The sequence below is a fragment of the Pongo pygmaeus genome, chromosome 1, assembly GCF_028885625.2.
Source record: "Pongo pygmaeus isolate AG05252 chromosome 1, NHGRI_mPonPyg2-v2.0_pri, whole genome shotgun sequence".
Taxonomy (NCBI): Eukaryota; Metazoa; Chordata; class Mammalia; order Primates; family Hominidae; genus Pongo; species Pongo pygmaeus.
The window spans coordinates 183,746,327-183,868,222 of NC_072373.2; the positions used below are offsets into that span (position 1 = coordinate 183,746,327).

Here is a 121,896-nt window from a genome sequence, read left to right on the forward strand (position 1 = left end):
TAGAACCACATAGGAATGGAATCCAGTCCATCTCCACCAACAGACCCAGAATGGTACTTATGGAGAGTATTTGTGGAGGAGAATCTAGAGACAGGTCATCCAGTCCAATCCTTTCATTATATAGATAAGAATAACTATAATATGCTGATAATATCTATCACAGGTAAGGCAACTGAGACTCAAGGGAAGGGACTTGCCAGGGTCACACAGCAAATCAATATTGGTGTTGGATTAGAACCCATATCTGCTGACTCAGACCAGAGCTAGATGCATAGAACCTATAATCAACTTTTAATCCCCTCCCTGGGGTCAAACCCTTGTAGCTGCCTAATTGTTTGCCCACTAATCCTATTAAATTCTATATTCCTCAACCTTTGGGTCAGAAAGACTCCAGGGCCTGGGAGTACTACCAACTCCCTCTTTCTTGCTCCCTCTGCCAAAGGAATTCACCCCAGGGAGCAACTCAGCCACCCTGCCCAGGCAGATCTGGGCTGGGGCTCAGCCTACAGCTCAAAGGTTAGGCTGGGGTCTACTTTGGGACACTTTAGAGAAGATACAGATCAGAAATATTTATAGGAGCACAGAGAGAGAGGCTTGGTTCTGCGAGGGGCCTGGACATGATTTGGGGAGGCAGCTCCAGACCAAGACCTGAAGAATGAGTAACTTTTACACTGTTGGTGGGAGTGTAAATTAGTTCAGCCATTGTGGAAGACAGTTTGGCGATTCCTCAAGGATCTAGAATCAGAAATACCATTTGACCCAGCAATCCCATTACTGGGTATATACCCAAAGGATTATAAATCATTCTACTATAAAGACACATGCACACGTATGTTTATTGCAGCACTATTGACAATAGCAAAGACTTGGAACCAACCCAAATGCCCATCAATGATAGACTGGATAAAGAAAATGTGGCACACATACACCATGGAATACTATGCAGCCATAAAAAAGGATGAGTTTATGTCCTTTGCAGGGACATGGATGAAGCTGGAAACCATCATCTTCAGCAAACTAATGCAAGAACAGAAAACCAAACACGGCATGTTCTCACTCATAAGTGGGAGTTGAACAGTGAGAACACACGGACACAGGGAGGGGAAACATCACACACTGGGGCCTGTCAGTGGGTTGGGGGCAAGGAGAGGGAGAGCATTAGGACAAATACCTAATGTAGATCATGGGTTGATGGGTGCAGCAAACCACCATTGCACGTGTATACCTATGTAACAAATGTGCACGTTCTGTACTTGTATCCCAAAACTTAAAGTATAATTTTTTAAAAAAGTTTTCATCAAAAACAAAAAGAGACAGCCAGATAGACAGGGGCTTGAGCGTATTCCTGGTGAACACAACACCAAGAGCAAAGGCTTGAAAGTAGAAATCAGAAGAGGGTATTCAGAAGCCTGCAAGCTCAGGGCAGCTGTAAAGAAAGTGCTATTAGATGCAGAGTTCAGGAGTAGAGGGGAAGAAGAAAGGGTGCCAGACTGAACAAAGCCACAAATTATTTCCATACGAGGAAGAGAATGGCACCAGTCAGGTGGGGAAAATGGGATGAGCAAATAGCAGGAGACGGCGGAGAGAGGAAAGTGTTTGAATCAGGGCACTGCCCTGCCTAGAAACTTTCTATAGGTTCAGACCTCTTACTCTAGGGATGGAAGCCAAACTCTTTGCCCCCCAGTCCCAACATAAGCTGATTCTTGCAGGCTACCCTCACGCTCCCTCATCTGCTGCTCGTCATGCCCAGGGCAACCTCTGCCTGAAATGCTCTCCCTAGCTCAAATGTCACTTCCTCCAGGAAGGCTTCTGTAGCTCACCCTCACAACCAGTCTCTCCCTAGTCTCTGCTCCTAAGTCCCTGGTGTCAGCTCCCACCATAGCTCTTATTACACTGTTTTATAATTATGTAACAGGAAGGGGGAATGTGTCATTTTTAAACAGTCACTTGCAATCTGGGCCAATTGTCCTAGGAAGAATGTGGAATTAATATTAGGAATAGAATGTTATTTTGCTTAGAGACAAACAATAAGAAGTAAATCTTGAAATAAAATGTCCTTGGCCAAAGGCTAAATGTGAGATGAGCAGATTAAAGAGACTTTAAATCACTGCATAAGATGTTTGCTTCCTGGTACTCCCCAATATATCTATGCACCACTCTCCCCCTCCCTTCCCTTCCCAATCCCTGCTCCAGCAGCTGGGTCTGAGGTTCTTTGCAGAATTAAATTCTTGATTTAAAGACTCAAAAACCAAGACTTTGAGTTGCAAAAACCCAAGCTTTTGAACTTCAGATGCCTAAACCTTGAAGGATTTGGAGTATGAATTCTACAACAAAAATAGAAGATTCAGAAAAATACATGATGGGTTGCAGCCATTTTCCCGCAGCTGAAACCAGGACCGAACTGAGTGGGGGCAGCCAGGGAAAGAGAAAAAGCCAGAATGAAGACGAGATGAAGACTGATGAGTCTCTGAAAAAGCTCCTGTGTTACTTCTGCAAGGAGCTCACAGAGTTAAAAGGACACATGCCCTTTCTAAGTTGACCCAGGAAAGCCGCAAAGCCCATCACCACTCCGTGAAGGTGCAATAGAAGGGGCTGCACAGTGCTCCTAGGCTGATGGTCTTAACAACCAAATGGCAGGGGAGAAAAAGAGTGCTGTGTGCACTCAGGTGGAGTTCAGGGATAGCTGGCAGAGTTCGGCCTGGAGAGGCCTTCTGGTTGGAAATGAGAGGTAACACAGGAGCTATCCCCATGAATTGACAACTAAGGGTAAGAAAGAACTGTATACTGTTCAGGGCATCCCCATGAGACTAGACAGCCTGAAACCCAGTCTCACCAATGTTGTCATAACTCCTAGAGCTTGACACAAGTCTGGTGCTATCATCTGAATATTTGTGTCCTCCCAAATTCATGTGTTGAAACCTAATCATCATCAATCATGTGATGCTATTACAAGGTGGGGCCTTTGGGGAGGGGATTAGGTCATGAGGGGAGAGCCCTCATTAAAGAGATCAGTGCCCTAGAGAGCAACTGAATTTTTTTTCTGTCACCTATAGAAAGGGAGTTAGGAAAATAAAATAAGTTTAAATGTGGAGAGATAACATTTTGTTTCTTACAGCCCTAAGTTTATGGACTAAGAATCTAACATTGGATGACTCTGCATATGAAAATAAAAATTAACGCAACTGACAAAGGAGAAGAGGATTGAAGGGACCAGGTGAAAGAGGGGCCAAAGATGATGGCAGAAAGCTGCCACCCAAGGGTGGACAGGACCTGCAAGAATTCCCTGTGATGCAGAGTGCCTATGAATTTTCATTCAAGTTAAGAGTAGTACTCAAATTTAAATTCTCATTTGTTCTGGCCTTTGCTGCAATCACCCCCCCCCCCACCCCCGGCCGCAGATCTTCAACATCATCCACTGTAGACACTCACCTTGCATTGGCGATGCTTTGCCAGAGCAAAAAAGTGGGGAAATGATGTGTATGGAACCAACCAGCAAAAGAAGATGAAAAGACTCCCAGGATGTAGAGAGGTTGCAGTTAGATAGTGACTGGGGATGGAGTCCTCTCAAAGGTTCCCTCGCTTACATGTAACTCACATGTTACCTGTGATCTCAGCTGCAGCCATTGGCCAGAACACCTACACAAGGCTTCCCCATGTGGCCTGGGCTTCCTTATGGCATGGCAGCTGGGTTCCAAAGCAAGCATCCAAAAAGAGTGCCTAATAGATGTTCAATTGTCTTTTTTGACGACCTAACCTCAAGAATCAAGCAGCATCACTTCCTCTTCCTTCTGCTTATTAGAAGCAAATTATGAGATCCAGCCCAGATTCAAGGGGAGGAGAATTAAACTCCACCTCTTGATAGAAAGGATATCAAAGAATTTGCAGACATGGTTAAAAGCACTACAAAAACCAAAAGATCACTAGGAGAAACATAAGCCTCTGAGAATCTCTGAAAATATTGATTGTGAGGGTTGTGCTAGTTTTCCCACCATGTGTGGAACTAGATCCCAGATTATTCTATTTGAGTGCCAAAGGGCAGAGTGATCCAAGAGGCTGGAAGTCTCTGGGGAACCCAGGACAGCAATGGTGTTTTGCCTGCCTGACACTCCCAGTACATAGTGAACTCACTACTCTATGCCCCAGACATTTGACTGTGTGGGCGATGGAGTAACACAGGACAAGTGAAACTCTTCAGAGTTTCTGTTTCCACAGGGTGCACATGCTTGCTTTAAATCTAACAAATGTGTAAAATCTATGATGCTCGAGGGAGCATCACTACAAGAAAGGATACAACAATTTGCAGACTTGAGAATTAGTGTCTGGAATTGGCATTGGGACTGACTAGAGCTCTGCCAGACGCACCCAGAAGTGGGTGATGGTTTCTTCAGTGATCAAAACTCCCAAACAAAGCCAGGCAGTTAAAATCAGCACAGATGGATTGCAAAATGGGTTCCTCTACAACATGGTTAGTGCCTAATAATAAAACAATCAAACCATACATAGTACAAATGTGTCTGAGAGTGGGAGAGGACACAACAAGAGCAGAAAATGTGAATTAGATTCTGCCAAAACAAGACCCCCAGAAAAAGCCTGGGGCTTGGCTATTCTAGCCAGCTGCCTGTGAGGACCCTCCCTCAGGAAGATATTGAGGTTCCCAACTGTTTCCAGCAGCAAGTGCAGAAGAGGAGGAATTACTTTTGCTTAATCAGTGCTCTCCACTTCACTGAAAAGATGGAAGCCCTGGAACATAAAAGTATTACTCACCTTCTTCTATCTCCAACTTCATCTTGTCCCTCCCTCTCTTCTGATAAATGACAGCAACAGATGATGAGTAATACAAGAGGCCAGGAGCTACACAGAGATTTTATAAAGACTTATGGGCAGACTTTTGGGAAGGAAAGTGGTTGAGGAAGGAGGGAGGAGGGAATAGACCTCAAAGCTTATACCAAGGCGGAATTCAAAGACAGGATCTCCCTCAGGCTATGGCAGGGTGAGGAGGGTGGGAGGAGGTGTGCCCTAACTGTGTGTTGGGTTCTGGAGGAAGGAGAAGCCTGACCAGCAGGGACACTGAGGCTAGTTCTTTCTTCATGTATCTTTGCAATGTTTTCCCATCACCCAGGAGGAGATTGAAGCAGCAGGAACCCAAAGCCATGGGCCTGAGCAGCAAAGCCATCTGAAGTCAAGTTTACCCACTAAACTACTACTGTGTGCCAGCCCAGCACAAGGGCTGGGAACACACAGTTATCTCGGACATGATCCCTGCCCTCCAGTAGCTCACAGATGAGTGGAAAAGAAAGACACAGAACAAATCAAGGCAGTTATGCATTTTTTGGTGCTGGGACCAAGGGCAGGAGAGTGGAGAAGAAATTTGTTCCAACCGGGGTGGAAAGGAAAGTCATGAAAGCCTTCCTAGAAGAGGGGCCATTAGAAATGAGTCTGGAAAGATAAATGAGCACTCCCTAGCAGGGGACATAGTGTAGGTAGACAAGGCCATTGAGGCGGAGTACAGCTGGCCAGTTGTTGGATAAAGCTGGGGTAGTGAGCATGAGGATGGGGCAGGCTGAGGGAGGAGGCTGGAGGGGCAGGCCAGCCCAGGTCATCCCTGGCCTAGCAGGGATGGAGCAGGGTTGGAGCTTTACCCTACAGGCCATGGGGAGCATCAGAAGGCTTTAAGGGAATTAAGACATTGGCAGTAATGTCCACTCTGGCTGCTATGTGGGGATCGATGTGAAGAGTTAGATCCTCATTAATATGATTATTATGGGGATATTAATTTATGCAGGTGGACCAGAGGGTAGGAGATCAGTGAGAAAGGCTGGTAAGAGATGATGGAGGCTTATATTAGGGCAGTGGCCATGGAGGAGCACCTGGATGCAGGGATTTGGGGGAGCAGAGGGAACAGCAGCAAGACCAGGATAATCAACAAGGTCACAGACGAGAGATCCGGATTCAGCCCAGTCCAGTGTTCCAGCCTCTGGCCCCGTGTACCTGCTGCCTGTCCCAGCTTTGGATGGAAAAGAAGTATTAGAGGGAGGTGCAGAAAAAAAGGAAAGGAAGGTATGAGATGCTGAGCAGTGACAGAATTGGGAGGTAGGAGGCGGACTGCAGCATGACCTCTTCCTTGAGCTAGGGAGCTGCACTCAGCCCTGTGTGGTATCAACTAGGAGAAGTAGGATGGCTGGAAGAAGTAGGATGTCTGGAAGGGAAGAGGACCCTTCCCTGACTTCCTTCAACAGACATTTGTCCTGGGCTTGCTAAGAGAGTTGGAACCAGCAGACCTGGTTCAAATCCCAGGCAAACCAGTTACCAACTCAATGGCTTCAGGTAAATGACTAAATCTCTGAGCCAGTCTCCCCATCTGGAAAACAGAGATGGCCATCCCTGCCATGGAGAGCTGCTTTAGGGGTTATAAGTAATATATATTATAGTAATTGGGCACAGAGTGGGTGTGCAGCAAATGGCAGTCAGTATTATTTGCCTAGAACTCTGCTGAGGCTCTGATCACATACTGTGAGGGTGAAACTAAACAGTCGTAGGCTTTGGAAGGCTCTGTGTTTTCATGCTTCCCTCTGCTGGTCAAAAGAGACAGGCTCCACTTAGGAGAGAATCGCAGGATGCTAAGACCAGACACAGCTCCCTGCCCCCTACCTAGACTAGGAATCCTCTTATATTGAACCTCAGAGTAAATCCTTCCAAAGGCAGCAGATGTGATGTAGTGTATAGACCACCAGCTACTTACCAACAGTGTGAAGTTGGATGCATCACTTCACCTCTCTGAGACTTTGTTTCCTTGGCTATAAAATGGGGTGATAATCTCTGACATGTTTCACAGTGTTGCTGTGAATCCCAAATGAGATTATGTCTATGGAACTTTTTAGAAAACCTGAGCTACCCATAAATGTTAGTGATCAGGCACTTTCTGATGTCCCTTCCCCACCACGCTAGGTGCTTATGCTGGCTATGTGCTCATGAGCACCCAGCATGAGCACCTAGTGTGGTGGGGAAGGGGCATCAGAAATATAAGAAGCTGCCCCCATCCTTGAGAAGCTCCAATCCAGTCAGGGAGACAAGTCATGCTTCAGGCAGGTATGGATGCTATGGGATGGGGACTCTGTGTGCCCAGAGGAAGCAAGAAAAGACCTGCTATTCTGTTGGCCTGTTCCAAGACCCCCAGTTTTTCATCCCTAAAAGTGCAGAGGCTGAAGCCATGTCCAGAATGACCAATAGGTCTCCAACTATTGCATATCTTGGTATAATCCTCCTTTCTGCCCCTCAAGGCCATCTTCCCCAAAGCGGTGAACAGGGAAATGTGGAAAGGGGTCGCCAGAGTCCACAGGCTAAAACCACAGCCGTCTCCAAGTACAGAAACCACCTCATATTGGGGTAAGACTCTCAAGAGATTGCTGTACATTATAATACCTTCTCACCAGGTTTCCTGGGCCAACCCCTAATGGGCTTCACAATTACCCTCACCTCCAAAGCTTTATTTTGACTTCACCTCACTAAACTTGTTAGATCACAATAGCTGGGTTTCCACCAAGGAAACTTACCCTGGCTTCCTAAATCTATAGAAACTCCTGAGGACATGGGTATGGACAAAAAATTATAGGGTTGGAGAGAGGTTCACATAGTCAAACAGGAATAAACTGGCAGGGAAACTGAGATATATTTAGCCCTTCCTTAGAATTTAAAATCAGGAAAGAAAATTTTTTTGTCTGACAAAGAAAACATATAAATAAGCATTTTCCAAAATGAACTATTCAAAATGCTGGCTTATTGCTAGATGTCAATAAATTTTCCATGGGAAAGGGGCTCCACGATCAATTAAACTTGGGAAACTGAGTAAAAAATAAATTTTGCTGCAAGATGTGTCAGAGCCTTCATTAATGCTATTAGGACTCCTCAAATAGAATGGAGGGTAGTATATGCAGTATTTCCTAGGTTTATTTGACTAAGGAACTGCTTATTCCAGGCACTCTTATTAACATCTTATGGGACTTCAAGAATTTCATGAAGTTAAATGCTGATATCTATTGTGGTTCCCTTTGTGCCCTAGCTTCCAGGGAGCTCAATGTTAACCATAATGCTTATATGGCAGAAAGCATATAGCTCAGGTCTGAGATGGAATTATCTCCCCTAGTAATATTTCAGGATTCCTGGACAAGACATTGCTATTATTCCATAGCATTATAGGACAGATGTTGCTACAGAGAGTATAACATTTCCTCCCACCCCTGACTACCCTTAGGCTCTATTCCAGGCTCATTAATGTGACCCCCTGAATCTTAGGTCTGGTTATTCCCAGTCCCTTAACAATGCAGCACTAGGAACCAAAGACTGTCCCTTGAGGGACTGTCTCTTGGGAATTCTCAAGGTGAAGGCTTACAGATCATCTGCTGCCAAGTCTGGGGAAGTCGCTAGGGTAGATAGTGACCCCATAATCCCTGAGGAATCAGAACCCCCTGCTCATTCCTTGGACCCAAAGAAAAGTCTTAGTCTACCTCCAAAATTGCCTGAATTGATAAGGGCTGTCCCAGGACAGTAGCTACTGTGATGACCCTGCTCTACTATAACCCCTGGCATATTACTGCCCCTAAGGACAGCTGAGGAGCCCCAGAATGTAAAATGGGCCTCTGCGTGTTGCGGGAGAGACCGCTAGGACTTCCTGAGTTAACCAAAACCGGAAGTCTAATGCTCAAACCTCTCCAGGGAAAGAAAAAAAAATCCTGAGATCTTCCTAATCCCCCTGGAGACTGAGGAAGGCACCTCGATTCTTCCTCCGACCCATTCAATTGTCAGTTCACTGGGGAAGCAGTACAGAATAGGGATTAAGAAAAAAGTATTAGGAGTTAAATCTGAGTTCAAATCCAAGCTTTTCCTCTTTATAGCTACTATGGTAAGTTGCTTAACTTCTCTGAGTCTCAGTTTGCTCATTTCGAAAAGGAGATAATAAACTGGGTGTGGTGGCTCACACCTGTAATTCCAGTATTTTGGGAGGCTGAAGGAGGAAGACTGTTTGAGCCAGGAGGCCAAGGCTGCAGTGAGCCATGATCATGTCACTGCACTCCAGCCTGAGCAACAGAGCAAGACCCTGTCTCTTGAAGAAAAAGAAAAAGACAGATAATATTGTACCCATCTTATAGTGTTGTTAGGAGGATTAAATGAAATTATTTATATAAACTGTACTGTGGTATGACGAAATTTTTAATTTCAAAAATAAATAAAAGAAATAGACCACATCTGTGGTGTGGTGAAATAAAACAAATAAATAAAAATTAAAAGTAAATTATTTATATAACATAGCACAGAGCTCAATAAGTGGCTATCGTTATTCCCAAGCATCCACTCTGGGCCCTGACTTCCTTCAACAGACATTTGTCCTGGGCCTGGTAAGAAAGTTGGAACCAGCAGACCTGGTTCAAATCCCAGGCAAACCAGTTAACAACTCAATGGCTTCAGGTAAATGAATAAATCTCTGAGCCAGTCTCCCCATCTGGAAAATAGACATGGCCATCCCTGCTATGGAGAGCTGTGATGGCCTGCTCTACTATGAACCCCTAGCATATTACTGCCCCCAAGGACAGTATCGAGTAACATAGATTCAGAGACCAATCAATCTATTTGTCAAAGAATTCTCAGGCTAGTAAAAGAGATAGGCAAATGATCAGACAATAATTATACAGAACTATCAGTGCTGTGGCTGAGGGAAGCCCATGGGCTTAGAGAACACAACTTCAGCCCTAATAAGTGAAAAAGACATTCGGCCACAAATGATTGGAAAGGGAGAGGTAAGGCTGTCACTATGTACAAATAATATAATTGTCTGCATAAAATGAAACAAAACAAAAAATCCGTAGACAAATTATTAGAATTATTAGGAGAGTATAGCAAGGCAACTGGATGGAGGGTTAATATACAGAGGTCAGTGCAGTTCTATACACCAGCAACAAAAAAATTACTGTAGAAAACAATATTTAAAAGATACCATCTCTAATAGCAACAAAATTATAAGGTATTGAGGCACAAATGTAACACAAAGTTGTGTAGGAGCTGTGTACAAATAAGTATAACACATTATTGAGAGATATCTCCTCAACAAAGTGATTAAAGCTAACATAACCAATATTTAGACAAGTAGCATTGTATGCCCTCAGATGTGATACGCATGTCACCAATCTATAATATCATTCCTGCCAAAAAAAAAGTTTACCCTAAATCTATCATGAGAAAACAATCATACAACAATTTTTAAAATAATTGTTTTTTTATAGACATGACTGATTGCTATTTTGTGCACTTAAAATGATTATGATGACTTTTCATTTGTTTACATATGTTGCTTCAGTCTTCTCAGGTGAAAGTAGTGAGAAAACCGTAAGTGAGGTGAAACACTTATCCACCATATGCTATTTCATTAGAAGTGTTACTGGCAGTCCACAAAATTAACTTATCCCCATAGACTTCTCATTCCTCTCCAGCCCAAAGTACAAAACCACAGCAGGGAGAAGTGCAGCACAACATAGCCAATTAGCAAATTCGCCCTCACTTCAACATGATTTTTTTTTTTTTTTTTGAGATGGAGTTTTGTTCTTGTTGCCCAGGCTAAAGTGCAATGGCGCGACCTTGGCTCACTGCAACCTCTGCCTCTTGGGTTCAAGTGATTCTCCTGCCTCAGCCTCCCAAATAGCTGGGAGTACAGGCATGTGCCACCATGTCCACTAATTTTGTATTTTTAGTAGAGACAGGGTTTCACCATGTTGGCCAGGCTGGTCTCTAACTTCTGACCTCAGGTGATCCACCTGCCTCAACCTCCCAAAGTGCTGGGATTACAGGCATGGGCCACCACACCCGGCCTCAGCATGCTTTTAAATGCAACATGCCACTGTCTCACTACCAAAAATCTGCACACCTTAAAAACCCTAAAGTAAAATGGATAGTATCAACATACCATTGATTTTTGTCATCTTGAAATAAAAGTACAGCTGCAATCAAGCTTGCTCTAGGACAAACTTTAGCTTGGGAAACATCAACTATCTGCACTCAGAGACTTGATCGATTTCCAGGGGAACATCTGTGGAAGCTCAGGTTAATACCTAATTTCAGGTTGTTTGCTACTTTTAACTCAATGCAAAGTCTAGTTATAATAAAGAGTCAAACAATGCTTTAAATTTGGTATACATTCATAGATTTTTTTTCCTCTTTTAAAAGGAAAAGGAAGGATAGGGAAAAAGGTAAGTGTGACACATTTTCTGCTTAAAAAAGTAATGCCTTATAAAATTTTAACTAATTCAACCATTCAGGGTGGTCAGCACAGCAAATCTTTTATTTCTTCAAAATGCTGCTTCTGCCAACAGAATTTCATGTTCTCTTCTTTACAGATAGGAACTCCTTTACAGTCCAATTGTAATTCCATTTGCCCTTCTGGCCAGTTCCTACATCTCCATTTCATTATGACTTTTTTATTTGTTAACAATTCTATATATTCATCAGTGATGTTCCCATCAAACATTTGGAATTTCCCTCCCTTTTCAGCTTCTAATACAGCAGGAGATTTAGAAAATTTTTGCACCAAATCCTTCACAGTGAAGATGCTGTACAGCTGTTCTACAGTTGTGTCAAACTGTTCCCTCATGGGAAGAGCCATAGTGGGAATTCTCATACCCAGTGCCACTGGAGATGAGGCCCAAACCTGCAAGATATTCTCACTCCATTTTCTTTTAACAGTCAATTCCTAGGTTGCCATGGTTTTCACTGGTAAAACCATTCCCATTGTAAATTCTGTCTTGAGTGCCTTCAGGTAATCTCCAAGGACCTCCTCCCTGACCTTGGCAGTGCCTGCAGTTTTCATAAGATCATTCAGTATATCCCCATCTCCTTTCTTTTTACTCACGTTCACCTCGGTGTCATACTTCATTTTCTTCAGAAAGACTGGATATTTCAATCAACCCCTTGTGGTTCACATCAGATTTTTTAATGATACCTTTCCAGCCCAGTTTGATGTTCCACTCATACAAGAAAATCACCTTTCCTTTGCGGATGCTGCAAGAAGCCTTACCTTCCACCTGCTTCAGCTCACTGATCTCTCAGTGGCCAGCCTCATCTTCCACAACGATGACAACCAGGAGCTCCTGGAGCTTCTCTTTGGACCAGCTGGTGGCATCCCACTCAGTGTCAGCTATTCACGTTGGTCCCGTCCTCCCGCTCCTCCACGATCCAGCATGGGTTCTCCAGCTTCACTTAACCATGGCTGTGCAGACTGGCCAATCATACAATTGCTGGTGGAACTGTAAATTGGCCTGACCAATTACCAATCATTGTATGATTGGGTCAATCATACAACAATTGCTGATGGGACTGTAAATTAGCCCAATCCTTTTGAATCCAAACTTTAGAACATTGTCCAAACAACTGGCCTATACTTCCAGGAACATCATAAAAGAAAAAATTCACATAGGTTAGTGACAGGCTAGAGAACTGTTCCAGATTAAAGGAGAAAAAAGAGACAAGACAGCAAAACATAATCTGAGATCTTTAATTGGATCCTGATCTGCTAAATAATTAGCTGCGAAGGACATCAAAGGGACACTTAGCGAGTTTTTAATATGGATCATATATTAGAGGATAACAATGTATCAGTATTCAATTTCCTCAGTGTGATAATTATGTTGTATTCATTCAGAAGAATGTCCTTGTACTTAGGAGTCACCTATAGAAATATTTGGAAGGGGGAAATTTCATAATTTAGGAGAAAATTAACCTCAAAGAGGTTAAAATAGAAAACATATTAATACTTACATAGGCAGCTGAGGCAAATGTGGTAAGGGTAAATAGGTATTGATTTACTGCTCTTATGAATATTCTGTAGCTCTGGCGATTTTTGCAAAATAAACAGTTCAGAAAAAAAACTTTACTGAAAGATATTAAAGAAGATCTAAACAAATGAAGGCAACATTTATCTCATGTTCATCAATAGAAATACTCAATATAGTTAAAAGATTAATTTTAGATTGACTGCAACCCCAATGAAAATCTCCACAGGCTTTTTAAAATAAAACTTGACAAATGTATTGTAAATTAATATGGAAGAGGAAAGGTCCAAGAATATCCCAGGTATTTCTGAAGAAGAAAAATAGGGAGGAAGGACTCGTCTTACCAGCTATCAGAACATATTACGAAATCATGGTAATTAAGACAGTGTGGTGGTACAAATTGGTCAATGTGGATTAGAATAGACAGCCCCAAAACAGATGTGTCACACAATATTATAGAAATGGAAAAGGTGAAATTGGATTCCTATTTTTCCCTATACATACACAAAAGAAATCCACTCAAGATGGACTAAAAACCAAAAGGTAAAATAAAAAACTTCAAAACATTTAATATAAAATGTAGGTTAATATCTTTATCACTTTGATCTAGGGAACAATTCCTTGAAAAAATCTACCCAAAAAGGAACTAATCATATAAGAAAAGATTAATAAACTGAACTATATTAAAATAATTACTTCTGTTGATGAAAGACATTTTAAAGAAAGAAAACAGATAATTTACAAACTGGGAGAAAATAATTGTAACAAATAACCAGCAAAGGATTTATATCAAAAACCAGCAAAGGATTTATATCAAAAACTATAGAGCCCAGGCGTGGTGGCTCATGCCTGTAATCCCAACACTTTGGGAGGCCAAGGCGGGAGGATCATGAGGTCAGGAGTTCAAGACCAGCCTGGTCAACATAGTGAAACCCCGTCTCTACTAAAAACACAAATATTAGCCAGGTGTGGTGACACACGCCTGTAATCCAGCTACTCAGGAGGCTGAGGCAGGAGAATTGCTTAAAGCTGGGAGGCAGAGGTTGCAGTAAGCCAAGACTGCACCATTGCACTCCAGCCTGGGCAACAGAGTGAGACTCCATCTAAAAATAAATAAATAAATAAAATAAAAAACTATAAAATGCCTCAGACATTCAGAGTAGGAAAAATGAACAAAAATCATGATTAGACATTTTGCAGGAAAGGGAACCATATCTTCAATAAATGTTGGTTCAATCTCATTACTAATAAGGGAAGATAAAGACAGAGATGAAATTCAAGTTACCCCCATTCAATTTGCAAAAATTAAGAAGTCTGGCAACAGCAAGTATTGGAGAGAATGTGGATCAACCATTCTACTATACATTGTTGGTGGGAGTGTAATTTGACACAACCGTTCCAGAAAAAAAAAAGTATTAACTTGTAAAGTTGAATTTTCACATACTCTACAACCCAGAAATTTCACTTCAAAATATGTGTGTACATGTGTATGTGTATATGTGAGTATGTACAAAAAGACATGCACCAGGAGACATGTACAACAATATTTTCAGTAGTACTATTTGTAGTAGCAAAATAATGACAATAACTCCAATGCTCATTGACAGGAGAATTGACAAATAAATTGTAATATATTTGCACAAAAGAATATTTTGTATATACCAGCAAAATTGAATGAACTGTATAACAACTTGAACAAATCTTGGTAACATTTTGTTGAAAGAAAAAAAGCATTTGGGTTGGTTCCAAGTCTTTGCTATTGTGAATAATGCCGCAATAAACATACGTGTGCATGTGTCTTTATAGCAGCATGATTTATAGTCCTTTGGGTATATACCCAGTAATGGGATGGCTGGGTCGAATGGAATTTCTAGTTCTAGATCCCTGAGGAATCGCCACACTGACTGCCACAAGGGTTGAACTAGTTTACAGTCCCACCAACAGTGTAAAAGTGTTCCTATTTCTCCACATCCTCTCCAGCACCTGTTGTTTCCTGACTTTTTAATGATTGCCATTCTAACTGGTGTGAGATGGTATCTCATTGTGGTTTTGATTTGCATTTCTCTGATGGCCAGTGATGGTGAGCATTTTTTCATGTGTTTTTTAGCTGCATTGGGGGGAGAGGGGAGGGATAGCATTGGGAGATATACCTAATGCTAGATGACGAGTTAGTGGGTGCAGCGCACCAGCATGGCACATGTATACATATGTAACTTACCTGCACATTGCGCACATGTACCATAAAACCTAAAGTATAATAATAATAATAATAAAATAAAATAAAAAAAGAAAGAAAAAAAGCAAGCCTCAGAAGATTGTGTACAGCATGATACCCTTTTTCATAAATTTTAATAAAAACTAAAACTAAAAATATACATTGGGTATATAGTTTTAATCAAAAATATTATGAATATAAATTTCAGGATGATGTTTACCTGGGGATGGGAAAGGGTGATGAATGCCTAAATGTAAATTATTGTTGTTGTTGTTACTTCTTGGATTGAGTTGGGCTGTGAGTTGGACTGTGGGCGTGGATGTGGAGAGAGAGACTAGAGAGAGGAAGAGAGGAAAAAGAAAGGCAGAAGGGAGGGAGGAAAAAGAAAGGAGGAAAAGGGGGAAGGAGGGAAGGAGGGAAGAAGGGAAAGAGGTCTATGCGAGAGCCAAAGATGACAGCGTCAGGAGACAAGATTAAAAATCAGCTGATTTTTTGCATAGTGTCAAGCAAAAGAGGAGGAAGAAAAGGAAGAGACACTTAAGCAGCCTAAGAGAAATTAGGCAAGGCTTTCTGGAACCAGGTACAGGACTATCTTGTTTTATTGTGCTTCACTTTATTGCACTCCACAGATACTGAGTATTTTTTTTTTAGATTGAAGTTTTGTGGCAACCCTGCAACAAGCAAGTCTATCTGTGCCATTTTTTCAACAGCATGTGCTCATTTCGTGTCTGTGTGTCACATTTCTGTAATTTTGCAATATTTCAAACTTTATTATTATTGTATCTGTTATGGTGATCAGTGATCTTTGATGTTACCATTGTAATTGTTTTGGGGAGCCAGGAACCACACCCATATAAGATGGCAAACTTAATTGATAAATGTTGTGTGTGTGTTCTGACCACTCCACCTACTAGCCACCCTCCATCTCTCTCCCTCTCCTTGAGCCTCTCTATTCCCTGAACACAATAATATTGAAAGTAGACCAATTAATAATCCTCGGCCAGGCGCAGTAGCTCACACCTGTAACCCCAGCACTTTGGGAGGCCAAGGCAGGTGGATCACTTGAGGTTAGGAGTTCAAGACCAGCCTGGCCAGCATGGTGAAACCCCATCTCTACTGATAATATAAAAATTATCTGGGCATTGTGGTGCAAGCCTATAATCCCAGCTACTGGGGAGGCTGAGGCACAAGAATCGCTTCAACTCAGGACATGCAGGTTGCAGTCAGCCGAGATCACGCCACTGCACTCCAGCCTGGGTGAAGGAGTGAAACTGTGTCTCAAATAATAATAATAATGCTGCAATGGCCTCCAAGTGTTCAAGTGAAAGAAAGAGTCAGAGTCATACATCTCTCACTTTAAATCAAAAGCTATAAATGATTAAGCTTAGTGACGAAGGCATGTTGAAAGCCAAGATAGGCAAAGAGCTAGGCCTCTTGCAGCAAACACTTAGACAAGTTATAAGTGCAAAGGAAAAGTTCTTGAAGTGCTAATTCAGTGAAGACACAAATGTTAAGAAATCAAAATTGCCTTATTGCTGTCATGGAGAAAGTTGTAGTGGTCTGTCTAGATCAAACCAGCCACAACATTCCCTGAAGCAAAAACCTAATCCAGAGCAAGGCCCTAACTCTCCTCAATTTCATGAAGGCTGAGAGAGGTGAGGAAGCTGCAGAAGAAACGTTTGATGCTAGCAGAAGTTGGTTTATAAGGTTTAAGGAAAGAAGCCGTCTCCATAACATAAAAATACAAGGCGAAGCAGCAAATGCTGATGTAGAAGCTGCAGCAAGTTAACCAGAAGATCTAGATAAGATCATTGATAAAGATGATGACACTAAACAGATTTTCAATGTAGATAAAACAGCCTTCTATTGGAAGAAGATGTCATCTAGGACTTTCCTAGCTAGAGAAAAGAAGTCAATGCCTGGATTCAAAGCTTCAAAGGACAAGCTGGCTCTCCTGTTAGGGGCTAATGGAGCTGGTAACTCTAAAGTTGAAGCAAATGCTCGTTTGCCATTTCAAAAATCCTAGGGCTAAATTTATACCAAATCTACTCTGCTTGTGATCTATTAATGAAACAATAGAGCCTGGATGACAGCACATTTGCTTACAGCATTGTTTAAGCCCACTGTTGAGACCTACTACTCAGGAAAAAAAAAGATTCCTTTCAAGATATTACATCTCATTGACAATGCACCTGGTCATCCAAGAGCTCTGATGGAGATATACAAGGAGATTAATGTTGTTTTCATGCCTGCTAACACAACATTCATTCTATAGCCATGGATCAAGAAGTAATTTTGACTTTCAAATCTTATTATTTAAGAAATACAGCCAGATGTGGTCACTCACACCTGTAGTCCCAGCACTTTGGGAGGCCAAGGTAGTGGATTACTTGAGCCCAGGAGTTTGAGGCCAGCCTAGGAAACATAGAGAAACCCTGTCCCTACAAAAAATTCAAAAATTAGCTGGGCCTGGTCAAGCTTGCCTGTAGTCCCAGCTACTCAGGAGGCTGAGGTGGGAGGATTGCCTGAGCCTAGGAGGCAGAGGTTGCAGTGAGTCAAGATCATGCCACTGCACTCCAGTCTGGATAACAGGGAAAGATCCTGTCTAAAAAAAAAAAAAAAAAAAAAAAAAGAAGAAGAAGAAAGAAATACATTTTGTAAGGCTAAAGGTGCCAAAGATAGTGGTTCCTCAGTTACATCTAAGCAAAGTAAATTGAAAACTTTCTGAAAAGGATTCAGCATTAAGAACATTTATAATTCATGAAAGGAGGTCAAAATATCAACATTACCAGGAGTTTGGAAGAAGTTGATTCCAACCCTCATGGACAACTTTGAGGGTTTCAAGACTTCAGTGGAAGAAGTAACTGCAGATATGGTGGAAGTAGCAAGAGAGCTAAAATTAGTAGTGGAACTTAAAGACGTGATTGAATTTCTGCAATCTCATGATACAATTTTAGTGGGTGAGGATTTGCTTCTTATGGATGCACAAAGAAAGTAATTTCTTAGGAATTTACCTCTGGTGAAGATGCTGTGAACATTGTTGAAATGGCAACAAAGGATTTAGAATATTACATCAACTTAGTTGATAAAGCAGCAGCGGGGTTTGGGAGGATTGACTCCAATTTTGAAAAAAGTTTGACTGTGAGAAAAATGCTATCAAAAGCATTGTATACAACAGAGAAATATTTCATGAAAGGAAGAGTCTACTGATGTGGAAAACTTCACTGTTGTCTTATTTTAAGAAACTGTCACAGCCACCCTAGCCTTCAGCAACTACCCGATCAGTCACCAGCCATCAGTCAGCAGCCAGCAACATGGAGGCAAGACCCTCCAGCAGAGAAAAGATTATGACTCACTGAAGGCTCAGATGATCATTAGCATTTTTTAGCAGTAAGGTATTTTTAAATGAAAGTATATATGCTTTTTAGACATAATGCTATTTCACATTTAATAGACTACAGTATAATGTAAACATAATTTTTGTATGTACTGGAAAACCAAAAATGTGTGTAACTCACTTTAATGCAATATTTGCTTTATTGTGGTTTTCGGAACCAAACCTGCAATATCTCTGAGGTATGCCTGCATACCAAAGTTGAGCATTTAATAACACTGAGAATTTCTCTAGATGAAGGAATCATAAAGGGGCCTTTCAGGAAGTGGTAACAGGCAAAGACAAAATGCCAGAAGGTTTGCACCTACAGGTTGCTCAGGATAACTGCTGAGCAGAGTGGGAGTAAGGCCACTATGAGAAACAAGACTAAGGGTTAGGCAAGCTCAGGCCACCTCTAACAACCTCAACTATAGGGTGGGGTGGAGCCTAGGAAAGTGGCAGGGTCAGAGCCCTCCTGTTTCCTAGATATGAAGCTTTTCTCAGTCTGGCCACCAAGACTCCATCAAAGCAAATATGACCTGGGGCATTTAAACAGAAGTAGAGCCAGACACACATCCCAAAACCATCCTTTCACCAGGCCCAAGGCCTCTGAGCCTCTGGCCATATGTGGGGTGATGCTGGGATTGTTGATTCTGTGCCAGTCCTGAGAGCTGAGACAGGAATGCAGGTGTGCCTTCTAGAGGTGGAAATGGGGGATTTACATATCAGCACCATGGACAGAGGTCTCAGCATTTCCTTTTTTCTCTGAGTTCAGGCCAAGTCAGCAAAGTCCAGTGGAATTTTTGGCCAACAATTCCCTGGAAACTTTGACATTCTGGGCTAGAGGAGCCCAAAGAAAAAAAAATCCAGATCACGAAACTACTGGCCCTGATATAGACTGCTATAATGGCCACATGCTTGCCTTGACTCTTTCCTTGTCTCCTTGCCTGTAGGCTTACCCCACCCTAACTTTCATTGCATCTCTTCAGTGCTGCAAGATCAATCCTTCTAATCATGAATCTGACCACGACTCTGTATTTTTAGGAAACCTCCAATGATGCCCTTAGCTTGGCATTCAAGGCCCTTCATGGCCTTCCCTGCCCTTATTTCTAACATTATTGGTAGCCTTCGTTCCTACACAACTTTGCTCACAGCAAAGATTTCCTCCTACTTCTCTAATTATTCCCTCCATACCCTCAAGCTGGGGATTGGAGGATCACCAGGGCTCAGCTCTTGAAACCCTTGTCCTTCCGTTTCCACTCACCACTCATCCCATTAGTGATCTAATCCAGTCCCATGGCTTTCCCCAATGTTTTGGGGTTTTTTTGTTTGTTTGTTTTTTGTGTTTTTTTTTTTTGTAATTGTTTTATAGGTTGAGGTCTTAGATTTAACTGTTTAATTCATTTGATTTGATTTTTTGTATGGTGAAAGACAGGGGTCTAGTTTCATTCTTCTGCATATGGATATCCAGTTTTCCCAGCACCATTTATTGAAGAGATTGTTTTTCCCCAGTGTATGTTACTGGTACCTTTGTCAAAAACGAGTTCACTGTAGGTGTATAGATTTGTTTCTGGGTTCTCCATTCTGTTCTATTAGTCTATGTGTCTGTTTTGATGTCAGTACCATGCTATTTAGTTACCATAGTTCTGTAGTATAATTTGAAGTCAGATAATGTGATTTTTCCAGTTTTGTTCTTTTTTGCTTAAGATAGCTTTGGCTATTCCGGATCTTTGTGTTTCCATATAAATTTTAGGATTTTCTTTTTCTATTTCTGTGAAGAATGTCATTGGTATTTTGATAGAGATTGCATTGAATCTATAGATTACTTTGAGAAGTATGGACATTTTAACAATATAGATTCTTCCAATCTATTAACATGGAATATTTTTCCATTTATTGGTGTCCTCTTCAATTCCCTTCATAAGTGTTTTATAGTTTTCATCATAAAGGGCTTTCACTTATTTGGTTAATTTCTAGGTATTTAATTTTTTATTATACTTTAAGTTCTGGGATACATGTGCAGAACGTGCAGGTTTGTTACATAGGTAAACACATGCCATGGTGGTTTGCTGCACTCATCAACCCGTCATCTACATTAGATATTTCTCCTAATGCTATCTTTCCCCTAGCCCCCCACCTCTGACAGGCCCCAGTGTGTGATGTTCCCCTCCCTGTGTCCATGTGTTCTCATTGTTCAACTGCCACTTATGAGTGAGAACATGCAGTGTTTGGTTTTTTGTTCCTGTGTTAGTTTGCTGAAAATGATGGTTTCCAGCTTCATCCATGTCCCTGCAAAGGACATGAACTCACCCTTTTTTATGGCTGCATAGTATTCCATGGTGTATATGTGCCACATCATCTTTATCCAGTCTATCATTGATGGGCATTTGGGTTGGTTCCAAGTCTTTGCTATTGTGAACAGTGCTGCAATAGACATACATGTGCATGTGTCTTTACAGTAGAATGATTTATAATTCTTTGGGTATATACCCAGTAATGGGATTGCTGGGTCAAATGGTATTTCTGGCGATTGAGGAATTGCCACACTGTCTTCTACCATGGTTGAACTAATTTACAGTCCCACCAACAGTATAAAAGCGTTCCTATTTCTCCACATCCTCTCCAGCATCTGTTGCTTCCTGACTTTTTAATGATCGCCATTCTAACTGGCACGAGATAGTATCTCATTGTGATTTTGATTTGCCTTTCTCTAATGGCAATTGATGATGAGCATTTTTTCATATGTTTCTTGGCCACATAAATGTCTTCTTTTGAGAAGTGCCTGTTCATATCCTTCGCCCACTTTTTGGTGGGGTTCTTTTTTTCTTGTAAATTTGTTTAAGTTCCTTGTAGATTCTGGATATTAGCCCTTTGTCAGATGGATAGATTACAAAAATTTTCTCCCATTCTGTAGGTTGCCTGTTCACTCTGATGGTTGTTTCTTTTGGTGTACAGAAGCTCTTTAGTTTAATTAGATCCCATTTGTCAAGTTTGGCTTTTGTTGCCATTGCTTTTGGTGTTTTAGTCATGAAATCTTTGCCCATGCCTATGTCCTGAATGGTATTGCCTAGGTTTTCTTCTAGGGCTTTTACTGTTTTAGGTCTCACATTTAAGTCTGTAATACATCTTGAGTTAATTTTTGTATAAGATGTAAGAAAGGGGTCCAGTTTCAGTTTTCTCCATATGGATAGCCAGTTCTCCCAAAGCATTTGTTAAATAGGAAATAATTTTCCCATTGCTCGTTTTTGTCAGGTTTGTCAAAGATCAGATGATTGTAGATGTGTGACATTATTTCTGAGGCCTCTGTTCTGTTCCATTGGTCTATATCTCTATTTTGGTACCAGCACCATGCTGTTTTGGTTACTGTGGCCTTGTAGTATAGTTTGAAGTCAGGTAGCACGATGCCTTCAGCTTTGTTCTTTTGGCTTAGGATTGTCTTGGATATTCAGGCTCTGTTTTGGTTCCACATGAAATTTAAAGTAGTTTTTTCTAATTCCGTGAAGAAAGTCAGTGGTAGCTTGATGAGGATAGTATTGAATCTATAAATTACTTTGGGCAGTATGGCCATTTTCATAGTACTGATTCTTCCTATCCATGAGCATGGAATGTTCTTCCATTTGTTTGTGTCCTTTCTTATTTCCTTGAGCAGTGATTTGTAGTTTTCCTTGAAGAGGTCCTTCACATCCCTTGTAAGTTGTATTCCTAGGTATTTTATTCTCTTCGTAGCAATTCTGAATGGGATTTTACTCATGATTTGGCTCTCTATTATTGGTGTATAGGAATGCTTGTGATTTTTGCACATTGATTTTGTATCCTGAGACTTTTCTGAAGTTTCTTATCAGCCTAAGGAGATTTGGGGCTGAGATTATAGGTTTTCTAAATATGCAATCATGTCATCTGCAAACAGAGACAGTTTGACTTCCTCTCTTCCTATTTGAATACCCTTTATTTCTTTCTACTGCCTGATTGCCTGGCCAGAACTTCCAACACTATGTTGAATAGCAGTGGTGAGAGAGGGCATCCTTGTCCTGTACTGGTTTAAAAAGGGAATTCTTCCAGCTTTTTCCCATTCAATATGAAATTGTCTGTGGGTTTGTCATAAATAGCTCTTATTATTTTGAAATACGTTCCATTGATACCTAGTTTATTGAGAGTTTTTAGCATGAAGGGGTGCTGAATTTTGTTGAAGGCCTTTTCTGCATCTATTGAGATAATCATGTGGTTTTTGTCATTGGTTCTGTTTATGTGATGGATTATGTTTATTGATTTGCATATGTTGTACCAGCCTTGCATCCCAGGGATGAAGCCAATTTGATCTTGGTGGATATGCTTTTTGATGTGCTGCTAGATTTGGTTTGTCAGTATTTTATTGAGGATTTTCGCTTCGATGTTCATCAGGGACATTGGCCTGAAATTTTGTTGTTGTCGTGTTTCTGCCAGGTTTGGGTATCAGGATGATGCTGGCCTCATAAAATGAGTTAGGGAGGATTCCCTCTTTTTCTATTGTTTGGAATAGTTTCAGAAGGAATGGCACCAGCTCCTCTTTGTACCTCTGGTAGAATTCGTCTGTGAATCCATCTGGTCCTGGGCTTTTTTTTATTGGTAGGCTATTAATTACTGCCTCAATTTCAGAACTTGTTATTGGTCTATTCAGGGATTCGACTTCTTCCTGGTTTAGTCTTGGGAGGGTGTATGGGAGGGTGTATGTGTCCTGGAATTTATCCACTTCTTCTAGATTTTCTAGTTTATTTGTGTAGAGGTGTTTATAGTATTCTCTGATGGTAGTTTGTATTTCTGTGGGATCAGTGGTGATATCCCCTTTGTCATCTTTTATTGTGTCCATTTGGTTCTTCTCTCTTTTCTTCTTTACTAATCTGGTTAGTGGTCTATTTTGTTAATCTTTTCAAAAAACCAGCTCCTGGATTTATTGATTTCGTGTCTCTGTCTCCTTCAGCTCTGCTCTGATCTTAGTTATTTGTTGTCTTCTGCTAGCTTTTGAATTTGTTTGCTCTTGCTTCCCTAGTTCTTTTTTTTTTTGCAATTTTTTTTATTATACTTTAAGTTCTAGGGTACATGTGCACAATGTGCAGGTTTGTTACATATGTATATATGTGCCATGTTGGTTTGCTGCACCCATTAACTCCTCATTTTCATTAGGTATTTCTCCTAATGCTATCCCTCCCTTCTCTAGTTCTTTTAATTGTGAAGTTAAGATGTCAATTTTAGATCTTTCTTGCTTTCTCCTGTGGGCATTCAGTACTATAAGTTTCCCTCTAAACACTGCTTTAGCTGTGTCGCAGAGATTCTGGTACATTGTGTCTTTGTTCTCATTGGTTTCAAAGAACTTATTTATTTCTGCCTTAATTTTATTATGTACCCAGTAGTCATTCGGGAGCAGGGTGTTCAGTTTCCATGTAGTTGTGCGAGTTTGAGTTGGTTTCTTAATCCTGAGTTCTAATTTGATTGCACTCTGGTCTGAGAGACTGTTGTGATTTCCATTCTTTTGCATTTGCTGAGGAGTGTTTTACTTCCAATTATGTGGTCAATTTTAGAATAAGTGCAATGTGGTGCTGAGAAGAATGTATATTCTGTAGACTTGGGATGGAGAGTTCTGTAGATGTCTATTAGGTCCACTTGGTCCAGAGCTGAGTTCAAGTCCTGAATATCCTTGTTAATTTTCTGTCTCATTGATCTGTCTAATATTGACAGTGGGGTGTTAAAGTCTACCACTATTATTGTGTGGGAGTCTAAGTCTCTTTGTAGGTCTCTAAGAACTTGCTTTATGAATCTGGGTGCTCCTGTATTGGATGCACATATATTTAGGATAGTTAGCCCTTCTTGTTGCCTTGATCCCTTTACTATCATGTAATGCCCTTCTTTGTCTTTTTTGATCTTTGTTGGTTTAAAGTCTGTTTTATCAGAGACTAGGATTGCAACCTCTGCTTTTTTTTTTTTTTTTTTTTTGCTTTCCATTTGCTTGGCAAATATTCCTCCATCCCTTTATTTTGAGCCTATGTGTGTCTTTGCACATGAGATGAGTCTTGACTCTTTATCCAATTTGCCAGTCTGTGTCTTTTAATTGGGGCCTTTAGCCCTTTTACATTTAAGGTTAATATTATTATGTGTAAATTTGGTCCTGTCATTATGATGCTAGCTGGTTACTTTGCCCATTAGTTGATGCAGTTTCTTCATACTGTCGATGGTATTTACAATTTGGTATGTTTTTGCAGTGGCTGGTACTGGTTTTTTCATGTCCATATTTAGTGCTTCCTACAGGAGCTCTTGTCAGGCAGGCCTGGTGGTGACAAAATCTCTCAGCATTTGCTTGTCTGTAAAGGATTTTATTTCTCCTTCGCTTATGAAGCTTAGTTTGGCTGGGTATGGAATTTCTGAGTTGAAAATTCTTTTAAGAATATTGAATATTGGCCCCCACTTTCTTCTGGCCTGTAGGGTTTCTGCAGAGAGATCTGCTGTTAGTCTGATGGGCTTCCCATTGTGGGTAACTGGACCTTTCTCTCTGGCTGCGTTTAACATTTTTCCTTCATTTCAACCTTGGTGAATCTGATGATTATATGTCTTGGGGTCACTCTTCTTGAGGAGTATCTTTGTGGTGTTCTCTATATTTCCTGAATTTGAATGTTGGCCTGTCTTGCTAGGTTGGGGAAGTTCTCCTTGATAATATCCTGAAGAGTGTTTTCCAACTTGGTTCCATTCTCCCCATAACTTTCAGGTACACCAATCAAACATAGGTTTGGTCTTTTCACATAGTCCCATATTTCTTGGATGTTTTGTTCATTCCTTTTCATTCTTTTTTCTCTAATCTTGTCTTCATGTTTTATTTCAGTAAGTTGATCTTCAATCTCTGATATCCTTTCTTCCGCTTGATCAATTCGGCTGTTGATACTTGTGTATGCTTCACAAAGTTTTCATGCTGAGTTTTTCAGCTCCATCAGGTCATTTATGTTCTTCTCTAAACTGGTTATTCTAGTTAGCAATTCCTCTCATTGTTTTCAAGGTTCTTAGCTTCCTTACGTTGGGTTAGAACATGCTCCTTTAGCTCGGAGGAGTTTGTTATTACCCACCTCCTGAAGCCTACTTCTGTCAATTCGTCAAACTCATTCTCCGTCCAGTTTTGTTACCTTGCTGGCAAGGAGTTCTGATCCTTTGGAGGAGAAGAGGCATTCTGGTTTTGGGAATTTTCTGTCTTTTTGCGCTGGTTTTTCCTCATCTTCATGGATTTATCTACCTTTGGTCTTTGATGTTGGTGACCTTCAGATGGGGTCTCTGAGTGGACGACCTTTATGTTGATGTTGATGCTATTCCTTTCTGTTTATTAGTTTTCCTTCTAACAGTCAGGACCCTCTGCTGCACGTCTGCTGGAGTTTGCTGAAGGTCCACTCCAAACCCTGTTTGCCTGGGTATCACCAGCGGAGGCTGCATAACAGCAAAGATTGCTGTCTGTTCCTTCCTCTGGAAGCTTCATCCCAGAGGGGCACCCACCAGATGCCAACTGGAGCTCTCCTGTATGAGGTATCTGTCAACCCCTGCTGGGAGGTGTCTCCCAGTCAGGTGGCACGGGGGTCAGGGACCCACTTGAGGAGGCAGTCTGTCCCTTAGGAGAGCTCAAGCGCTGTGCTGGGAGATCCGCTGCTCTCTGCAGAGCCCGCAGGCAGGAACGTTTAAGTGTGCTGAAGCTGCGCCCACAGCCGCTCCTTCCCCCAGGTGCTCTGTCCCAGGGAGATGGGAGTTTGATCTATAAGCCCCTAACTGGGTCTGCTGCCTTTTTTTCAGAGATGCCCTGCCTGGAGAGGAAGAATCTAGAGAGGCAGTCTGGCTACAGTGGCTTTGCCAAGCTGCGGTGGGCTCCATGCAGTTCGAACTTCCCGGAAGCTTTGTTTACACTGTGAGGGGAAAACCACTTACTCGAGCCTCAGTAATGGCGGACACCCCTCCCCCACCAAGCTCGAGTGTCCCAGGTGGACTTCAGACTGCTGTGCTGGCAGTGAGAATTTCAAGCCAGTAGATCTTAGCTCACTGGGCTCCATGGGGGATCTGCTAAGCTAGACCATTTGGCTCCCTGGCTTCAGTCTCCTTTCCAGGGGAGTAAATGGTTCTGTCTCACCGGCATTCCAGGCACCACTGGGGTATGAAAAAAAAAAAAACTCCTGCAGCTAACTTGGTATCTGCCCAAATGGCCACCCAGTTTTGTGCTTGAAACCCAGGGCCCTGCTGGCATAGGCACCCTAGGGAATCTCCTGGTCTGCAGGTTGTGAAGACCATGGAAAAAGCCATGGATCGAAACGCACCATTCTTCATGGCACAGTCCCTCATGGCTTCCCTTGTCTAAGGGAGGGAGTTCCTTGACCCCTTGCACTTCCCAGGTGAGGCAATGCCCCACCCTGCTTCAGCTGGCCCTTTGTGGGCTGCATCCACTTTCTAACCAGTCCCAATGAGAAGAGCTGGGTACCTCAGTTGGAAACACAGAAATCACCCACCTTTTGCATTGATCTCACTGGGAGATGCAGACCAGAGCTGTTTCTATTCAGGCATCTTGCCAGCCACCAGGTATTTAATTTTATGTGTGGCTATTGTAAATGGGGTTAATTTTTTTATTTTTTTATTTTTTAACTTTTATTTTAAGTTCAGGGGTATATGTGCATGTTTGTTATATAGGTAAACCCATGTCATGGGGGGTTGTTGTATAGACTATTTAAAAAGTATAATATTAAGTCTAGTACCCATTACTTATTTTTCCTGATCCTCTCCCTCCTCCCACTCTCCACTCTCCAGTAGTCCCCAGTGTCTGTTGTTCCCTTCCATGTGTCCATGTGCTCTCAACTTTAAGTTCCCACTTATAAGTGAGCAGTATGCAGTATTTGGTTTTCTGTTCCTGCATTCATTTGCTAAGGATAATGGCCTCCAGCTCCATCATGTTTCTGCAAAAGACATGATCTCATTTTTTATAGCTGCATAGTATCCCATGGTGTATATGTACCACATTTTCTTTATCCAGTCTACCACTGATGGGCATTTAGGTTGATTCCATCTCCTTGCTAATATGAATAGCACTGCAATGAACATATGCATGCATGTGTCTTTATGATAGAACAATTTCTATTCCTTTGGGTATATACTCTGAAAATGTCTTTATTTTACCTTCATTTTGAAGAATATTGTCACTGGATGTAGAATTCTAGTTTGACTTTTTTTTTCTTTCAGCTCCTTAAAATTATTATCCCATTGTCTTTTGGTCAATGATAAATCAATGCTCATTCTTATCTTTATTCCCTTGTACATATGTCTTTTTTTCTGTCTCCTTTTAATGTCTTATCTTTATCATTTGTCTTTTGGTAAATTGATTACAATGTACCTTGGTATGGTTTTCTGTGTATGTATCCTGTTTAGGATTTGTTGAGCTTTTTGAGACAACCGTTTTTGATCTTCAAGTTTGGAAACTTTGGACTATTATTTCTTTTTTTTTTTTTTTTTTGAAATTTTTAGTTTATTACTGTTCTTGTGAAAAATCCAGTGGCCACAGATAACATCATTGCAGCACCTTTACTCCTTCGGCTTTTTGCCAGCACCAACATTGGCCTTTGCAGTCCCCCTGACTTTCTTCATTCTGTTCTTGCGTTCCTTTCGTTGCTTTCTTGAGGTCTTTTTCTTCTCATACAGGCCATGTCTTGCAAGTCTATGTTTGGGTTCATTTTTCTTTGCATAATCCAGGGAATCATACATCATGCCAAAGCCAGTTGTCTTGCCACCACCAAAATGAGTTCTGAATCCAAATACAAAGATGACATCCGGTGTGGTCTTGTACATTTTGGCTAGTTTTTCCCGAATTTCTGTCTTAGGCACTGTTGCCTTCCCGGGGTGAAGGACATCAATGACCATTTGTTTCCTCTGAAGTAGTCGGTTGGTCATGAACTTTCTAGTGCGGATAGTTACGGTGTCGTTCATGATGGCGATCTATCTTCAGACAGCCAAGGAGGAAAAAAGGGGACTATTATTTCTTTAAATATTTTTCTGCCCTTAACCTTTCTGAGTTTTCTATCGCTATGTCTTTGAGTTCATTGATCTTTTCTTCTTTAGTATATAACTGCTATATATACTCCATATGCTATATATACTATATAATCTGCTGTTTAACTATATGGTGCATTTTTAGTTCCGGTATTATACTTTTAAATCTAGAAGTTCTATTTGATAACTTCCACTTCTTTCCTCATTAAGTTCATGTTTTCATTTAAATCTTTTAATGTATATTTAGAACAGTTGCTTCAAAATCTGTGCCCGCTAATTCCATCATTCCTGTCATTTCTGAGTCTATTTCTATAGAGTGATTTTTCTCCTGGTTATAGGTCATATTTTCCTGCCTTTTTACATATCTAATTTTATTGGATGTTGGACATTGTGAATATTCTATTGTTGAGGGTCTGAATTTTTGTTTCCTTCCTTTCAATAATGTTGAATTTTGTTTTGTTTTGGTAGGAGTTAACTTACTTGCTCATCAGCTTGTTCCTTGTAAGGCTTGTGTTTAAGATTTATTAGGATGGTGCTAGAGTAGACTTTACTCTAGGGCTAGTTTAGCCCTACTACCAAGACCCTTTTGAGGCCTCTACTGAATGTTGTGGGTGTCCAATATGTTCTCTTCACTCTCCAACTGTAACATGAATGTCTCTCAGCCCTGTCTGATCTCTGAAAATTGTTCAGCTTATAGCTCCCCAGTAGTTTTCATTTGCCCACACTCATGGAGTTTTATTATATGCATGCACAACTCATGCATATAAATACTCACGAGTATTTAGACAAGGACTCAAGGGAGACCTCTATACAGATTTCTGAAGCTCTTTTTCTAAGTAGCTTCTTCCTCTCTGGTACTCTTCCCTGGAAATTATAGTGCCACAAACTCTCCTAATGTCAAGATCTCTATCTTCAACACAAAAAGACCCCTATGATCTACTTGGATTTCCCCTCCCTGCTCTGCCCAAAAGTGCCTTCAAACAGAAAGTCAGGGTGATCTTCAGGCTCACTTTGCTTGTTTTCCTTCTCTCAGAGATCATAGTTCCGTGCTAACTATTGTCCGTTGTCTAAATAGTTGTTTCATACACTTATCCAGTTGTCTAGTTATTTATGCAGGCCAGAAAGTCCAGTGCCAGTTACTCAGTCATGTTCAGAATATAAAATTCCTCTCCTTTGGGTCTTTACCCAAATGTTACACAAGAGTTGCAATCATCCCAACAATTCTGCCTGTCCTCCATTCCTGCTACATTTTTCTCCATAGTACTCATCATCCAACACTATCAATTTACCTATCTCTCTTACTTAAGAATTGTTTCTCTTCATTAGAAGGTAAGGTCCATGCAGGCAGGAATTTTGTGTATTTTGTTCCATGTTATAGCTCCAGCACAAAGGTTAGGTCTTGGAATACAATAAATATTTGACAGATGAATGAATGAATGAATAAAGGATCATTACCTTTTGAAAACTTTCCTTCACGCTATTCCTATCTTTTCTGCAACTTGTATCATATTGTTGATCACACTTTGTTCCTCTGTCTCTCTGTCACACACACACACACATGCACACGCACACACACACACAGCAGAAATGGACCTCATCTGTGTGTCCCCACCATCCAAAACAGGGATTAACATAGGTGAGTTGTGTGCATGGAAATTGTTCCCATCTAAGAAGCACAGTGTCCAAGAAACCAGCAGAGGGCAGCACAAAGCTGTGTCTCTCTTTTCGCCTCCCTAGTGCCAGTCTTAAGTAGAGAGGGGCTGGTAGCAGATGGAACTGGAGCTGCAGCTAGACTAAGAAACACAGAGCCAGTGTTATTCCGTCAGAAGAGAACTCAGGAGGGCCCAGGCAGCCTTCTCTAGGGGGGTCTCTCACACGGCCTTGCTGACTCAGCATGTCCTACTGTGTATTCCATCCACAAACACCCAGCCTTGATAGGAGCACAGGCCCACGTGCACACACACGCACATGCACACAGACCCCTCCTCAGTCAGCAGAGCCCTGCCTTCATGATGCAATCACCTTCTCTCCCAGCCTGTGCTGTTTAGGCTTTCCAGTTCAAATGGATTCCTCAGAGGTTCCATTCCCAGCCTCCCTGTCCACTCAGTGCATTTAGCAATTCCCCTGAAGCCTTTTAATGTTCACCATTTAAATTTCATTCTTACCACAGGAACTGCCAGGAGGTCGGCACTGTTAGGTCCAATTTACAGATGAGGAACAGACTCAGAGAGGGAAAGGAACTGGCCTAAGGTCACACAGCTGGTGAGTGGAGAGGCTCAGATTCAAACCCAGGGGTGCTGGCCTTGGGCTCCCTCCATGGCCAGCTGCAGCCTCCACTCCAGCTCAAGCCCCAGGGGAAGGGACAGGAGTGGAGGCATGGGCAGGAGGGTGGGAGGTCACAGTACAGATTCTTTACTCCCAGGATTTTTATTATCACCCTGAAATAAAGCTAGTTCCTCCAGGCTTGCTTCTCCTCCCCCCACCCCACCCCCACTACAAACCTTTCTATGACATTTACAGGGTGGGGGGTATGGGGCGTAGGGGAAGACAGCATCGCCTGCTTCCTGGGAACTCTTGCAGGGCAGAACCTGAGTATTACTGATGTTCTCCAGGACCTCACACACAGTAAGGGCTCGCCCAGGGCGGGTTTCATGGATGGATGGATAAATAGGATCATCAAGATGAAGGGCAATGCCTGGGAACTCTTTAGAGTCTTTAGAGTCTTATCTTTTAATTCAGCAAACAGCCCCAGAAGATTCCCATCCCTCCCCCAGCACTAGGCCCTGTTTTGGATGCTAAAGACACATAGATGGGGAAACTGAGGCCACTACTTGGCAGAGACACAAAAGTTTGCAGCAATTCAGAGGAGGATGTGCCTGGAATAGAAGGAGAATCTCAGCAGGGGCAGTCCTCACCCCTGCCCACAATAATGCTGTGAATCTATTGCTGCTTCCGGCTGTTTGGGCCCCACCGGCAGAGAAGCCATTGTTTAGCTTGGTGCTTGGCGCCTTTCCTACCACCCAATCCTTCCCCTTCCCATTGTCCTCAGGCCCCTCATCAGGGTACAGGATGCAGCTGCCGGCACAGCAGCAAAAAGAATGGGAAGGGGCTGGGAGAAGTAGATGAGGCCATCCCAGGAAAGTTGAGAGGCTTCAGCTGGTGGTCCCTTTCAGACAAGCTGCTGACAAAGACCCCAGGCAGCGGGCTCTGCCAGCATGGCACTGGGCACTGGGTGCAGAACTCAGGCTTCAGAGGCAGAGAGATCCAGATTCAAGCCCCAGTATCTGCCGCTGACATACTGTGTGTCCCTGGGCAAGCCTCTTTCGATCTCTGAGCAACAGTTTCCTTCTTGGTTAGAGGAAGAATAAGATGCTTGCTTAGTGAAGAATGACTTATTGCATTGAGGAGTAACACAAAAATGCATGATACCTAAATATTTTTAAATGTTCATTTCTGTTCCTTCCCCCCACCTCAGCCATAGCAAAGTATCAAAAAAGATTATGTCAAAGAGGGCTCTTGTGACAAGTGGAAGCAGTGCTTTCTCTTAAGTAAATGAAGATGTTTTCTGAAAAATCTGTTATCTGAAAAATCACATTGAACAAATCTATAATAAATCCCATTTAGTAATTTATAATCACATTAATGGAACAGCTAACATTTATTGAGTACTTACTATGTGTCAGACACATCACTTCTGCACAGATACTCTGTGAGTTAAGTACTCCAGGGTTAATTTCATGGACGTATGACCAGAGCAGCTGCACAGGGCCGCCCACTCAGAAGGGTGCCGTGCACTTGGGGTTTAATTTCCTGTGGTCACCACCTTGAAATTCTTAATCATTCTATCTTTTAATTTGTGTCTTATAAGTAAAGTTGGGTGGAGCAGTGGAGCACACACTGGTTATTTGGAGCCTTGGTTCATACACGGTCCTGCCTCCTGTCACCTGCCCACCTCCTCCTCCCTGAGATGGGTTCTCAGCTGTCTGTTCCCCTAAACACCCCACACCCCTATCGCCACCACAACTCCATCCCAGGCAGGGGCCTGGGTGTCGGCACAGGGAGAGGAAGAGAGAGTTTGCATGCCAAGTCATGAAACAGGCCTCTTGCCTGTCTCATGTGAGGGTCTACACTCACCTTGTATCACCAGGCCTAAGGGAATACAACATTAAGTAGTGAATAATAAACAGCATGACAGGTTGAGAGAGACAGCAGAGAGAGAAAAGGAATCCTGCATTTGCATTTGCACTGGTCCTCATAAATTATGTAGCCAGTCCTGGGTACTATGATTGCCTCCATTTCACTGAGGTGGCAATCATAGTGGACACTGAGGCTCAGAGAGGCTCAGTAGTTTGTCCAGGATCACACAGCTGCCAAGTGGCAATGTTCAGACACAGACTTAGATCCCAGGTAAGAGAGGACTCCAAGATCTTAAAGAGCTTTCAGCCCAGGAATTAGGAGAGCTGGATCCAATTTTTGACCATGACCTTGGCAAGTTTGCCCCTACTCTGTGCCTCAGCTTACCCAAGTGAAAGACTCTATGGAGTCTTCCAAAGTAGCACAGAGTCTCAAGATTTGGCTTTGCCAGTTACATGGGCTGTGATTTTGAGCACAGGGAAATCATCTTTGCCTACCTTCCCCATAGAGTTGCCAGGAGCATTCAGCAGACACGTGCCCATTCTGCATGACACTTCACAGCATATAAAGCACGCCCATGCTACTCTCTGCCCCAAACAACATGAAGCAGAAGGCTGGGCTAGGAATATTATCATCCCCATATCACAGACAGAAACTTTGAAGCACCAGAACTCTAAAGTGACTTCCCCAAACTCACTGCATTTCAGGCAGGTTTTGAATAGGTTAACAGACTCCCCAGGATCATAATGTGAACATCCCCAAAGGAGAAGATGGATCACAACCTTGGCAGTCCTGGTGTGGGAGGGCAGCAGGAGCCCCCACTCTGAGTGGGGTGGCTTAATCCCTGGCCTTGAGGGTCCCAGGTCTGAGGAAGGAGGCCAGAGAGGTATCCAAGAGCTCCTGAAGGAAAAGAAACAGCTGGCCAGTAACTTTCAAAGGGTGACAGCATCCTGTGTGATGTCTACCCAACACAGGAGGGGTGTTATCTACAGATCACAAGCAAACAGGCAGACAGAAGGACCAGGAGGTAGATCCAGCAGAAGCATTCCCCTGTTTGTCAATTCTACTCCTGCAGCCTCCCCACCCATGACCAGCCCACTGGCCAGTCATGGGAGAGATCTCCACCCACAGAGAGCACAGGCTCTGGCTGACCAGAAGTCCCTGCAGCTGGGGTGGTACGTCCTCAGCCCTGCCCCACTCCCCTGGGTTCCTCAGTCCCTGGTTCCCTGGGAACCTGTATCATCTACAACAAAGGAGGGCCACCTCACCCTCGGGCCAGCCACCTCTCCTGCCTGGGGCTTCTGGTGACCACAGGATGTGTTTCAGAAATGGTTCTTGAAGTCAGGAGCCTCACCTGTCTATCCCCAGTCCTTCAGGGAAGCATTAGTGAAGAACTCTCCAATAAAACTTTCTGTGGTGGTGGAATTGTACTATTACTTGCTGCCTGGTAGCCACTTGCCACATATGGCTACTGGACACAGTGGCCAATGATACTGAAGAACCAATTTAAAATTTGTATTTTGTTTTAATTACGTTAAATGTAGATTTAAATTGTTATATGTGACCAGTTTGGCTACTGTATTGGGCAATGCAGCTCTAGAAACAAAAGGGGACAATACACCATGACTTGGGGCTTCAAAAACACTTTCACAATCATCTCATTGTCCTGTGAAATAGGTGTTTATCCCCATTTTACAGAGGAGAAAACTGAAGCTCAGAGAAACTAAACGGCTTCCATGCTGATGGAGCCAGGAAGTAGAGACATGATTGAGTCCCAGGTTTCTTGATTTTGATTCCAAAATTCCACTCATACCTCTTTGCAACACTGCCCACCTATGTAGTCATCACATATTTATTGGGTCATTGTTATTTAGGAGTACACTTCTGGGCTAGACACTTAAAAACAAATCAGATACAGGCCCAGGCTTTGCGAGAATCCTTAGACAAAAGCAGTGTAATTGCCACAGTAAGAATATGGGCATAAAAATTACTTTAAGTGACTTTCTTCCAAGTAACTCAAAGCACTTTGCTTTAAATTCCATTTATATCTGATGACTTCCCAATTGATATTTCAGGCCCCAACCTGTGCCCAGAGAACTCTCAATGGGTATACCAAACAGCCTCCATTTGAATATTGAATTGACTTCTCAAACTTGTCCCAAACTTGCTCTTCCCCATTTCAATAAATAACAATTCCTTGCTTCCAGTGTTTCCACCTCCAAACCCTCTCTTCTCTTCACACCTTTCATCTAATCAGCAAAAATTGTCAGCTCTGTCTTCAAGAAGCATCCAGAATGCTCTCCATCTCTGCTACTTCCTCTCTATCAGCATCATCTCTAGCTGGACTGTAACAAACTGCTCTCCTGTGTTCCTCACTCTCCCCCCACTTTTTTCTACAAAGTAGCCAGAGTAATTTTTTCCTTTATTTTATTTTATTTATTTATTTATTTTTGAGACGGAGTCTCGCTCTGTTGCCAGACTGAAGTGCAGTGGCGCAATCTCAGCTCGTTGCAACCTCCGCCTCCCGGGTTCAAGCCATTCTCCCGCCTCAGCCTCCCAAGTAGCTGGGATTACAAGTGCGCACCACCACGCCCAGCTAATTTTTGTATTTTTAATAGAGACAGGGTTTCACCATATTGGCCAGGATGGTCTCCATCTCCTGACCTCGTGATCCGCCCACCTCAGCCTCCCAATATGCTGGGATTACAGGCGTGAGCCACGCGCTGGCCCAGAGTGATTTTTTTTTTTTTTTTTTTTTTTTTTTACGGAAAAGCCAGAGTATGCTACCTCTCAGCTTAAAGCCCCCAGTGCTTTCCCAAAGTCCTTTCAGTGATCCATAAGGCCCTAAAGCTCTGGCCTCTTACGCTTCTCCGACCTCATTTCCTATCACTCTGCTCCTTGCTCTTCTGGTCCAGCCACAACAGGTCTTCCTGGTCACTCCTTCCTGCAGGTCCAGCCACAACAGGTCTTCCTGGTCACTCCTTCCTGCAGCCACTGCACAGCTCATTCCCTCACCTCCGATAAGCTGACTAAATGTTCCCTTTTCACAGAGGCACTCCCCATCACCTGATCGTGTTTCAATTTTCATCATAACACTTATCACCTCCTGACATTTAATATGTTTGCCTATTGTTGCTCTCCTCCCTCTAGAGTATAAATAAACTGCAGGAATAGATTGGCAGATAAGATACACGATGCTCAGTTAAACTTGCATTTCACATACACAATGAATAATTTTTTAGTGTCAGGATGTCCCAGATGTTGCATGGGATGTCTTAATGATAAAAAATTGTTTGCTGTTTCTCTGAAATTCAAACTTTACTGGGTGTCCTACATTTTTATTTGCTAAATCTGGCAACCCTATACAGGAAGACAAGGACCCGGGTTATTTTGTTCATGGCTGTATCCCCAGCGCTAGAACAGCTCCCGACACGTAGTAAGTAAGCTCTCAATAAATATTTATTGACTGAATGAATGTGTTAATTAATCTGAAACGCGCCTAAACTTTTACAAGCCTGTGTGAGAGTCAGAGAGGCGGAGCCTTCATACTTGCTTAGTCCAGGGGGCCTGGGCGGCTGATGAACTTTCGAAGTAGGTCGAGCAGCTGGGCGCTTTGCCTGCCCCGCCCGCGCTCCGCAGGATGCAGGACTCCACCCGGCTCAGGTTCGCAGCAGGTCCCGGAAGCCCTCCTGGGGGCGGGGCCACCCTAATCGGCAGGTGGGACCCAGCCCCAGCCGGGGCAGGGCCCCTTTAACGCCCCACCGCTCCTCCACGACTTTCGCCCCGGCGTGACGTCACCCCGGCGGGTGACCAATGGGAGCGCGGATTACTGGCAGGCGGCGCAGGCGGCCGCTGCCAAAGGGGAAGTAATCTGGGGCTGGAGCGATGGCCCGGGGCTGGAGCCCGCGGCCGCCGCCGCCGCCGCCGCCGCCACCAACACCAACAACAACGTGTCGGGAGCAGCCGCGGCCGAAGCCGGAGCAGGGGCCGGAGTCGCGGCTGGAGTGGGGCCTGCGCGTGTGAGTGGCCGAGAGTTGCCCGTGCCGGAGACCTCAAACTCCGGGCGGGAGCGCTTTCGGTCGGCCGAGCCGCCGTCGCCCGCGGCACCGTGTCCCCAAGGCCCAGACAGCGGGGCGGGGGTCTAGTAGGCGCGGGACTGGCTTCTTTTAGGCCGACCCTTCGAGCAGGGCTCCGGATCTTCCTCGGCCTCGGGCCCCCTTCACGTTCAGGACGGAGGCCGGAGAACGGTGATCATCACACACTCCAGCCGGCTTCCTGGCCCGGGCATTTTCTCTGTGGCCAAGCAGTGTTGGGATTGTAGCTGCTGGGAGCCCCCTCCTGCCGCCACCTCTCCTGCAAGGAAGGGACTGACGCGTTCCCACGTTCTTACTCTGCACCTCCCCACTCTCTTCCCATTCAAGAACGAGTTTCTCTTCCTTCTCCATTGGAAATCCTGCTTCGGAGGTCCAAAACACCTATTTTAAGCGTGCCCTTCCTCACCTCCTGGAGCACCCTTAGAAGTATTGCCTACTTATCCGGGCTGAGAATCCTTCATTTTTGACTTGGCTTTTTTTTCGCCCTTTGGGAGATAAAGGTCCCTCTCCACCCTCTGCTAACACTCTGCACCCAAGGCCTTATCCTTTGGGGTCACCAGCTCCTTGGCCATTTCTATGTGATTTCCCCCACCCATCTGAGTTCCAGTTTCCTCTGGGCTCCAATCTCCAGTCCCTGGCGGATCTGGTCAGTCCCACCCCTAGGTGGGAGTGACCAGGGGGCTCTGGCCCAGGATTCCCAACCCTGGAAGGCAGTTCCAAGGCAGGAAGAGAATTGGGCGTCGGGTACGAACCTGGCAGCTCAGGAGTCGGAGCTCCACTCACCCCACACAAAAAGATGAAAAAGCGCAAAGAGCTCAATGCATTGATTGGTTTGGCTGGGGACAGCCGGAGAAAGAAGCCCAAGAAAGGCCCAAGCAGTCACCGCCTGCTTCGCACTGAGCCTCCCGACACAGACTCTGAGTCCAGCTCCGAAGAGGAAGAGGAATTCGGTGTGGTTGGAAATCGCTCTCGCTTTGCCAAGTGAGTAGTGGTGAAAGGTGGAATGGGAAGAAGGCATCTCCTTGCACTACCAAGGGGCCACATTGACAGGAAAGAGAAAGGAAGTCCTTAGGAAGAAAAAAGGGTGTAGGCCTTGGAAGTCAAAAAGGGAACAACGGTTTTAGGGAGAAGGTAAGTTCAGATCCTGAATGAAGAATAAGTTAGAGATCTGTCTTTAGGTAGAAAGAAAAGCTCCAAATCTGAGGTGGAAATGTGGACTTGGAGAATGTGCCAAGAGCCCAGGGAGTCCTAAAGAAGCAAAGGATGGAGACAGAGGAGCAGAGAAGCTTTGGGAACTAGACTTTTTGAAACAGTGTAGAACAAAGGAGAAGCAGAGACTTTAAGACTGCAAATTATTTCGTTTTTGCACTCTGGATGAGTCTGAATATTGGTGATGGGGAAATATGGTGAGAGATATACTGTAGGAAGTATGAGCCTTGAGAGTAGGTAGGGTGGGGCTGCAAAAGAAGAGGCATCATTTTCCTTAGCCGTTCATAGGTGGAGAGACCACTAGGCAAATCAAGTAGTAAGATTTGAGGACATTGGGATTGGAGCTCAGGGTGGGAAAGGACTAAAGGGAACTTTAAAAACGCCCTTGGACTCTCTCAGAGCACACTAAAAGAAAAGAGGATTCTGCTGAGGATGTAGAAACAATGGCTAGGCAGAAGGTCGGGCTGCTGACATTGAGTGGTTGGTTGGTTTAAAATGTCTTATTTTGTTAAAGGAAGAGTTTGATTTCTAATGAGCTTTGTCAGCTTAGGCCGTTAAGGGCAATCCTGGGTTTGGGTTATGAAGGTCTGATGAAGTGTTACCTTCATCAGAAGGTACCTGGAGTAGTTACCCTGCTAAGTTAGTTTAGACCTTGAAGGTTGGTTGATGTTTTGTGTGAAATCCAGCCCCTTCTGTGTTTCCTTGCTTCTGAGCCAATAAGCTAGAATACACCAGGTGCCCACTTAAAACTACAGATCCTATTTCTTTCATTTCTTTTGCAGTAAAACTTGCTCAAAAGTTTATAAAGTTTCAGTAAACTGAAACAAGGTTCCCCGGAGTGAGTATGTATTTGAGAGAGAGAAATCAATAGGCAAATTACAGTGCAGAGATGGAATTGCAGAGAAACATTGGTCTTTACACTTTTGTGACCTGAGCTTGTATTCAAAGACCTCCCTCCTGATGATGACAGCTGCAGTGCCTTTAGGTTCTTCCTTTTACCCTGCAGGAACTCCTGTTTTATGTGACGTTGGAAACCTTTGTATCCAGTAGATGAACCCTTAATAGGTCATGTTATTTATTCATTTAAGTGCTTTACCCTACCTCCCCTGGTTAATTCACTGGTTATTCATTTAGAGGAGATAATTGCATGGCAAAATGTGTACTATTTCTAATAAAGCTATACCCATCATCACTTTTGTACTCATGGTTGAATTTGTCCTCTTGAGCAGGGGAGACTATTTACGATGCTGCAAGATCTGTTATCCGCTCTGTGGTTTTGTCATCCTTGCTGCCTGTGTTGTGGCCTGTGTTGGCTTGGTGTGGATGCAGGTTGCTCTCAAGGAGGATCTGGATGCCCTCAAGGAAAAATTTCGAACAAGTAAGTGGTTACTCTTTTTTTTTTTTTTTTTTTGAGACGGGGTCTTGCTCTGTCGCCTAGGCTGGAGTACAGTGGCGCAATCTCGGCTCACTGCAACATCCGCCACCCAGGTTCAAGTGATTCTCGTGGTCAGCCTTCCGAGTAACTGGGATTACAGGTGTGTGCCACCACGCCCAGCTAATTTTTTTGTATTTTTAGTAGAGACGGGGTTTCACCATGTTGGCCAGGCTGGTCTCAAACTCCTGACCTCAGGTGGTCCACCTACCTCGGCCTCCCAAAGTGCTGGGATTACAGGTATGAGCCACCACACCCGGCAGTGGTCACTCTTTTCAGAGTGTAATCTTGGACTCCTTTCCAAGTTCTGGGACAAAGTCAACCATGCTGAATGAAGAGTTTTGCCCATTCTAGTGAAGCAATTGTACGTTCCTCTCAGTATTTTTATACTCTTTTTGAGCTGTCTGTTTGAATGTTGTAACACTTATTTGTTTTTAAACTCACGAACAAAAGGCAGTGCTTATGCACCAGCAAGACAAGTAGCATCTGAAATAATGGCATTGCAGTCAATGCTTAGCGCGCAGAAGGCAAGAGACTCCTACCCCTAGGGTACGAGTCTAGGACTTGGTGTAACCTGTACTTATGGCTTGCATCTCCCCAGGTATAAAGTGGCAATGACAACACTGGGCTATTCCTTCCACCTCACAGGGCCATTTGAGAAAGAATGTGGGAGCATCTGTCAAACGATTGCCTCTTTAGAAAGACCAAATAGGAGCATAGGAATGGGCAATAGTAAGAGTAGCTAACATTTGTGGAAGGCCTACTCTGTGCCAAGTCTCAAATCATTTTCTTTACAAAATAATCCCGTGAGATGGGTATTATTTTTATTATTTTGTGCTCTTAGAAGGATTAAGTAATTTGTTCAGTGATTAAGTATGACAGAGCTGAGCATCCTCTTGCCCCTTGCTACCCAAATTCACATTTATAACACTACTATCTGCACCACTGTTCCTGGTGGCCTTGTAAGCCTATGCACATTTCTTCAAGTGCCTACGGATCTCTTTGATATCAACTTGGTCAGTAATCTAAAAGAAGTTTAGTAGAAGAAACAGGAAGAACTGGTTTTCTGCATACTTATCAGTTTTCAAGCTTAGAGCAAGGACTGATAGATTTCTCTCCTTAGCTGTGCTTATACTAGTAACATGATCTGTTTCAAGAAAAAAACAGTTAAATACCATTAATGAGTGTTATCATTTTAAAGTTTTAGGAAACTTGAACTAAGTTACATACTCATGAAGGGCTTACAACAACCATACCTACTTTGAACACTGCAACTGTCACAAATGTTTTTCTCATGAGTGAGTTTTAAAGTTTAAGGAGGTTTTCAAGTCACAGAGTTTTGTATATTCTAAATTGTAAAGTTATATTTTACACATCCAAATTACTTTTTCATTTCTTTTTCTTTTTTTTTTTTTTGAGATAAGGTCTTGCTCTGTCACCCAAACTGGAGTGCAGTGGCATCTGGCTCGTTGCAGCCTTGACTTCATGGGCTCAAGCAGTCCTCCCGTGTCAGCACCCCACACCCCCAATCCCAATAGCTGAAACTACAGGCACGCGCCACCCTCTGCTAATTTTTGTATGTTTGTAAAAGACAGGGTTTTGCTATGTTGCTCAGACTGGTCTCGAACTCCTGGGCTCAAGTGATCTGCCTGCCTCAGCCTCCCGAAGTGCTGGAATTACAACTTTGAGCCATTGTGCTCGGCCCAAATTACTTTTTCCAAAAGGTATGTTTGCATAGTAGCTTCGACCGAATTTAACATAGAATTTTTTTTATTTTTTTTTTCAGCAACACTGAAATTTTTGGCTCTAGGTTTCAAGGGTTAATCTTCTAAGCAAAGGAACCAGTTTCAACTTAATCACAGATACCCTAACCTTAATAGCATAAGCACACCAGGAAACTGACCACAAGGCTTTCTCAAGGTCATAAAGACATCTGGCTGCAGAACTGGAATTAAAGTTCTTACTTTCCATCTTAAGCCTAGATTACAGTATCCTCACTTTCCCATCTGAAGCCTAGAAGATTACAATATCCCAACTTCTCTTGGCTGCCTACAGTTACTCAAGTTTTGAACCCAGCCTAAGAACAGCTAATTTTTAGTGTGTTAATGATGTTTCTAGTGATGTTGCTTAAAAAAAAAAGTTAAAATACTAACTTTGGTTTTCTTCTGAGTTTCTGATTCTGGGGCTGGGGATTCGGTATGCCACAATTCTCTGCCAGAATCCTAACCTGGATTACCAATTTTTAGAGTATGGTATAAGAAACAATGAGATATGTACCCCATATTTATTTTTCCTCCTTTATAGTTGTCCTTGCAGTATTGTACAGTGTCTCTGAGGCCAATTTCTTCTTTGTAAGTAGTAAGCATAACTTGAAAATTAGGTTCTCAGAAATAGTGTTCAACCATAAGTAACCACTGAAGACACCTGTCTGTGCCGTCATCTCTCTGTAGTTAATTGGGTTTCCTAACTACAACCCTGTAGTTAGGCTTGTAGTTCAGCTATAGGCTTGTGCTGTAGCTTGTTTTGATCACATATAGCAATTATTTATTTATATATTTCAAAACATTGCTCAATTCACCCATCCAGGGACTCCTTTTTCTGACTGCTCTGTACCGTGTTTACAGGATACTTACGTAATTTATAGCTTAGCTGAGCTTTTCAGGTAATTTCTTTGGGAATGCAAATAAAGTACTTGTACATATAATAGACCTGGCAATCAGTCAACAAATATTTATTGAACACTTGTTAATACCAATCCCTGGAAATACTATACTGTCTTCAGGAGATGTCAAGAATTATACCCTGGACTGCGGACCCTGCTTTCTACCATTGAGCCACGTTCCCCTGGGACCCTGACTACATTTGTCAGCCAGCTGAATAAAGCAGATTTGGAATTGTCAGTCCAGCTGTTTTGTTGGCTTTGATTCGCTACAATAGAAATGCCAGCACCTGCAATGTCTTCCTGACATTGCAAAGCAGGACTTCCTGAGGGAGGATAGGGAATGGGGTATAGTCAGCCCATAGGCTAAACCATTGTAGACTACTTAGGAGTTTTTTGTGAGAACAAGTATCTTGACTAAATGGAACCAATCTTGTTAGGTTTAAATAATCTTTCTTTGAATTATGCTTCTACTTTAAAAAAAAAAATTTTTTTTTTTTTTGGTTGGTTGGTTGGTTGTTTTTGAGATGGAGTTTTGTTCTTGTTACCAAGGCTGGAGTGCAATGGCACGATCTCAGCTCACTGCAACCTCTGACTCCCAGGTTCAAGTGATTCTCCTACCACAGCCTCCTGAGTAGCTGGGAATTACAGGTGCATGCCACCACACGCAGCTAATTTTTTGTATTTTTTTTTAGTAGAGACAGGGTTTCACCTTGTTGGCCAGGCTGGTCTCGAACTCCTGACCTCAGTAATTCACTCGTCTCGGCCTCCCAAAGTGCTGGGATTACAGGCCTGAGCCACCACGCCCTGCCTAAATATATTTTTTAAGGTTAATTTTTTTTTCTTGTTTTTTGAGAAGACAGTGGGATTCACGAACTTGGATAAGACCACCTGCTTGTCTGGCTTTAATACCTTTTTGAGAAATCCAGAACTTCTTGATTTTATTTCTATAAATTTTCCAAGACACTTGCAAGGAAAGGAAGAATTGCTAAAATACCTGAAATAGAAAGCAAAGCAGATAGGCTTCACTTTTTTTTTTTTTCTTTTCTTTTTTCCTCGTCAAAGAGAAACTTGATCGTTAAGCTAAAAGTACTGACTGGCCTTGGAACTCTTAGCTCAGTATTCTTTTTTCCAAAACCAGATACTTCAAAAGACCTCCACAGTTATTCTAAGGAAGATTCTATTCTCAACCATCCTTTTCTGTCACTCCGCTATGGAACACTTCACTAAATGAAAAGAAATTTGGAAAAGTATAAATAAATGTGGAAAGTATAAATAAATCAGGCACCTCCTTTTCTGGCCATAAAGACAAAGTAGTGACTGGTCATTTAGCACAGAACTTAATAATGGCCTTGTGCTAACGAGGGCATTAGGGGATATAGGTATCTGTGACCTCTAAAGTATACTAGAAAAAGTACTGGTCCTAGGAGCAGAATGTTTGACTTTTTGAATTCTGGCTTTGCAAAACTAGCTGTAAAACTTAGACAAGTCACTTATTCTTTCTGGGCCTTCACTTTCTCATCTATAAAATATAAAGATGTATTTGTGCTACCAAAGCACTTTGGGCATTCCTCTGTCATAACATCGGTCACACTGTATAGTAATTGTGTGACCATGCCTGGCTCCCCACTAGACTGAAAGCTTCAGGGTCTTTTGTATATACTAGTGCCCGTGCAGGGCTGGGCACATGGTGGGGGCTTAATAACAAGTTGTTGAATAATTAATACATCAAAGTTTATTGCAAACTGGAAATACACTGTATAAATATAAAATATTGCTGTCAGCAATATGTTTACTGTTTGACTGGTATATGTTGACATTTTTCCATTTCCTTATCTTAAAGATTAGGAAATCAAAAGAACTAGGTAAATTCTTTTGAGCATTAACATACAAAATGTTAAGTTGTTTGCTTCTTATGTTGGAAAAACATGAATTAGTAATCATAAGTTGTTTGTTTGTTTTTTTGCTACACTTCCTCCCATTTATGTAATAAAAGTACCTCTACTTGACTTGTCTCTCCTAAAAAGCTCCAAACCAGATAATCATTGTGATCCCCTCTTGGCTCATACGATCCTCAGGATCCAGAATATTTTCAGGGCTGGTCAGCTTTATATGTTTATTAGTTAATAATTGTAACCCATGTTATTTATGTATTTGTCTATTTCCTCTTCCGCTCCTACCTCCTAGTTCATGCGTATAGACTGCAGGAAAGAGAGACTTCGCCCCTTGCCCCTTCGGGGTACCTGAGTGTGGCAGATGTTCGTTGGATGAGTTTTTCTTTATAACCTAACTGAAAATGTATAGGAAATTCAGTGAAATGAATTTAGACTGGCTGGTAAAATGTTTTTACCGTATGAGATAGATATATTCCTGTAAACCATGTGTAAATCAAGTGCTACATTAAAAGCACCTTCTGGGAACTACTGGGCAAAAGGAAATCAGTATGTGGAAGAAACATCCACACCCCCATGTTTATTATAGCATTATTCACAATAGCCAATATATGGAATCAACCTGGGTGTCCAACAGCAGATGGATAAAGAAAATGTAGTATATATACACAGTTGAATACTATTCAGCCATAAAAAAGAATGAAATCCTGTCATTCTTGGCAATATGGATGGAACTGAAGGACACTGTTAAGTGAAATGAGCTGGGAACGGAAAGTTAAACACTGCATGTTCTCACTCATATGTGGAAGATAAGAAAAGTTTATCTCACTGGGTGTGGTAACTCATGCCTGTAATCCCAACAACTAAGGAGGCTGAGGCAGAAGGGTCACTTGAGCCCAGGGGTTTGAGACCAGCCCAGGGAAGCATAGCAAGACACCATCTCTAAAAAAATTAAAAATAGCTGGGCGTGGTGGCACAAGCTTGTAGTCCCAGCTACTCAGGAGGCTGAGGCAGAAGGATCACCTGAGCCCAGGAGTTTGAGGCTGCAGCGAGCTATGATCATGCCACTGCCCTCCAGCTTAGGTAATAGAGAGAGATCTCATGTCCAAACAAAATAAAAATATATTTCAAAAAAATTTGATTCTATAGAAGTAAAAAATACAACAGAGGATACTAGAGGCTGAGAAGAGTAGGGGAAGAAGGGATAGGGAGAGATTGGTTAAAGGATGAAAAATTATAGCTAGATAGGAGGAGAAGGTTCTAGTGTTATGTACCACTGTAGCATGACTAGAGTTAACACTAGACAGTTCCAAATAGCTATAAGGAGGATATCAAATATTCCCAACACAAAGAAAAATGATAAATGTTTGAGATGATGGATATGCTAATTACTCTGATCACTATACATTATATGTATGGAAACATTGCTGTGTACCCTGTAAATATGTACAATTACCATATATCAATTTTTTTTAAATGTTAAAGCATGTAGGAAGTTTGTCGTTATCATGAAACCCTTTGGCAAACATTTTTGGAAAATGAATAAATATATCTCATTTCTTTCAATTCTGAATTTTCAGTAGTGAGCTTGCTTAAAATAAGGATACCACCATCAGTACTCATTTTTTGGGGGATCTTGTTGTTAAATGTGTTTGGGTTTTTTATTTAGTTTTGTTTGTTTGTTTGTTTTTGAGATGGAGTCTCGCTCCGGCCGCACAGGTTGGAGTACGGTGGCGAGATCTTGGCTCAGTGCAACCTCCACCTCCCGGGTTCAAGTGATTCTCCTTCCTCAGCCTCCCGAGTAGCTGGGATTACAGGCATGCCCCATCATGCCTGGCTAATTTTTGTATTTTTAGTAGAGACAGGGTTTTGCCATGTTGACCAGGCTGGTCTCAAACTCCTCACCTCCGGTGATCCACCCACCTCGGCCTCCCAGACTGCTAGGATTACAGGCGTGAGCCACCGCACCCAGCCTGGGTTATTTGTTGAGGGTTTTTTTGTTTAACTTAATAGTATAACATTAACTCCATTTCATACCCTACAATGATTTCACAGAACAAGCATTTGAACCCTTCTGAGTACCTGGCTCTGTGCTGGCTGCTGGAAATGCATACCCAAGTTAGATCTAGTCTTTGTCCTCAAGCATCTCACCATTTGGTAGAGGAGACAGATGAGTAAAGTTATAGTACCACGTGTTAAGTGCGTGGTAGAATTTGGAGAGGAAAGAGGTGCAGTGGTCCGAGGGTCCTGGCTGTTGGCGCTGAATCGTAAAAGGAATGAACTAGGCCAAAGTGGTAGAAATAAAGAAGAGACAAGCCAAGGGCATGTACGCAAAAACCATAGCATGTGCAAGGGTCATGAGGCTTCAAAGGTTAGTGTGTCAGGAAGATCAGCTTGGCCACAAGTAGGTTGAAGAGGTAGGTAAAGTGATGAGAAATGTAATTGGAAGTTAAGCAAAGGCGAAATATTTATTCAGGTGATAAATATTGATTGAGTGCTTAAAATGTGTCAGGAGTGTTCTAAAGTGTAGAAATGAACAAAATAGTACATGAACAAATGAACAAAATGTACCTGACCATATAGAAATGAACAAAACAGTCTTGGAGCTTACATTTTAGGAAGTTATTTTATGTGGGTCTTTTATGCCAGTTTTTAGTTTTAAGGCAGCATGTAGTAACTAAGGCAGTCTGTGGCTTTAAAAAAAAAAAAAAAGGATGTAGGTTTTATTCTGGAGGACCAGCCATTATTAATATTTTATTTTCTATGAAAAGGGAAAATGCTCTTTAAAGAAAGAAGAGAAAGCATTGTTTCAGGCCTCTACCTTCAGGCTGGCAAATCCCTAAACCATTCAGGAGCTATTGTTTCCCAAAAGAAAGGCCAAATATCACACTATACTTCACCTAGCATATTCTTTTATCTTCTATTTCATTTTGAGTTTTGGGGTGATTTAAGACTTAAGAAAATACTGTTTACTACTTATGAGAAAGAGTAAAAATCTTAGTCCTCGTAACAGCGTTCGAAAGGTGGTAAAACCTCCCCCTTGCAATTGACTAAGGTAGAAAAAATAGATTTAAGCATTTAGAAATATAACTTATAATCTCACCTTGGGCATTAATGGAGTAGATTTATAAATCTTAATTGACTAATCTAAAAGCTCCTAAATTGAGCTGGTCAGTACTTAGCATTTATCATCTATGGCCAGCTGTCTTAAGTGCTTTACAGCCGTTCTCTCACTTAATATTAACAATCCTGTGAAGTATATTTTATCTCTGTATTACAGATGAGGAAACTGAGCTCTAAGAATTTGAGTAATTTGCTCAAGGTCATAGTAAGTCACAGAGTTGAGATTCAAAGCCAACTCTTTCTGCTCACATTCTGTTATGATTTTTAGTTGGCTAACTTTTAAAAGTTGCATTGCCAGCAGTGAAATAGCCCCAGTTAAAATGGGAGCTTTAGTGTGAAAGATATATATTTACATAAATAAAAGAACAATGTCAGAATTAACTTTTATTAATCCATCTTCTTTCCTACTGTTTGATGATTTTTTTCATCTTAGGACCATGAGGGCACTTTATGCTAGTTATGATTGTTCTTATTTTGTCTTTTTAGTGGAATCTAATCAGAAAAGCTCATTCCAAGAAATCCCCAAACTTAATGAAGAACTACTCAGCAAGCAAAAACAACTTGAGAAGATTGAATCTGGAGAGATGGGTTTAAACAAAGTCTGGATAAACATCACAGAAATGAATAAGCAGGTATTAAAAGTTTGATTTTTGCTGTGTAAGCTATGAATATTTGTTTGGTTGTTTAGTATGAATAGGGTATAGAGAATTGTAGGTATAGGGAATTCATTTCAGATTGTTTTACTTTTTGAAATGGGGTTTTGCATACTGTAACCCCAGCATATTAAAGTCAGGTAAAATAGTTATGCATTTACCAAATATTTAAAATGTTAATCCTTTCTGCAAAAGAAAATAATTCTACTAAATATAGCAGTTGAGAGAAAGTTGGAAGTTTCTTGAGTCACCCTTTCCTACACAGTAGAGTAGGTGTCAGATAAAAAAGGAGTGTCATCTAACCCCCAAGAAAAGTAGGTAACCCATTTTTATTAGCTAATGAGAGCTTATTTCATTTGAGTTTACAAAATCTGGAAATCATCAACAGTAGTCATTCTAAGAATAGCTTAGGAGTGGGTGATGGAGTTGGTTAAATACCTTGGCCAGTCAAATAAGCCTAGATAGAGCATAAACTTTTCCAGTCCCTAAATTGACCAGAGTTGAGTAGACATTGATTCCAGAAGTGGGACTCTGCCAGAGAATAAAGGCTTATTCTAAGGTTGTTGATCAAGCATCTTGTATGTATAAGGATACCATATTTGTCACAGGGTAACTATAGCCCCGTCCCTACTTTGTCCAGTTTAGTTAGGAAATGTACATGTGTAGAAAAGAAAAGTCAAGTACCAGATGAATGACACACATGCAAAGTGCTTAAAAATAGATGTTATTTTTCTTGGGGCTAAGAAGGTATTGTCTTCTTCAGAGTAGAATCACAAAGTTCAGAATGAGCCAGTAGTGACAAGGAGTGCTGTGCTAGAAGAAAGTGCTTGCAAATATATCTGAAGCCACACCTTTCACCAATGGTCCAGAAGTGGGGCAGTTCAGCACTTAAGACCAATGATAAATAGTGTGGGGCAGTGGCTTCCAAACTTTTGCCTGGAACCTGCAGTAAAAAATGTTTTACATCAATACCCAGTAAACACATACATACCTATTTGTAATTGACATAAATGTTTCTGAAACAGTAGCTCACCCTTAATGTGTATGGTGCCTTATGACACTTTCCAGTCAGTTCTATTTAATCTTTCAAAATTATTCATGAAATAATTCATGAGTAGTCCTCTAGTATTTACCCTCTGTCCTTTACCTTTGGACTCTAAGTAATTAGAGAAAAGCAGGTATTCACCCCTTTTTTGCAAAAAGGATAGGAGAAATTGGCCTTGCCTACATTCACACAGCAAATTACATCAGGTGAAAGTAGACCACATTGAAGCACTGAAAGATAATCAGCCTCTCTCCTGGGGCAAACTGGGGATTCCATATAGGTAGCCAGTCATGCAGTTTACCATTCTGAGAGGAGGATGATACTGTTCAGCATGAAAAGGCAGAGTCAGCTATCTATTTTTCATCTCGTTCTTATAAACTGACATTATAGGAAGAGTCAAAGGGGATATTGGTACATGGTGGGAGAAAACATAGATTTTCAAATCTTTGGTACGTATGTTGGTTTCTGAGTTCTCTTTAACCAGGAAGCTAGACACAAAATAATGATTTTATTCTTAGCCTGCCATTATTTTTAATGCAAGAAGCACCTGAGAAGGCAGATACAGTAAATCTCAATGTCATTGATAGGTTTTTGGAAACTGTGAACTTAAGTAAATGGCATATAATGAAACCAGTTTTATCATAGGCTAATTAATATAAACAAGACTTAAGGCCAGGTGTGGTGGCTCACACCTGTAATCCCAACACTTTGGGAGGCCAAGGTTGGTGAATCACTTGATCCGAGGAGTTCCAGATCAGCCTGGGCAACAAAGCAAGACCCTGTCTCTAGAAAAAAATAAAAATAATTAGCCGGGCATGGTGGCATACAACTTTAGTCCCAGCACCTGAGGAGTCTGCAGCAGGAGGATTGCTTGAGCCTTGGAGTTTGAAGCTGCAGTGAGATGTAATCGTGTCGCTGCACTCTAGCCTGGGCAACAGAGCAAGACCCTGTCTCAAAAAAAAAAAAAAAAAAAAAAAAGTTAAATACCTAGGGCACATTTCTGGCCACAAAAAAAAAAATCACTGCACTTCTAGATAAAGACCAAAACACGTCTAATATTCAACATTGAAATAAATGTGAGCGATACATACATTTACAAAAGATCAATAAAAGCAAGTAAAATAATTATTTGCCCATTTATTTCAGTGCAGGGTCGGGTCATGAGTGGCCAGAGCCTATCCTGCTTAGGGTACAAGGCAGGAACCAGCCCTGGACAGGACGCCACCCCCATCACAGGGCTTACTCATACACACACTCACACTCAGACTGGGACTAAAGTTTATACATGGCAACTAAACTAACTAACTAACATGCACAACCTTGTGATGTGGGAGTACCTGAAGAAAACCCATGCCAACATGAGGAGAACATGCAAACAGACAGTGGCCCCAGCCAGGAGTCGGATTTTTTCTCATCAACATAACCAAATGACATTGAACAAAATATTATTCAAGGACCTGCTATAAATAGGAAAGTTTGCTTCTGTCCTAGGGCTTCATCTATGAAACTGGAAGAGATTGCACTGAAACCCTTTCCGTTTCAGCATCAATATGCCTTCAAAGATGCTGGGACTGACTTATGAAGCCAGCTTGATAACAGAGGACTTCTCCATGAGCGCAGGCCCAGAGCATTGGTGATAGGAAAGCAGAGACTTGTGTTGTTTCCTAAGGGAGCTCAGCACTCTCTGTCTGAGTGGTTTTCTAAAATTAATGTTACACATCTCTGATGGTCTGTTGAAGTCAGAGGCATCTGTCCTAAACCAAAGTAGGTAGAAAAATTAAAGTAATATTTAACTATGTTTCCATATCTAAACATAACTGTCACTTAAGATGCTTTTAGTGGCAGTTGTTTTAGAAGCAGTTCAAACTGGCTCAAACAAGAAGTGTGATTATATCACTTAATGAGAACTGTTCTTATCACAATGTAAGTTGAAGTTAATATAATCTGAAAAAAAAGCCATTAGTTTGAAAAAAAAAAAGTTAACATCAAATCTTCCCTTGAAAAAGCTTTAAATTACTAGTTGAAATCTAATTTACTTTTCTGTTTTATTCATGAAACCTCTGGTTTTATACTCATTCCCTCTTGACTGTTATAGGGAGTCTCCTACTTCCTTGAAGACATTATTCAACAAACATTTACCTAGCTGCTTTTATGGAGCTAGGCTTTGGATTCTGTCTCAATCCATTCGGGCTGCTATAACAAAATATCTTAGACTACGTAACTTAAAAACAACAGGGGCTGGGAAGTCCAAGATAAGGCACCAGCAGATTTGGTGTCTGGTGGAGGCTCATTATTTCATACATGGCACTTTCTTGCTGTGTCCTCACATGGCAGAACAGAATGGGCAAACAAGCTCCCTCTGACCTTTTTTTTTTTTTTTTTTGAGACACAATCTCACTCTGTCACCCAGGCTGGGGTGCAGTGATGCAATCACAGCTCAATGCAGCCTCGACCTCGCAGGCTCGAGTGATCCTCCCACCTCAGTCTCTGGAGTAGCTGGGACTACAGGCACGCACCACCATGTCTGGCTAATTTTTTTTCTTTCTTTTTCTCTTTTTTTTTTTTTTTTTAGAGACAGGGTCTCACTACTTCCCAGGCTAGTTGCAAACTCCTGCAATCAAGTGATCCTCCCACCTTAGCCTCACAAAGTGCTGGGATTACACATGTGAGCCACCGCCCCCAATTCCCTCAAGGATCTTATAATCAGATGGAGGAAATAGAAAAGTAAACAGTTGTAAAGCAGCCTGATAAGCAAAAAGAAATAGGTCCAAATGAGTATTGTGAGGGCATTTTTAAGTATGTATCTCACCTAGATTGGGGCCAGGTGAGATTTCCTAGCGCTCTTGAACTGAGACCTGAAGGGCAAATAGGAGTTGGGCAGCTGAATTCTACAGAAAGGGAGAATATTTTAGGTAGAACGTTGGTGCAGTTGATCCTCATAATTTATGAATTGTGTACTTGCTAAATTTATTTGTAATCTCAAAATCTATACTTGTGGCACTTTTGCAGTCATTCACCAACACATGCAGAGCAGCAAGGAATTTGAGTCACCCAACATGCATATTTACGGCTGAGTTTGAACAAGGTGACATGCTGCCTTCTTGGTTCAGCTCTCATACTGTAAACAGTGTCTTTTTCACAATATATTTAATGCCATATTTTTTAATTTTTGTGCTGTTTTTGGTGATTTCCATGTTCAGAAATGTCCCTCAGCCATAGTGCTAACGTGTTGTCTATTGTTCCAAAGTGCAAGGAGACTGTGATGTTCCCTATGGATAAAATACATGTGTTAGATAGACTTCTTTCAGGCATGGGTTATGGTTCTGCTGGCTGTGGGTTCAATGCTAATGAGTCAACAATATGCATTAAATAAAATGTCTTTAAACAGAAATACACATACAACAAGGTTATGTATTGTATTGATCAGTTTGAAAAAATTGAGCAGGCCGGGCACGGTGGCTTGTGCCTGTAATCCCAGCACTTTGGGAGGCCGAGGTGGGTGGATCACGAGGTCAGGAGTCCGAGACCAGCCTGGCCAACATGGTGAAACCCCGTCTCTACTAAAAATACAAAAATTAGCCAGGCATGGTGGCAAGCACCTGTAATCCCAGCTACCTGGGAGGCTAAAGCAGGAGAATCACTTGAACCTGGGAGGCAGAGGTTGCAGTGAGCTGAGATTGTGCCATTGCACTCCAGCCTGGACGACAAGAGCAAGACTCTGTCTCAAAAAAAAAAAAAAAAAAAAAAGTATGAGCAGAGGACTTACAGGAACCTAACCTGTGTTTCCCCAAGGAACAGTGGTTCAATATTGACTAATTGAATGTTTGTTGCAAGTTTTCTAGAACATACCTACCACTAATAATAAGAATTGACTGTATGTGCAAAAGTATAGATGAATGAAAACATGGTGTGTTCAGGGAATTTTAGTCACTCATTATAGCTACAGTATGGTTTGGTTAAAAAGGCCAGAGATAAGTAAGTCAGCAAGAGCCATATCAAGAAGGACCTTGAGTGCCCTTCTCCTATAGTCCTCTGTGTAGCTCTCTTTTAGCACTCAGTCCAAATACCTTATGTGATGCTTATTTGCATATACTTCTAATTGCACTAGAAAAGTGTACACTGTACTCTAAGCCTTAAGCATGATAAAGAAAACGATGGCAACAATGATGATGATGACGATGATGATATTGACGATAACTGCCATTCATTAAATGCTTTCTTTGTGCCAGCCATTATTAGGTGCACTGCACGTGTGATCTCCTTTCTTGGCTTCTACAGTCCTATGAAGTAGGAGATGTTCTCTCCATTTTACAGATAAGAACACTGAGGTTCAAAGAAGTTAAGTAGCTTGTCCACAGTCATTCAGCTGTGTAGCAATACTAAAAGTAAAATATTCAAGTCCTGGAAGCCTCTCTTCTTTCCAGCTTCCCATGCTGCGTTACATCTTGGTAGCCCCTGTAGGATTCAGTAGGTGCTCAGTAGATAAAGTTGAAAGGATATGATGCTGAGTCCCTGCTAGGACTAATAATCACTCATCATTGATGATTGTCTGTTTTAATAACTTTTTCTTTACTATTTAAAGGACACTTAACTTCAGCCCCAAAGCAAAAAAGCAGCATTTCCAACTTTATAGTATAAAATGATGTATTAAGCAAATGGTCTACAGTAGCTATTTTTAATTTTTCTAATGAAAAGTCATGTAATATGCATAAAAGTCATGACTCATCTTTTGGCTGGAATATGGATTTTTCTTAATGGGTTCTATTTAATTCAACTTTTTAGACTCTTTGAATTCCAAAGTGTGACTTTCCTAATGCCTGAATCTGATCTGACATTCTAGAATGCATCTGTTAGAGGCCAGAGCAATTCCAGAGAAAGTAACGGGAGGGTGCCTCGTCTCCATTTTAGTTACATATATAAGCTTTGCTATAGCTTTCCACAGATTTTGGCATTATTTTACTGAAGAGAGAAATGCTAGAAGACGGAATCCAGCTTTGTAATTTATGGGTAAATAGCCAAGTCCTAGGAAACAGTGGGTGATCCAGGTTTTATAAGTGAGTAAGAAGACCTAAGTGATGTTTGGTACCTGGAAAGTTAATGGTCAGCTCTCCAGAGCATGCTTTTGCAGTGAGGCAGCTGATATACTAGGCATAGAGTGTCACACTAGGCATAGAGTGTTTGCGGCACAGAGAAAAGTACAGCAGCACCTCACTCAATCCTGCTGGCATTGGCTTTCAGCTGCTTCTTAACTTTGGGTGAAATGGCAGCTGCCAACCAGTCACACTGGCTTTTTGTAAGACCACTACCATTCCCGAGATACTTCTGATTAGCCATGCACTCTGCCATAGCCTCAGGAGGTTGGAACTTTCAGTACCTGGAAGAAGAGTTTTTACCCAAAGAACAGCTTCTTTCTTTACGATCTGGCCAGTTGTCAGTGGAGGAAGGAGTTTGTCCCCTCAGGTGGCTGAAAGGTAACCACATAATTGATAGGGCGTTAGGAATAACTATGGTCTTGCCCTTCAAACTGATCTTGAACCAACTGTGTACATACTTTGGGGCCCTAAGGAAAACATACCTGGGGCAGGACCCCTTCCTAGCATTTTATGATTGGGCATGTTACAGTGGTCTCGGAAAGCTCCGTGAGGGCATGGGAGAAAGGGTCAGCCAAGAAAACCCATCAAACCCTTTGCAAAGTTATGTGGCATCTTTTTCCTGTGTGTGTATTTCTTTCTCATCTTTTGTCTTTTTAAAAATTTCTTAAGTAATTTGTGAGTGGATTCTTATATAAGATTTAAACTATAAAACACATATAGAAATCCTATGAAAATTTTCCTTCAATTTCTGTCTCTGTGCTCCCATCTCACATGCACACACACACACACACACACACACACACACACACACACACACTCTCTCTCTCTCTCTCTCTCTCTCCCTCCCTCTCTCCCTCCCTCTCCCTCTCTCTCTCTCTCTCTCTCTCTCTCTCATGCTCCCATAGGTGTCCGGTCAGTAATGTGGGCTGCATCCTTCTAGTTCTCTTTCTATTTACAAAATCATAATCGTTTTTAGTATGAATTAGCCTATGGGTTGACATGCGTGTGTGTTTGTAAATAAATAAGGTCATTCAATATATGTTCTGCAACTTGCTTTTCCACTGAATATATCCGCATTCTTAGTGATATACATTTAAATTGTTTCTAGTATTTTGCTGTTACAAATAAGGAAAAATTATTTTTTAAAAAATATATCATGTACATGAGCTATTTTGTAAGATTTCTAGAAATGAAATTGCTAAAATAAAGAATATAAACATTTCAAATTTTGATGGAAATTCCTAGATAAACTTCTTACAAGTCTTCTCTAATTTATACTCCCATAAGCAGTGCATGAAAATGCCTGTTTCTATATGTCCTTTTCAAACCTGGATGTCATTCATATCTTTTTAAAGGCATGAGTGAAAACCTCCTTAATGTAATTGCTTCTCTTAGGAAGTTTATGGTTTGCTGAGAGTATCTCTGTGGACAGAGGTTTCTCACCCATCTTGTTTTTAAATGAACGGAGTTATAATGTTGATGATTAGTCTGGTTATTCTGGAGTCCTTATGGAGAATTGCATGTTTTAGTGCTTATTAATTTCACTATTAAAGAACTGTCACTTATTTGATATTTCATCTGTACCAGGTACTATGCTAAGAGCTTTGATTATATATCTCATTTAATTCTCATAGCCTGTATTGATCATCTGTTCCTTGGTAACAAATTACCCAAAACTTAGTGGCCTAAAACAACAGTCATTTAGCATCTTATAGTTTCTATATGTCAGGAATTTGGGAGCAGCTTAGCAGACTGGTTCTGGCCAAGATGCAATTAAGATGTCGTCCAGGTCTTTATAATCTGGAGGTCTGACTGGGGCTGGAGGTTCCTCACTCACGTGGCTTTTGGTAGGAGGCCTCAGTTCCTCCCAACATGGACTTGTCATTCTGGGGCTACTCGAGTGTCCTCACAGCGTGGCAGCTCCCTTCCGCAGAGTGACTAATCCAAGGAGAGCAAAGAAGAAGGCATAGGACCTTTTGTGACCTAATTTCTAAAGTTGCCAGTTGTCACTTCCACTTTATTCTGTTCTCTAGAAGCAAGTTACTTAAGTCAGGCTACACTCTAGGGAAAGGGAAGTAGGTTTCACCTCTTGAAGGGAAGAAGACTATCAAAGAATTTGTAGACATATTTTGAAACCATCACACATCCTTATAAGATAGTTGTTAAATAGTTGTTGTTGTTATTATTATTATACCCAGTTACTGATGAAAAGAATAAGTTCACTATTTACCTAGCCTTATCTCCTACCCCCTGGCCTCTGTCTTCTACTCTGCTTAGACTAGCCTTCTCAATGTCCATCCCAGACACAGAGTGTTCATTCTCAGCCATTCATTCAACAAATGCCAGTCTTTGTACCATGCGTATTGTGGAAAGTAAGACAGACATGGTCCTTGATCACATGGAGCTTATAGTCTTGTGGAAGAGAGAAAACCTCAATCAAGTAACCACCTAAACAAATCATTGTCACTTTGAGAGATGCTATGAAAAGAAAGTACTCCTGACCCTATTCATACTGTGTTCCCTATCCCCCGATGCCACCCTCACCCTTCTAACCTAGAAAGAATGTCTGCTTGGTTTTTATGTATAAAATTCTAACTTCCCTGTCAGAGTCCAATTTGAGTCCTACTTCAGCGAAGCCTGTTTCTTTCAGCTTGCATTGATATCCTTTTCTCAGAACTTTATTCAGTATCACGTTTAATGCTTAATTGTTTCTTTAATGTACTCTTGTCTTGTCTCTTAGTTATATTGAAAGCTCCTTGAGGTGAGAGACCTAAGAGTTTCCCTTAATTCTTCTATCTTCCCCACTGTTAGCACCCAGTCCCAGCAAATCATATCGTCTCTACTTCTGCTACTACCTCTACTACCACTCAAGTCTAAACCACCATTATCTCTTGCCGAGACTACACAGATCGCCTTCTTACTGGTCTCTCCATTTCTACTGACAGCCACAGTAGTCTTCCTACAAGGTGTCTCCATTCATGTAATTATCCTGCTTACACACCCCTGCCTATCACACCTCAAGTAAAACCCATGTGCTTGTTCTGGTTTACAGAGTCCTGCCTGTTCTGGCACTTTACTGTACAACTGGCCTCACCACCTACTTTGTCTCTTTGTCTCTCTCACATACACACACACATTTTGAGATCCTGCCACCTAAACTTCTATTCTCTGAATATGCCAAGCTCTTTCCTGTACTGGGGCTTTTGGTCTAGCAGTTCCCTCTTCCCTGAAATAGGCTTCATCCAATCTTCATATGATTAATTCTTTCTTATTATTTAGATCTCAGTTTTAATTTTATCTCCTTACAGAGGCCTCCTCAGACCGATCAGTCTAAAAGTTGCTACCCAGTCACTCCTATCAAGTTACCTTATTTTAATTTTTTTCTAGTGCTTCCCACTATCTGATATTTTTCTATATAAAAGTGTCTGTCTCCTTGCACTAAAATGTAAACACCACAGGATCCCTGACATCTTTGTTGTTCACCACTGGTGAATAATAGGGTCCAGTAGTATTTGTTTTATTAGTGAGTGACTGAAAATTCGTCTTAAGCCTCTGAACTTTTGCCTCCTAAAAAAGAGGGAAAAGAGAACTTGAGTTCCCGAGTTCACAGGCTCCTTACCAGACTCCCTGTCTCAGACCAAGCTACTACTACTTACTCAGGGAGCTTTGTTTAAATTAAATTCTTTGCATAGCTGGACATGGTGGCTCATGCCTGTAATCCTAGCACTTTGGGAGACCAAGGCAGGCAGATCACTTGAGGCCAGGAGTTCGAGACCAGCCTGGCCAACATGGCGAAACCCCTGTCTCTACTAAAAATGCAAAAATTTGCCAGGTGTAGGGGCATGCACCTGTAATCCCGGCTACTCAGGAGGCTGAGGCACAAGAATCACTTGAACCCAGGAGGCAGAGGCTGCAGTGAGCCGAGATCACTCCACTGTACTCCAGCCTGGGCGACAGAGCAAGACTGTCTCAAAAAAAAAAAAAAGAAAAGAAAAGAAAAAATTATTAGCATAGTACTTATTACAATCTGGTTTCTTTTCTTTGTTTTTCTGTCACCTTTTACTAGGATGTATGGTCCATAAGAGCAGAGCTTCATGGTCTTGGTTGCCTCTCTGCTGTCTCCACAATGACTGCAGCAGTGTCTGGCACAGAGATGCCAAATATTTGCTAAAGGAATGAGTAGGGAATCAGGTTCTGTTTTGTCTCACATCCCCCAGTGCCTACCACTGTGCTTGGCCGATAACAAGTGCCCAGAAACTTGTGGGTACCCTATGAGGCCACTCTGAATATAATTGCTATTGGTAGATCTGTGTTCTCATCCTTGAATTTAAAATAGGAAAGCAGTTTAGAACTAAAAATCTTTCAAGTGTTTTGAGCCAAACTGCAAAGCTTTTAGAATATTGTCTTTGCGGCCTGAAACTGACTATTACACGGGTTCCCCCAGTTCCCATTCAAGAGTGAAGTCTAGATATTTAGAATTCTATGCCTAAATAGCAGAAGGGAAGCCCCATTTTATATTGATTAAATTCCTATTTTAATACATACATTACATCAGTCAGTGAGTCAGTGAGTATTTATTGAGCCCCTTCAGGATACAAAGTAGTGCTCTGGTTGAGCTATTGAGTTTGAAATATTAGTCACATTATTAAACCAAAACCAAATCCCCAAGTAGTTGAAAGTGCTGTTCAAATTGTCAGAGTGCAGTTCCTGTAGACTGTATTTTGTGAGATGGGCTTTTACTTTATAATATATGTTCCCACTTGGGCAAGAACAAAAGTTTGGTAAATTACTGAGGTGTTACATTTTACCAAAATGAAATTTTGAAATGATCCTTCATCATTAGCTTTCTTCCTGTCCAATTGTTGAAGGAGTGTGTGACAATTACAGCATCTTTTGAGTAATTTAAGATTTTGGGATCTTGTGCTGCCAGGACAGGGTAAAGAATAACACTTGCCTTTACTGTTTGGCACTAGTGTTCAAATTGGGCAGGGAAAGAAGGGGTATTATTGTTGCCTCCCAGATCCCAATTCTATCCAAAGTACTATCTCCTTTACTTCTGTGAGCTGACAGGGTTGCAGAAACACATAAAATCCTAGACTATCTTGACATCACCAACCATAGAGTTTGTGAAGGTAACGCGTCCTCTACAAATTCTCATTTGTTTTCATTGTTTGTTATTCTTTTTTGTTCAGATTTCTCTGTTGACTTCTGCAGTGAACCACCTCAAAGCCAATGTTAAGTCAGCTGCAGACTTGATTAGCCTGCCTACCACTGTAGAGGGACTTCAGAAGGTAGGTGCCATGTGTGGGTACAGAGACTTCAGAAGGTAGGTGCCATGTGTGGGTACTGTTTGCCATAATTCTATCTTACTATAATTTTTCATTGAAAGCCTAGCATTTGAAATCAGCTGCTCCAAGAGGGCAGTAATGGAGTGTATCATTGTGTCCTAAAGAATTCAGAACAATTTTGTTTTGGTCTGGTTAGTTAGGCTTTTAATTTGCAACAGCTTACATCAGCTGTGATTTATATGGGTTCATACCTTTTTATTTGGCTCTCTGAGTCCCAGAATTGCTCTGCTGGCACTCTTGTGTTAGCATATATGGGTTTGCTTTTCAGTTCACCACTCACAATGTCTTCATTAAAGCAGACCAATTGTACATGATAGTTGCCCTAAATCTCTGTTATTTTCCATAATTAAGAAAGTTAAAAAAAAAAAAAAAAGATGACCCGGGGAAGTGCAAAAATTAAAAATTCAGGAAACAAGTGTTGGCAAGGATATGTGGAACAAAGGAAATTTTCAAACACTCCTGCTCCTGCTGGGAGTATATATTGGTAAAAATAACTTTGGAGGCTGGGCATGGTAGCTCATGACTATAATCCCAACGTTTTGGGAGGCTTAGCCAGGAGGATCACTTGAACCCAGGAATTACAGACCAGCCTGGGCAACATAGGGAGACCTCGTCTTTACAAAAAATTTTAAAGTTAGCTGGGCATGGTGGCACACACCTGTAGTCCCAGCTACATGGGAGGCTAAAGTTGGAAGATCACTTGAGCCTGGGAGGTTGAGGCTAGAGTGAGCTGTGACCAACCAGATGAATAGTACTCAGGGATCCTTACAGGTGGATGGGGTAAGAAGGGAGAAGAAGGTGCCTAATTCAGACATAAAGAACATCATCCCCTGACACAGGAAATGGAAGAAGGGATTCCCCAAACAGTGGATATCAAATCTAGGATCTTTGAATTATAAAAATATGTGCTAAGTTTGATCAGATTATGTGCCAGGGTCTATGAGCATATGAATTATTTCCACAAAGGAGCAAGAAATTTCTAAGCCATAAGCGAAGACAAAATTTGCTATTTTATAGCCACACCATCTGTGTGTGCTCTGTCTCTATAATTTGCTACTTGTCCAATGTGGCCATCTACTTACAACTTTGGGGGGGGGGAAAAAGGGTAGGGACAACTCTGATGAGGCCAGATTCTTGCCATTGTTCCTAGGGCCAAGTCAGGAAATGATAGGCTTCTGTAGCCATTAGTACAGAAGCAGCTCTCACAGTCTAGCATTAGAAAAGGAAACTGGTTTATTCCTTTTTTTATTTTTTTAATTATACTTTAAGTTCTAGGGTACATGTACACAATGTGCAAGTTTGTTACATATGTATACATGTGCCATGTTGGTGTGCTGCACCCATTAACTCGTCATTTACATTAGGTATATCTCCTAATGCTTTCCCTCCCCCATCCCCCCACCCCACAACAGGCCCCGGGGTGTGATGTTCCCCTTCCTGTGCCCAAGTGTTCTCATTGTTCAATTCCCACCTATGAGTGAGAACGTGCGTTGTTTGGTTTTTTCTCCTTGCAGTAGTTTGCTGAGAATGATGGTTTCCAGCTTCATCCATGTCGCTACAAAGGACATGAACTCATCCTTTTTTATGGCTGCATAGTATTCCATGGTGTATATGTGCCACGTTTTCTTAATCCAGTCTATCATTGATGGACATTTGGGTTGGTTCCAAGTCTTTGCTATTGTGAATAGTACCGCAATAAACATACGTGTGCATGTGTCTTTATAGCAACATGATTTATAATCCTTTGGGTATATACCCAGTAATGGGATGGCTGGGTCAAATGGTATTTCTAGTTCTAGATCCTTGAGGAATTGCCACACTGTCTTCCACAATGGTTGAACTAGTTTACAGTCCCACCAACAGTGTAAAAGTGTTCCTATTTCTCCACATCCTCTCCAGCACCTGTTGTTTCCTGACTTTTAATGATCACCATTCTAACTAGGGTGAGATGGTATCTCATTGTGGTTTTGATTTACATTTCTCCGATGGCCAGTGATGATGAGCATTTTTTCATGTGTCTGTTGGCTGCATAAATGTCTTCTTTCGAGAAGTATCTGTTCATATCCTTCGCCCACTTTTTGATGGGGCTATTTGTTTTTTTCTTGTAAATTTGTTTGGGTTCTTTGTAGATTCTGGATATTAGCCCTTTGTCAGATGAGTAGATTGTAAAAATTTTCTCCCATTCTGTAGGTTGCCTGTTCACTCTGATGGTAGTTTCTTTTGCTGTGCAGAAGCTCTTTAGTTTAATTAGATCCCATTTGTCAATTTTGGCTTTTGTTGCCATTGCTTTTGGTGTTTTAGACATGAAGTCCTTGCCCATGCCTATGTCCTGAATGATATTGCCTAGGTTTTCTTCTAGGGTTTTTATGGTTTTAGGTCTAACGTTTAAGTCTTTAATCCATCTTGAATTAATTTTTGTATAAGGTGTAAGGAAGGGATCCAGTTTCAGCTTTCTACATATGGCTAGCCAGTTTTCCCAGCACCATTTATTAAATAGGGAATCCTTTCCCCATTTTTTGTTTTTGTCAGGTTTGTCAGAGATCAGATGGTTGTAGATGTGTGGCATTATTTCTGAGGGCTCTGTTCTGTTCCATTGGTCTATATCTCTGTTTTGGTACCAGAAAAGGAAACTGGTTTATTCTTGAATTTATTCATTCAATAAACATTTGTGGAACTTCCTCCAGTATGTACCAGGCACTTTGCAGTTGATGGGAATACTAGTTTCAGAGTTTTGTTCCAGAGTTCACAGGGCTCTGTCAGCTGCTTCCTTAGGGGAAAAAGAAAAAAGAAAAAAAAATCCTTAAACAAGAGCTTACTATCTTCTGGCATCCTAATGGGCTCATACATCCAGCCAGTGAGGATTGGATTCACAAACAGTAGGTGTCTTTGAATGCCTGTAGCTTTTGTAACAGGCATTCAGAGCTTACATAGATAGCAACAGAGCTTACATAGATAGCAAACTGGCTTAGATACTTTTACCCAGTGTGTTGTCTCTTTGCAAATCTGTGTGTTTATAATGCCATGCACTGTGTTTCTTTCAAGTGGCTCAGTTTTGAAATGGTAGGTCATCCCAAATACCTAACTTTATTGTATCTCATGTAATTTTTTTTAACGTCATCTCATGTTCTCTTGGATTCTTGGCTATCAGTGTAATAAAAATGACCTTGGTTAAAAATACTAATTTGGCACTATGAAACTGTCAGCATGTCTTGAAAAGGCTAAAACTCACTGAATAGTAACACCCTTTTAGATGTTCCCTCCAAGTTCCCTGTCCACTTGGGCTTTTTAGGGCTAATGAAAGCAAAGTAAGCCACTACTCATATCTCTATTCAGTGGTTGCTGACAGGATTCTACTTTTCTTTCATCTCTGCAGTATTGAGTTTCCCAAAGCCAGATATGGTTCCCTCCCACTTTTGCTCAAAGTGTCCTTTGCTCCTAACAAGTGGCAGTCTACTGTGTTAGCTTGGCCATCTGCCTGCCCACAGCAGGGATTGACAGAGGCAGTTTGTGAGAGAACCTTATTCCTGGGTTCCAGATTTATGAACTAATATTTTTTCTTTAGGGAAGATTTGGTTTTCCTCTAGGAAAAATCATTTAAATTAAGAAAATTACTTGTTTGATTGATTGATGGAGAGAGAGAGAGAGAGAGAGATCCTGTTAATTATCTCAGTATACACTACATGGAATCATAGTTTGAAGATATTTGAAATAATTAGAAACACCGATTTTCATTAGGGCAGTGTTTCATTAGGGCAATGTAAATTAAAATCACAATATATACCTCCATTAGAATGGCTAAAGTTGAAAAGAATGACTGTACCAATATTGGTGAGGATATGGAGTAACAGGAACTCTCATTCCCTGCTGGTGGGAATGTAAAATGGCATAACCATTTTAGAACATTGTTGGGCAGTTTTTTAACAAGTGAAGCATAGATCTGCCATATGATCAGCCATTCACCTGCTGGGTATTATGGCGATTAGAAAGCATATGATAAAGGGGAATGACTATAAGTCCACATAAAGACCTGAACATGAATGTTTATAGCAGCTTCATTTGTAATAGTCAAATATTGAACACAGCCTAAATGTCCATGAGCAGGGCAAGAGAGAAACTGTGATAGAGCCACACAATGGAATGCTGCTCGGCAGCCTGCCAAGTAGCCTCAACATGGATGAATCCCAATTCTGCTGAGTAGAAGAAGCCACACTTTAAAAAGCACTACTTGCTCACTGGTTCTACTTATATAAAATCTAGAAAATGAAGACTGATTTATTGTGACAGAAAGTGGATCAGTGGTTGCCTGGGAACGATCGGCGAGGGAGTGATTACAGAGGGTCATGACGAAACTTTTAGAGGTGATGAGTGTTTATTATCTTGATTGTGATACTGGTTTCACAATTGTTTATGTGTCAAAACATTCAAATTATACATTTTGAATATGTACAGTTTATTGCATGTCCGTTGTCTCTTAAAGCGTTTTTACACCTTCCTATATGTTTCCGTTCAGAGTGTAGCTTCCATTGGCAATACTTTAAACAGCGTCCATCTTGCTGTGGAAGCACTACAGAAAACTGTGGATGAACACAAGAAAACGCTGGAATTACTGCGGAGTGATATGGTAAGGAGACCCAGCAAGTCAGCATGCTCCTGCTCACCCTTTTTTGTGTAAGAGTCACAATGCCAACTTTCCACTAATCTGAAAAGGCCCTGCTATGCATCTGTTCAAAAGATCTAATAAGCAGTATACATTGATTGTTCTACAATTTATTAATAAAGCAATTATGGTAGATAGAATTAAAAACCAAATCTTTTGCAAACATAGTACTGGAGGAGGTAAGGTAATAAGACACAGTTCCTGAGGATGGAATGGGTAGGACAGAAAATGGAAAAGAAGGAAAGGGAAGTGGAAAAGTGTCTCATTGTTTATTACTGCATAACAAAGCACCCCCAGAAGTTTGTGGCTTAAAACAAGTAATTATTTCTCACTATTCTGTGCATCAGGAATTTGAGCAAGGCTCTTAGACTCCCAAATGCTGAAACATGTGCTCATGGATGAAAGGCAGGCTGTGTAGCATGTTCCAGCTCCAGCCAGGCTGTCAGTTAAAAGCAGCCTACAACACATGGAACAGCACCACCTCCATCCCTCAACCCCCAGCTGAGCCCAGTCAACCCACAGAATCATGAGAAATACTTAATTGTTGTTTTAAGCCACAAAGCTTTGGGATAATTTGTTAGGCAGCAACAGATAACTGACAGAAGCAAACCCCTCCAGTGCCTAGGAATTGTTTTCAAATATCTCTGGATCACTTAGTGCTGCTGCAGATGTAAGCTGTCTGCAGTCATTTGGAGACCTTAATTAATCACTTAATGTGTGACAGCCCCATGAAGGATTTATGAAGAGTAAAAAAGGATGGTGCAGCCCTTGCCATCTTGCTGGGGAGATGAGTTATGTGTAACTCATCTGAAATCAGGACTATTCAAGGCACACAAAAGTTCCCTAGTCTCTCTGCCAATTTCTGGATCTGCCCCCGACCCCCACCTGCTCTTTGCAGGCTTCAGAATTCCAAGTTTAAATTGGGAAGTTTGTACCAAGGAGACCTGGGCTATATTAGAGAGCTCTAGAAGAGAGTTTTTTTCCATTTTCTTCAGGACTGGCACACCTCACTGTTACTTAGTGGGGCTAACCCAGAGGAAAAAACATTGATCTGGGTGTCCAGACCCCTGGTTCTGGTTCTAACTGCCACTGAGTAACTGTGTGACCCATAGTAACAAAGACCCCTCTAATTCAGCAATTCTTTTATTATTTTAATATCTTGATTATGCTCTCAAGTAATTCACTATTTTCTAAAATAATTTTTCCTAACTAAAAAAATTCCTGCTTTCTAGATCCATGGATTCCCCCCTCCTTCTCTCCTCCTTTTCTCTTTATTGTTGCCTTTTGGTTTTCTTATAAAAACAGGGTTGATTTCAGATTTCAAGGAAAACAACTTATTTTCACCAGTTACATTCTGTTATAATTAAATCTGCTTCTTTTAAATTTCCATAGCTGCCAATAGTAATCCTCCTACTGTCATTCTTTATGCTGGATAAGTCATAGTTATGGGTTCTGGAGGGTTAAGCCATGCAAAGTTTTCCTCACTAAAGGAAAAGTGTATATAAACATGTTATACTTCAGTCTCTGGAAAGAAATTTGAGCAGTGGGAAGGGAATGGGAAAGGAAATATAACCCTCAAACATACGTCTTACTTAGCATAATGCTATAAGGAAAAAACTAATAATGCACATGATTGGTGGTTATGCTAAATGCCCAAAGCCAGTGGTTACATGACTGGCTGCCTTTTTAATGTCAAAGCTCTTGAGTCCAGTGGAAACAATGACACTGTCCCAGGTTGAGACTGAGTTGGTCCCTGGAAAATTACAGTGATGCTGTAGTTTCTCTGGGAGTACAGGCAATGGGGCAAAGGAGAAATGGTTTCTAGAGGGTTCATTCCTTTAAGAGATTGAGAAATAGACTAGGAGGATCTCAGTTCCCTGATATAATCTTGGTGCTGCTGGCCTAGCGCATGCTCAAGCTGGGTTCTCTCAGAACCTAGCATGGGACTGGTTAGCCTGTACATTCCCTGGCAATACTTACTGATTAATCTGTGGATGCATTCTGGGGGAGGCTAGAATGTTCTAGGACAATCTCAGATAGTTAAGTAGACCTAATAATTCCTTGTTGCCTATACTAAACTTCTTTCCTCTTGACAGAATCAGCACTTCTTGAAGGAGACTCCTGGAAGCAACCAGATCATTCCATCACCTTCAGCCACATCAGAACTTGACAATAAAACCCACAGTGAGAATTTGAAACAGGTGCTTTTTATCTCTGGCTTAACTCCCTGTGACCACAGTGCACTGCAGAGGCAGCCAGATAGTTTGGGCTTAGTGTTTGGTGTCTCAGCAGGTGCCTCCTGTATTTATTTGCCTGCCTGGGAGCTGAGCAGAGAGAAATGTGTGTTGGTATCTTGGGTATCCATATTGCTGTCCTTTCCCTTCTTTGGTGCTTTGCAGTTTTTCCCTGCATGTCAGTCAGTGGAGTAAATTCCTTTTCTTATCTTGAAAGACATAGAATGAGCAGATTATCCTGAAACTCTTTATGAAAAAATAGCTATCTGGGCAGGTTAAAGATGAATGGATAGCAAAGTAATCCAGAGTGATGGCTATTTTGAGCCACAGTAAATTCTAAGAATGTTAGAAAGCATATCCTTGAAAAATCAGGATTTTCTAAAGTCTAAAGACGAAAAGGCAAGAGGGGGAAAAAAGACTATTGAGTTCAGAATCACATTAAAGAGAATAGAGGAAGTCTTCACTAAGAAGAATTCCTGTCCTGAGTTTAATGCCCTTTAAAACCTATAGTTATCATTCTTTTTAAAGTAGCAATCAGTACTGGAGGATGTCAATAAAAATAATTGAATCTTATACTAAACAATGCACTACTTGTTGTGGTTTTGTTACATGAGCCAATTCAGTAACTGGTATTGTTCCTGAGGTAGGTTTGTTCTGACAAATTAGGTTAATGGACCTTTCAGTTAATAACCCAGCAAGGCTTTCCGCCAGCAGGTGAGGTAAACATTGGGGAAATTAATTCCCAAGCTCTCAGCTTTCTAGGACCAAAGAGTGAATCATGTAGGTAGGCCTCTTCCCTCTTTCCCCCTCCTGTCTAGCTGAGGCCAAACAATTCCAAAAGGAGCAATTTAGAGTGTGAGGGACAAAGCAAAGACAGACGATTGATGGTCAAAACCAGGAAAAGGAGTTTACTTCAGTACTTGACATAGTAATGGTTGTTCGGTGCTGCTGGCCTGCTTGTCTAATTTATGTCTTTAGTGGATTCCATAACTTTATTTATTTCCACTCTAGGATATCCTGTACCTTCACAACTCTTTAGAGGAGGTAAACAGTGCCCTAGTGGGGTACCAGAGACAGAATGATCTTAAACTCGAGGGAATGAACGAGACAGTCAGTAATCTTACCCAGAGAGTCAACCTGATAGAAAGCGCTGTGGTTGCTATGAGCAAGGTAGAAAAGAAAGCAAACCTGTCCTTCAATATGGTAAGCCTTTTCTGATCTTTTGTGACATGCAATGTGTTTTGTCTGTGCATGGATGACATTCTACCACCTTTTGAGAACAGCCTTCTGGCATATTTGAGAGGCTACACATTTGTGCTGTGCTTAATCCGTGTCTCATTTAATCCTCACACTAGCTGTGTGATGTGAATGGCCAGGCAGTGTTTGTCCTGATTTGGAGAGGGAGATGTGGAGAGGTCGAGTCGCTTACCAAGGCCTCACCACAAGTTGTTGGCAGAGATGACAAGGCTACTGTCATGTTACCGGTGCGCCATCTGGTAGGGAAGTGCTGGCATGTGTTTCCAAGGGCCTTCTGGGTCTTTTCTTTTTTAAGTTATTAGGAGTGGGAGCCATGAAAATGATAGTAACCAAAAATCTTTTATCATTTCTTTAAGCCTGAACTTGGCTTTCATATTTATCCTGCTGTCTATATATTAAAGGGAACCTTTTGCATATGTCAGGAAACAGATCAGGTCAGATCAGCTCCCCAGCTTAAGAGGTCGTTGAGTTCACCTCCTCATTTTACATGTAAGGAAACTGACCTACTAAGTCACTGATGCTGGCAGACTGTGCACGGTTTACTGGTTTTCATATTGTTGTGAATAAAATGTGCAGTTTCACATAAACTTGGTGCAGGGATCCACATGGATTCTTTTTTTTAATAACTGCAGCCCCCACCCTTAAAGATTTCATATAGCAAAGACACAGGCATATATTTAAAAATAGAAACCAAATACAGGAAATTGTGCCATAAATTCAAGTAACCACCAAAGCTGGAAGCAAGCCCACAAATAAAGTCAAACTCTGGTTCATGGAAAGCAGCATTTGAACTGGCTCTGCCACGGTGGAGCCTTGGGAAGTTGCCTGGACTTGGCTTTGAAGGGTGGAGTGGGAAGACCTGTTCCCCCTCCTGCTTTACAGGGGTGTATAATTTACTACAAAGCTGTGAAGACTAAAGGAGCTTTATTTTACAAAGCCCTTTTGAACTCAGCTAAACTAGGTTGGCTAAGAATTTTGGATGATGAGTATTATGCCTTGAAAGTTTTCAAGGCTTATTGTGAAAACTTAACCACTCCTAAACTCTCTTTACTGTCTCTGCCCTCTCCCCCTACTTTATATTTCTCCAGCAGAGAAAATAGGTAATAGTATCCATCTGTCCTGCTGTTTCTTAGGGCAGCATCATACTCAGCATGGTATTTTGAGTAAAAGTTCTACCACCTTTTATCCTTCAAAGCCTTAAAGTTTGTGACTGAAACAGCTAGAAGCACTAGTTTCAACTTTGTCTCTCTGGCCTTTCTCCCTCTCTCCTGCCATCTCCCACTCCTCTGCAATTTCTGTTGAGAGTGTTCTGAGATCCTTTAAATAAGTTTGACCAATTTGTTTAAAAGTGCTAGATGTTCAAGTTTTAATGTTTGCCTTTAATCTTCCCTTTGTTTGTTTGTTTGTTTTTGTTTTGCCCTTTAAGATGGGTGATAGATCTGCCACTCTGAAAAGAGAGTCTTTGGATCAAGTCACCAACAGAACAGATACAGTAAAAATCCAAAGCATAAAGGTAAATAATGGGAGGCTTACCCTGAAGTAAAAGTAAATGCAGCAGCATCTCTGTGCTTTTGATCTACTGCTACTTTTTCAAAGGGCGTACTTTTGTTCTCATGTGCTGAAACTTCAAAACAAAGCAATTAGTAAATTAGTATATTAGTGAATAAATGAATACTTTTTTAGGCACCTACCCTGTGCCAAACACTTTAATAGGAGCTGGGGGGACCATAGTGAGCAAGGCAGACGTGTGACCCCTATTCTGGTGGAGCTCAAAGTCCTGTCAGTCAGAAAATCATTAACACATAATTGAACAGGTCATGAATCATGAGTATGATAAGTATTATAAAGGACAAATACAGGATATGATAAGATCAAGAAGGCTTCCCTAAGGAAATGACTTTTACACTAAGACAGTAAGTTATCTGTACTAATGATGGGGGACAGAAGCATAGATAATCAAAAATGGTGTCTAATCTAAAATTTATTTCCTATTTTTATATTGCAATCTCAATGTATTCATAGTCCATTTAAACCTCAGCCAGTTCCCTTCACCTTGTACATTCCCCTTTTTTGTTCTTCCCAGACATACTGTCAAGACAAGCAATCTATGATATGCTTTGATATTCCAGGAAAGAAAGTGTGATTACAGTATTCTCTGATTAGAGTGCTAAACTCTGGGCTAAGATAAAGGAAAAGCCAGGAAGATTATGACCAAGTGACTAAATTACCATCTCAAATGCATATTATGTTTGAGAAGTTGGGAAGATCTGAGGTTCAGAGAAAATGAACTTGAACTGGAACCACACAGTAAAGGCAGCTTTTGATGTAGTGCTTTCCATCTTTATTTTTACTTCCTTAATAGTTTTATATTATCTAGATAAAGTCACAATATATTAAGGTTTTAATGCATCATAAGCTAAGCTTTTGTTGAGTTTTCTAACTGCTTCTGCAGATTTTTTTTAAACCTCACCTAGAGAAGACAGAAAAACTTAAGAGCCAGATGTAAATTTTGAGCACAAAAAAACTAATAGGTGATTTCTGTTAGAAAATAGTAGCCATTTCAGCCACAGTTCACATTTTAACAATAAATGTCAGAACACACTAGTACACACATGTACATAAATTTCATCTTGGCTTTACTTTCAGGCCTTTTTTGTTTTTAACTGTCATCCCAGGGTATCAGTTCCTTTGTCCTACCTCATCCAAACATCCTAACCAATTTCTCCTTACCATTAGTTCTTCAAACATTTAGTACCTAGTTTTCACTACATGTGTTCATATTTTAGCTCCCTAAATAAACTGAGTGAACTACTGTACAGTAACTATTAGAGTAGAAATAAGATAGGGGCAAGATAAGTAAATACATAATAATTACTTATACAAGAAAAGTAAATCATAATAGTTAATAAAATAAATGTGTAATGAGTTGGTGTTCTAATTAAACATAGGATCAGGACCTTTCACACTCGTCTAAGCAGTTAGAAACGAGCCTCATAGAAACCAGATGTCTCTCTTTTTATAATTAAATGTATTTGTATATGCCACTCTTGATACTCCTGGGAATAAGGCAGAGTATGGGGGAAAAAACTTTTTTAAAAGATATGAGCAAGCAAGACTTTGAATTAGAAATATTACAGCTCCTTCTTTATGTCCTAACAGTTTCTGCCACCAGTTGACTTATCACCAGGGAGAAACAGAGGAAAGATCAGGGGAAAACTTGTGGTTTGTTTTTGTTCAGTTGCTTCTTTTCGTAAGGTGGTAAGAGCATGAAATTCTGCCTAACGTGGTCTAGTCACAAGGTGAAGCAAGATATTTCAGAAAGTTATTTAGTTAGTGTGAAATAGCTCCTAGAAAATAAGATCCTGCTCATTTAGGAAATGGGTGTCGCATAGGCACCTGAGCAAGGGTACATTTCCTTTACTGCTGACACATGCTTTCCTTCCCCCATCAGCCAAATGTTCACAGTGAATCAGATCATCTGTAGCATAATGTTCCCTTAATGGTCTCAAATCCAGCAAGATACTTATCAGTGCTGAGAACCAAAGACATCACCAGTATATGTTGATTCATTCTTTTATTGTCTTTATAGGGAACCTACTGAGGGTCAAACACTACATGCTAAACAGGCTCTGGGAATACAGTGGACACTTAGATGAAGTCTTACTACCACCTTAAACCTTCTGTAATCTTTGTTTTGGGCAGAAAGAAGATAGTTCAAATTCTCAGGTATCCAAGCTAAGAGAGAAACTCCAGCTGATCAGTGCTCTTACAAACAAACCTGAGAGCAACAGGCCTCCAGAGACCGCCAATGAAGGTGAGAGCAGAGCCGGCTTCTTAATATTTCATGGAGGCTTGAGCAGCTTGCCTCCCACACGGGGAGCAGGGAAGGTGTTCCAGCAGTACTGATCGCACCAAGCGAGTGATGCCTGAACGCACCGAGATGAAGCTGATACACTTTGCTTCCATTTAGAAAAGGCCCATTTTGTACATGATTTGTACTCTAGTCTATTAAGAGAAGAATCGGTAATGTTTAGCTGGAAATAGAATTCTCCATGCTGTCTGCATCCAATTATAGGCAAAAATGTTACTGTCATAGCGTATATTAAACCAGCCCTAAAAGTTGTTTATGGGAGTCTTTTCCTTTCTGTAAGTGCATAACATGTATTTAAAAATAAATATTTGTCCTGAAAATCGTTAACAAAAATAATAATGGGATCTTTGGGTTGGAAGGGTGTTTGGCTTTAGGTATGGACCTGTCTAATCAATATTAGCAGATACATTAGCCTCCACTGATTTAGACCCTGTGAGGACATAACCAAGGCACTGGACTGTGTTAGCTTTGACCCTTTCCCCACACAAGTATTTTTCTATTTTAGAAAAGCAGTACAAGCTCTCTTGAATTCTCCTTTAGGTAGGAGACAGAACTGTGGTGGGATGCCTTGTCCTAACATTGTGCTACATCATCTTATGGTTGCACTCTTAGCACCAGCTTAGGGGGTGGCACATACCCCTAGACTGGGTTTAAAGCACATCTCCCAGGATGTCAAGATCTTTGATATCTAGCCACTGTGTTCTTGTCACTTGACAGCTTAAGCTCTTACCATCTAAACATGTTTAATGCTAGCTTGTACTGTAAGATCTTCTAATGGGACTGCTGCTGCAAACCTTAATGTAATATAATACTGATTGGTGTTCCCTTGCCCGCAAATATGTCTCAATCCAAGCCTTTAACTTCACATAGTCACTATGCTACTTAATCTTCAAATGATTCTCTAAATTAATTGTATATCCAATTTTCCTAAAAGGTGACCTTCGATACTAATTTGGTGTTAGATTCAATAATACTAAATAAAACCATATGTATTTGTTACAGAGCAAGTAGAGAGTTTCACATCAAAGCCATCAGCATTGCCAAAATTTTCACAGTTTCTTGGAGACCCAGTTGAGAAAGCTGCCCAACTAAGACCTATCTCCCTACCAGGAGTTTCTAGCACTGAAGGTAAATTTTTATACCACGGGGTAGTAATGGGAATGTTCAAAGTAATAACTTTTTAGTGTTTATTTTCACTTGTCAAAAATGTATATGATCTAACATTTATTGAGCAGATATCAAGTGCCAGATACTTGATAGGCATTATGTCATATAATCCTGATAACCATCCCATGAACAGAAGTATTTATGTATTATACCCATTTTACTGATAGGGAAACTGCCTAAGTCCACACAGCAAATAATTGGTTGAAACAGAATGCAAACCAAGACAGTCTGATGCCAAAGCTTCTACTTTTTTTTTTTAGACCCCCAGGCTGGAGTGCAGTGGCACAATCTGGGCTCACTGCAACCTCTGCCTCCCAGGGTTAAGCAATTCTCATGCCTCAGCCTCCCAAGTAGCTGGGATGACAGGTGTGTGCCACCACGCCCGGCTAATTTTTTGTATTTTTAGTAAAGATAGGGTTTCACCATGTTGGCCAGGCTGGTCTTGAACTCCTGACCTCAAGTGATCCGCCTGCCTCGGCCTACTGAAGTGCTGGGATTACAAGCACAAACCAACTCACCTAGCCAAAGCTTGCACTTTTAACCAGTGTACTATATTGTCTTTCTGTTAATGTTTTTTAGGGTCTTCATTCACTGAGTGCCTCATTAAACCTAGTGCTAAGCAATAAGAATACAGTATAAGATATGGTCTCATTTTCTTTCTTCAGGGATATTATAGTCTAATGGAGAAGGCATAAAAGCAAATACAATACCATGAGATTAGTAAAATAAAGTAAAAGTTGACCCTGTTTGTCAGGGCCCTCCAAAAATGAAGGGCCCTTTTACTGAAAATCAGCAAAATATTAGTACAAAGGATATGATTCACAGAAAAATGTGTTTGCATTGCTTCCAGCAGTGCATGTTCTATCCCTCATGGTGATGTTTAGTGCCTCCTGATTTTGTATTAGCTGGCTGCCTGGCAAATGACTTGCTCCTGTCCACCCCACCTTCCTCTGGCTCTTCTCTTTAGCCTAGATACCATTCTACCAGGAACATTTCCTTACCTCCTGTGACTGGTTTAGGCTCCTCCTGTGTGCTCTTAAATTTTGTTTGCCCCCGTTTAGCACATGTCACTCTGTTGGAATTTCCTGGGGAGATACAAAATATAACTTCCTATGGGTAAGGACTATGTCTTGTTTACTCCCAGCCCCTAGCACAGTACCTGGTACTCCTGAATATTTGTTAAATAAATGAATGAGTTACCTACACATTGCAATTAAATGCTTAAAGCATAGAAGACTTAAATTTTTATATCACCATTTAAATGTGATTATTTTTCTTCCCTGTTCCTGACCTTTTTTTTTTCTGTTTTCTGGGGAGGAGGGAAAGTGTTGTGTTTAATGGGAACACAAGCTTCCTGCCACTTTCCATTGTTACATCAATATTTGATGAGAATGAATGGGGGAAAGCTTTTAGGTCAGATTAAGGAATAGCAGTCTTAACATTCGTGCTTCAGTCCTCAGCATAGGCCTTAAATACTTTTGGATGACTACACTTTTGGAATGACCTGAGGCAGCAATCATATTTTTATTTGAATACTGCTACCAAGTGCGTAGTGTGGCATGTTGTATAAATTCATGCCACAAAGAAAAAGAAAAAAAAAAAAACAGGATTCTTCAGCTAGCCACTTGGTGTAAGGCATTGGGAACAAGTGTCCTACTGCTTTCCTGCCTTTCAGAGAGCTTTTGATATTTTATTAGCTGCATTGCTGCACCTATTGTAGGAGTGAGAGTAGGGCCCTATTCAGAAGCTTGTTTATAGGAGCTCCTTGATGGTCTGGACCTTGCACTGCAACTGTTTTCCCTCCCTTCAAGCTATTTTTATTCTTCCTGAATACCAAACATCAAGAGGCCTATTTTACCTAGGTATGGTGTGGAATAAATGATGAAATTAAAGGAATTTGGGAAGATTTTTAAAGAAACATAAAGCTCATTGACCTTCTTTGGTATTAGAGATTAAATCTTCTATTTGATTATGGGGACACAAGTATTTTTTAAATGTTATATATATACAGCCAGGTGCAGTGGCTCATGCCTGTAATCCCAGCATTTTGGGAGGCCAAGGCAGGCAGATGGCTTGAGCTCAGGAGTTCAAGACCAGCCTGGGCAGCACAGGGAAATCCCATCTCTACAAAAAATACAAAAATTAGCCAGGCGTGGTAGCACACACCCTGTAATCCCAGCTACTTGGGAGAATAGCCTGAGCCTGAAAGTTTGAGGCTACAATGAGCTGTGTTCATGCCACTGCACTCTAGCCTGGGTGACAGAGGGAGACCCTGTCTCAAAAAAAAAAAAAAAAAGTTATGTATACAACTGACCTTCCTAAGTGTTTGTGATGAGGCCCTTGAGAAAACGCCAGAAGAAACTATTGATAGACATTCTCTAATCATTTTGGCTCAATATTGCCATTGAAATAAAAAAGATACAGATCAACTGGTAATATTGCTCTTTTTCTTTTTACTGATTTTTAAAAAGTAGACAGCATGCACTTTGGAGAGATAATTCCTCTGGTTCTTCTTTTTTATTGAAATACAATTCACATACCATAACATTCACCTTTTTAAAATGCATTTAATCCAGTGTTTTTTAGTATATTCACAAGGTCATGCAACCATCACCACTATCTAATTCCAGAACATTTTCATCACCCTGCACAGAATCTCTGTACCCATTAAACAGTCACTCCCAGTCCCCTCTCCTGCCAGTCCCCAGCAACCACTAGTCTCTTAACCATTATCTCTATAGATTTGCCTATTTGAGGTGTTTCACATAAATGGAATCATACAGTATGTGGCCTTGTGTGTGCTTTTTCTTTCAATATGATTCTTTCACTTAGCATAATGTTTTTATGGTCTATTCATGTTGGAGCATGTACCAGTACTTCATTCCTTTTTATGGCTGAATAATATTCCATTCTGTTGACCTAACACATTTTGGTCTGTTCATCCGTTGATGGACATTTCGATTGTTCTCACTTTTGGGCTATTAAGAATAATGCTGCCATGAACATGCATGCGCAAGTTTTTATGTTTTCATTTACCTTGAGTATATACCTAGGAATGGAATTAATGGGTCATATGATAGCCCTAACTTTTTGAGGAACTCCTACACTTTTCCAGAGTGGCTGTACCATGTTACATTCCCATCAGCAATGTATGAGGGTTCAATCCACTTTCTCCACATCCTCCCTAACGCTTGGTAAGGCCTGTCTTTTTTCATTATAGCCATCCTAGTGATTATGACATGGTATCTCATTACACTTTTGAGTCACTGGTTCTTGAGCTGCTTAATTTCTGGATCCAGAGAGACAAGTGTCACATAGTAGAAAGAGCACTGGACTAGGTCATAAGAAATTTGTATTCTAGGCCAGGTGTGGTGGCCTAGCACTTTGGGGAGGCTGAGGTGGGCAGATCACTTGAGGCCAGGAGTTAGAGACCTGGCCAACATGGTGAAACCCCATCTCTACTAAAAATACAAAAATTAACCAGGCCTGGTGGTGCACACCTGTTATCCCAGCTACTCAGGAGGCTGAGGCAGGAGAATAGCTTGAACCTGGGAGGCAGAGGTTGCAGTGAGCCAAGATCACACCACTACACTCCAGCCTGGGTGACAGAGTGAGACTCCACCAAAAAAAAAAAAAAAAAAAAAAAAACAGGCATGGTGGTTCACGCCTGTAATCCCAGCACTCTGGGAGGCCGAGGTGGGTGAATCATATGAGGTCAGGAGTTCAAGACCAGCCTGGCCAACATGGTGAAACCCCGTCTCTACTAAACATAAAAAAAAAATTAGCTGGGTGTGGTGGCGGGCGCCTGTAATCCCAGCTACTCAGGAGGCTGAAGCACAAGAATCGCTTGAACCCGGGAGGCAGAGGTTGCAGTGAACCAAGCGCACCACTGCACTCCAGCCTAGGCGACAGAGTGAGACTTTAGCTTCAAAAAAAAAAAAAAAGAAATTTGTATTCTATTCCACTTAAGAGTTACATGACCGTAGGCAAGTTACTTTCCTCTTTGAGCTTTGGATTTCATGTCAAAACTGAGAAAGCTATGAGTGTTTGGGATTGTTTTATGGGCTTCCAAGTCATTCCTCCAGTCTCCACTCAGCCATCCAACAAGAAATCTCACAATATGCCACAGTCTTGTTTTATGAGCTAGCTCCTATCACATAACTCATTAGGCCTCTGCATTCCTTTTCACCCAACATAAGAATAAATTCAGGAAAATCTAAAGGGAAGACGCTGGACCGAGAGAAGATGAGACCATTCATTCTCCTGCGATTATCTGTCACTGCTTCTACTTTGGCAGTGTCTCACTGTGTTGCCCAGGCTGGTCTCAAATTCCTGGCCTCAAGCAATCCTCCTGCCTCACCCTCCCAGAGTGTTGGGATTAAAGGATTAAAGGCGTAAGCCACTGCACCCAGCCTTTTTTTTTTTGAATATATTCTTAAGGGATCAAAAATTAGTCTTCCTGATTTAGTGAAATCCTAAACTTTACCATTTGGAGACAAAATTTGTGGAGTAGCTTTTCTTTTAGTGTTTTAAATTCAGTTGAGACTACTTTTAACTAAATTTAGCTGTATGTTTAGACATATACATTTTTTGTAATTCATTTTTGACAGATCTTCAGGATTTATTCCGCAAGACTGGCCAGGACGTGGATGGGAAGCTGACCTACCAGGAAATCTGGACCTCCCTAGGTTCTGCTATGCCAGAACCAGAGAGCTTGAGAGCATTTGATTCCGATGGAGATGGAAGATACTCATTCCTGGAGCTAAGGGTAGCTTTAGGTATCTAGCTTCATCAGGCATATTTTAGAAATGGACTGCCTAATATCTATTTACCTAACAAAAAACAACCCTTACTTACCCATCAGTCCTCTAGTCCTCCAAACTACTGTAGCAGATACTTTGCCACCTTTTAACTTGTTTGAAGAAGCTATATAAAGTTATTTTTTTAAAGAAGAAGACCATTTTACTTATGATGTTCAGAAACCTATGATTTCCTAAAACCAGTAAGATCTTACATTTTAAAATTGCCAGAAAAAAAATTAAAGCCCTCTTTTTTTCTCTTTCCTTTTTTTGAGGGGAGGAGACCTTATCTTTTAAAGCTGGGAAATGTATATATAGAGAGAATAAGCCACCTTTTATATTTCACTTAAATTTGCCTTAAATTAGCTGCACTTTATAGAGACTCAGAAAATGTCTTTTCTTTAAAAGATAGGCCTTTTCTGTTTGTAAATATTTAAATGAAAGAAAGCATTGTGCATATTGTGTGGAAAGTAGGAAGAATGGTTTTGAACAGGATGTGAACAAATGACTTATTAAAAATTGCTGATCTGGTGTGGGTGGCAGCTGAAACTGCATCCATGTCTCCATAAGGCATCCCTCAAAGGCCCAGGCGCTGCCAGGGGGTTTGTCCTGGTAGCTGGAGGAACCGATTTCAGGGAGTAGACACTGGAGACAGTACTGACTCCAGGCATGGCTCATGGAAGTAGGATTCTGGTTCTTTGTTCCTATTCCCTCAGCTAATCCCAACCTGGGAATCAGAGAAGTCTTGGAGATTTTTCTCATTTTTAGTACTATTTCAGGGTTTATGAGCATAAAAAGTTATCCATTGGGGAGTTCCATTTTCCCTGCTGAGTGAGCTAGATTGCCTTCCCCACCCACACACTTAAGTCTGTCTTAAAGCCGTAGCTGACTCCCACCACCAGTACCATCTCCATTCTGAATGGCAGGGCTAAATTCCCCCAGCCACTATCTCACACTGACCACCCAGAGCTTTAGAAGAGAGCTGTGCTTCTAATTTTGACCCAGAAAATCATACCCCTTGAGATTTTACCTAGAGGCTAACCAAGAGCCTAATATGTTTCTCTGGGGGATGACTAAAGCCAAAAAGGTTGTGAGATGAAACGTGAAATAGTATTCAGTTTCCTTACAATTACCAGCTCAGAAGTAGCCAGAGGCTTTCTATCCAAAGGATGCCAAAGTATAGCAGGGCAGGCCTGGAGCTGGGGCCTTCACATGGTGGTAGCAAGTTTTTCAAATCTAATACAAGCAGGTACAATACTTCCTTTAAATGCTTCTGTGGACCTGGCATGAAAGATCCCTAGATTGAAAGGAATAATGCCTCCATGTCTCCAGTATGTTGAGTCTAGAATTGCTGTGTTGTTCTTAGAAGCAGTCTTTGGGCAACAACTCGAAAGGAAAAAAAAACTACAAAAACTTAACTTTGGTATAGGCCAAGTCAGGGAGAAAGTAGAGAAAGCTTTCATGCCACAGACTTCTTTAGTGGAGATCATTTCCTTTTTAACTTTGTTCAGGTTGCCCGTCAGCCATGGATACAGTCCAGTACCCTTAAACATTTAAGGGCTGTTTTTTTTCTTTACGTGATGTTCAGCTTGGTATTGACTAACCTTAAGTTTTTTTCTAGAAGTATTAAAATTTAGTTAAAGCAAGATGAAGTCTTTTCCCATGAATGTGTCCCTTTATCTCATTATAGCTTATGCTCAGTTTCACTTTCTTGGAAAGGTTAAAGCAAATTAGCCTGGCACTTTAGGTAACTTGAAAATAACTGTCACCCTTCTGGCTGCCTTCCATCCACTCTCACCCCACACCTTTTTTTAATATATATACACCCTTACAGATTTTCTAACAACCAAATAAAATTCTAGCAATAAATTGAATTATACTGCTATATTTGTATATACTGTACCATAAATAGTATGTCTGTACCTGGAAAGTATTTTTTTGAGAACTGATTTATATGAAATATACTTGAGGGTAATGTAGCTTGTCCTTTTTAGTTTCAAATTCTTATTCAAAGGCAGATATTTTGAAGACACCTTAACTCTTTGTTGTGTGTACTTTTCCCTTGCATCAGATAGCTATACGTGAAGAAATCCATTTTGTTTTTTGGTTTATCTTCTGTTCTTCCTACCTTGTGCTTGTCTGACTAGTATCACCCCTGAGCCAGTATACAGTACCATCCTCTCCCCCTACCAACTTTGGCAGAGGTGTTTATACTGCATTCTCAGATCTATGAACATTTTTGTCATCCTGCCTGAGAAAGTACCATATCTTCCAGGCAAAAGTAGAGTATCTTGAACTCCTTTCTTCTGAGTTGAGCACACTGGCTTAAGCATCCCATAAGCCTATTATTTAGTGTGAATTTGGGACTTTTATTTGTATGTTGTCTTAACTTACTGAGCCTGTGACTTGTATTTAGCTGTAGTCAAGCCTCACCAGCCATATCTCATCTCTGAGAGGAAGACTGGATAGTGAGTTTGGTTTTGGTTTTGGTTTTAAATCCTTTTACCTTTTCAGTCTGGCAGCTCCTACTGCTGCTTTCCTAAGTTACTCAAAGCACTGCTTCTTGGTCCTTGTTTTCTTTTGCCTTGTACTATCTTGTATAATGTTTACTAAAAGAGCCTCCCCATAAATCAGAGAGGCAAAAAGGTAGCATATAAAAAGAAGAACCAAAAGAAGAGAAAACCTGACTTCCAGATGACTGTGGTGTCATCTAAAAGGTAGAGAGGTGCCTGACCCTCAGGAATGTGTATGATGCAACAGAGCTGAAGAATGGGTTCCCTTCACCTACTGCTGGCCATTGTCTCTTCTGTTGGAGATTCCTTTCTTTATGGTTGCTGTTCATAACTCCTTCAGCACCCCTCCTTGCTGGTCCTGCCGGTCACAGTTGAGGATTTTGGCTGTGATGGGCTCATACTCATAATGGCCTGTTGAGTTGTTTTTAGTGACAGGTTTTGTTTGCTGCACAGCTCATTGGCTTGCTTACCAATACCAGCTAGAAGTGGTCCCTCTTTCATATCCAAACCAGAACACATTTGGGTATTCCTGAGACTTTATAGAGCGTGTATTGTTTGTTATATGAACCTAACCTATCTTGTTGTTTTCTCATATTAAGAAATTTAAATCTACTTTGTTTTAGTGAAGCTATTTTGGTAATGTATAAGCAATTTTGGTTCTGTTAGGGAGAATTCAGGGTTTCCATGACTTGATTTGAGCTTTGCATATTTCATATAAGTAACACAGCCATTTAGCTAAATAAAAAAATTTCTTTTTCTCTCAATGTGTCTGACTAAAGCCTCTCTCACTCCCCTGCGATTTTTAAGGGGAAAAAAAAAAAATCTGCTTTGATTTCTATTTTTATGGACGCCTTACACCTTTTGAAAGCAAGGAGTAACCCATGGTGGGCCCAAAGTAATTAAGAATCTGCCTTAAGGACTGCAATATTTGGCCTGAAGAAGCAAAGGCTGCAGGGTTCAGGCTTTATGCATCCAGAGGATGGGAGGGGCGAGGTGAGGCAGGAGTGAGCCCTGCGCCTGTGTCTACCCGAGATGCTCCGCTTAGGCCTGTTTTACTTTTTGAGAGTCAGTATAAAAGCATGTTTGCCATAAATGTTCCACCACCTTAAAAAAAAAAAAAAAAAGCTTAAAATCCATTGCTAAAGAGGGGTCATACACAAGCTAAAACTTTTTCACACACAGAAAAAAAATAACTCTACATGTTTGCTAGATTCTGGATACCTCCTCCCCTCCCCCCAACACAGAATCTGGTGACCTTCCCCCTCAGTCATTATGTGAATGACTATACATAAAGCTTTTGTTATTTACAAATATAGTGAGAGGATTTGTTCATTTCCAAAAGGAAAGGGAGAAACACATATCCTGTGATAGAGCTGGGCTTTCTTACCTCGAAACTGGAGCCAAATGGGCAGTATTATCTTTGTCTCACCTTTTAGAACCATTTCCAGAAGTACAAAAATTATTAATATTCCCATGTGGTGGATCTTAACTTTTGGGAGGGGTACATGGATTCCTGTAGAAAAGGTAAAAACTATGGATATATGTCTACATATAATTTTAGGCAGTTCACTGACCAGCCCTTCCTCCAAGCCAATTCATGGACCAACTTAATGACACCCTACATACAATCCAAAGCATTCACCAAGTGTTTTCTAACAGGACGTATCATTAGGGAAGGGGCACTATGGCGTATGGTGGGAAGATCAGCACCTTTGATGCCAAGCAACTGATGATCAATAACTTTCATACCAGTAACTTTGATGCAAGGCAGATGTAGATTTGAGAACTGGCTCTGCAACTAAGAAAGGTATGGCATATGCCCTTGGAACCTGTCTCTTCATCCATAAGAGGAGGATCATGATATCCATTTGGCAGTGTTCTTGTGAATTATTAGAAATAATGTAAAGAGGCAACCACGTAAGAGCTACATACATCATAGATAATAACAAAGAATGCATTTCAGCTCATAGTGCAGTGTGGCTCACAGGGCTCGTGATGACTCATTTTGCCTGTGACATAGCCACTGTAAATAAACATAGCTCACGTACCCTCAGCAGCTATCACTCTTGTGGCAGCTGTGCTTCACATCCCACAGAACACCAGTGCCTTGGGGTACCTAGGCCAGGGCCTGGCACACATTTTTGTTTTAAATACTGAACAGAGGGATATTGAGTCCATCCACAAGTACTGGTTCAGTGTGTCTCCCCACAGCCAACCTCCAGTGCCAGTTCATATTGGTGAGACTCAGCAACCAACTTGGTTTGCAAAGTGACCCCATCAGACAGGAAGGACATTGCCTTCCTAACAGCAAATGAGAAACGAGGGAGCCTTGGACTTTTTTTTTTTTTTTAATATTTCATAGCATGACATCCAGGTGGGTCCTGACCTCTGTCAATACCGCCTTCCTGAGGTTAGTTCCATTTCCTACTCTGCACCTGATTCCTGCAGCTCCCACCCTCGGTGAGAGGAGGCTACAATTCTGAAGCAAAGGGCTTGGCATTGAAGCTGTGGTCTTCCTGGGCCAGATTCGGGAGGGAATGGAAGAGAACATTCCTTTCAGGACAGGTGGCCAAAGGATAGGAGACAGAGTGGTTCAGCAGTGGGGGAAGGTTGCACAAGGGTGGGGCAAAGGGCACCTCCTGAAAGATGGGAAGTGGGAATGGGGAGCTGGCCTGGGGCTGCTGTGGAGCCAGCTGCAGTGCAGGTTGCAGGGGAGCAGGGGCTTCCACCTTGGGGTTGCTGTCTTGGTCAGCATAGCTCCTGCCTTCGGGGATGTCCAACTCCCACAGAACATCTGGATTCTGGACCTCAGTCTCAGTCTTGGTGACAGCAGGGGGAGGGCCCGTGTTGATGGCTGCATTCATGCCGTAGCGCCGTCGCTTGTTAATCCAGTACAACAATGGGCTGTAGGTGAATGTGGCAGCTCTCATCACCTCCACCCACTGCTGGGCACGCTCTTCCCGCCTCAAGTTCTTCCTCCAGTGCAGAAAGATAATGCACCCTCCAGTTATCACAGAACACAGCCCCAGGAATCCAAAGTACAGTGAGACCCACACTAAGGCAGCAAGAAAGAAAAAGAGGCATGCTGGCTGATAGCTGTAGCTTGGGGCCTGAGCTGTTTCTCACTCCTCTTTCACTTAACCCATGCATCAATCACTCCATCCACTTAACTACTTCACCGTTCGTTCCTTCCCTCCCTCATTGACTTGCCTCATCATTCTCTTATTCAGTCAAAGCTAGATTTCCAGGGAGCTTAAGCACCACCTTTAACTCTTTACAGATCAGAAAAGCTAGGTCTAGAGGTGGCATGTGCTGCCCAGGCTCAGTCAAGCCTCTGATTCCTAACCCAGGACCCATCCAATCCATCAGACTGAGAAGTTTCACTATGGGTAAGTCCATCAAGAAGCAAAAGTTCACCAGCACTTTGTGAGGCCCAGGCGGGCAGATCACTTGAGGTCAGGAGTTCAAGTCCAGCCTGGCCAACATGGTGAAACCCTGTCTCTACTAAACATTTTTAAATTAGCCAGTTGTAGTGGTGCATGCCTGCAGTCCCAGCTACTTCAGAGGCTGAGGCAGGAGAATCACTTGAATCCAGGAGGTGGAGTTTGCAGTGAGCCTAGATTGAGCCACTGCACTCCAGCCTGGCCAACAGAGCAAAACTTCATCTCAAAAAAAAAAAAAAGTGAAAGTTCATCAGTTGACAGAGACAGCAATGTCTCATCCCATTCCATTCAGCTGTGATGGTCCTGGGCTATTGATAGTATCTTCTCTGGTTGATCAGAGCATGGTCTTTGCCTTAAAATAATTCTTAGTTTTCTAGAGTAGACTATCTCCTAACTGCTTAGATCTCCTCCAGGCAGCCAGGCACTGTCCCATCCATGCAAAGGGCCTTCCCTGAGTTTCTCCCCAAGCCCTAAGGCACAAGTCCAGTGACAGGGACTGGAGGAGCACTTACTCCCAGGGAAGCGCAGGTCCTCCTGTTGGGAATCCATATGGTTGAGTTTGGTACCTGGCCGATGGCTCTGGGGAGAGGGAACTCACCCACCCATCTGCCCAGCCAATCAGCCCATCTGCCCAGCCAATCAGAGTCTCCAGAATGCCCAGGCCCTTTGTTCTCTAAAGGAGAGGTCACTGGGTTCTGAGAATTGGGCATTCTAGGGGCAGTGCTTGTGAAGTGGTCCTGGGTTAATGGAAGGAGGGGACTTCATCCAGTGGCATTTTATGGGTGAAGTGTCTTTACTACTTCTATCAGAGACTGGTTCACCTATTGAATTGTCTGTACGTACCCCTTATGGTGAACCCACAGAGCAGACCCCAGGAAAGGGCCATCGTCCCTCAGGTACTTATTGATGTTGCTGGTCTTTAGGGAACGGTTGATGGGATACCTGTCCCCAGTGAGGAATGTAACAGGGAACACACAGCATTGGGCAGCCCTGTTCTCAAAAAGTATCTAACCAAGTTGGCAGGAAAAAACCTGCTCAAGGGAACCAAGTGGTCAGTACCTCCTTCTTTGGCTCCAACAATCTGTCTTTTATTTAGTTACCTTCCTTCAAGTGCTGACAAGTGTTTCCCAGGCCCCAGACCCTGTGGGGCTCCCCACCATCTGGCCTGCATCTACTTCCAGCCTTACTTCCCTCCTCGTCCTCCACACACCTTTCCCTTCTGCCTAGTCCATACTCCTGAACAGACCCTGCTCATTCACATCTCTGGAGGTGTGCCCATGCTGCTCCTTCACCCAGGAGTGCCCCTGCCCACTTTTCCACCACTGAACACCTGCTCATCCTTCAAGACTCAGCTCAGCCCCCCTACTCTGTGACAGACTGCCCAGAATCATATCATCTCCAATTTGAAGAAACTTTGAGAGTTGTCTAGTTCATCTCCACCATCTGGTCCCACCATCAGGACCATGCTTGACTCCTGGGGGTAGATTTTTCCCCACACAGCAACTAATCTCCCTGGACTCAGGACTCACTTGAGTCAGGAACTTGCTCACCACCTCCTGAGGCAGCTTGATGCATTTATGGGCGGCTCAGTTAGAAAGCCCTTCCCTAATTAAGCTTAAGTCAGCCTTGCCAGTAGGTTGCACCACTGCTTGTAGCTCAGCTTCTTAGCACCATTTTAATGACTCCCCTCTTTATAGTCCTCCAGTGTGTGACTTAGGGAACTGTTTAGCACAGAATTCTCTCCAGGGTCCACTTACCCTTGTTTTCCTCCTATATCACTGGCCCCTACTTTCCAGTCTCCTTTGCTGCTGGTTTCTCCCTTTTCCCCTGATCTCTAAATGTAGGCATGTCTAGGGCTCAGTTCTTAGTGCTCTATCTACATTCATTCCATCAGTTATCTCACCCAGACCCCTGGCTTTAAATATCACTATACACTGACAGTATGCAACTGTATCTCTCCAGCCTGGAATGCTCCTCAGAACTTTAGACTCATACCCAAATACCTGGTTGACATCCCTCCTTGCCAGTCTGTTAAATTATCCCAAACCAACATGTCCAAAACCAAACTCTGATTATCCATCCTCCAAAGTCTACTCTATCTACAGCCTTCCTCCTCTTCATAAGTAGTAGCTCTGTCCTTCGAGTTGTTCAGGCCAAAAACCTGCAAGTCATCCTTGACTCCTTTCATTCTGTCACACCCACACTGACTCCATCAGCAAGATCTTTAGGCTTTTATTTCAAAATAAAACCAAAATCTGGCCACTTTTTTTATCACTATCACTTTAGTCCAAGTACCACCATCTCTCACTTGGATTACTGTTCTCCCTGTAGGGTGACCAACATCCTGGTTTGCCCAGGACTTGGGGGGGGTTCTCAGGACATGGGACTTTCAATGCTAGAGCCAAGAAAGTCCTAGGCAAACTGGGACAAATTAGTCACCCTTGGAGAGTTTCCATCCTTGCCTCCACATACCCTAAATTCCACCAGCAGCCAGCATGATCCTTTTAAAAAGTAGATCATGTTACTCCGCTGCTTAAAACATATAGTAACTTCCGATCTCATTCGATTTAAAATCAAAGTCCTTAATCAAGGCCTGAGCAATCTAACTAACTCTCCCTATACCTTCTTGGTCTCATTTCTACTGCTGTGCCCTCACTGATTCAGACTCAATAACCTCCTCGTCAGGGCCTTTGCACTTGCTGTTCCCCCTACCTGGAAGGCTCTTCCCCCAGCATTCCCACATTACCTTCAGGTCTCTGCTCAAGTGTCCCCTTATCTCTATCTCTCTTAGCCTGCTGTTTTTCTGCATAGCATGTAGCATCACCTAACATTATATATTTATTGTCTGTTTCACTCCACTAGAATGTAAGCTCAATGAATTAATACAAACAAGGATCTAAGAACTTCAGATAATGATAACTGCTATAAAGAGAATGCAATAGAGCAATGGGATAAAGACTATAAAGAGATGGGGGGGTTGTCATTTAGGTCCCTTGGAGGTGCTTACATGTGAACTGAGCCCTTAGATGATGAGGAGGCAGCCACATGCAGATCCACAGAGAAAACAGCAAGTGTGAGGAGTGTGAGCCAGGTATGGGCTAGCATACTTGAAGGACTTACTCATCCTCCTTTACACTGTTCCTCGCACAGGGCAGGGCTCAGGGCTGATCTCCATGAGCATAGGTTGGATTGAGCAGAGTTGAAGGCTCTGTCCCTGTCCCAGGAGGGGCTTCAATCAGACAAAACCCAGACAAGAAAGACCTGATGATGAGTACTGTCCCAGAGAGCCCACTCCAGGACTGGCCCTGTTCTGTAAGCAGGTGGGACACAGAGATGTTGATGTCACTGTCTCTGACCCCAGGAGCTCACACCTGGTTCAGACGGTAAGGAAGATTGTGGCATTTGGGTTGAGAGAATGGAAGGAGAGAGGATTCCAGGGGTCAAAAAGGCCCTGAATAAGGACTCTTCAAGGAGTAATCCTGGTGTTTCTTTGGGAGAGAATAGGTCAGTGTGGCTGGAGTTCAAGGAGTATGTCAGGAAGCAGAGGAAAAGGAGGCTTGGGAGGCAGCTGTCATCTTGAAAAGAGCTCAGCTCTCGGGTAGAACTTGAACAAGTCACATAATTACTCTTGGCCTCAGTTTCCTGACTTGTTAGATGAGGATAATACCTGCCACACAGAGTATGAAGCCGCTCAGTGTCCTGCACATAGCAACCTCAGTAAAGAGAAGCTTGCTGCTGTGATTATAGTTGATGAAAGGATCTTCGATGCTGAAGGACGGACTACTACAGCGAGTGCCTGGCACTACAGCGAGTGCCAGGGGCAAGCACCGCGAGGACCTGGAGGTCCGCTGGCGTTAGAGAACGGACTTGGCGCGCAGAGGCTGCTGGTCCCAGAGGGAGGAAGGGCGTTGAATTTGGGCAGCCTCCCTGGAGGAGGCGGGCCGTGGCAAACACAGGGCGGCGAGAGCGCGCAGTGCAGGGGCCAGAGCGGCGCGCCCCCTCCTCCCCGCCCTGCCTCGCTGCTATCCCGCGCCCGGAACCTTGGGCGCGCGGAACCTCGGTGCCGGAGCGCGGGCGCGGCGCACTCGGAGCGGGATGGAGCGGGCGCGCGGGCCGCGGGCCGAGGCCGACACGCCTGAGGAGGAGGAGGAGGCGGGGGCGGCCATGGCTGCTGTGGTGGTGGCAGCTGCGGGTGGCGCGGGACCGGCGGTCCTGCAGGTGGCCGGTCTCTACCGGGGCCTGTGCGCGGTGCGCAGCCGCGCCCTGGGCCTGGGGCTTGTGTCACCCGCGCAGCTGCGCGTGTTCCCAGTGCGCCGCGGCTCGGGCCGGCCCGAGGGGGGCGCCGACGGCAGCGGGGTCGGGGCCGAGGCCGAGCTCCAGGCCAACCCTTTCTACGACCGCTACCGCGACAAGATCCAGCAGCTGCGCAGGTGCGGGCCCGGGTTGGCAGGAGGCGGGCAGGAGGCGGGAGGAGGGGCGGCCCGGGCTGCAGGGCCTTAGGACAGCCCTGTGAGGTGGGCACTAGTACTGTCCCCGCTCTTCAGATGATGTAGCCAGGCTCCGCGAGGCTAGGTCACTTGCCCAAGATCGTACAGCTAGTTGGTGTCAGAGCTGGGAGTCTCTGCAAAGCCCTGGCTCGTTCCACGTTTGTCTGCTTTGGTTCTCCAAACGCTAAGGTGGACTCTTATGACAGCCCTGAGGCAAGCAGCTCAGAGACACCTGTCCTCATTATAGAAATGGGAAAACGCCTTCTAGAGAAGGGACTTGACTTGCTCAAGGTCACACGTTAAGATAGCTGAGGCCTGGCTCAGAGCTGGAGTTCCCAAGCTGGTGGTAGCTTAGGCCCTTGACTGCAAGGAAAGGCGATTGGGGATGGGAGGAGGGCATCAAAGACTAATAGTGTCACAGTCGGATCACCCATTGAACCCTCAAGATAAAGAGACGGAGGATCAGCGAGATTAAGAGACTTCCCAAAGTTCACACAGCTGTTTGGGATTTGTCTGACTCTGAGTCCAGGGTCCCTAACACCACCCCTTAGCTTCCAGAGGGAAGGATCTGGAGCTTAGAGGGGCTTGAGGTGCATATGAGGGGCTAGAGGAGGGTCTGAAGAATTCAAGTGGGAAGAGCTAAAGGAGATCAGAGGTGAAAATTAAAGGGGCTTGGGAGAGAATTTAGCAGCGTAAGAAGGTAGTTGTCTTATGAAAGGAAACCAAAGACTTAGTACTGTAAATTCTTTGAGTTCTGTCTCATCTCTACTTCCACTGCCTTAATCTACTCCATCATCGTCACCTGGGCTGTTGCCATTATCCTCTAACTAGAGTTCCCTACTTCCATTCCTGGACTCCTTTACCCCAGTTCCTCTCACTGCTACTATAGTGATCTTTCTTGCCGTTTGAAACAATTATGCAGTAAATGAATGAGTATTTTTGCTCTCCTTCCAGCGGCATTGAGATAGTCTCAAGTATTTGTCATCTTAAAAGCCTTTCCTTGATGTACATTCCCCTCCAGGCTTCTCTCGTTGATCTGTATTTGATCTCTTTTACACACAAGCATCTCTGAAGAGTTGTCTACTCATACTTTGAATACTTTATCAGCACCCATTTATTCTTACCCACTCATGAACAAATGAATAACTGGTTTTACCCTCCTTCCCTACTGGATCATTCTCATCAACATTTACACATACTGTTATCCCCCCACTGACAGCTAAATAACATCCAAACTCCTTAATGTTCCGCACAAGTTCCTCACACCCTAGTCCCTGCCAGTCTCTCTCTAGTTTTATCTATTAGCAAACTTCCTTTGAAAAAGAATGGAGAGGAGGGGATGTTCCAGGTAAGGGGAGCAGCAGCATAAACAAAGGTACAGAGGCATGAAACCACCTTAACCATTTGGGGATGTTTGAGCAAATTTTCATCACAATACCTGTTGTACTTTCATTTGTTTACTTTTATGCCTGTCTCTCCCACTGGATAGTGAGCTCCTTGAGGTAGGGAGTCTGACTTATTTATTTCTATATCCTCAGATCCCAGCAACACCTTCACTGCCCAGGCTGTCCCTTGCCCTCCCTACCCCTTCACTATGGCAGGCCCAGTTGCAGCTGTAGCCACTAGCAGGGTTGACCCTGGTCCTGGTGCAGCCCCCAGGGCTGCTTGCAGCTCTGGCCAGGCAGGTGCCATGCCCTACTAAGCAGAAACCCCTGGTCTGCCTCTTTATTGAGGAGGAGGCGGCCCACTATGGAGAGAAGAAAAACAGCCCATCTGCATGACAGTGAAGGGAGTGGTGTTTTATATCACCTCCAGAAAGGAATTTTATGGAAGAAGGGGCCCCCTATAATGCATTGACCAGGAAAGTCCACCAGAGGGATAGCCAAGATGTCCCTGGGTCCTCCAGACCTCACCCATGAAACTCTGGGTCTCATGGCCAAAGAGCTGGAATCCCTGGTTGATATCTTCACCAAAGTGTACAAAACCAAATATCCCATGGTTAGCTACACAGCCTGAAGAATTCTTAATAGGGACAGCACCCCAGCCTGGACTTCAAACCTGAAGACCAACCCCATTTTGACATAAAGAATGTGTTCTGATGTTTCATCTCCAAGAGCACCTTCTTTGGAGGGTAGGTCAGGGAGACACTCAGATGCTAAATCTTCTGTAAAATAGGCTGCCTAAAGCCTCTGAATCACCAGGATCTGAATAAAACAGATGTTTAACCTGGTTGGGGAGACATATTTTCAAGAACTGGATGTATTCACATAAAAGCTTGACACCTAGTAAGGAAGCTATAGGATTCTTGCCTGAAGAGGTGATCCAGCAAGATGACTTCAAAATTCTAAGTACCCTGAATGTAAGTACCTGAGGGACTAAGCCCTGTGTAAACCTAGGGAACAGCCTGCAAAAGAAAAATGTTACACAGGCCCCTTGAGGATTAACAACAGTTGAATAACAGGATTTATTTTTCTGGTTTATTTCTAGGCCTGTGCCCAGTTCTTACTAACTGAAGGCAAAGCTTTCAACCTCTCTGAATGGCAGTGTCCTTTCTCTGTAGAGGTGGAAAGTGATGCTTTATTATTTTAGAATCCAAAAAGGCCCAGTTGGTTTACCCTTTGATTTACCTCTGATCAGGTCAGACCCAGCTGCTTTTGAGTCCCGCCTGGAGAAACGCAGTGAATTTCGGAAGCAGCCAGTGGGGCATTCCAGGCAAGGTGATTTTATCAAATGTGTGGAACAGAAGGTAAGACCTGCCCCCATTTGTGGTGTTTGCTTACCACCACTCCTTCAGCCTCCTTACCCTCACCCTTATCCTTAAAGTTGGTTTATTGATGGGTCAGCTGAGTGAACTGAACATAGTCTCTCCCAACTCCATTTCCATCTATAAATGTTTATCCTGCTCTTTCAAGGCAAAGTGCTGTGGTCATGGTGGAGATATAGAAGTATGAGAGGGGTACTTCCTGCTCCCAAGAGGAGCAGTCTAGTGGTCAAGGCAAGGCACACATGGTAGTGGGCTAGAGGTATCAGAGAAAATTTCCCACGGGAGATGGAACCTGACCTAGGCTAGGAACATTGTGGGGGATTTAAATTAAGTAGAGAGGAGGGAATGGGACTTTGATGTAGAGCAGGGGTCATCAAATTTTTTCTGTAAAGAACTAGATGTTAAATATTTTAGGCATTGTGGGCCTTATGGTCTTCTTTGTGACTACTCAGCTCTGCCATTATAGTGCAAAAGCAGGCCTCGACCGTACGTAAATGAATAGGTATGGTTCTGTTCCAATAAAACTTAATTTACAAAAATATTTGGCAGACTAGATTTAGTTTCCTGACAACCAACCACCACTGCCAGCCCACCTCCATCCATTCCCATGTTGATGAATTAGCTTAAACAGAGGAAGAGCTTTGAAAGTAAAAGGGGTTTCAGGAGACAGCAAGGTACTGTGTCCAATTAAAATGGAGAGGGAAGTGTTAAGGCTAAAGAAATAAGTTAGGCATTAAACTCTTTGGGCTTAAGGAGTACAGACAGGACAATTTAGCTGCTAAGAGGGTGGGCTCTGGGGCCAGATGCCAGGGACTGAATCCTAACCCTTCCACTTACTAGCTGGGTGACTCTGAGCAAATGGTTACTTCTCCATGCCTCAGTTTGCTTATCTGTAAAACAGGAATAATAACAGTACCTACTTCACAGAGTTGTGCTGAAGAGATAATACCATTTAAAACTCTTTAGCCCCGTCTCTGGATAAGTACTTAATATATATTAGCCATTATTATCCTTAAATAGGAATCAAAGCTGAGGAAAAGCATGTTGAAAACTGTGTCTGGGAAGATTATCCTAATGCAGTGTTTTTCAAACTTTTTGACCATGACCACAGTAAGAAATATATTTTACACTGCAGTTCAGTACACATGTATGTATATGATTGTAACTGAAAAAAAAATTTATAAAATAATGCTTACTTTTACAACATGCAGTCCATTCTTATTACTTTTTATTCTCTTTCATCTTTTAAAAAACTCTGATCACAATCCACTAAATGTATTTCACAACCTATTATTTGAAAAATTCTAACCTAGGGTGGTGCACAGAACAAACTGGTGTAGGAGAGGCCAGCACCAGGGAGAATATGGAGTAATCCAGGTGTGGGCTGCAGAAGCCTGAATTAAGGTAGTTGCAGTAGAAAATTGGGATTCTACATTGTGTTTTAAAGTCAAATTAGAGGTGTTTATTTTACTTGGAAAATACTTTTTTTGCCTTGGGTATCCTAAATTTTACGTGAATCTGCTGAGTCTTAATGACTACTACTCATCTGACAAAGGGCTAATATCCAGAATCTACAATGAACTCAAACAAATTTACAAGAAAAAAACAACCCCATCAAAAAGTGGGCAAAGGATATGAACAGACACTTCTCAAAAGAAGATATTTACGCAGCCAACAGACACATGAAAAAATGCTCATCATCACTGGCCATCAGAGAAATGCAAATCAAAACCACAATGAGATACCATCTCACACCAGTTAGAATGGTGATCATTAAAAAGTCAGGAAACAACAGGTGCTGGAGAGAATGTGGAGAAATAGGAACACTTTTACACTGTTGGTGGGACTGTAAACTAGTTCATCCGTTGTGGAAGTCAGCGTGGCAATTCCTCAGGAATCTAGAACTAGAAATACCATTTGACCCAGCCATCCTATTACTGGGTATATACCTAAAGGATTACAAATCATGCTGCTATAAAGACACATGCACACGTATGTTTATTATGGCACTATTCACAATAGCAAAGACTTGGAACCAACCCAAATGTCCAACAATGATAGACTGGATCAAGAAAATGTGGCACATATACACCATGGAATACTATGCAGCCATAGAAAATGATGAGTTCATATCCTTTGTAGGGACATGGATGAAGCTGGAAACCATCGTTCTCAGCAAACTATCGCAAGGACTAAAAACCAAACACCGCATGTTCTCACTCATAGGTGGGAATTGAACAATGAGAACACATGGACACAGGAAGGGGAACATCACACACTGGGGCCTATTGTGGGGTGAGGGGAGTGGGGAGGGATAGCATTAGGAGATATACCTAATGTTAAATGACGAGTTAATGGGTGCAGCACACCAACATGGCACATGTATACATATGTAACAAACCTGCATGTTGTGCACATGTACCCTAAAACTTAAAGTATAATAAAAATGAATAAATAAATAAATAAAATAAAATAAAAATAGAAAAATATAAAATAACTAGTTGAGTTAATTAGAACAGGATTAATAGTAGATGGGTTGCCAGGCGCAGTGGCTCACACCTATAATCCCAGCACTTTGGGAGGTCGAGGTGGGCAGATCACTTAAGGTCAGGAGTTCGAGACCAGCTTGGCCAACAGGGTGAAACTCTGTATCTACTAAAAATACAAAACTTAGTTGGGTGTGGTAGCGGGCACCTGTAATCCCAGCTACTTGGGAGGCTGAGGCAGGAGAATCGCTTGAACCTGGGAGGCGGAGGTTACAGTGAGCTAACGTCATGCCACTGCATTCCAGCCTGGGCCAAAAAAAAAAAAAAACAGATGGGTTAATTATAACAAGGTTGGGGAGCAAATTCAACTGCTATGACAAATAGAGTTTACAACTTTATGTGAGCAAACAATTCTTTACTACAAATATTTTAACAATTGTCATTTCCTATAATAAACACTTATAGTAGTAAGGTTACAAGTCAATAACTCTTGGAAATATTACTATATTATAAACTTTAAATATTAGATAGGAATGTCCTTTGCCCCTTTTTGGTAAACAGTCTTAGAAATTTAGCTTTATGAGGCCGGGCGTGGTGGCTCACGCCTGTAATCCCAGCACTTTGGGAGGCCAAGGCGGGCGGATCACGAGGTCAGGAGATCGAGACCATCCTGGCTAACATGGTGAAACCCCTTCTCTACTAAAAATACAAAAAATTAGCTGGGCGTTGTGGCGGGCACCTGTAGTCCCAGCTAATCGGGAGGCTGAGGCAGGAGAATGGCATGAACTCGGGAGGCGGAGCTTGCAGTGAGCCGAGATCACACCACTGCACTCCAGCCTGGGCGACAGAGTGAGACTCCATCTTTAAAAAAAAAAAAAAAGAAAAAAAAGAAATTTAGCTTTATGATAAAATGTAGAATATGTAAAGATTTAATTTAAATTATGGCAGCTCTTAGGTAAATACTCACTTGCTATCTTTTGTATCTAGCTAGCTAGAGGAAGGCTAATGGCTAACACATATTCTGCATTCCCACAGTCTTGTCTTTACTACTTTGAGTCATTGGTTCCCCACGACATGGGACTCAACATACCCCTCTTATAATACATTTTTTTAAAATTCTCCCTTTTCTACCCTGAAATAAAACAATAGGTATGTAAAAATATAACCTACCTGTATGTATAACCTCAGGGGGGAAAATCAATATAATGCCCTAACCATAATATAAAGAAAAGTATTTTTTAACAAAATACATATTTTAGCATGTAAATATTAGGGCACGACTACACTGTGATACCTAATGTAGTCATGAGGTGCTTCCACCCATTTGTGAAATAACCATGAACACGTAAGCAGCAAATACTGACTGGCAAGTGGGTGTTATGTTGATAATTATAAAAACTCTAAAACCACTGGGCGCAGTGGCTCACGCATGTAATCCTAGCACTTTGGGAGGCCGAGGTGGCAGATCACTTGAGGTCAGGAGTTCAAGACCAGCCTGGGCAACACGGTGAAACCCCGTCTCCACTAAAATGCAAAAGAAAAATTAGCAAGCATGGTGGTGCATGCCTGTAATCCCAGCTACTCAGGAGGCTGAGGCAGGAGAATTGCTTGAACCCAGGAGGTGGAGGTTGCAGTGAGCAGAGATTGTGCCATTGCACTCCAGCCTGGGCGACAGAGCGAGACTCTGTCTCCAAAAAAAAAAAAAAAAAACTCCAAAACCATGAGCAGTTTGTTATCAGTGACCTATGATTCCACAATGTGGAATCTTTCAAGTTATATAGTAGTTGCATTTCTGGAAATTTTAGTATTAAAGTAGTGTTTAAAAAAAAAAAAAACAGGTTCTAGGCCCAAGTAATTATAAATATTGAAATATTATAGGTATTTTCACCTGCAAGAATGTCTAGCTAGACATTGAAAAGTTGTACAGGATGAGGGAAATTGTTTTTATTATGTAGAACTCACCTCATTTGGCACCCCTCCCATAATGTAGATATCAATATCCAATAAACTATTATGATAACCATAAAATTATCTGCACAGATTTCCAAAGCATTTATAGTAGAGAAGTAAAGCACCCATTTAAAGTTCTTATTAAATGCTTCTGATTTTTGGCATGTAGTTTCAACTGCTTTAATTACCTTATTTCATCAAATCTAAAGCTCACTCTTATTTTTCTCATTTTAACATCACTAAAATTGTCTTATAATTGATGTGACAGGAAATATTGTGCTATTTAATTGGCATCATTTTCTGATGCATAAAATAGTGATGCATCTTAAGATATGATGTCTTAGATTTGATAAAATGCAAATATGCTTATACTTAAGGCTTGAATTTTTTATTTTTATAAGTGAAAATGGATACAAATAATGGATTGGAGAGACGTGTAAAAACCAATACATGAGGCTTCATGATTGAAAGGTGAAAGCAGCTGTGCAAGTGGAGGTTTTGTTTTGTTTTTGTTTTGTTTTCATGCTACACCTGAGAATGAGTGGTATGAAAATGAAATTCTCATCAGGCACGGTGGCTCATGCCTATAATCCCAACACTTTGGGAGGCCGAAGCAGGCAGATCACTTGAGGCCAGGAGTCGAGACCAGCCTGGCCAACATGGTGAAACCCCATCTCTACTAAAAATACAAAAAATTAGCCAGGCATAGTGGCACATGCCTGTAGACCCAGCTACTTGGGAGACTGAGGTGGAAGAATCGCTTGAACCTGGGAGGCAGAGGTTGCAGGGAGCCAACATTGTGCCACTGCACTCCAGCCTAGGCAACAGAGCTAGACCCTGTCTCAAAAAAAAAAAAAAAAAGAAAGAAAATGAAATTAACTCCTTTTTAGTTGGTTTACATATGAAGAAACGGCTACACTGGGATGTTGTCAGTGTATAGGTGCATGACCAAAAAAACTAAAGTGTGTTCAACAGGCTTTTCTCTAATTTGTGGGTACAGGTTCTATGACCATCATTTATGAAAAGTGTGGATTAATTAAAGCACAGAGTGACTAAAGGCAAGGTTTTATGCAGAAAGTGTTTTTCAGCCTCAGAATCCCAGGTGTAGAATGTACTTCTGAGAAGCACAGCCTTGAGTGGAAGACTCAGAACAACCCATCCCTACTATCAGAAACAACTCAAAACAGGATTTACTGGCTATGACCTTTATGAGAGATAATGGCTAAGAGACAAAATAATCACTTTCAGTTGTTGTTGGCCTTTTTTTAAGGGTATCTAATTTGATGGAGGAAACATTAAGATTGAACACTCAAAAAGACTCTAGTCTGCTGAGGATGCCTACCATCAAAGTGTTGTCAGAGATAAGCAGTATCCTTGGATAACACATCTTTCCATTTCTTACCTCTTCTATGGCTCAGTGTGGAATAGGTCAGGACAGAACACAGCAATCCCAAGCAGGCCTAATTCTGGGAAGAAATCCCTCATATCCACAGTGGCAGGTGGAGAATGGACTCTCAGTACTAGTAGATGATAGTTTACTGAGAGAGAAATCTTATCTCTGAATCTCAGAATCTTAGAGGAAAGTTGTTGTCTTATAAACAATAGTTTTTATTTTTATTTCTTTTTATTTATTTATTTTATTTTATGAGACAGAGTCTCACTCTGTTGCCCGGGCTAGAGTGCAGTGGTGTGATCTCAGCTCACTGCATCCTCCGCCTCCCGGGTTCAAGCGGTTCTCCTGCCTCAGCCTCCCAAGTAGCTGGGATTACAGGCGCTCGCCACTATGCCCAGATAATTTTTTGTGTTTTTAGTAGAGACAGGGTTTCACCATGTTGGCCAGGCTGGTCTCGAACTCCTGACCTTATGATTCTCTCGCCTTGGCCTCCCAAAGTGCTGAGATTACAGGCGTGAGCCACTGTGCCCAGCCAACAATAATTTTTAAAATAGTGTTAAATTCTTAGAACAATTATTATAAAAAGTGGAGAGAAGTGAGTTCTCACATGCAAAATTATTTAATGAGATTGGGTACCTTACCTAGCTTAGTGACCTTTTTTCTTATGAGTAAAGTGTAGATTAATATCTTGTCTTATATATTTCAGACAGATGCCTTGGGGAAACAGTCTGTGAACAGAGGATTCACTAAGGACAAGGTAGGTTTCTAATTAAATATAGGAAAAAAAGCTTGAAGTCATATGGGACATCTAGAACAAGAGGCTGCAAATTTGAACATAAGTACTGTGGCTCAATTATTTTGTGTAAGGTGATTTTCCAGCTGTAGAAGTGAGAAATATTTCTATAAACTTTTGTGTCCTTGACCATGACCCCTAGCATAGCAGTTTAATTAAAAATAACAACCAAACTTTCTCCTCTTACCAGCTACAAAGTGCCGCAGGACTCATTGGTAAGGGTGAAGCCTTTGGGAAGTACATGGCAACCTAAGAGAGACTCCTCAGGAACAGAACTATGAAAACCTGTCTAGGCTTGGGGGCTCACTTTCTCTGGGCATGTGGGTTTTCTTATACTTGTTTTCTACTTTTGGAAATCTGTTTCATTGTCCTGACATGTTTGCCACAGGCTTAGAGATAGAGTTAAGCTGTTTTTTGTTTTTTTTTTTAATTATGTGTTAATTGCTTTTTATTTTCTCTTTCAAGACTCTCAGTTCAATCTTTAACATTGAGATGGTAAAAGAAAAAACTGCAGAAGAAATAAAACAGGTAATGAATGAAAATGGGCTGGCCTACTCTACGAAAATGTGAATTCTGTGAACCAAATCTGAAAGTGCATTTTCTGACACCTCTTTCTAGCCATGATGAAAGGTAATAATAAAAGGCAAAAGTGATGAATTACTTGAAGAAGAGTGTCATAAGAAAACCTGTCTTCTTTGTCACTCTTATATGTCTAATCAACTTGTATTTCTACTTTCTTTTTCATTCCTATAATCCACATCTCCTGTAACCCTCATCAGTACTCTATACCTGGATTACTGCACTACCTTTCCAAATAGGTTTCCCTGCTCCTATTTTTTCCACTCCACCCATAATATGTTCATCAACTGAGTCCTCTGAAACTTCTCCTTTCATTATGGAGAAGTATAGTGTATTGGTTTACAAACACAGACTCTAGAACCAAGCTGCCGGTTTTAAGTCCTAGCTCTATAGGACTTGGACAAGTTAATCAACTTATCTGGGCTTTAGTTTCCCTATTTAAAGTGGAGCAAATAATAGTACTTACCTCATAGAGTTATTTGGATAATTAAATGAGTTAACATTTATTATCACTTAGAACAGTCCCTGGCACAGAGTAAGTGCTATATTTATGTTTTTTCAAAAATGGGAAAAAAATATATTAGGAACATGGTCACAAATGTTCAATGATTTCCTGTATTCCTTTTCTTGACATTCATAGCTCTCCGTTATCACAGGACCTTCTTCAGGAAGCTTCCTGAACACTTTCCTTCAAAGCACTCATGAGCTATCCTGCCTGTTTGGTCATTTATATTTTTATACCTGTGATTCTTTTCTCTCTAATAAGCTATTTTTTTGGCATTCTTTATAGTTCCATGAATTATATATTAGGTAGATTGAGAGGATTAAAAGCAGCATACTCTGTATCAGGCACAATGCCTAATGCTTCATATGCATTATTTCATTAAATTCTCTTAACCACCCCATGAAGTGGGTGCCATTATTCCCAGTTTACAATTGAGGAAACTGTGACTTAAAGAGATTATGTAACTTAGTCAGTGGTAGAGCTGGGACTCAAACCCATGTCTGTTTGACTCTGCATCATATTCCCACAACTGGAAGTTGTGCCAGTTGCCATGGGTTTCCTTTGTATGCTATATCATTTACTTTAGCACACATTTAATGCATACCAATTAAATGTCAGACTCTGTGCCAGGTACAGAGATAAATGAGAGAATCCTCATCCCCAAGGAGTTTTAGCCTCCACAAAATGGATCAGATCAGCACAGCGTTCTTTCTGTTAATAGAGGCATATGCAAAGTGTCAGGGAGAACTCAGGCTGTGCCTTTGGGAAGAAGTACCAAAGGAACATGGACACAAAACATGTCATTTAGGGGAAAAAGAAGCCAGGCCCAGGAGGCCTGATCATATGACAAGTATCATTGAGACCTATAGTTTTAGGTATAAATTTGTGTTTGTTGAAATGAGTAGCTAAATTCAACTATATTAGGAAACATATATCAGTCTCATGAATTTCAGTTTTGATTCATAAACTGTCTGCTAATATCATAAATTAAATAAAAATCAGAATATGCTTTCCTTAAAATGAGAAGACAGTGTTTTGACATGCAAAAAAAGAAAAGGTAAAGCAACGTTATGCCACATTGAGAATAGTTTCCATAGGTCCTAGGAGTTAATAGTCCTTTTGTGCTCTGTGTTGATTAAATGGATCACACTTTGATTAGTATCTTCAATTGGGGCCCCATATTTTAACAGAAATGTTGACAAAACAGACCAACTCTAAAGGAAGTTGACCCATTCTTCAACACTAGCTCACTCTGGTGTCACCTTGGTTATGATACCCTCCTCTACTTCTATGCCTTTGTTAGTGTTGTCATTCTCTGCTTCAAATGTGTCTCTTATCTCCTTCTCCTGCCCTACCTGTTATCTTCCCAGCCTCCTTATTTCCCTACTAACTCCTAATCATTCTTCAGGATACAGTTCAAGTGTCCCTTCCTCTGGCACTCTTCCCTACCCTGGGTTAAGTGCCTCTTTTAGATTACGTGTTTCTTATTATTTCGCAATCATCTTTCATTCAACCAGCATTTCTGAGTACTTTTTGGGTTGCAAGGCATTGGTGACAACACAGCAGATACCTGTCTACAGGGGGCTTACAAACTAGTGAGGGAAATAGATCCATATGCAAATGATCTTATTATGAAGTAGCATATCCTAGGCATCTTAAGAGAGATATAAAATATGAAAGCAAGGGGGAGGAAATAAATAAAATAGAAAAGCAGCTCATAGGAAAACTTCTGACTGTAATATCAAGGGAAACTACATGGAAGAAGAAGCATATAGGCTCAGCTTCAGAGGACAGGAAGAATTTGGGAGGTCAGAGGTGGGAGAGAAAGGCTTTCTAGTCAGAGCCAATAACATGTAAAAAGGCATGGGAAGGCAAAAAAAGGTAGTAAAAAATAAGAACACAGAGCATCCATATGATATTAATGGTAAATAATAAAAAGACATAATATTGCATATATACTACATCTATGTATACTATAAAAGACATACTAGAAAGAAATAACAGTGGTCTTTGTTAGGGTGGTAGGACTATGGGCATTTTTTCCTTTTCCCTATTTTCTAATTTTCAAATCTTATTATATAATTTTTTTATTCCCCACCTTTTGGTATTTGCATCATGAAGGTCAACTGTAGCTTCCTTGTTCGTTAGTGTCAAGCAGAGGTAGGACTTCTGATTGGTATATACCATAGTCAGATCCAACAGACCTTATCTCTTCCACACGTAGAAGACTTTCTGGAAGCAGGATTTTAAGAGCTGCCTATAACATGCCAATAATATCTAATATGGTTTTGCTGTGTCCTCACCAAAATCTCATCTTGAATTGTAGTTGCCATAATCCCCACACGTCATGGGAGGGACCCAATGGGAGGTAATTGAATCATAGGGGCAGTTACCTCCATGCTGTTCCCATGATAATGAGTTCTCACGAGATCTGATGGTTTTATAGGGGGCTTTTCCCCCTTTTGCTCATTCTTCTTCCTGTCACCATGTGAAGAAGGATGTGTTTGCTTCCCCTTCCACCGTGATTGTAAGATTCTTAAGGCCTTCCCAGCCCTGTGGAACTGTGAGTCAATTAAACCTCTTTGCATTATAAATTACCCAGTCTCTGGATTAAGAAGATGTGGCACATTTACACCATGGAATACTATGCAGCCATAAAAAAGAATGAGTTAATGTCCTTTGCAGGGACATGGATGAAGCTGGAAACCATCATTCTCAGCAAACTATCACAAGGACAGAAAACCAAACACCGCATGTTCTCACTCATAAGTGGGAGTTGAACAATGAGAACACATGGACACAGAGTGGGGAACACCACACACTGGGGCCTGTCGGGGGGTGGAGGGCTGGGGGAGGGATATCATTAGGAGAAATACTTAATGTAAATGACAAGTTGATGGGTGCAGCAAACCAACATGGCACATGTATACCTAGGTAACAAACCTGCATGTCATGCACATGTACCCTAGAACTTAAAGTATAATAATAATAATAATAATAAATAAATAAATTGCCCAGTCTCAGGTATATCTTTATTAGCAGTGTGAGAATGGACTAATACAATATCTAACAAAAGCTAACATTATTTGTAGTGTTTATTCTGTGACAAGTGCTGAGCTAAGCACAGACCTACATTATTTCAGCTAATCATGACAATTCTGTGAGGTTATTATTGCTATTTTATTGATGTTATTTAGGGAGTTTGCAGTAATTTGCCCAAGGTAGTATAGCTAGTAAATGACTGGAGCCGAGATTCGCATCCAGGTCTGCCTGACTCTGAACCCTGAGCTCTAGTCCTTACTCTCTGGGAAGGCTCAGTTGGCTGGGGAGGTGTGGGTTTGGGGAGGAAATAAAAATGTGAAAAAAAAAGAAGTTGTCTATCACACACAAGGCACATATTAAGAGGAATGATTTTTAAAGTCATAGAATCAGTTTCTCTGTCAGGAATTTGTTATTAAGAGTTACAGTTTAATCATCTAGAAGAGTGGATTGTATTAAATCTTTTTTGTAATGTGCTAGTAAGGAAAGCGTTACACTGGGTTTTTCCTCTCTGTTATCAAATAGCATATTCCTCTGAGCAATGAAAGCTGTCACCATTTCTTGGCACATGTTGAAAAGATTACCCACATGTCACAGACTCCCCTCTCTTTTTTGTACAGATTTGGCAGCAATATTTTGCAGCAAAAGATACAGTCTACACAGTTATTCCTGTAAGTAGTTTGGAGGGCAAAATGAAAGTGTTACAACATGAAAGTCAGTTCTCTAACCTTAGCAGGTAGTTGCCTTTACTTTTCCTATGTTTATTGCCTCTTGAGAAGCTGCATTTTACAGCCCTGAGAGTTTTTATTATGCCCTGAGCACCAGAGATTGGAAGCTCCATATGGTATGTTTATGGCTCTTGTTTTCCTTCTTTCTACTTTAGAAATGTCTCTGAGTCAAGTCTCTGACAAGGGAGCGTGGTATAAGTTCATGTTGCTGAGTAATTTCCAGATGTCTTTTTTTTCCTACTGATGTTTTCCAACCAAGCTGTTGGAATTTAAGACAGGGCCTCTAGCACAGCTTTTTTCCCTTCTTGCCTATAAGTGACCTATACCTGAGCTGACTTGGAGCCTCTTCCTAATCTTTCTCTGGCGAATATTCCCCTTAGCAAGTGACATTTTCTTGGTCTTTCCCTTGAAATTATTCTCAGAGATGGTCACCATCTACTGCTTGACCATTAAGGTCTGTGACAGAGAAGGGATGCTTCTGGCTTCTCTGGTTTAACGTTTTGCTGGCCTCCACTATAATAAAGCATTTGAAGTACTGGATTATCAGCTAGTTCTTTGTTTTTTCCTGAAGAAGTGGTGGGGGCTTAGGTTAAGTTTCTATCAAGCACACAAATATATACTGAGATTACATGAGTAAGTGTAAGATTAAGGAGGAAAACATATAGATGGAAGGATAAAGTCAGGCCTTTTGGTGGTTATGATGGTATCACTATCTTTTTTTTTAATCTCTCATATATATATATATATATATATATACACCCTTATCCTACATGAATTCAACAGCCAGAAGAAGAGTCTGCACTTTTTGTGATGTTTTAGATGTCTGATACTGACTCATTGTTTGAACAGGCCTTCTTAGCTCTCCCTCAAACTGACTTGGTGACTTGATGTCTCTGACAATTGTTAAAGTTCCCTGGAGCATTTGGAGCATTGGTGCACCTAGTCTTTACACATAATTCTGACAATAAACAGCAAAACAGACATCTGGTTTTTCCTGTCTTTCTGTCATAAGAGTGATTTGAAAATGATGGAACTTAAAAGACTGTTTTAGTTGTATTATAATTCTAGAATTCAGTCTTGGTGAATTACATGTGATTGTGGCCTTTTGTGTTTTACTATGTGTAGGTTAACTTTATTCTTTTCCAACCTGCAGGCAGAAAAGTTTGATTTGATCTGGAACCGGGCTCAGTCCTGTCCAACAGTAAGTTTCTGGTGATCATGTAAGGGTTGCTTATCAATGTTGCCAAACAAGTATTTTCCAACCAATCACATCATATTCCATACTGTCTCACATGTTATAGTGCTCTGTTTACTTAATAAAGATGCTCACATGTTGATTGTACTAATAAGTAACATTTTCAGCCTTATGAAATCATGTGGGTTTGACCCAGTAAGCCTCTGGCTTTTTAGCTCCCTACCACATCAGCCCTTTCTGATGTAGATCTTAATCTATCAGTACAAGTGCATTTTGGAAGACATCTGAGACCTTAATCTTTTCAACTTTTTTTTTTTTTTTGCTTTTATTATTATTTTTAATTGACACATAATTATACATATTTATGGGGTACAGTGTGATAGTTCAATACATGTGTGCAGTCTGTAAGGATCAAATCAGAATAATTAGCACATCTATCACCTCAAACATTTATCATTTCATTGTATTGGTAACATTCAGAATCCATTCTTCTAGCTACTTGAAAATATACAATAAATTGTTGTTAATTATAGTACTCCATAGTGCCATAGAACACTAGAACATATTTCTCCCATCTAGCTGTGCTTTTGTATCCCTTAACCAACCTTTGGCTTTTCATTCCTCTAGTAACCACTATTCTACTCTCTCCTTCTATGAGATCAGTTTGTTTTTTGTTTTTTGTTTTTTTTAGCTTCCAACATATGAGTGAGAACATGTGGTATTTGTCTTTCTGTGCCTGGCTTATTTCACTTAACATAATGTTCTCCAAGCTCATCCATGTTGTCACAAATGACAGAACTTGTTCTTTTTTGTGGCTAAATAGTATTCCATTGTGTATAGATACCACATTTTCTTTATCCATTCGTTTGTTGATGGACACTTAGGTTGATTCCATATCTTGGCTATTGTGAATAATGCTGTAGTAAACATGGGAGTGCAGATATCTCTTCAACATACTGATTTCCTTTCCTTTGGATGTATATTCAGTAGTGGGACTGCTGGATCATGTGGTAGTTCTCTTTTTAGTTTTTTGAGGAACCTTCATAATGTTTTCCATAATGGCTATACTAATTTACGTTCCACCAATAGTATATAAAAGTTCCTCTTTCTCCACATCTTCACCAGCATTTTTTTTTTTTTTTCATTTAGAGATGAGGTCTTAACTATGTTGCCCAGGATGGCCTTCAAATCCTGGCCTCAAATGACCCTCCCACCTCAGACTCCCAAAGTGCTGGGATTACAGGTTGTCTTTTTTTTTTCATAATAGCTGTTCAAACTGGGCTGAGATGCCTGTTTTATTGGCAGTTTTCTTCACAGTTTTGGCTATGCTATCCTGGTAATATGTGCCTAAAAGGAATTAGGAGGTTGTAGCTGAAATACTGAGCTGCCAAAAGGCCTAAGGGAAAAGGAATAGGTGGGGTGGACCAGCTAACTTGGTATCAGTAATGATTTCTCGGGTTTTCAAAACATTTTTGGAAACATTGCTGAAAACAGAGAATACCTAAGTAAATGGAAATGATATATACCATGTTCATGGATTGGATGGCTCAGTTTGTTACATTTTGTTTTGTTTTGTTTTTTGAGACAGGATCTTACAGTGTTGCCCAGGCTGGAGTGCAGTGGTGTGATCATAGCTTACTGCAGCCTCAATCTCTTCGGCTCAAGCAATACCCCCACCTCAGCCTTCTAAGTAGCTGGGATTACAAACATGCACCCCCATGCTCAGCTAATTTTTTTTATGTTTGGTAGAGACAAGATCTCACTTACATTGCCCAGGCTGGTCTCAAATTCCTCGACTCAAGCAATCCTCCTGCCTCAGCCTCCCAAAGTGCTGGAATTACAGGTGTGAGCCACTGTGCCTAGCCTTTGTTATTGTTAAGGTGTCAGTTCTCTCCTAATTGGTCTCTAGATGAAATACAATACTAATCAAAACCCCACTAGGCATTTAGGAAATTGATGAGCTGGTTTTAAAATTTTACTTGGATATTTAAAGGACCTAAGATAGCTAGAACAATTTTGAAAAAGAACAAAGCTTGAGGACTTACATTTCCTGATTTCAAGACTTATTACAAAGATACAGTAATTAAAACAGTATGGTATTGGCACAAAGATAGACATGTAGATTAATGAACAGAGTAGAGTCCTGAAATAGACAAACATATATGTGGTTAGTTGTTTTTCAACAAAAGTGTCAATAAATTAGAGAAAGGATAATCTTTTCAACAAATGCTGCTAAAACAATTGAATATCATGCACAAAAAAAAGGAACCTCTACTTTTACCTTACAGTGTATTCAAAAATTAAAGTAGATATAGAAGTAAATGTAACTTTTTTTTTTTTTTTTTGAGACGGAGCTTGCTTTGTCATCCAGGGTGCAATGTGGTATGATCTCAGCTCACTGCAACCTCCACCTCCCAGGTTTAAGCTGTTCTTCTGCCTCAGCCTCCCAAGTAGCTGGGATTACAGGTGCCTGCCACCACACTGGACTAATTTTTGTATTTCTAGTAGAGACAATTTTTTTTTTTTTTTTTGAGTCAGAGTCTTGTTCTGTTGCCCAGGCTGTAGTGCAGTGGTGTGATCTCTGCTCACTGCAATCTCTGCCTCCCAGGTTCAAGCGATTCTTGAGCCTCAGCCTCCTGAGTAGCTGAAGTTACATGAGCCCACCACCACACCCAGCTAATTTTTATATTTTTAGTAGAGACAGGGTTTCACCATGTTAGCCAGTCGTCTCAAAACTCCTGACCTCAAGTGATCCACCTGCCTCAGCCTCCCAAAGTGCTGAGATTACAGGCATGAGCCACCGCGCCTGGCCCATAAATGTAACTTGTAAAGGAAAATAAAACAAGAAATCTAAATTACCTTGGGTTTGGCAAAGATGTCATAAGTACATTACAAAAAGCACAAACTATAAAAGAAAAAAATCACCTTGGGCAAAGTAGTGAGACCTTGTCTCTATAAAAAAAATTTTTCAAGCACCTGTCGTCCCAGCTACTCAAGAGGCTGAGGTGGGAGGATCACTTGAGCCCTGGAGGTGGAGGTTATAGTGAGCCCAGACTGGACAACAGAGCGAGACCCTGTCTCAAAACAATAAAAATAGGCCAGATGTGGTGGCTCACGCATGTAACCCCAGCACTTTGGGAGGCCAAGGTGAGTGGATCACTTGAGGTCAGGAGTTCAAGACCAGCCTGGCCAATATGGCAAAACCTCATCTCTACTAAAAATACATAAATTAGCTAGCATGGTGGTGTGTGCCTGTAATCTCAGCTACTCTGGAAGCTGAGGCATGAGAATTGCTTGAACCTGGGAGGCAGGGACTGCAGTGAGCCGAAGTCACACCACTGCACTCCAGACTGGGTGACAGGTGAGACTCTGTCTCAAAAAAAAATAATAAATAAGATTTCATCAAAATTAAAACATTCTATTTGCATACCCAAATAGCTTCTACATTCATAGCAACATTAGTCACAATAGCCAAAAGGTGTAAGCAGCTCAAGTTATATCAGAAACTCTTATAACTCAATAATAAGAGGACAGACAAATGGACAAAGGATTTGAGCATTTTATCAAAGAATAGCAGATAAGCACCTGAAAATATGCTTGACAGCGTTAGTCATAATGGGAATCCAAATTACAACTACAGTGAGATACCATTAGAATGACTAAAATTTCAAAAACTGATCATACCAAGTATTGGTAAGAATGTGGAGCACCTGGAACTCTCCTATACTGCTGGTCATATTGCAAAATGGTACAACCACTTCAGAAAATAGTTTGGCAGTTTCTTTAAAAATTAAGCATGTACCTGCCATACTAACTAGCCATTCCATTTCTAGATATTTTCCCAAGAGAACTCAAAGACTATGTCCATAGAATGACTTGTGCACAAATGTTCAAGCAGCTTTATTTGTAACAACCAATGCTGGAAACAACTCAAATGTCTGTCGTTAGTGCACAGAAATTGTGGAAAGAGAATGTCCATGTGTGTGTGTGTGTGTGTGTATACATACACAATGGAATAATATTCAGCAGTAAAAGGAATGAACTATTGATACATGCAACAACATGATGTTCTGTGAAAGGGCAAAACGACCCCCAAATGCTGAAGGAGCTGAGAAACCAAAGAAGGAGGCAGACAAATCCAATTTGTGGGTATGGGATGATTTATTGGGGGAACTTACAGACAGAAGTGTCATATTGGGTGGCTGCAAGACAGGTAGATCTCCACACCACAACCAGACAGACCCAATATATCTTATATCTTGGGGAAAGTATACATGCTCTGGAAGGAATGTGTAGGTGGATACAGTCATCACCGCCTATGATTTCTGCAACAACATCAAGGATTGTTTTGGAAGAGTAGATGTTTCTACATAAAGAGTAATACATCAACTAGACATTTGGGAGGCATTCCTGGACTTGGGGTTAGTCAGAAGTCACATGGTGGACTAGCATTTAAAATAAAGTCACTGTTGTTCCCACACATGGATAGATCATGAAACAGTTATGCTGAGTGAAAGTAACCAAACCAAAAAAGTACTCATTTTGTGGTTCTGTTTTTACAAAATTCTACAAGTGCACACTAACCTATAGTGGCAGAAAGCAAATCAGTGGTTGCTTAGGGACAGTAAGGGACAGGGAAGTATGAACTACAAAGGGCAAAGAAAACTTGGAAGTGATAACCATGTTCATTTTGTTGATTTTGGTTATGGTTTCACAGTACATATATGTCACACTCATCAAATTGTATACTTTAAATATGTGCAATTTGTTGTATTTCAAGTATACCTCAGTAAAGCTCTAAAAAAAATATTTTCCCTAGCAAGGGATCATCTGTCAGGTAGACACTAAGTTTATATCATCTAATAATAATAAATTGGAGCCTGAGTGGTTGACAGTAAGAAGATAATTTGTGACTACTGTGTGTTGGGCTGCTTTATACTTTTGTTTGTTCTGGCACCATTCTTTTCTCTACTACTCATCCCCAATTCTAAACATCTTGAACGTAAAACTTATTTTTTGGTGTTTAGTCTGGAGCCATGCTCCAATATCAGCCTCATCTGATAGAATGTGAAGTAATTATAGCAATTGGGACGAGCTAATTCAGCAGCGTTAGAAAGTTTAGAAATTGAAACATCCATCAAGAGGATAAATAGTGATAAATTTCTACAGTAGAATTCCATACAACAGTGAGATATTTATGAATTCAGAGTTATAGATATCAACATGGATAAATCTCAGAAGCATACTGTGAAGTAAAAAAGTTACAAAAGGATACATACACTTTGATAAGATTTAAATTTTTAAACATATAAACTACTACTTTTAAAAAATTTTTTTCTAAAGACAGGGTCTCACTATGTTGCCCAGGCTGGTCTCAAACTCCTGGGCTCAATCGGTCCTCCTGCCTCAGCCTCCCGAGTAGCTAGGACAACAGGCGCATGCCACCACACCCAGCTATTTTTTTATTTTTTTGTAGAGACAGGGTCTCACTATATATTGCCCAGGTTGGCCTCAAACTCCTGAGCTCAAGTGATCCTCCCACCTTGGCCTTCCAAAGTGCTGGAATTACAGGTGTGAGCCACCATGCCCAGCCTGTAAACTACTACTTCTTAACTTACAGTTATACACATATACATTAAAGTATTAAAATATGAAAAGGGAGGATAGACACCAAATGCAGGATAGATGTTAACTCTGGGATGGGATTAGAAGGGAATGCAGAGGGAACCTCAATTATATTTCTGATGCTTTCTTAGGTGGATTGATAAGTACATGAGTGTTTATTGCCACATATGAATTTCTTAATTTTAAAAAAATGTTTCAGGCTGGGAGCAGTGGCTCATGCCTATAATCCCATCACTTTGGGAGGCTGAGGGAGGCGGATTGCTTGAGCCCAGGAGTTCAAGACCAGCCTGGGCAACACGGCAAAACCCCATCTCTACCAAAAAAAAAGTAGCCGGGCTTAGTGGTGCACACCTGTAGTTCCAACTACTTGGGAGGCTGAGTGGGAAGATCACCTGAGCCCAGCAGGTCAAGACTGTGTTGAGCAGTGATCATGCCTGCACTGCACCATGGACAACAGAGCGAGAACCTGTCTCAAAAAAATAAAAAAATGTTTTAAAAACCAAATATGGAGGCAATGGAATGAATGTTACAGGTGGTTGGATATAGAGCAAATGATTTCATTTATTCATCTGTCTCCTTGTATATCTGTTTTTCACAGTTTCTATGTGCTCTGCCAAGAAGGGAAGGTTATGAGTTTTTTGTAGGACAATGGACAGGTACTGAACTCCACTTCACTGCACTTATAAATATTCAGGTAGGTGGCTTGTGCCCTTCCTCTAGAGGAAAGAGGACTACCCCTTGGTGGGAATAGAAACCCTTGCTGAGGCTCAAGGACACAGAATAGCTGCTTACTCCCAGCATTTATTATTGTGGCACGGATGAATTGTCATACTTTTTGTGTTGGACTAGTTTTCTAGGCCCTCCTCAATACCTAGAAATTGAAAAAGACTCCAAAACACCTTCTCTGACTACTTCTGGTTCTCTTTTGTCTCTTCCCCAGACCTCTAGTTGTACATACTGCATGTGCCTCACTTAACAAACATGCCTGAGTTATGATGGTTATCTTTTTAACCCAAGCTAGAAGCGCCTTGAGGAAAGCTCCAAGTCTTAAATGTGTTTTATTAACTAAGTCAACACCTTCCAACATGCTAAGTGAATAGTTTCTGTTTAATAAATATTATTTTGTTTGCTTTCTTCCTTTATTTCTTTATTTCCAATAAAACAATATTAACTTTTAAATATTATATTTAAAAGTTAGATTCAAAACATTTAAAACTTTTAAAATAAAAGTCAATATTTTAAATCATAACTAGGATTGGCATTCTGTATTTGGAGGCCAAATATGGCAAAAAACAAGCATGAATTATATCGACTTTGAAGTTGGGGTAAAGAATGCAAAATAGAATGAAGGAGCAGCTTTTTACTTTGCTATTTTGTAATATATCTAACAACCCTTTATTGAGCACATACTTTAATAACCAACATTTGATGTACTTACTATGTGCCACATGTTTTATGTACATTATGTCATTTAATCCTCACAAATACGCCATAAGATATTTACTGTTATTATTTCTAATCACGTAGAAGAAAGTGGCCTCAGATGTTAGTTCACACTGTCTAATAAGTGACAGAGCCAAGTTTGAGCCCAGGTTATCTGACTTCAAAGTCTGTGAACTTAATCATTATGGGATTGTGTTAGGAACTGTGCTAAGACTTGGAGATCTATGAGACAAGGTCCCTGCCTTCATGGAGCTAATATTCAGGTATAGGAGAAAGATCCAGAAACATAATTACAATGAAAGTGATTAGTATATTAGAATGATGACCAAAATGATCAGTGTAACATTGGAAGTATGTTCAAGAAAAATGAGATGCTGAACTATTACAAGTACCCTAGTGATAGTTGGATATTTATAATTAAAAAGACTCACTGAAATTTTAGAGATAAAGTCCAGGAATCTTCTTTTGAATGTAGTTGTTTCCACCTGTGCTATATAGGGGCTTTAGCTTTGAACCCATCCTCTCTACCTAGTCTAGACTTGAGATATGGTAACCACTGCCCTGATCATTCTTCATAAAATGGTGTTTCCATCCTTCTTCTCCCCCTCACCCCCCGCAACCCAGATTATATTTTTGAACTGCACATTACATATCTGGCTCATGTGCAAACTCTGCAGTTCCTGCTACAGCTTAAAAGAGCTCAGTCTTCAGAGCCAGCCAAGGGGAGTAGATTTCAACTGTGAAATGCACTAGTCCATAAAAGTGGCAATTACACAGGCACATTGCTTTCTTTAGAACTTGATTTGGTAGCTGCTTGTGCCATTTTGTTTTTAAATGTATGGTCACAATGATGGATTCACTGCCTACTGTAAACATTTTCTGGGAAAAAAGCCAAACCTTTTCCAGTTGAAGACACAAATAACACTGTGCAAACTGTCAGTTTCACTGTGCCTTTGCAGGCCTGACCTTACTGCCACGTACCAGTCCTCCAACTCACTAGCCACCCAAGGGGCTGTTAAGAGCCAGAATTTCCTCTAGACTGTCTATTGCTTTGAAATTGCAGTTTGTTGTGATGGTACCTTATTGAGCCTTGATAAGTGTTCCACCTTGCAGACCCGAGGGGAAGCTGCAGCCAGCCAGCTGATTTTATATCACTATCCTGAACTTAAGGAAGAAAAGGGCATAGTGCTGATGACTGCAGAAATGGATTCCACATTTCTGGTAAGAATTAACTTGTAAAACTCTTTGGATTTACCTCGTGGCACTGAAGGTATTACTCTTCTGCCAAAGCTCATGAGAGAGAAAATTTCAAAGAGCTACATATACCTTGTTTCTTACTTATTTTAAAGTTGACAGTAAAGTTGTCTTGCTCAAGATCTTCTAATTTGAAGTTAGTACAGATCCTCAATCATTTATTCACAATTCTGAAACCCATGGGCTCTGAGAACAAAATGTTTTTGTTCTCATTTGGTCACAAAACCTTATGTAAGCTTGAACTCATTTGGTAACTGAATCTTTAAACTGACGTGAAACTATTTATATAACTAATCCCACTTGGTGTGGAGTATTATGCATTTTACTAGAGAAATAATGTGTTTGAGTATGGGGAGTCACATAATATACAGTTATACAGTATCTATACCTATTATCTTTCTAAAATTCAATAATTCTGAATGTAAGACACATCAGGCCCTAAGGGTTTCAGATAAGGGATTGTAGACAAGTAAATGGCTTCTTAATTTTAGGAAAGAGTTGTATGGAAGCCTAGGATAGCTCTCAATATTTTATCTTCCTTCATACTGTTCATTTATACAACATTCATCATTTATAGTGTTTTTATTTCCTCCTTTTCCCATTCCTAGATGAGAATCACTGAGATAGAGCATTGACCATATGCTCATAGTTAATGATGCCCACTGTGTTCTCTCTGCACATCCAGGTGCCAGGAGCAGTGTTGTGATTACTGTACATTGTCTGTCTAGTCCTTGTTCATTTCAGTCACATTTATCTGGCAGAGGTTAAGTTCAGAATGTCCCCAAACAGTGGACACTTCCTCCCAACAGTCTTCATTACAGCACCTACTTATTTTTTCTCTTTCTCTTACCAGCCGCATAGGGAGAAAGAAGTGATATCACTCAGCTGATATCTCACAGTAGCAGTAACCCACAAACCTAGGACATAGTGAGGATTCTACTTCCCTATTATTCTTGAAGCTATTCAGTACCATCTCTCCCATTCTTCCTTCCACATTAACCCTTCCATTCATCACATTCAACTGAAAGTTAGCCAAAATTCTATCCAAGAATATGGAATTGCCATTAACTGAGATAGGCAAGATTGCAGGAGGAATAGGCTTAATAGGAAAATCAGGAGCTCACTTTTCGATGTATTAAATCTGAGATGCCTATTAGATATGCAAGTAGTAAGCAATTAGATATATGAGCCTGGACTTCATGGGAGAGGTCCAGGCTGGAGATATAAATATGGGAGTTGTCAGCATACAGATTGTACTTAAAACCATGGGACTGAAGGAAGTCACCAAGGAAGTAAGTAAAAATAGAGAAGAGATGAGATCTAAGAACTGAGAGAGGGGTCTCCATCCCTAGAGAGATGAAGAAGCATCAGCAAAAATTAAGAAGGAATGGCCGCGAGGTAAAAGGAAAATTAAGATGGTAGAATGCCCTGGAAGCTAAAATTGAATGTTTCAAGGAATAGGGACTGCTCAACTCACCAAATCTCCCTTGTTTATTAGGGCAAATGAGATTAGGACTGAGAATTTACTGATTTCACAAACATGGAAGTCACTGGGGGCCTTATAAAAGCAGTTTCATGAAAGTGTGATTGGAGTAGATTTAAGAGAGGATGGAAAGAGAAACTACAAAGAATCAGCATAGAAACTCTTTCAAGGGGCATTTCTATAAAGGGAAGGAGAGAATGGGGTATTAGCTGGAGGTGGAGAAGTGCGCCCAAGGGTATCTTTTGTTTCAAATATGAGAAAGATAACATATTTGTATGCTGATGGGAAAGGTCCAGTTGAGGCTGGGCACAGTGGCTCACGCTTGTAATCCCAGCATTTTGGGAGGTCACAAGGTGGGTGGATCGCTTGAGCTCAGGAGTTTGAGACCAGCCTGGCCAACGTGGTGAAACCCTGTGTCTACAAAAAATAAAAAAATTAGCCAGGCATGGTGGCATGCACCTTGTAATCTCAGCTGCTCGGAAGGCTGAGGTAGGAGGATCACTTAAGCCCCAGCAGCAAAGGTTGCAGTGAGCTGAGATTGCACCATTGCACTCCAGCCTGAGCGACAGACCCAGACCCTGTCTCAAAAAGTAAAATAAAATAAAATAAAATAAAATAAAGATCCAGTAGAGAGGGAAATGTTGATGATACAGGAGAAAGCGGGGAGAAGTGATATTTTAGAGTGGGCAAGTCTGGTAATGAGGGGTTGATCTTTACCAGGAATATGACAGCAGGAGAGAAGCCAGAGTGTAAGGACACTGATATAATTAGATGGATGGAGGTAGTGGTATAAGTTTCCTACAGATTGTTCAGTGAAAAGAAAGAAAAGTTCTCATCAGCTGAAAGCAAGGTTGGAAAAATGTTGGACATTTGAGTCAAAAAGAGGAAGTACAAAATTGTTGTCTAGGACAAGCGTCAGCAAACTACAGCCTTTGGGCCAAATCCAGCCCACTGCTTGTTGTTATAACGCCCACGAGTTAAGAATGTTTTCTACCTCTTTAAATGATTAGGGGGAAAAACTCTTTTTTTTTTTTTTTTTTTTTTTTTTGAGACAGAGTCTCGCTGTGTCGGCCAGGCTGGAGTGCAGTGACACAATCTCAGCTCACTGCAGCCTCCACCTCCCAGGCTCAAGCAGTTCTCCTGCCTCAGCCTCAAGCAGTTCTCCTGCCTCAGCCTCCTGAGTAGCTGAGATTACAGGCATGTGCCACCACACCCGCCTAATTTTTGTATTTTTAGTAGAGACCAGGTTTCACCATGTTGGCCAGGCCGGTCTCGAACTCCTGACCTCAGGTAATCGACCCACCTCGTCCTTCCAAAGTGCTGGGATTACAGGCATGAGCCACCACGCCGGGCCAAAAACTCTTTATTCTTAAAGAAATACAGAAATTATTTAATAACAAAAACTATTATTAAAGAAAAATAGTATTTCAAGTTTTATTAGAACACAGCCATATTCATTTATTTACATATTATCTATGGCCTGAAGGAAGTTAAAGGTGAATGCAAATGAATGATTATTCACCATGGAATGGAAGCTGGGTAATGAGGAAAGTGAAAATATAAGGGAAGTTAGAGACAGTAAGAATTATGAGTCCTAATGGGTTGTGGGAGTTGGAAGTGAGCTGAAGAGATAGGAAATAATTTGATCTTGCGAGTGAGTGACAATATAGAAGATTGTACTATATTTTCTGGTCTTCGGCAAAGCACAGCATCTAATCATATTAAAAGTGGATCCTAGAGGTCAGAGGAGGCCCATTCTGCTGTTTGCCATTTTTACCACCTCACTCTGGTGGTCTCAAACTGCTGCTCAGTTCTCATCATTGTTAAAATTTGCTTCCTGGCCTTTTAACATTTGACAGCATACAAGACAATACATATTTGCCTTGTATAAATCAACTTGACTGTGAGGTTCCGATGTAGTATAGAACCAGACATGTTAGAACTTGTTGTACATGACTTAGAGAAGAGAAACTTAGAAGTATAACATGAATATATGATCCCCTGTATACTCATGCATGAACTGTGCACTTTAGGCATAGTATTTCCAACTATGGTAAAGCATTAACGTCAAATGAATAGAAATACATGGAAACTAGAGATTTCTTCTGAACTAACTTTAATGCTAAAAACTAATGGAATATTTAAAAACCTAGCTTTATTTGGCTCCACATCTATGTCAATAGATGATTTCACTGAAATGCAATAAGTGCTAGTATAGACATGCAGAAGTTTCTAGGGATAGAGAGTGGAGTGGTATCCCTGGCCCAAAGGGAGTAATATTTCCTGGAGATGACACCCAGACTGAACCTTCAAAGAGCAGTTCAGCCTAATAAAGAAGGGAGAAATGTTTCCGACAGAGGGAATAGCATAAGTAAATGCTGAGAGACATAAAATGACTTGGAGTATTGTAAAGAGTTTGGTATCACTCTTGTGTGTTTGTGTGTGTGTGTGTTTGTGTGTATGTAAGGTTTGGTGGTTTGTGTTTAGAGATTTGGCTTTACCCTGAGGGCATGAAAAGAGTCATTAAAGGGTTTGAACAGAGAAGAACCCATAAAGAGATGGATTTTAAGACCTAGCCTATTAATTATTAACCTTAATTATTTGCTTCCTAAACATTCTGTAGTTCAAGTCTAGTCAGTATGATAATTTAGAAGTCAGTTGCAATAGTCTGCACAAGAAGTGGTGAAAACTTGAACTACAGCAGTGGTAGTAGAGATGGAGGAAAGAGAACGACCCCAGGAATATGTAGGGAATAAAATAGGCAGGACTTGGTGCGTTGATTGTAGATTTGAAAATTGAAAGAGAGGGAGGAATCAAGTTTGTTAAAATACCTCTTTATTGAGCAGCACAGGGAGTTAGTATGTTTATCTTATTGGGTCTTTGAAAAGGAGGAGACTGTTGCTTCATGTTGAAAGCCAAGAGAATAAAAGGCAGGGGGAGAATAAGGGCTGGTGGGGGTTGCCTTTCTGTAACCCTCCATGAGAGGGCTCTGTCTCTCTCTGTGTCTTATCTTCCTATCCTACTCACCATACTAGTGGTCTTCAAAAACTTCTTTTTTTTTTTTTTTTTTTTGGAGACAGAGTCTTGCTCTTTTCGCCAAGGCTGGAGTGCAGTGGCTGGATCTCAGCTCACTGCAAGCTCTGCCTCCTGGGTTCACGCCATTCTCCTGCCTCAGCCTCCCGAGTAGCTGGGACTACAGGCACCCACCACCAGGCCCGGCTAATTTTGTTTGTGTATTTGTAGTAGAGATGGGGTTTCACCGTGTTAGCCAGGATGGTCCCCATCTCCTGACCTCGTGATCCGCCCGCCTCGGCCTCCCAAAGTGCTGGGATTATAGGCGTGAGCCACCATGCCCGGCCCAAACTTCTTTTTAAAGTAGTAGGAGGACCCCTTTATCCAAACAAAATCTTACTATGTAAAACCCCAGGATATGACAGCTAAAACAGGTGAAGGGACCTGAGGCACCTCCACAGAGCCCCTAGGACTCTACAGAATAGTTTGAACAGCAGTGTTCTAGGGTGAACACAGCTGAACTTATTCCTACCTTCCCACCCCAAGCTTCAGATAAAAGTTGATGTCAGAGGCCCTGTAGCCAGGGGCTGAGAGAGTGGTGGTATCCTCAGATTATAGCAGTGCACTTGCTTCAGAAATGATTTGCTCTTGAGGCATGTGTGAATTTAAGAAAGATAAAATGGATGAAGTAGTTATTGGCCTTCATCAATCTTAATTATCTTGCCCTACCAGAAACAGCAGGATGAATTGGGGGGAATACCAGCCAGGGAGTCTAGAGATCTAGTCCTGGCTGTGACCTTGGCTGGCCACTTGACCTTGAGCTCATCCCTGAACCTCATCTGCCTTGGTTTCCTAGCCTATTAAATGAGAACTGGGTGATCTCTGAGGTCCCTTCTAGCTCTAAAATTCTATTAATTTGAAGTAGCCAGCTTTTTGGGAAAAGGTTTTTGATTGAAGATGCAGTCTCAGAGATTAGTGCCTGCTCATGAGAAATGTCCTGAAAGTCCCACAGAGGGAATAGAGGTGGAGCATAGCCCATGTTATTTATAAACCCGTCTTCATCATTCCCTAGCTAGACATAGCACACTTTTGGCAGTAAGTTTTTAGTGGGAATTTTCCATGACCTTTTGGGGTTTAATTTTGGCCATATGAACACGGTGATAATGGACGAGTACCTCTGACCAACTAGAACTGCAGAATGTATAGCAAAAGTAAGAGTTGTCAGAGGTGACTCTTTTGCAAAGTTTGAGAGTGTAGCCCGTGTTCTAACCCCTATCTCTGTCATTTTTTAATTTTTATTTTTAGAGATAGAGTCTTCCTCTGTTACCCAGGCTGGAGTGTACTGGCATGACCATAGCTCAGTGCAGCCTCAAACTCCTGGGCTCAAGCGATCCTCCTGCCTGAGCCTCCCGAGTAGCTAGGACTACAGGCTCATGCCACCACATCTGGCTAATTTCTCTGCCTCTGTCATGTACAGCGGCCTGCTCACCATTTCTCTGCTACTGCCCTTCTCTTCCCTGGGCCTTTGCTGATGTATTAGTTATAAATGGCTGCATAACAAATTGTACAAAACCTAGTGGCTTAAAACGACAAACCTTTATGACCTCGCAGTTTCTGTAGTAGCAGCTTAGCTGAGTGGTTCTGGCTCAGAGTCTCACAAGGTTGCTGTCAAGATGTTATCTAGGGGTATAGTCATCCAAAGGTTGATTGGGCTTAAGCGTCCGCATCCAGCCCCGCTCACATGGCTCTTGGCGGGGGCCTCATGTCTTCGTCATGTTTCTCCATAGGGCTGCACGAATGTCCTCACTACATGGCAACTGACTTTTCCCAGAGCAAGAAAATTAGCAAGAGAGAAGTTAAAACCTTTATGGCTTGATAGCAGAAGTCATTCTCCATCATTTTTCATTTTTTCATAGTCTTTTTTTTTTTAAGGGGCTCACTACATTACCCAGACAGGCTCAAGCAATCCTCCTACCTCAGCCTCCTGAGTAGCTGGGACTACAGGCTCACACCAATGCCCCCAACCATCTTGTCATAGTCTACTTGTTAGAAGGAAGTCATTGGGTATAGCCCTCACTCAAGGAAAGGGAAATTAGGCTCCATCAAAGGGAGGAGTATCATAAAATTTGTGGGCAAATTTTAAAACCATCACAGCTGGCTCTGGGAGTACTTTTCTGACCAAGGTAGTATCATAACAGGTTTTATTCAAGTGTATATCTGGTTAGTCAAGAACTTAGTTTTCACTCACAAACTGGTTCTTAGAATTGGGTAACTATTGCTGTCTTATTTCCCCCTTGAGATATATTTAACAGTTATTAGGGAACTGGATGAAGAGGAATAATGTGAACATGTACATTAATTTATTCAGTAAACATTCACCAGATGTCACTCTGCAGAGATATAAAACAAACCACGGTCTATGTCTTTGAGGAATTTGTACTAGGGAAAATAGACAAGAAAAGGAAAAATACAATACAGTGTGATAAATACTATGACAGTGGTAAGCACAGGATGATTTGGTACACAGAAAAGAGGCACCTAACCAAGACTAGGGACGTCGAAGTTAAGGAAACTTTCTGGAAGTGGTGACTCCTGGGCGAGGGCCCCCACCCACCACACAACTCAGACAAGAGCTTTGTGGCCCTGTGCAAGAAGGACCTCATTATTCTTTTTACCTTACAGAATGTTGCTGAGGCACAGTGCATCGCCAACCAAGTTCAGCTCTTCTATGCTACTGATCGGAAAGAGACCTACGGGTTAGTGGAGACCTTTAACCTCAGACCAAATGAGTTCAAATATATGTCTGTCATCGCTGAATTGGAGCAAAGCGGACTTGGAGCAGAACTGAAATGTGCCCAGAACCAAAATAAGACTTAGAACTGTACAGGTTGGCCCTTCACCTAGTTGACTCAGCCCTCGATAGTCTAGAGCCCACCCCCTCCTCAGGAACTCAAGAGCTCAGCATTTATAATGAGCAGTTGGTAATGAGTTGCCCTATGTGCTTGTCGCAAGCAGTCACAGAGATGAGCCCTATTACTTGATATTCAGGAACAAAGGTACCTGAACATTCTGATAATTATCGCAGCATACTTGAGGTTTCCTTTTTTAAGTGTTCGAGGTTATAACAAGAGACAGCCAAGGACCTACAAGACAGTTGACTTGATTTTGCACAGTGTAACAGCACAGTTGCATTCTGGCCACTTTGACCTTATAGCTCCCAAATGATGAGTTTGTCATCTTTATGAACTCATGACAGGATAATAAGCTTGAAGACCTGCTGTAGTTAGATATGGGCTTTAATGCTTCCCATGCACCGGTCAGCTGGACAAAAGCATAAGCCAAACATCCTGTTTAAACTGTAGATTAACCAGATATTCCCATCAGGATAAAGACTTCATCTAGATGATGCCCCCCAGAGATGCCTTTAGTGTAGCTGGCTTGGGGTATCAGCAAATTTCAGGTATAGTTAGATAAACAGGTACAGGGCCTACATACTATTAAACCATAGTTTGTGGCACCCGCTTTTCTAACTCCACCTGTTAGAAGCTATGTGTTTGAAGGAATGAATCAGTGCAGTGTAAATAAAATGCTTTTGTAAGGAGAAGATTAATCCAGGTTTGCATGATTTTTTAAAAAACAACTCTAAACATGATACGAAAAAGTGAGTGAAAGCAAATGTTCCCAGATTGGATGTGGGGAAAATATAGCAATAATTTTTTTTTTAAGTCTGGCTTACAATGTTTGTTATACAAAATAATGAAACCGGAGTTATGTACTGTCCATAGTGTCAGGGCTATGGGCTGATTTGATCAAAACTCATCTTGGGACTGAACAATTGCTTGGAACGCCAGAAATAAGAAAGTTGTTCTCCAGAGCTGGAAACCCATCTTTCATTTGTAGTGTCACTGTTGTGGTTCCAAGCTCAGTGATAGGAACGGACGGTGGTTACACACCAGCCTTCTGAACCCAAGGCCCCCAGTATTGTTGTCAGCTGCCTTTACTATGGCATTTCTTTCTCTTTCTTTTTTTCCTGAGATGAAGTCTCGCTCTGTCTTGCCCAGGCTGGAGTACAGTAGCACGATCTCAGCTCGCTGCAACCTCTACCTCCCTGGTTCAAGTGATTCTCCTGCCTCAGCCTCCTGAGGAGTTAGGATTACAGGCGCTTGCCACCATACCTGGCTTATTTTTGTATTGTTGTAGAGACAGGGTTTCCCTTTGTTGGCCAGGCTGGTCTCGAACTCCTGGCCTCAAGTGATCCACCACCTTGGCCTCCCAAAGTGCGGGGATTACAGGTGTGAGCCACCGCACCTGGCCTGACATTTCTTTATTGATCTAACATGCTCCACTCTGCTGCTCCTGCCTAAGATCTGGTTATATGACACTGAATGTGGTGAGTGGGAATTTAAGCAGTATTTGCAGTTTGTGTGTGTGTGTGTTTTCTTCCTTCCAGAAGAATTTTTATAGGTTGGGCCTGTCCCTAAGCTCTTTAAATAGGATGGACATCCCACTGTTCTCTGAGCTGTGTCTATTTTGTTGCACCTTTGAGTCTATGTATTGAGAGAGACAGATAGTATTTTTAAACCAGGGAAGCTGCTATCCTTTCACTATTTCTCTAAAGGTTGAGCCGTTAACTAATGCAAATTCTGGACCTGCTTCTGGTCCTGGCAGTTTATCTTTTGAGAAACTTGAGTCTTATCTGTCCTGCCATTTTCATTAAATGCCTTCTGACCTTCTGAATGTTTTGGGTCCCAAGAATTTTTGACATCAGATGGGGTTGTTTTTATTGGTATCCAGTTATGTTTGCTTGTCTTTCCAGATGGACCCAGTTATTAGCCATACATAGTACATTGTTACACCTCCACCAGCGGGTAAGGAAATGATGGAAAAAGGAGTAAGAAATGGCCATTCGTTTTAATCATTCCTCCTGGATTTGCCCTCAGTCCCCAACTGCCAAGTAGGATGTGTCCATGGATAAATATGTTGGGCATGACTAAAGTACCATGTAGCTGTTCTTTATATTTATTTACCTAGAAAGATCTGGCAAATAACTCAAAGAAAATTGTACCATTTAATTAGTAAATTTGTCCACTAGTGCTAGCATGGTGTTATAGAAAGTGGACAGGCTTTAGAGTTAAGTGAATCTGGGTTCATATGTTAGTGTTGCTATTCATTAGCTCTATACTGTTGAACAAATTGCTTAAACTATCTAATTCTGGGGTTTTTTTTCCATCTAAAATAGGGATAATAATATCTACCTCATAGGATTATTGTGAGAATTAAATTAACTTCACTACAGTAGAAAATATCAACTACCATCCTTTTCTCTACTTCCCTTGCCCCTCGTTAAACACTAATACAAGTTATCATTTCAGATGTGTAGATCATTATTTATTCCAGTTAAAAGAACAAACTTTATCTCATCAGTTCTGAAACTTTAAGATGCAGTAGCATCACCTAAAGTGCTTTTAAAATGCAGATTCTCAGGCCTCAACCGTACACCACCCCCCCCACACATGCACTAAATCAGGAATGTGTGCAGAAGGTACTGGGAATCTACTTGTTAATATGTGCTCCAGATGATTCTGATGTAGGTAATTAGCCAGCCACACTTTGAGAACCATTGCCTTATTTATTCTTTACAAAAATGTACATTGCCAGGTCTTTCTTTCCTGTGGATGCTAACTATAGGATATTTAGGTTCCTCTGTTCTTTGTCTCCCATAGTGGCCCCCTTTGCAAACTCCAAATACATTATATTTATTTATTCTTGTGTCTTTTTTCCCCCACTAGACTGTGAGCTCCTTGAGGGCCAGGATTTATCTCTGTTTGCAGTGCCAAGGACATGGCCTGGACCATAGAAGATACTCAGTTTTTTGTTGAATAAATAGGTAATATGGATTTCAACCAAAACATTGTCTTGTGTATGTACCTACATGTAAATACTGTAGATTTAAAAGAATCTCTTAATACACATAGATCGAGAACTTGTTGAGTAGAAATATTTGCAAACCAAGATACCAAGTTATACACAGTCTCTGTACCTCACCTAATCCACTGGCATTACCTTGGTGGACCATTACACAGTACAACTTAACAGTTGCTCACAGAGCATCTATTC

General features: G+C 41.5%; 4 protein-coding genes, 1 long non-coding RNA gene and 1 pseudogene across 9 annotated transcripts; 3 read left to right on the top strand and 3 right to left on the bottom strand.

The window, feature by feature from the left end:
- Positions 1-27,862: 27,862 nt before the first annotated feature.
- LOC129037164 (small ribosomal subunit protein eS24-like) lies at positions 27,863-29,989 on the bottom strand. The gene has a single exon (XM_054489046.2). It carries the CDS (start codon positions 28,355-28,357, stop codon positions 27,956-27,958), a length of 402 nt encoding a protein of 133 aa, XP_054345021.1. The 5' UTR covers positions 28,358-29,989; the 3' UTR covers positions 27,863-27,955.
- Positions 29,990-36,109: 6,120 nt separating this feature from the next.
- EFCAB14 (EF-hand calcium binding domain 14) lies at positions 36,110-80,364 on the top strand. 2 transcript variants are annotated; one of them, XM_054489069.2, is made up of 11 exons: positions 36,110-37,629; positions 39,087-39,235; positions 47,450-47,595; positions 58,947-59,045; positions 63,613-63,723; positions 65,856-65,960; positions 67,005-67,196; positions 68,677-68,763; positions 70,953-71,064; positions 72,124-72,249; positions 76,899-80,364. In XM_054489069.2, the coding sequence occupies exons 1-11, from the start codon at positions 37,445-37,447 to the stop codon at positions 77,072-77,074; spliced, it is 1,488 nt and encodes a 495-aa protein (XP_054345044.1). In that variant the 5' UTR covers positions 36,110-37,444; the 3' UTR covers positions 77,075-80,364. The 2 variants fall into 2 exon arrangements, with proteins under 2 accessions (XP_054345044.1, XP_054345050.1); XM_054489075.2 differs by lacking the exon at positions 67,005-67,196 and having other exon boundaries at positions 36,359-37,629.
- Positions 63,457-81,494, bottom strand: LOC129037213 (uncharacterized). The gene is made up of 4 exons (XR_010126424.1): positions 81,311-81,494; positions 73,290-73,373; positions 68,784-68,874; positions 63,457-63,676 (listed from the first exon to the last, which is right to left on the bottom strand). It is a non-coding gene; the product is annotated as an uncharacterized LOC129037213 (long non-coding RNA).
- A 431-nt stretch (positions 81,495-81,925) lies between these two features.
- Positions 81,926-83,711, bottom strand: TEX38 (testis expressed 38). Of its 3 annotated transcripts, none has more exons than XM_054489122.2 (2): positions 83,556-83,695; positions 81,926-82,504 (listed from the first exon to the last, which is right to left on the bottom strand). In XM_054489122.2, the coding sequence occupies exon 2, from the start codon at positions 82,462-82,464 to the stop codon at positions 82,072-82,074; it is 393 nt and encodes a 130-aa protein (XP_054345097.1). In that variant the 5' UTR covers positions 82,465-82,504; positions 83,556-83,695; the 3' UTR covers positions 81,926-82,071. The 3 variants fall into 3 exon arrangements, with proteins under 3 accessions (XP_054345097.1, XP_054345092.1, XP_054345087.1); XM_054489117.2 differs by having other exon boundaries at positions 81,929-82,576; positions 83,556-83,696; XM_054489112.2 differs by having other exon boundaries at positions 81,931-82,655; positions 83,556-83,711.
- A 3,261-nt stretch (positions 83,712-86,972) lies between these two features.
- Positions 86,973-121,688, top strand: ATPAF1 (ATP synthase mitochondrial F1 complex assembly factor 1). Of its 2 annotated transcripts, XM_054489082.1 has the most exons (9): positions 86,973-87,473; positions 90,168-90,276; positions 96,830-96,880; positions 97,382-97,444; positions 101,660-101,710; positions 102,921-102,968; positions 109,186-109,281; positions 111,144-111,251; positions 118,462-121,688. In XM_054489082.1, exons 1-9 carry the CDS (start codon positions 87,139-87,141, stop codon positions 118,654-118,656), a joined length of 1,056 nt encoding a protein of 351 aa, XP_054345057.1. In that variant the 5' UTR covers positions 86,973-87,138; the 3' UTR covers positions 118,657-121,688. The 2 variants fall into 2 exon arrangements, with proteins under 2 accessions (XP_054345057.1, XP_054345065.1); XM_054489090.2 differs by lacking the exon at positions 101,660-101,710 and having other exon boundaries at positions 87,011-87,473.
- On the top strand, positions 88,870-89,629 carry LOC129012657 (neudesin-like; annotated as a pseudogene).
- Positions 121,689-121,896: the final 208 nt, after the last annotated feature.

Coding starts and splice junctions, on each gene's coding strand:
- LOC129037164 (XM_054489046.2), bottom strand. CDS start 28,357: ATGAACGACACCGTAACTATCCGCACTAGAAAGTTCATGACCAACCGA.
- EFCAB14 (XM_054489069.2), top strand. CDS start 37,445: ATGAAAAAGCGCAAAGAGCTCAATGCATTGATTGGTTTGGCTGGGGAC. Junction 68,764..70,952: donor TAAAAATCCAAAGCATAAAG/GTAAATAATGGG, acceptor TGTTTTGGGCAG/AAAGAAGATAGTTCAAATTC. Junction 72,250..76,898: donor AGGAGTTTCTAGCACTGAAG/GTAAATTTTTAT, acceptor CATTTTTGACAG/ATCTTCAGGATTTATTCCGC.
- TEX38 (XM_054489112.2), bottom strand. CDS start 83,592: ATGGATTCCCAACAGGAGGACCTGCGCTTCCCTGGGA. Junction 82,656..83,555: donor GGACCTGCGCTTCCCTGGGA/GTAAGTGCTCCT, acceptor TTGCTGCCTTAG/TGTGGGTCTCACTGTACTTT.
- ATPAF1 (XM_054489082.1), top strand. CDS start 87,139: ATGGAGCGGGCGCGCGGGCCGCGGGCCGAGGCCGACACGCCTGAGGAG. Junction 87,474..90,167: donor AAGATCCAGCAGCTGCGCAG/GTGCGGGCCCGG, acceptor ACCTCTGATCAG/GTCAGACCCAGCTGCTTTTG. Junction 90,277..96,829: donor TCAAATGTGTGGAACAGAAG/GTAAGACCTGCC, acceptor TATATATTTCAG/ACAGATGCCTTGGGGAAACA.